The 144179-nt window shown below is 41.0% G+C and overlaps 5 protein-coding genes across 9 annotated transcripts; 3 read left to right on the forward strand and 2 right to left on the reverse strand.

The window, feature by feature from the left end:
• Positions 1 to 301: 301 nt before the first annotated feature.
• Positions 302 to 14588, forward strand: crispld1a (cysteine-rich secretory protein LCCL domain containing 1a). Its single transcript, XM_041065869.1, has 14 exons — positions 302 to 562; positions 7010 to 7128; positions 8068 to 8200; positions 8322 to 8437; positions 8545 to 8645; positions 8739 to 8930; positions 9611 to 9671; positions 9757 to 9823; positions 10012 to 10142; positions 10281 to 10324; positions 10435 to 10507; positions 10616 to 10691; positions 10801 to 10934; positions 13661 to 14588. The coding sequence occupies exons 1-14, from the start codon at positions 302 to 304 to the stop codon at positions 13710 to 13712; spliced, it is 1560 nt and encodes a 519-aa protein (XP_040921803.1). The 3' UTR covers positions 13713 to 14588.
• Positions 14589 to 25983: 11395 nt separating this feature from the next.
• dok6 (docking protein 6) lies at positions 25984 to 65762 on the forward strand. Of its 2 annotated transcripts, none has more exons than XM_041065474.1 (8): positions 25984 to 26067; positions 48360 to 48467; positions 52073 to 52187; positions 55514 to 55633; positions 57537 to 57726; positions 58152 to 58290; positions 59360 to 59471; positions 65587 to 65762. In XM_041065474.1, exons 1-8 carry the CDS (start codon positions 26002 to 26004, stop codon positions 65760 to 65762), a joined length of 1026 nt encoding a protein of 341 aa, XP_040921408.1. In that variant the 5' UTR covers positions 25984 to 26001. The 2 variants fall into 2 exon arrangements, with proteins under 2 accessions (XP_040921408.1, XP_040921407.1); XM_041065473.1 differs by having other exon boundaries at positions 26002 to 26067; positions 59360 to 59465; positions 65608 to 65762.
• cd226 (CD226 molecule) lies at positions 65703 to 73960 on the reverse strand. Of its 3 annotated transcripts, none has more exons than XM_041065471.1 (6): positions 73460 to 73960; positions 72446 to 72769; positions 71817 to 72197; positions 71335 to 71437; positions 70212 to 70266; positions 65703 to 65806 (listed from the first exon to the last, which is right to left on the reverse strand). In XM_041065471.1, exons 1-6 carry the CDS (start codon positions 73521 to 73523, stop codon positions 65756 to 65758), a joined length of 978 nt encoding a protein of 325 aa, XP_040921405.1. In that variant the 5' UTR covers positions 73524 to 73960; the 3' UTR covers positions 65703 to 65755. The 3 variants fall into 3 exon arrangements, with proteins under 3 accessions (XP_040921405.1, XP_040921406.1, XP_040921404.1); XM_041065472.1 differs by lacking the exon at positions 65703 to 65806 and adding an exon at positions 66883 to 68556 and having other exon boundaries at positions 73460 to 73954; XM_041065470.1 differs by lacking the exon at positions 65703 to 65806 and adding an exon at positions 66883 to 69593 and having other exon boundaries at positions 73460 to 73952.
• A 508-nt stretch (positions 73961 to 74468) lies between these two features.
• Positions 74469 to 105127, reverse strand: rttn (rotatin). Of its 2 annotated transcripts, XM_041065468.1 has the most exons (50): positions 104996 to 105127; positions 104462 to 104649; positions 103847 to 104036; positions 103622 to 103720; positions 103412 to 103502; positions 102981 to 103095; positions 100739 to 100889; positions 100134 to 100302; positions 99382 to 99572; positions 99057 to 99172; positions 97949 to 98116; positions 97649 to 97861; positions 97386 to 97498; positions 97159 to 97285; positions 96688 to 96813; positions 96224 to 96340; positions 95522 to 95661; positions 94695 to 94866; positions 94500 to 94599; positions 94033 to 94118; positions 93274 to 93391; positions 92550 to 92646; positions 92368 to 92433; positions 92049 to 92240; positions 91078 to 91320; positions 90288 to 90444; positions 89089 to 89255; positions 88187 to 88406; positions 87036 to 87164; positions 86729 to 86839; positions 85991 to 86149; positions 85470 to 85547; positions 84478 to 84676; positions 84241 to 84338; positions 84054 to 84141; positions 83913 to 83936; positions 83486 to 83687; positions 83195 to 83285; positions 82647 to 82797; positions 82238 to 82375; positions 81195 to 81397; positions 80904 to 81009; positions 80146 to 80243; positions 79776 to 79853; positions 79127 to 79253; positions 76624 to 76817; positions 76014 to 76284; positions 75119 to 75222; positions 74748 to 74817; positions 74469 to 74627 (listed from the first exon to the last, which is right to left on the reverse strand). In XM_041065468.1, exons 1-50 carry the CDS (start codon positions 105024 to 105026, stop codon positions 74548 to 74550), a joined length of 6762 nt encoding a protein of 2253 aa, XP_040921402.1. In that variant the 5' UTR covers positions 105027 to 105127; the 3' UTR covers positions 74469 to 74547. The 2 variants fall into 2 exon arrangements, with proteins under 2 accessions (XP_040921402.1, XP_040921403.1); XM_041065469.1 differs by lacking the exon at positions 83913 to 83936.
• Positions 105128 to 111008: 5881 nt separating this feature from the next.
• LOC121200695 (suppressor of cytokine signaling 6) lies at positions 111009 to 117462 on the forward strand. Its single transcript, XM_041066146.1, has 3 exons — positions 111009 to 111338; positions 111803 to 111872; positions 113143 to 117462. The coding sequence occupies exon 3, from the start codon at positions 113269 to 113271 to the stop codon at positions 114877 to 114879; it is 1611 nt and encodes a 536-aa protein (XP_040922080.1). The 5' UTR covers positions 111009 to 111338; positions 111803 to 111872; positions 113143 to 113268; the 3' UTR covers positions 114880 to 117462.
• Positions 117463 to 144179: the final 26717 nt, after the last annotated feature.

A 144179-nucleotide genomic window follows, 5' to 3' on the forward strand; every position in this document is an offset into this window, starting at 1 on the left:
CAGCCTGCCAGCTTACCCTCAGTGAACCCCATGAGGTTACCCGCAGCACTGCACCAGACTAAGTGTCTGTGAGCCAATGCACTGCCCTCACCAAGTTCAATATTGACCCAGGTTATTCAGCAAATTTGATACAGAACACCAGTTCCAGTCCTTCCAATAATTCTGTCTTGCTCTCTCCTCTCAGCTCCCTATTGCCAGCTCACGTTGTAGACGAAGAGGTGTCTTTCTGTGCTGGCACACCACCTCTACCACCCCCCTCCCACTTGAATTAGGATCACCAGCATCACCAGCGTTTCCAAGGATGAGGCATGTATCCCTGCACTGCCTGAGGGGTGTGTCCCTGCTCCTGCTGCTCCAGGCAGCCACTTCCATGGTGATGCTTCCTAACTCCACAGGCTGGCAGCAGATTCTGGACAAGTATCTGGATGAAGACGGGGACTGGTGGGAGGCCAAGCAGAGAGGGAAGAGAGCCATCACTGACAGTGATGCTCAGCTCATCCTGGATCTTCACAACAAGCTCAGAGGCCAGGTCTACCCTCCTGCTTCCAACATGGAGTACATGGTAGGTGGATGGAGGATGCAGAGGAGACGTCTTAAAATTGATCCCCATAAAGTAATGCGTTTATCTTTCATGGAGTTCATCTGTGTTAAAACGCTTTGACCCTATTCTGAACTCCCTAAGAGTTTTGCACACTTGTGGGCCATTTGGCTTAGTGAACTGACCCAGTCACCAGACCAGCTGGCACTTGTCCCACTTGGCTCACACACAAGCAGCATGCCAGTATCTAAGCACCTTCACACATAAAACCCAAACACACACACTCCCAAGTCTGTAACCATGTGACTTTGGTTGTTTTGCCAGAAGAGAAGAATTCCACCAACTTGCCAATGATCACATTACTACTAGTTTTTTTTTTTTTTTTTTTTTTTTTTACTCTTGCTAACAGATTTGTTTGACTTTATCCTCTGACCATCACGTGTGTGTACAGCGCCAGATCACTTTTCACAGTGCAATTAGAATCAGAGCACGGCACCAGGGCTTGTTTTACCAGCTGTCTCACCCCCCACTAAACACACATGTAGTCACACAGGCACACCACACCTTCTAAAAGTTAGCGTTCCACAGATCTGGAAGTTTTCCAAATACACTACATGTGTAGGCACCGCTTGACCGCCACAGTGCATTGCCACCGACAGCACTTAGGAAGTTAAAAATCAATACAGTGTGCAGAGGATAATGAGGTTTTATCATCCTTTCATCTCCACTTAAAGAGCTGCAGAACAAAAGGCAGTATTATTCTATGGTAAAGGCAAATAAACAGTTCGTGCTGGGGGCAGTTGCTGGACTGTGTAATTGTATAATTGAGAGGTTGGACTTGAGGACCCCTTGTGTGCGTGTCGGTGTATGTGTCTGTGTGTGTGCATGTGTACGTGTATGTGCGTGTGTGAAGCTCTGCCTGGCAGGCTTCTGGTTGAGGCACACTCTAGTGGAGAAATGCTGAGCCAGCAGTGCACAGCTCCTTTCTACTGTCTCCTGTTACAGTTGGCTGGCTTTTTTAGCTGCAGGGGCACCCAGGGGTGAAATATAGAGAGGCATGCAACAAGAGGACGTGAGGTGAGAGAAAGAGAGTGAAAGTTAGCAATACGAATAGAGTGGGTAAACAAAAATTGAGAAATAAAGGTGTAAAGATGACGAAGGAGATTTGCAAATAGAAAGGAGAGGCAACGAAAAACAGATGGAGGGAGAGAGAATAGCAAAACAGGTGTCGGAATAATTGAAAAGATGATGAGGAGGTTGTGGAGTTAGAAAGAGGCACAAAGTAAGAAGAGTCAATGAGTTTTAAGAATAAGCGCCAAAATCTTGCAACCAATTTGCAATTCCGCTGATGTCAATATATTTCAGGCACAAAACTGTCCAGGTCACACATAAAGTGGATTTTCTGTGCTTTATTTTGAAAAGGGCTCCATTTTTCTCAGATTTTCCCCTCTGTCTGTGTTGAACTGCTGTCACCTTTCAGAAACCTCACAGCTTCACTGTACTGGAAGACTTCATAGACATGCTCCTCTGCTCTCTCTACACACTCCTGCATGCAGATGCACACACATATAAACACACACAAACACACACACCCACACTCACACAAATCCTGGTGCACATACATAGCCATTTGCCCATCAGCTCTGCTATTGTCTGCCCATTGTATGAAACCATAACCCGAGTGACCCTCTGTGGCAATCATCACAGAGACTCAGAGATAACATCAATTCAAATCCCCCTCTTTCCTCCCCCTTCATCTGTTTCCTTTTCTTACCCTCTCTCTCTGCATCCCTCTCTCTTATCCCTGTGGCTCCGTTCCCATTCTGTCATTATCCAACACAGAGGCCCCCCCCCCAAAAAAAATTCCCTGGATAAGCATTCACACTCTGTAGCGATCCACAAAGCTTTCAATGTGGCTTCAGTAGGGGGACAGCGGTTCTGCCTCTCACTCAAATGTTGACCCGCAGGTATAAACACAGAAGTGTCAGTGTTTGAGGCACTGTAAGACAAACAGATGGCATCTTGGGAGAAAGGGCCCCACCTGCCTTGATGTTTAACTTGGCTTTGCTGGGCTGCACTCAGGTCTGAGGTGGTGGTGGTGAAATTTGTGGTTTAGGGTGAAGCAGTATTGACATTTTTCTGCTCAGGGTGATTCAGTTGTGCTGCAAATGTCAGTCATTTTAATCTATTGTTGGATAATGCGGCTGTTGTGATTCACAACCTGTGAAGCCTGATGAGACAATAATTAAGGTCTAGACTAATAAATTTGTCTTGAATTAACTTTATCTTAGGTGTTTAATTATGGTCACTTTGACAAGCTTCTGAAATAGTATTTAGGCTGCTTCAATGTGGGGAAATTGGTTTAGATAAAGAATTTGCCAAATACATTAATTTACAAAGTCATTATCAAACTCAGTGGTAAAAGATAAAGAGCGGTCCAAACATTCTTTGTTCCAGCAACTTTTTTTCAGCTTCTCCTGCAGGATCCCCTAGTGCTCACAGGCCAGATGGAGGATGGATTCTTTCCAGTGTGTCTTGGGTCTGCCGTAGGGTCTCCACTCAGCTGTTTATATTCAGAAAACCTCCTAAGGGGGGTGCCCTGGGTGATCTGAAACAGGTGCTCAAAACATGTCCACCAGCTTCTCTAGATGTAAAGAATGGCAGCTGAATACCATGGTATCTGTAGCTCCTATGAGTGCTCCAGTCGACACCCAAAGTCATGCTCCAGTAAAACCAGAAGGGTGACAGTCTCCAGACCTTGCCTGCGCTGGCTGCATCGTAACCATGAATATTACAGACATGACAGGCAGCAAGGCACATCCCAGTGGGGGTCCAAAGCTCTCTCTGAACCTGCCTATTGTAATGTCAAGAATGTAAACATTACTCTTGCGCCAAATTCACTTACAATGAATGGCTCCCAACAGCACCTTCCATGAATACTTAAGATGTCAGAGTCATAAAACTTTGTAGTGGTGCAAAACACATGTAGATTAAATTAGCAAAGTCCAGCGATCCCTCAGAAACCTGATCTGTGAAGCTTCATTCCCAGGAGGACAAAACCCACATCCTCTCAACTTGAGGCTTGACACTTTTCCTAATGTCTTCTGTCGCTCGTCCTTAGTACATCTTCCCTCCTGGAAAACATCTTCGGCATAATCATTTTTGAAAATGGGGAGCATTGCCCCTGTCTGGCCATAGATCAAATCAGCATCTTACACTTCTGCATCCTGTCCAAATGGGAATGTCTTCTGGGTTTAGGAGCTCCTCAAGGTCTTGCCCTCCATTCCGGACTCACCAGCCTTGTCTAAAACCTCTGTGAAAGCACTGATTCTGGAGTTGCATGCATCAGCAAAGCTGGGAAAGTATTCCTTCTTCTTCTTCTTCTTCAGCCTCTTGCTGCTAATGCCCAGCACCAGGCTCTTAGATTGCCACAACAAGAAGCACCAGCCACCATTATTGATCAGTGAAATGTGGGAAGGGATTGCGGTAAAACAGACTGACTTTGTGCAGCTGTATTCCTGGAGGTCATTATATTTTCATAGCTGATAGGCTGATATTTGCTAATAATGTTATTATTTTTTTTATCATTCTTATTTCCAAGATATAATAAAGTCCAATATCAGACTAAATCAAAATATCAGGCTAACCCTACTATTTAATTTTCTGGCTTGCTCATGGTGATATGAAGTGAGATTCCTGTTCATGTTAAGCTTACAATAACTGGGTCTACTGTTCTCTAATGTGAGCTGATGTGGGCTGAAATGCACTGCATGAAAAATGGCATTGCAGACGCCTCTATATAAACACCTACACTCCAAATCGCTGGTGGAAATGATAGTAATATTTGGGATTAGCAAAGGACATATACATTTATCCTTAATTTCATGTACAGTATTTTTTAACTATTACTTTTCTGACCTTTAAGCTTCTTATTAAAGCACCTCTTTGCCTCATCTTGTTCTCTCACACGCCAATCCTATTGCCTTTTCTCTTCTATTATGTCCAATTTCTTACTTATCTACTTTTTCTTAGCCTCACTTTCTCCAGTTCCCACATCTTTCCCCTTCTTTTCAGTACTTCTCTGCATGCACCATTGATTATGGACAGGAAACCCAAACTTACAAAGGAAGTACCCCCCTGTACCCTTTGGAATGCAACCAGAAGAGAGAAAAAAAAAGGCCACAAATGAAGTGTTAAGCGAAATAAACAATGCAGTGCACACAGCGCTGACAGACTTTAGCAAGGGAGGTGTTTTTCTTTACAGGCCCCAGCAGAAGTGTGGTTGGGGTGGGTGGCGGTTGGGGGGCGGAGGGTGTCTTGGTTGCGAGGCCTCCCCTGCTGGGCTAACTGTACAAACAACAGCAGCTTGTCAAGCCGGCTGCACTCTGCACCAGATTCAACAGCTGGAACTTATGTGACGCGGTCAACACTTTCTGAGCCTGCTTTCTCTGCAAGTTGGCCGACAATGGAATGAGTTCTTGAACTGCAAACTTGCCGTTTGTATTTTTATTATTAAAGACATATTTAATTGTCATCACAAATCATGTCTTTGTGATAGAAGCCATAATCAGTAACATTCCCCAACAAGGCGCTGTAGCCAGCATTTTGGTGATCTTTGGCTGTAAGCCTACTGTAGTTGTGGACACAGAAAAAAAATATTTTCAGACCCACAAGCATTCATTATTGGTCAAAAACATTGTGTTGACCCCGGTCAAGCACAGAGCATCCTATGTGCTGCGGTTCACAGATCGTTTGGCAGTTACCACAGCTCACTCACAACGTGTTTCAGTCTGCTTATCAGTGTAAACATTGATTATTTTTTCGGGCAAGGAGGTCACCTGTCGAGAAAATCGAAGGGGAAATTGGTGTGGATAGAAATCAAGGTTCTCTCCGCAGTCACCCACTACTGGTGATGATGGGTTTAAAAGCTCAGAGTTTCTGTTTCTGCAACATTAGCAATTGTAGAGGTAAAAAAATATAATAAGGGATTACTAAGTACATATGACAATACTGACATAGTGACACTGATTTGCAACTTGCTGCCAACCGAGGTAATTTCTGCACAGAGATAGAGTTTCAGGTAAACAAATACTTATTCCCCTTTTAGCCCTGGCTCTGTCAGTCATCATTTTTCATTATTGTGCAAGACAGACCACAGGCAACTATACAAGGGGTTGCTATAACATCACTCTTTGCAGGTGTGGAGATGCATGGAAATATATACTCCACACCTCCAACTGTTTATTTGTTCTGTGTGCCAGTTATGTAACATTTCTAGAAGGCTTTGTCCTGAAATCTGACATACCGCACTGTATGTGAGTCAGCCATTATTGCCTCAGTGTTGCTGATTTAAACAAATACATCCACTCAATAACCCAAAAGAAGGGTGAAAGAAACTGTTCCGAGTTAAGAGTTAATTTGCAGCACTGCCAGACATCCTGTTGTTGGGTGGGTGTGTGGTTCGGGCGTAATGCAGAGAACAGCAGTTGTTTCTGGTGGGACTGAATGTGGGTGATGGACGATGGTGGAGGAGGAAGAGGAGGCGGAGGTAGTGGTGGTGGTGGTAGTGGGGGGAGTTATTTTAGTGTCTGTTATTGGATGAGATTTCAGAGAGGGTAAGCTACAACTTCCAGGGCCCAACGTGTGAAATGTTAAAACTTCTGACACCTACATTGGTAAACCAACGCATGTGCTCACACATTTATACACACACGTAAACTAATTAACTTTCTCACAGAAGCCCCACTCCAAAGGTGAAAGTGAAGGTGTGCAATTAAAGGAATATGGAGTGTCCTTCAGAGGAATTACAGCTGGTGTTGTTCTAACATTTTTTATGGTAGAATGTAGGTCAGCAGAGAGGAAGGACACTCTTTGCATTCCCAGAAAACCCCAGAATGGGAATATGATCCCTTAGTATCCAACCAGAGCCAAACTTGACTGAGAGGGCAATTCAGAGAGAGGTAAAGTGAAACAAAATCTTGCACCCAGACATCTCACCAGGGACATATGGAAGGTATTACTTAAGGAAAAACAGCTTTTGCATTTTTTGAATAACACCCAATCTTAAGAAAAGAAAAAAAAAACATCCAGGCAAGTAAGAAAGTCAGAAAGCTCTTCACACAGCAGCAGCAGCAGCAGAAGGTTAAGAAACTGTAGTTCAGCATTTAATTTAGAAATCAGGAAACTTAGCCACAACAGCTCCTGGTCTTAACTTAATGGCACATGATAAATAACACACATTCAGTGTGTGTTCAGATAACACCTCACATCCCATTACTGAGAGATGAACAAATCCTGTGCAGCAGTAAAGACCTCAGGTTATTTTGCTAGACGTTCCTGTGTCTTATGGTTAAATAGTAACAATGTAAACAGCATTGTATTGCACTGTTTATTTCATTTTATTGTCTCCATTCTTCACAAAATAATCCAAAGATTACCTCACTTTGTTTTGCTGTCTCATCTTCTGTGCAGGTGTGGGACACAGAGTTGGAGCGTACAGCGGAGGAGTGGGCTGAGACCTGTTTGTGGGAGCATGGTCCTGCTGGACTACTGCCACAGATTGGACAGAACCTGGGAGCGCACTGGGGAAGGTAAACAGTAAATTAAAAATGAATGATTTAATCAAAGGTTTGTTCCATGTCCTACGTTTTGTAGTAGCATTTCAATGAATCAAAACATTTTCAAAAAAACAAAGGACAAATATAATATGAATTTGTGACATTTGTGTGAAGTTCTGAGGTATATAACGTACCTTGAGCATGTCTCTCACATGACCTGACAAACAGGAGCAGCAAACCTGGCTCAAATAAGGTCGAATCACACACCACACATACACTGGCATGTGTTCATTTTGTTCATTAGTTCACTAAGGCCCCCCCCACAGAGCTTTTGAAAACAGCACTGCGTAACACAAGAGACTCTTGTTCCACATCTAATCATATCACTCCACAGTCAAGATGTCCACTTGAGTCTAATCAGATTAACTAGCAACACCTGGTGCCAAATCAGTGTCAGCCCATGGTTACTGCCATTTATTTAAAGAGCACAAATGCTCGACAGCTAGCTTGATAGCTGTATTAACAGATGTGCTTACACTGCTTTGTGAGCAGTGGATGCAAACTGCAGATGTAACCATATATGTTTGTTGTATGACTAAGCACAGTAATTTATTGTATCCTTTAATACACATTCTGTATCAAATAAGCATTTGCTTTCTTGGTTCAGTGGCTTTATAATATGAACTTGGACTTGCTGTTTTTCTCTTAAGCTGAAAAGACATATGTGACATATGTTCATTTGCCATTTATATTTACAAAGGTCATTTAGTTTTTCATTAGCAGTTATTTAAATATAAGCCAACACATGAAGGACATGGGTATCATGTATATTCGTATAGGTTCTTGAAAAAGGACTTGCAGGAAGCAGGGAACAGCTTTGATGCATAAAACCCGACTCCCACACAAACAGAGACACAAGACATTAGAAATGTTGTTTTGAACATTGTCATCACAGGATACTCATCTCCCCAGGTATCGTCCACCCACATTCCATGTGCAGGCCTGGTATGATGAAGTGAAAGACTACACCTTCCCTTACCCTCAGGAGTGTAACCCCTACTGCCCCTTCAGATGCTCTGGCCCAGTTTGCACTCATTACACACAGGTAGCTGCTATAGGCTTGGATCGTACCATTTTATCTGTATTTTAAAGACTTGAGTGACTTAAGGACGTACAATCAGCACTGTAATTTGTGCTTCGTTGTCTATCTTGTCATTCTTTTTCAGCTGGTGTGGGCCACCAGCAGTCGGATCGGCTGTGCCATCAACTTGTGTTACAACATGAATGTGTGGGGACAGATTTGGGCCAAAGCTGTCTATCTTGTCTGCAACTACTCACCAAAGTAAGCACAATAGTTTGGATGTACTACACAGATATATTAGAGATTTTTCTTTTTTAAGTAGTATGTTTCCTGTTTAATGACCCTTGTTTGTTATGTGATCTGAACAGGGGAAACTGGTGGGGCCATGCACCTTACAAACATGGCACCCCATGCTCTGCCTGTCCCCCCAGCTATGGAGGTGGCTGCAAGGACAACCTCTGCTACAAAGGTATGTGTGGAAGGAAGTAGAGAAAGACAGTATAAGAAAGCTTGTATGGAAAAATTTTCTTCCTATACTTTGATTTTGTGACTTTACTTAAAGATGACAGTTCCTACCCTCCACAAGAGGAAACGGAAGAAAACAACTTCATCGAGCAAGAGGCCCCCCGTACACCTCAAAAGCCCCGGTCCCGGGCCTCAAAATTCGAGCCTCCCAGTCTCCCTGCCCCAGCTCCCACCAAGCCCCCCACAGAGGACCTGCAGAAGAATGAGGTGGTCAACACACAGCAGATGTGTAAGCTGCCATTTAACTGTTTATTCTGGATCTAGTTACATCTAGTTCTGGTTTTAGGGATGAGAGGTGTGGCAGGAATTATAGGACAATATCTGCTATAAGAAAAAAAAAATGGAAAACTGCTTTTCAAAATTGGGTCAAAACCAGAGAATTTGGAAAGAGCTGAACAAGTGCAAAAAAACAAAAACAAAACAGGCCTTGACCGGAAATATTTTTCTTGCAATTTATCTTAAATTGCCTCGATTTTCTGTACTCTTTATCTGTCATCTCCTTGATTAACCTTGACAGTTTCTGAAGTGTACTTAATATTGCAAGTCACTCTTTGGAGCAGGGAGGGGAGGTCTATTTTAGCATGATCTCCTGAGTGTGTGTTTGCTTTTGGCTGGCTGAGAGGGGTTGAGGGGGTGAGAGGGGCTCGCTGTGGTTTTTAAATGGCTTCCTCTCCGCAGTGCAAGGGGCCTGTGCTTGTAAGTTGAGACGCGTCCTCCAGTATTGCTGACCACCCTGAACCTTGCTGCAGGAATTCTTCTCTTTGGTTCTTGAAGCATCACAACAATAGTCTTGGCTGAATTTCACTCAACTCAGGCTTTTAGATGTTAGTCGTCCGCATCGGAGCAGCCAATTCATGCGTGTTGTTTCCTGCGCAAGCATTCAAAGACCTTTATGTTTGTGTGTTTCAGCTCAGCTTGTGACCTGTGACACTAAACTTCGAGATCAGTGTAAAGGAACACCGTGCAATAGGTACAATTAAGATGAACTATAATAAAATCAACAACAACACAAAATGGAGTATACATTAAACCTTTTTTTTTTTATTAATCTACAGATATGAGTGTCCTGCTGGTTGCCTGGATGCTACAGGAAAAGTAGTTGGAACAGTACACTATGAAATGGTGAGTGCACAAGTTGATTCAAGTCCAAAATTGTGTTGCCTGATTGAGTATGGTTCAGTTTTGTGCCAATTAACAGCTGTGTGTCCTTGGGTAAGACATCAAAGAGCCACTTGCTTACTGGTGTGTCAGCAAAAGACCTGCAATGCAAATGTCAGAAATGTTTTTTGGGGTTTTTTTTTTTTTTGCAGCAATCCAGTGTGTGCAGAGCTGGTCTACATGCTGGTGTCATAGACAATGATGGAGGATGGATGGATGTAACAAGACAAGGCAGAAAGGACTTCTTCATCAAATCCAACAAGAACGGAGTCCAGTCTTTAGGGTGAGGCAGTAATATTATGATTAAATATAGAAATTTAATTCATAGGGATGACATTTGATAGCAAGATTGGTAAAATATACTGACAGTAAGTAAAAGTAATGAAGCCTCATGTCAAAGTTGTGCGTTTCCTCTTGACAGAAAATATCAAAGCGCTAATTCCTTCACAGTTTCCAGAGTCGCAGGTTAGTGACACAAATCACTACAGATATGTTACGGTTTTTAAATGAAATCACTCACTAAAAGCTGTTCAGCAGCTGGGTTTGTTGGCACTGACTGTATTTCTTTCCTACAGTCAAAGCCATCACATGTGAGACCACAGTTGCACAGCTGTGTGCTTACCAAAAGCCCGCAAAACACTGCCCAAGGTATGAGTCTGACTGTGTGTGTGTGTCGTCATGTCATGCTCTTTCATAAGATCCCTACCTTTGTGTAAATTTCCAGTCATTATCCATGTTCAAATGTTCTCTTTGTAGGTTATACTGCCCGAGAAACTGTTTAGAGGAGAACCCTCACATATCCAGAGTAATTGGCACCAGAATATACTCTGATGTAAGTCCCTCTTTTTGTAAGCCGAATTGTTAAAAACCTATTCATGTTTTTAATGAATTTAGAGACAGAAATGAATCAGCAATTTCTCATCTTACCTTTCCTTTTGTAGAAGTCCAGTATATGCCGGGCAGCAGTCCACGCCGGAGTCATCAGGAACGATGTGGGTGGTTACATTGATGTGATGCCAGTGGACAAACGAAAACACTACATTGCTTCGTACCAAAATGGCATTTTCTCAGAGAGGTATGTGATGACTCATCTGACTCATCTAATCTGCATTTATTGTTTGGTATACATCAGGCTGAAATGTAGCTCATACTGGGGTTCAGTGCCACTTTTCCTGTATAATTCACATTTAAACACCACCGTGCCACTTTGTAACAGTGCTTACGATACTAATACCTTGAATAAGGGTATACTTTATAAATTCAATATGATGTAAAAAAAAAAACAAAAAAAAAACAAAAAAAAAAACGCTTTAACATCAGAGAGCATTGTAGAATTAATTGCTTAAGGAGATTAGTAGTCTTATGTCAGCATTCTTTCTCAGAGCTTGGGAGAAGAGCGAAGGGGTTAATTTGCTGGGGCTCAGAGAGGAGGAATGAGAAAACAATGGCTCTCAGGTAGAGAGAAAATTATCCCCTCTGCCCCTCCCTTGTGGACCTAATCTTTTCAAGATGCAAGCAGTTCATTACATCTCTTATGCAGTGCACATGGGAGGGTGATTAGCATGCTTCTAGTTTAACATAATTAATTGCTTGACAATTAGAATAGAGAAGATGAATGCAATTCCGCATTGTTCTGAGAGTGGTTTGTTTTACGGTTTTTAAGCCAAAAAGGGCAACAACTGGGCGAAGGTCATCGTTATTGGTGGAAGGAATACTGTCACGGCTATGGGAGGCAAGGACTAGGACCCAAATGCACGACCCCTCAGACGTAGTCCAAAATACTAATTATTTATTTGAACAATGTAACAAACAGAAAATCACTCACGAAGGAGGAAGGCAAACCAACTGGACAAAGTAGCAAACAAAAGATCACTCATAAAGGGGAAAAAGGCACTAAGACAAAAGTTACCAAAACGAGAACACAAAATCACTCATACGAGGAAAACGACTAAACAAGGAACAAAACCTAACAAGAAACAAAGTAACAAATCAATACAATACCTGACCTGGGATATAAAGACGAAAGGCAAGACGAAATCAAGACAAGGAGAAAAAACATGAGCCAAGGGCCAGAGACCAAAATATGGGACAAGGCATGGGACAAGGCATGGGACAAGGCATGGGACAAGGCATGGGACAAGGCATGGGACAAGGCATGGGACAAGGCATGAGACTAAAACAAACTGACACTGAACAAGGGGAAACGCAGACTATATATACACAACAGGTAAGGGGAAACAGGTGGAAACAATTAGGGCGGGGAAAACAATTACAAAAGCGGGAAACAAGACAAAGACAGGAAGTAAAACAAGACCAGATACACAAGGGCAGTGACTTCAAAATAAAACAGGAACTCACAAGACAATATAGACACCAGACATAACATAATCTACAGACTAAGACAGTTAGTAAAACGAGGCATGATACACAAGAACTAAACTTTCCAAAATAAAACTAAACTGAAAATGTCCAAAAGTCCACCAAAGAGTTCCAAAAATAGCCCCCTTAGGGGCTAGTCATGATAAATACCTTTACAGCCAGATTAATGATATTGATAGTATATGATATTAAAGCCTGAAAACAATAGGATGGAAATATGATAAGCCTTGGAGGGATTTGACACACTGTGTGCAGGTATTATTTTTAACCTAAAATGACCACTAAAGTTTTTAGAGTTATGTGATGTTTGATAATTGCAGTGTAACAGAGTGGTTTCTCAGTGACTGGGAGCATAACAGCGTTTCTGCACTCATACAGGGATTGAATTGCTGTGGCCATAGCGACCATGTAGGCAGTGTGCAGTAAGATGCATTGTCTACATAGTCTCTGAGAATGAAGCACCAAACGTATTCATAGGATCAAGCACCTCAAGTAGAAAATAGCAAGTTTGCAAATGCAGTATTGTTGAGACTGAGGTGTTTTGCTTAAATCAACCCACAATTTTTTCGTGTCTACTCCAACGAGGAGGGGTGAGAGTAGACAACCTCATTTGGTTCCACGTGCTACTAACACAGAGAAGGAAACAGGAGACATCATCGGTTTGTAAGGTGGCCATCGGAATGTTAAGAAGCTTAACCCAGGCAATAAAGTGTTCACCCGATCCAATTCAGTTTGGATTCTGTGAAAAGGCTCTGCTGATGCTAAGAAAGTGAGAGCATGTGTTGAATCCATGCTGTACCAGTTTACAACAGCATTAGGGTTACGGGTCTGTACCAGCCTCTGTTTAAAGCTGAAAGTGATCCACATACTAAATACTGTTTCTTTTCTTTTTTTTGTTTTTTATTAAACCACACCAACTTGAGATTGTTTTGTGGTTTGCAGAATGATTGTTGTTAACATGACATGTGTGACAGACACACACACACAATCTTTCTTATTCTGTGGCCTTCTTTCTCCCCCCTCTCTTCCCTTGTCTTTCTCCACCACATTTATCTTTGTCACTCCGGTGAGAAGCCGAGCGTCTGTTATTATCTGCCCATCATTTATCTGTCTCCTTTAACTCCACAACACGTCTGTCTTTGTTGGATTAACACATGAAGTCCCCTGTGTTTGTGTAGAAATGGGTGGTTTATCTTTTTTTTTTTTCTCAGAGAGCTTCAGCCTCTATCTGTTTGTGTCCAATCTGTCATCAGAGTGTCAGACAACACACTGACGCCGACGTTTCTCCGTAAAACCTGAGGTCTATCTGTTTGTGTGTGTCTGTCATCTACGTCTCTCTGCAAAAGGCCCGGGACATGTTCTGTATCTGACACATACCGCGCCCAGACTGACTCTCCCTCTTGTCTCTTCTCCTCTCTGCAGCCTTCAAAACCCTCCTGGAGGGAAGGCGTTCCGCGTCTTCGCTGTGATTTGAGTGCCCCAGAGGGTGGCTTCACCAAACACAAAGTGCACTTGGGCTGTTGAATAGGCGGTAATCAAGCCCTGTTGTCAAACTCAATGAGTGAAATGTTTCTGGCTTTGCTACACTCCAGGGGTTAGGGGTCGTCTCCATGACAGTGTAAACCCAGCAACAAAAACTTGACACATACACAATAAGGACCTGTTTCTACTCTCTTGCATGGAGTTTTAATTTTTCTCATACTTAGCGGGAAATTTTTACAAACTGTAAATATCTCTGAATGGTTTGCGACAGTAATATTTTGTTGTACATATCTGTTAATAGTATTACACACATTTTGTCTTTGTGCCATTGTCTTGCCTTTTTAACAAATAGCTTTGTATGAATACTATACTGATTATAGAAATCCTACGATACAACATTATAATGGCACTTAAGGATGAATATCGTTTTTATTGTCTGGCACATTTTTACTGGTGCTCTGGAGAGGTGTCTTGTCATATTTTGTACTTTTTTTAATGATTGGAGAACAGATTGTAATACATTTATTTTTATATGATTATGCTTTACATCGGTATGATTTATAAAGGATGCTGCTATATGTTTTTTTTTTTTGTATTGTTATTGTAATTGCCAGTGTGATGGGGTATTATTTTTTTTTCTTTTTGCAGATAATGTGGTTTAGTTAAAACTCCCTGCAGGTCAGGAAGTACACACATCCCTCAGAGCTGTCATTCTCTAAACAAAACCAATGTGCCTGACTTCATCATGCATGCATTGCATTTCACTGAATGCCGCTACCCCAAAGTTTATTTTCAGGTCATATCCATTCATCTCCCTTTGACATTGATAAACAGAAACAATACCATGCAACAGTTTTATTTTATGCAGAGTGTTGGAGAGCAGCTAGAATAGCAGCTAAAATGCTCACATTTTGTACCAGCTCCCTTCCTTCTTACAGTCTTTATAATGGGCAATTAATTGTATTGTTGTCTCTGTTTCTTTGCGCATTATATATATTTTCCTACCTCAGATTGTTAGGAAAAGTTCATTTTGCAATAAAACATTACAATCTCCTTAACCCTCTCACACCTTTGCTTGTGACATTTAAATCACTCAATGTCAAATATTTCTCAGATGCATTTCTTTAAAGGCATTTGGTATGATACATTTATATACTGTATGTATCTACTCACCCACTGCCTTTGAAACATGCACTATCCAGGTACAATGAACAGCATCCACTTCAAATTTCTGCTTTTGAGCCTCTGCACCAAAACTGTATTTTTTGTAAAATGTGTTATAAAACATGACAAATGTCTCCTTCAGACTAATTTTAGTATTGGATTCCCTGCTATGAATCTGTGGCGGCTGTGGGGATTATTCCTGTTCTTGACGTTCTCTTTTAAGTAACATGAACATAACTCAGACACGTGTTTACATGTACTGATTCAGCCCAGCCTCACACACCACACGGCCTCAGATTCATTTCTAAGCATAGTCAAAGATGAAGCCTGAAATGTCATCTCTTGAAAAAGATCTCTTCTCCTCATAGTCCACAAATGACAAAAAGCTACACACAACACATCTTAAACTGGATGGATATTGGCACTCTGAAATTAGGAAGCTATGTCCACAGAAGACTGTCAGTTGTCCTTGCAGTTCATCTGATATGGCTCATAATACCACCATATTACAACTGACAATCTTTGCTAAAACCTCAGTGGCAATGAGTCATTTCACATTTGCTCTAACCCAGTGAATAAGCATGCAGAGCCAAAACACCAAAGATCAAAGTACCTCAGGGAGTCACTGAAGTGGTAGGTTTTGTGGGTTTGGATGAAGACTGAACCCAGGCACTCAGACTTCCAGGTCCATAGCTCCATTTGAGGGAGAAGCCTATACACTACACTGATGTGAAAGTCTCTCAGGATGTGACCCCCCTCTCCAGCCCCCCCCCCCCCCCACACCCTGAATACCTGTACCAGTTCTTCATTCAAACCATGGAAAGCGGAAGCATTTGATTTTAAATGTCCCAGATTTCCTCTCAGGCTCTGTCACCTGGGAGCGGAGTCGTCATTCCTCATTTGCTTCTGAGCAGCAGTGGAGTGAAATGACCGATCCATTATGGGTTCCACCGTATTGATGTCCGACAGTGTTATGATGTCTGGAAGGCTGCAATAGGTTTTGACTCAAGCTGCCAGTCTTTGTTATTCCCTAGACAAGTGCTACTAAATCTTGATGGGTTGAATATATAGCCCCTGGCCCTGGTGACACCAATGTGACAATATAAATGCAGTTTTGTTAAATGAATTTTCTAGTAGTAGGGAATAGTAATTACAATTTAATTTATGTTAGCAAATGTCATTGCACACGTGGTAAAATACATGCTACATTCATGCTGACCCTCACAGCCTGCGGAAAACAACTTTTTGGTCATGAATCATGGGAAAAGGGAGATATTGTGTGTGTGTGTAGGAGGTTGACATCTTCTATTCATTCTAACTGTATAGCTGCCCAAAAACACAAACACTCTGCATGAAAAACAACATCATGTTCAAACATGTGCGCATGTGCTTGCTCTCACGCGCTCATTCATTTACACTCTGACACATCATGTTTAGATTTAGACCAGTCACTTGTGATTGGCTGAGCTCCGCAGGAGAAGGGGCTGTGGAGTGATTGATAGGCCTTCTATGTGCACCCAGGTCCTGTGAGAGAAAAGAGAGGCATACATCAGACAGGTGTCAAAATTCACAGCAGGGTGTGGTGATAGGTGGCGTTCAGAGGCTCTGAAGAATGAAAGGCAAGAGGATGAGGAGGAGAGTGAAAGGGAGAAAATGCAGGACAGAGTGAAGGGCAGCAAGAAACCCTTAAGGCTATAGAAAACAGCGTGAAGTTTTGATTCTCTGACACCTTCATGAGCATGACATTGGAATACCATCTGCAGAGTGCCTTATCTTTTTCTAACTGTTAGAGTTTATGATAAGAATACAAAAATCAAGTTTCATAAGGTTTTGTTGGGGCAGTTTTTCAACATTGTTGGATGATATTAGTTTAAAAAAAATTGCTGTTGACTTCAAATAATTAAGGAAGAGGTCCAACATATTAGCCGATAGTGATAGATTATAGTGTGCCTTCATATGTGACCCACTAGATAGACAAGGGTGCATTAGGAGTAAACTGACAAAGCGACAGCCACGGGCCCATTAGGACCAAGGAGACCGAGTGCCGCGAAGACAGATGGGATGAAAGACAAGCTTGCAGCTAGCAGGGTTTTCACGGTGCCACCAGTGTTTTCACACTGTCGTTTAAAATAAGGAAGGCCATTAATAACCTCCTCACTGTGCTCTGCTCTGCTGCAGTCTGGCGCGTCTCACAGAGCTAAATGTGGCGCTGCATGGCAGCAGACTGGCAGACTGTGTCAAAAGAAACCATGTATACCTGAGGAGAGGGGAAGAAAAGAGAGGAGACAGACAGGGTTTATGTGTGCCTCTGCATTTGTTTGTGCTTTATGTGTTTATGTGTAAATTCGGGCTTAATTGTTCTTTTTTCACTTGTTTGTTTATGTGCCGCCTGTCCCACCATGGTTGGATGGGAATCAGATAGCTGTGATGCAGTCAGGGAAGCCGTCAGCACCAAGGTGAAAAGTTATGGTTGCCAGTGCTAATGACTGTGTTCCTTCTTGTCAAACCTTTACTTTGGCAGATGAACAAAACATAAAATTTGACAGGGAGTGGGTTTTTTCCCCTCACGATCCAAAAATATTACATGTACATAGCCACACTGTGAATGTGTTTTTGCAAAGATGGAGTGGGTACTTTGGTGGAGAAAAAATAAGCTTTTCCTGAGTGGCAAGGTGACTCATATAATTATTGAGTTATTTTAGGCCTCTATGCTTTTAAAACAAACCTCTGACAAATCTTAGACATTTGATTTATAATAACCATTCATTAGCAACTGGCTCTGCTGTGACTAACCCACCCAACTACAGAAGTGAAATTGAACATCTTTAAGCATGCGTTCAAATTGATGAGTCAGTCCATTCAGTTAGTGAATTCTACCGGAATACCAGATATTCAAACCGATACTTTAAATAGTGTCAGTCAGGAGCCAAAAGAGGGAAGGTTAAAGCTGTGTTGAATGTTTTCGAAGCATGGTTCTTTCTCTAAAGGAGGATCATTCCACCTTGAAACAAGAAAACTCAACTGAAAAAAAGATTGTCTTCAAATGTGTCCAGTTTTTCTCCCCAGAACTCTCAAGAGGCAAAGAAGCATGTGACATGGTTCTTTTACTGGACTGTGGTGTGAGCAGTGTGACCTAATACTGTCAAATCAATAGTTACCTTCATGTGAATGGCTATGGTATGCTGGTATAATCTGTAATGTGAGCATTAGCGGTGCCTATTGAATCCTAGGACAAAATAGCGCCATTTGAGTGTGCTGAAGTTACACCAGCTACACAATGTCAGCAACTCAGACTTGGCCAGTGTGTTGTACCAGGTTAATTGCAGGAGGCAGAAGGATCAAATAGTCCTTGTGTTTTAGAGTCCAACACAAACAAAGGAGGCTTTCCAAGAGAAAAGGTTCCCTTGTTTGACAGAAAATTAAGACACGTGAGCTTTTGCTGCAACAAGATTATTTTGTTCGAGCATACTCAGGTGAGTAAACCCAATTAAGAACATCTGGCAAAGGTACTCCTTGCAGATTATGCTAAACACAGTATTGTACATCTACATATTCACAAGTTGTACTATTTTCTCCCTCTTGAACACGACTATCTTTGTGTGCGCACAGTGTTGAACATACATTTCTGTTAGTGGCAACAATTTGCACACAAAAGACACTGACATTTGTATATATGGGCGTCAGTGAAACAGTTTTATGTGTTAGATGCAGATGTGGGCCACATGTAAAAGGCTTTCCTAAAACAAGCACTGCGGAACAGGGAAAGTTGTGCTTACAGTACCTCTCCAGGAGGGGCTGGCTGCCTCCCAGACTGCTCTGCTGTGAGATCTGCCCCTCAGAATAAATAATGACAAGTCTGAGTCAAATCTGGGCATTTAAAGGAACAAATTCAGATCTTTCATTTGGAGGAGTTTAAAGCCAATTTTTTTTAGCCTCCCAGTCGTCTCCAGGTACTTCAGAGGATCAATGTTTTCTTGCAGCCTTATTTTTACAAAGGGCAGTTTCTATAAGTTAGCTGTCTAACAGGGCCAAAGGTTTCCTGTTTATGCTCCAGATGTGGGTCAGCTAAGAATACATAACATAGCAATAACAACAAAATTGTAGCTCAGGAATGTGGCATCAATCTTCACACACAAAGCCATCCATAACAGAGGATATAGACTCAGTTTCAAAACAGAGTTTGCCTATCCAAGTTACAATCAGACAACCTGCGTGTAAAAAAAAAACTTGTTTGCAACGGAAAGGAAAATAAATGTCGAGAAAGAACTGGAACAGAGTATAAGATGCCTGGCAAGACAACAAGGAACAGTCTGAAAAGCTACATACAGTACAGTTGAGGGTCACGGAAAAACAATAAGGCCATGCATGGAAGAGAGGCACACACACTCCTTTGCAGTCAGTCATAATACAAGAAAGAGGAAGTGGGAGAGTTTTGGGCCAAGGCCTAGAGGGCCTAGGGGTAGTGGAAGAAGAGCACAGCATGAAAAATGAAAAATGAATAAACTCATGAAAAACTACAGTTCATAGTACTCTACCTCTAACGGAATCCCAAAATAAGTTTGTTTTCAAGTTTTGTGCAAGTCAGCAAAAAAAATATTCCTTTTGTAGCTTCCTGCAACACATGGCACAGTAGACAGACTTATGAGCAGTGGGTGACATACCAAACACAAGTCTGTGACAGGAGTGTACTACTGCATTTACATTGGGATCGTGGTCAGGGTGCACAGAGTGCAAAATAAAAAGAGGCGCAACGGATCGGGCGCCGATGATGGGCCGCAAAATCATGGAGGAGGCCGTCCCCGGTCTCTGACGTCATCGCTGACCTTTCATGTATTTACAGAGGAGGTTTGATTTCCACTCTTTTTCCATGCTCACACATGAGCCGTTGTGAAGCGAGCCCTGGAGGTAAAAGAGTAGCTTTGTCCCGACCTGGACGGTGAGCACTGGAGTCATGTGCTTCTGCCAATCCCGATGAAGGGCCCACAAGCCATGACCATTGAGAAAAGCACAAGCATCACCTGTTTTATATTAAATCAGTCAGATTAAATAAGGAAGGCAATAACCTGCAGCTCTCAAGGTGCAGTTTTAGCCAAATTTGACCCTGGGCTACTCTTATCATGCTTGTTAAAGGTGTTTTCAAACTGAGCAGAGGGTCAGGACCTTTTGCAAGGAAATTCATGAATCTGCGCTAAACCATTTGATGCTCATATTAAATGTGACAGGCAGTGATAAAGATATCCTCATCAGTATTTCAGAACCTAGCAACAACAAACTACAAAGCATCTTAGTTTGTGTGTAGATTTAAAATGCACATGATAAAGCACTTCCCCCCGTTACTGATTGGCTTTTGTTTTTATGCAGCAACATAAATCATCTGAGACGCAACTTATATGTTGCTCATTCATCACCTTATGAAATTTTTTGAACAAGTGTCTTATTATCATACAGTAGGAACATGAAGACATTTAAACAGCCCCTTCAAAGTACTCCTCCTTACGCTGCAGACAATATTGCCCTCTACAGGGCATACATATTAGTCACGCTTGTCTGTCGCCTTTCTTTTTTTTGGAGAGCCTGTGATGAGTTAAAGAGACACAGCGCCACATGTGCTGATGAATGTATAATTACACATTATTTAGAGAGATGGAGGATCAGGGGCTAAAGAGTGGCAGAGTGAGGAGGGAGAACATGGTTCACACCCATTAGACTACAGCATGTGTTGTTCTGGGGTGTCCTTTAGCATTAATCCCTGCTTAGTTTAACATGTAGTGCTCTGGTATAGAAATAAATACAGTGATGAAATTAACAGATCCAAAATAGCTTAAAAAGTAAGGACATCTACAACAAACATGATTCCAGTCTTCTAATGTCAAATGAATATGTTGACAACAAAAATAATAATGTTTTAACAATCTGAAATGGGATTTTAAAAACAATTAAGAGGCCTGATCAAAATGATAACTACAAAAGACCTGATGTGAATTAATCCTAGGAACATTGGCACTAATTTGTCAAGCGTCCCTGAGTATGAAAGACAATTAAAATGAATGAGATGGTCGCATGAAGGACCTGGTCAGTGATCCAAGACCAGTCACTCCTTCACTTTGAAACTTGATGAATTTAGCTTCTGGTTTCCAAATTAGCTGTGTTGCACAAAAAAAGAAAAAAAAAAGAAAAACAAGATAAAACAGGCCTCTCATCACTCTTGTGGAAGTGGAGTGAGGCACCCATTATGCTCCCCTATCTTGCACAAGGAGAACTGTGGATTCAGCCTCCCCCCCAGGTCGTTTTCTATGAGAAATGCCAAAGCAGCAGAACAGCTAAGTCTCCTGAGATCCAGTCATGGTTTCAGCCTCACTGTGACACAAGATGGACCCCAATTTAGGACACAAAGACTGGGTCATAACAGCAGGAGGTATAGCCTTTCCCTGGGACTGATCCATTTCTTTTCTGTTCATTGTGCCCATGCTTTTTCCTCGCTCTCTTCGCCCTATTTTTTTGTGTTTCCCCCTCTGCTTCACCCTCATCTGTGTGCATTTCTTTCCTGTTTTCCTCCCATCACTCCCTTTCCTCTCCATTCATTGTCCCCCATTAGCATAATGATCATTTGCGCACCTACGTAGTTTCCTTCTAAAGTTCATTTTCTGACTCATGCACTCATTTACAATTATAAATCTTCTCTGAATGCAAATGTACACGTTATCTCATTTTAGATGGCTAGAATTTAAAAAATGGACAATCATAAAAGGTATATCTGCTAGATTACCTTGCAAATTAATTTCCACAAGCATCCTCATCCTCAGCTCTTCAGACAAAAATTTTTTGGGGTTAATTTGGTAATGCAGGGAACCCTTGTAATAGGCTTATACGCTCTACTCATACACTCATCTGTGATTGAAGTAAAGGACCCTCTCAAATCGCCCACTCTCACGACTCACCTTCTGCAGAAGGACAGAGAGGCCCTCCAACCACTACTACTTCTAACTGTTATGGAGTAAATCACAAACATGTCATGGCCCAATCCTCTGGGACTACACACAACCTTAGCTGTCCTGTTGTGTGACTAACCAATGTCCTCCTTGCATGGCCAAGGACCCACTGAGCCCAAATCAGCCTACATCTCTTATTCTGAGAAATGGGCCTTTTTCCCCCCTCCTCTGTCCACACTTGCTTTTTTCCTCCAGGCATTGACATTTAATCAAACCCAAATCCCATTGTGCCTATTAACATATCAGGCTGATACGGGTTGCTGTAAAAAACTTGAGCACAGCAACCCGGAGCAGAACATTACCATAACTCTGCCTGTGTGATCTCTATTTTCTCTCCTCCGCCCACATGTAAAAATGCTTACCTGGCAAACAACTAAGCATGGAGAGGCATTTCTCTCCCTCTTCCACTCATTCACCCCGCTTATCTTTTTAGAATGTGTTAATTATTTAGCTGTTTGTGCTTGTGAACGTTTGCCAAATAGGACTGAGACAAGCTAAGCGTCTAATGCAAAAGCAATTTTAATATTTCACCAGACCATCAAAAATGATTTTAAGTTTACGTCTGCCTTGGCTGTGACTAAATAAACAGTTCAGGGTAGTTTTTAGGGTTGGTTAGTGCTTTAATGGATGACGCGGTTTCTCTGTGAGCAGCTCAGTCTTCCCAGTATTAATCATCATAGACAAGAAGGTACTTGGATAAGTGATGCGGAACGTCTATGAAAAATGGTGATGATTATGAGGTCAATATCTGATAAATTGCCATATTGGACAAGAGTTGTTTTCTACAGCTCAGCAGATACTGGCTGCTTTCCCCATGACCTTGGTGAAGGTCCCTCTGTTCTTGAGTGACTCTCAACACATCTGACCTTGTTGGCAGCCATTCATGTATGTCAGGGCCATATGTGGGTTTGTATGGCATCCTGAACACTGGGCATGCAGCCTCTCTACCTGAGACCAGCCAAGGCCAGTCTGGTTGTTGGTCTTGTGTCATGGCAGGAAATTACTTCCCCGAAACCAGGATAGTTCTCGGTAATGACAATCACCAGAGCACAATATTTAGTGCAGTGAAAAGACATTGTTGCTGTCAGCATTGTTTTTTCTTAGAGAGAGGATGACAACGCAGTGGGAATGGAACAGGGCCATGTTGTACAAAGAGGATTATGAAGACAAAACAACTTTGACAAGTCTGAAATTTGAGGACACTTCCAGGGAGATATGAAGACTATCAAAGTCAAGCTGTTTGTTCGAGAGGTGGCAGCTTGCTGTTTTGTGCGCCCTTGTGAATGTGATGAACATGACACAAAATACAGACATTGAGTTTTACCTCTGGACTCAAAAGCTGACACTTGACTGAACAGCACTTCTCAAAGCGGCAGCCATCTATGCCACACTGAACAAAAGCCCTCCTCTTTCTCAGCAGAGGAAATTTTCTTGCTGTGCAACACAACAAATAAATAAATTAGTATGAGCAATAGGATAATTGAGCAGAGCTACAAAAGACGGGCTGAGCTGGAACATTCGCGCCCTCATTTATAAAAGGAAATCTGTTCTCTGATGCTGCAACATTAATCTACGACGCTTTCTTATTGTTACATTGAAAAGTGTAAAATAAAGGAATCCGTCAAGAGGTATTCTGTGAGAAAAAGACTCTGATCTTCACTTAATCATATAGTTGTTTATATAATTCTGTTACATAAGCCACTTCTCGTCTCCACATTTTAATCAACATAAGTAATGGCAGTCTCTCATGTCAATACACCTGAGCCATCTGCTGTCTAATACCAAGGATTTCACTCTGTGCGATTGCACAACCCCAGCTACGCCTCTCACTATATCCCGATCAGGATTATAGCTTTGGCAGGGATCAAAATTTGTTTCTGTTCTTTTATTTCCAGGGCTTTTTGATTGCCAATCTTCAGCATTGTATCTACAGTATACAAGCTGCAGGCGGTGGTTATGAGCTTTGGACAGTGTGGTTCGCTTACAGTTTATTTGATCTTTTAATGGGGCACTGGACTATCTGGTTTTATTATTCAATATATCAAACAACATCAATTCAGGGCCACCTAATAATGACAAAACATGGTGCTTACACACTGGCAATCTCAAATTGTATTTCCTTATTAGCGGGCTGTCTGGTGAAAAATATGGAAATTATATTCAGACAGGTAATAACCAAAAGGCAAGGCACAAAGTGGGTTGCAAATTAGTCTAAACACTAAGCTCTGTCGTATATTTGCATATTTTCTTTGAACATATTGTTGGTGGGAAATGGGGAAGACAGAATTTGAATGGTTACTTCAGATTACAAAAGTTGCATCAAAATTCACTGAACAAGTAGCCTTGTTAATAACACTCTCTCATGTTGAGAGAGTCAAGATCAAGGCAAGCATCTTGATCTTGGCCTTGAGCACTTGCTTATACATGATTTTAATGATCAAAAGGATGAATGACATGTGCCCTAACTCAGTATATTCCAGGCCTCTAATTTGTTGCAAAATAATATACTGCTTTTACAGGCTGACTCCAGACACTACTGTGACCTATCAACCCTACACAACTATGCAAAGTAAAGTCCATTCTGTTCCGTTCCAGTATGGTCCATTCATTGATGAAATTCAGTCACAATCTATGGTGTCAAAAAATATCCTTGCTGCAGCTTACAATTGTAACTAACAATTAGTACATTTATCATCTATAAATCTATTTATCTATTATTATCAGCTAACGTGCTGTTTGTAATTTTGCTAATAATCTATTAATTCTTTAGTCCAAAAAATATCAGAAAATGGTTTTAAATGACCACCAGTGTTTCCTAAAACCCAAGGTGTTATTTTGTAAAAACCAACTCTTCAGAACTGAAAAGTAGACAGTTTACTATCACATAATATAAAAGCAGCAAATCCTCAGATTTTAGATGCTGGAATAATATGTGGCAGGTATTTCTTGAAAGGATTTATCAGTTATTAAAATGGTTTTCAATTATTTTGTTGCTTGATCATGTCACCCCCCCTAATACACAAATCTATATACAGCTGTCTCTTTATTGATATAATTCTATTTATAGCTAATAATCCAACCAAAATCTTGGTTAAATTCAGCAGCCATTGTGGCTATTTGTGACAGGATAACGTTAAATGCTAAAGTGTCATAGCACCACAGTTAGACTGGGAGTCAGCAAGCAAATGTTAGTACCTCATGTAACTGACTGTTCTGTTAAAAACCCAATTATTAATTGATCAGGAGGAATTATAATGTCAGTTGTAGAACAATATCCATCTAAAGTTAGCAAATGTCAGCAATGCTAACATTTGCTAACATGAGCCACCAGAAGCTAGTGGTCATGCTAGACTAAGTAAGGCTGTAAAACAATATGAACTAGAATACATTTGCTTATAAAATGAATAAAATTTTATTTGCAAGAGGAAGAAAGTGGTATTTCTTCATTCAAAGGTTTACAAAAGGCCACTTTAAAGATAAAAGTATATTTTAATAGGCTATAATTTCGTTCCAGAGATATAACTGCGATATTATGACTGAGCTCATTTTCACATAAATGACATGTGACCAAATGACCATGTACAAATATCAGTGGACTAATCCACTTGGCAACCCTAATTAGTTCGTTTCCAATTGAGCCTCTGGGGAAATAAGTCATTGTTCTGTTCACCCCAGCGACAGTAGCCTACTTACAATTTTAGGACAATAACAATGGTAAAAATATATTTACATACATTTTAAAAATAATCCAGATTAGAGCATAATAAGTGGTGGCCACCACCCTTGATTTAAAGATACCCCCTCCCGCCCTCCTTGTCATATATTCCCCCACCCCTTTCGGGGATGGTGTGGTCCAGGAAGCGCGCCTCTCCTCTGCTCTCCTCTCCTCTCCCGCATGAAGTGAATCAGCTGACGAATGGTATCTCCCTCCTCTCCCGGATGAATCGCGCCGCTGAAGCCGGGCAGCCTGAGCGCTGACACAGGAGCAGGTTGCCCACCGCTCGCTCTCCTCCCGCTGGATGTCGGACCGACCGATCCTTCAGTAACAGATTTCGCCACATAAAAAAAACAGAGGTTACTTTATTTTATTTTTCACCTCGGGCAGGAAGCTACCCGCTTCCCCTCACCATGGCTTCCAACTTCAACGACATAGTCAAACAGGGATACGTGAGGATACGGAGTAAGAAACTGGGGGTGAGTACTGTTGCACTTGCTGTCTTGCGCGGTGGAGGAGAAATAGGAGGAGGAGGAGGAGAATGTGGTGGTGTGGGATGAAGAGGAAGAGGAGTTCCAGTTGTTTGCCGTCTTTTAGCATCAGGGGCGGCTGGATTAAGAAAGAGGCTTTAATTGCTCCATAGGCAGCCGTCCTGCTGGGAGCTCTTCAAGAGGAAAAACAGATTAGAGCAGCACGGGCAGCGGCCAAGTTTCACTCAGTGCTTTGTGCAAAAATACTTCTGCTCGTACTGAGATGTTGGTAAAGTCTGGGTGATTGACAGCTCAGTGTCATGTGCATTTCATTGTGAATCATACGGCTTGTAACTTTATTTCCTCTGAGAAAGTTCTGGCAGTGTTAGGCTGCAAAATGTTTAGACGGATAACACACTTTTTCAAAAAGAATTGTAATTACATAGGAGTAAGAGTAAACTACCTATAAAGAGATAAAATGCCACAGCAAAAGGTTTATAATCTCACTTTTGATTGAGATATTCTGTAAAAGTATGAAGACATTAACCACACCATAACATTACAGTCTAATAAGGTCACTTACAACTGAGCGCCACAGGCGATACATCCTTTTATGACAGTGTCAGGAGCAAATTAACACGATGTCATATGAATTCCAGGATGGACAACATAATAGGAATACCGGGAATGCCGTTTATCACTGCACAAATGATCATCCGCCTATTATCAGTCAGCTCAGCCTTACTGTACTTTAACTCTCTTTTCAGCCTCGATGAATTATTCTCAGTAATGAAAAGTCTCGTTGAACTCCAGCTGATTCGGTGTGATTGCAGCTCCTCAATGCCACGATAATGGATTTCCATTGAGATACAGCAAGGAGAAAAATGGCTTAACAGCTTATATTGAAATGAATGATATATATTCAATTACGAGCGCCTTATTGTGTGACTCATAAAGCCATCTGCTTTTGTTCATACTTCCAGCTCATTATGCTAACAGAGCAGGCACACTCCCTCTCCTCTGATGAAGTGTGATGATGGAGGCTAATGATGTCTGCCTCCTCACATCATCACCTGGCTTCATCAACACTTTTCTACTATTGTTTGCTGCGATTGAGGCTTTTTCTGATTGCTTCTTTAGAGTTGTAATTGTTGAGTAAGAGAAACCGTCCCTGCTCCTAAAGGACTTGCACAACAACATTGTCCTGATATAACAAGTGAAATCACAACAACAACGCATTTGTTGTTGTTAACATACAAATTAACTCGCTCCTATACAGTTGGCTCAGTTTATTTACTTCTGGCATATGCTATTAGATAGACGCATTCAGAAAAAGAGGCTATGTGTGTGTGTGTGTGTGGGTGACTTTGCAAAGCTAGTGAGGATGCATGCTGTGTTTGCTGTGCTTAAGGTATGGATACCATATCTCTGCCAGTCCCACATCTCATCCTGCTGTTTGTGGAAAAAAAACAAAACAGTTTGTGTCCTGATCGCCCACTCCCTCAGCCCTTCCTCCGCTCACTGCTGTTTCATCATAGAAAAGCCATGCTGCGATGGCCTCAGAGGACCCCAGTGGGGGTAGACTGAAAATATTTATCTGTCCATGCCCGGGTTAGTTATTCCAAGCCAATTCTCATTCTGAATTAGACAGAAAAACAACAAAATGGAACAGGAATAGGTATGTGTTTGCCTCAATCAACAGGCATTGATACATCCCTGTGATTATTCCTCTCGTTTGATTAGTTTTTCTGTGGAGGGAAAAAACAAAAAACAAAAACAAAAAAGCTTCTTGGTGCTAAATAGCATAATTTCAAGTGAGAATTTTCATGATGTGTTTTTGAGAGAGATGAAGACCCAAATGTGTGTCAGATACACACATGTGTGGGCTGAATGGAATGATGCACATCTGGGGAGAAGGGATTTATATTCAGAGTTGGCTAAAATCCAAAAAGTCTTGTTTTGGAGCCCATTTGCAACATAACAAATATCATGTTTACTTTATTTTTGTCAAATTTTTTTTCTTTCCATTCATCGATGACTCAACAGCTCAGTAGTGTTTATGGCTCTGAGGAGAGACTTGAGGCATCATTATCCTGCTATGCCGTATGGAGTGTCTGAGCAGAGGGATAACTGGATACATGCAGACCCAGACTCAGATTTAGTAACATGCAAACGGAGATGCACTGCCCTCTTCACTTCTTCAGGAAAATACAGCCAAAAGGTGCAACACGAGAGCTCCCTCCAATGATCGATCCTGTCACTAGGGGTGGGTATCATTTGAAATGTGTCAGTACTCTGCCATGTGATACCTCAGTTTCTTAAATGATACCAAAACAGTCCTTTTTTTTTGATCCTTCACTTTGAAGAATTTGACATGATAATTGAAATAGGGCAGCTACTAAAGATTCGTTTCATTATGGATGAGCCTATCAATTATTTTCTTAATGAATGGATTAATTCTTTGTTATATAAATCAGAAAATAGACGAATACACTGATTGGTCACTAATTTTTTTCATCATTAGACGCCAGCTTTCAGTTTTTGGCAGTTTTTGATGATTATTGCTTCAGACACATTTTACATGTGGTACCAGTGAAGTACTGAGGTTCGATACCTAGCTCCACCCGTCAGAGCAGCTGGATGTGTCTTTTCAGATGAGAGAGGTCCTGGGTGTTTTTCCTCCTCATGTGATGGTTATTTAACGTGTTTTTTTTAGTGTTTAAAGGTCTTTCAAATATCACATATCAAGACTTTGCATCACAGTTGACCTTCTAATGCTCCCACCTCAGTCTCTATTGTAATGCTGTGTCATTTAAAGTGTATTATACATTATTTTTTATTAGAAAGTAGTACAGCTGAACGGTTCTCTTTATGCAGTGTGCATTAAAGTGGCCACACCAGTGCCAACAGCTTTGGCTGTATTCATCAGCATCCGTCAATATGATTGGCTCATTTCCAAACCCCATCATGTGTGAAGGTTGAGGCCACGAGGTCAGGCCTGTGTTCTGCAGAGTGATCAAAATTACCAACCAGGGCACTTTCTCTCCTTTCTCTTTCTCTTTTTTTTGTCTTTTTGCTTTCTCCTGGGACATTTGTTTTCTTTTTCCACTGACATGAATAGCAACGATTTCCTACATTAGCTTCTTTGTCTCTTTGTTGGCTGAGGAGACAACGGTGCAGTGTTCTTGAATGCACAAGTAGTCTCTCTCTCCTCTCCTCTCTCACATCCCCCTCCTCTTCCTCACCTTACCACCCATTCTCTCACCTCCCGTCCCCCAGCGTCTCACCTGTACTCCCCGCACTTCACAGTGTCTCCCTCATCTCTTCTCCCCTACTTTATCTCTCCTCTTCTTTTCTTTCCCCTTTATCTGGCTATCTCCCTCACCTCATCCCCCTTTCTCTCTCACCTTTCTCTCCTTCACTGGTTCGCAGACAGTTGAGAGACTGAGCACAAAAGCATCCTATTCATCACCCCACGCTGCACCCTCCATAACCCCAACAGGCTATTCCCCCTGACACTGTGCAAAGGCTCAGACACACACACACACACACACACACACATGCGCACACATACACATTCACACAAATTGGCTTGGTTCGGCATTGAAGAATTGGCACACACATGCATCCGACAAACAAGTAAACAATCTGCTGCCAGAGAACAGTGTGTGGATTCTCAATTAATTTTAATCCCGTGGCTTTGTACCATACAGTGTTTTTTTTTTTTTTTTTACTACATGAAGACAAACTAAATGCCCACAAGAGCCAAAAACAAGTGAAGTGTCTCCGCAAAGAGAAAAACATAAAATCTGGCAGTGTCTGAGAAACAGCAGTAGTGATATTGCCATCATCCGTGTGGCTCTTTCTTTTTCCTTTCAGTGGAAAACGGCTGATGCTATCAGTTGGACTCCTCTTGAAAAGCCGAATAACATGACCTTTGAGTAATTTGTGTGTCAGTCTCAGTCCAGGTACATGTTTCCCAGGTTTAGGATCACTGTGGTAAATAGAAAAGGTCAGCTGTTTAATATTTTCGCCCCCCACCCACCCCCAGTCTGTCTAACTTTTCTTTGAGCCTTAACAAAAACGGTAATTTTAAGTTTGCTGCAGGTCAGCCTGTCTGCCATTCATTCTCTCTCCATTCACAAACATGTTTTGACACTTCAAAGGAGCCGTAGATCCGATGCTTGCTCAGAGGCAGATATGTAATATAGAACGCAGAGCATTTCACGTGTAGACTTCACACACAGATAGGTTCTTGTTCAAATTTTGTTTCACGCCACAGTAACATCGCAGTATTTTTACCGAGATAAACAGTACACACAACAAACTCAACACTGACTTCTTTTAAACACAAACAAATGTATAGTAGAACCACAAGATTATCATTTTACTTAATTTCAGATATTTAAAGTTACTATAATTAGTATTTCTTCAGTAGCAATGGACCTCATGACTACGTGTAATGTGAAGGATGTCACAGGGCTCCATAGCAGCTTGCAGCTCATGTTTTTGATTCACTCTCACTGCTCTCATAGTGTTGTTTTCAGACAGGGGCAGTAAGTGGCAAGGGAAAAAAAGCAGACAAAAATATAATCATATATTTTGCAAGGTAAGACGACTTTACCTTGTACTCAACTTGATATTGTTTTGGTGTCCAATAGTGGACCAAATCCCCAGATTCCCAGTGCAGTTCACTGTTGATATTTTGTGACTTGACTATGAAGTGCCACTGAGCATCTTAAAACCAGGGAGTCTGATATCATTGTGTTGGACTGGACTTCCCTGGTCTCCTTTAATTTCAAAGCACCCCCCCCTCCAAAAAAAAAAAAAAGATTAAAACCAGCAAACTAACCAACAAACACAGATCTTAAAAATATACATGTACTCTTTATATAATACATAGCTAACTGGAACTTGCATGAAGAATAAAATTACAAAGTTACAAAGTTGTTCTCTAATGCCGTCCAAGTGCAGTTATGAGAGCGCCTTGGTCAAACCGCAACATTAAATGTCAAAGCAGAAAACACATTAAAAATGCATTATGTCTGGCCCGGAATGAGGAGAAGTGAAAATACAATCAGCCAAAAGTGTGGATGTAAACAAATAATGCAGACTGAGAGCTTAAGTTATTCATCATTTTAACACAAGGATATCATTTGCAGAAAGATGGGCTACAGTCCTGTTTATCGATTTACTGAAGCGATTTTGGGTCTTAAAATTACTTTTTTATGAGCGAACCATTTCACAGTCTTGGGTGTTCGTATAGTTTGTTTTGGGGAAAATAACTGTGCGTAATTTACAGACTGTGCATGTGTGTGACGATTACTGCAGCACAGGACTTATTAGAATCTTTCCACTCTTGGTCCTTTAGGAGATTTTTGCAAAGTTTAATATGTAGGTTTTAATGTACAGTACTTTTGTTACAGTGTTCCATAGCACAATACGTCAGACGCTGAGAGCAAGGAATACTGGTAATTTGTTGTGACTGTTTTTCAATGCATCAAATTACATGGTGTAATACTCCTACCAGCTATACTGGCTCATGGTTAGAAACTTATTATGACTGTTTACTCATGTGATAAATGTAAAATCCATGTATCTATCCATCTTTGCTCGATTGGGAAAGAAATGATGTTAATGCCACAGTTGAAGGTTGACCGATCCACTTATAACTTAAATCATTAGTTGTTCAATCATTAAATCGATCTACAGGAAATTTGCAACTATTCTGCTAATTGATGAATTGTTTTTCGCTGTTTTATATTATCGTGAAATGAATATCTTTGGAATAAGACAAAACAAGCAATTTGAAGACGGCACCTCGGGGTCAAAGAAATTGTGTTAAGCATTTTCTTACTATTTTTTGACATTTCACAAACTAACCAATTAAGTGACTAATGGAGAAAGTAATTGGCAAATTAATCAATAAAGAAAACTAACATCAGTTGCAGTCCTTTCCTTTCCTTACTTTTTAAATTGCTGATGCAAAAAGCACAACACAAAATATTTTAAATAAATTCAGTGGCAACTTTAAGGCTTTTCCACTTGCAATCAATTTCAAGCAACACACAGTAAACAACTTCCAAGCCATCTGCAGCAGCTCACTCATTACAGATCCTCCACCACTGAACAAAAGGCATTTTTTTTTTTTTTTTTTTTTTTTTTACAAATTCCCTTTTCAGTGAGGATGCCTCAACTTTGACTCCTACCTTTTAAAATCTTATGGGGAAAAAAACACTTACTGCATCTATGATGGCTGCCATTAAGTGACAATAAAAAAAAAAAAAGGTCTCTTATGCTGTTTCCAAAAATCTCACTGAAGAACTAAAAAAAATTGAAATGTGAGATTTCGGAGACCTTTAAGACCTGATTCCAGGCCTGCAGAGAAAAATTACATTACAGTGGTCACTGTAAGGTAACAGTGCAAATAAAGCAGTTTTTTGTCCTTTTGGTCATTAGATATCAGGATAAAATCAAGAGAAATTACTCCAAAAGTACTTTTCTGGACTCCTTACTGTTTTCTTCTCATCTGTGTCTACTATAACTCAGTCCATTATCTATTATTATTTCTTTTTTGTCTATCTAAGCTCTATTCAACTTACAAGTGGGTATTTGTTTCCAGCGACCAGTGGCCTTTATGTGGACAACGTGTATTGTATTGGTGTGTGGGTATGTTCCCTCATGTTGGCGCACAAGCACTCACCAAAGCAGAGGCAAAGAAGTGGAGAACAATGTGTCTACTGTCCAAGATGGCATGGCCATTTAAGATAGGATTCTGCCACTTTCATGCACTCACTATTAACAATGAGAGGCCGTGCAGAATGGTGGATGTCCAGAGGTTTTTCAACCCAGGAACTGTAACTTGACCTGTGGCAATTGAGACTTCCAAACAACGTGGATTTATGTGATCGAAAAGAAAAGAAATCAGATTATATCAGCTAGCAAATCATCAGATTTTTACATCCAGTGGCCACAATTAGCTGTGTTCTCTACTCCATCTTTCTTATTGCCAAAAAGAAACTGAAACTGTAGCTGATAGAGGATTTTTAATATGCCTTGTTTTGTTTATGATTTGATTTGGGCCTTGTGGGTGCATGTAGCCCACTTTCAGCTCCTCCTTTCTTGATAGATGTTTTTGGACTCGCCGCATTAATTCACAGATATGCAGGGTTATACATTGTGTGGTCATTTATTCCTTTGGTTTCCATCAGCTTCCTCCATCAGACAAAGACCTGAAGACAAATTACCAGCTCTTATTGGCCCTGATGAATTGCATCTCTAGCAGGATATGGGAACAACAGCCCAATAGTCGTTATTCATTGTGAAAAATGTGCCTCTATTATATAGTCGCTTTCATAAATAAATCTCTGCCCAGTCCTCACTTGAACATTTCACATCATTGATTCCCGTTGTTCCTAATTATCAAAAAAGCTTTTTGTCGTGAACAGGGACAAATGTTGTTATTAGTGGTTAGTAATGTCTAAAACCCGATTGATTAAGTAATGCGCCATAAAAAGACCGGTGGCTAATAATGCCCCATTGTATGAACACTCTCTTTTTTTGTCCTCAGTTTCATGCTCGCAGAATACTGGACAGAACTTTAGTTTAATTCCCTACCACTTTTTTTTCTTTTTCTCCCTCTTTCTGTCTCAGTCTTGTTTTCTGTCCCCCCTGCTTGAAATCCATTCACAAACACATTTTACACCAAGGCGGCACTGTCCATAACAGCTTTGTGTTCCCAATGTTTTCTGATGAGCTGCTTTGTAAAGTGCAAAGTTCTCTAATCCCATCGGGGGAGAAGTCACAGCTCAGTAGAAGAGGTCTCTCTTCATGGCTATTTAATCTTTCCAATCCCAGCAGACCCTGCACCCTGACAACACACACAACGCTTGATTCAACACTGTATAAGCAAAAATAGAAAGAACAGCCATATTATCTGAGCACGTTTTGATTTTTCTTCCATTTTTCTTTTTTTACTCGCTTTATTTTTTTAGCCATGCTATCAGTGATGGATGGCAGTGTCAGTCTGTTGTGGGTTAGTCCACCACTTTGGTCCAGATGGAATAGCTCAACAACTATTGGATGGATGGGAATAGAATTCTGTACAGACATTCGTGGTCCCCTGAGGATGAAACCTACAGACTTTGTTGATGCTGTGACTTTTCCTCGAGTGCCAACATGATGTTCATATTTTTGGTTTTGGAGTGAAATATCTGGATTACTGGATGGGTTGCCATGAAATGTGGTATGGGATGAATCATATTCCTCTCAGGATGAATTGTAATTCCCTTAACATTTCATGTAGAACCATCATTGGGTCAAATTTTTAATTTCTCCAGTACTTTGACAAAATACCCACAAGCCTCAGCTATACCTGGTGAACATAGTAAACATGTCATGTCATCATCTGCCGCTTATGTGGATCTGGGCCCAGGTCAAAGGGGAGACTGCCACCCAGTTCACAATGCACCGAAGTCCTATGGCACCTCCTACGGGTGTTGGCCCAATGGGAGGCGGTGCCTCCCGGTGTGGGGCTCAAACCCACGATGATGGTAAACATTGTACCTGCTAAACTCCGTCATGCCATTGTGAGCATGCTATCACCATGTTAGCATGCTAATGTTAGCATTAAGCTCAAAGCACTGCCGTGCCTAAGTGGTGTTTAGCACAGCGTTACAGAGCCGCTAGCATGACTGTAGCCTCTTGTTATGTATTAAGTCTACAACTAATCATTTAAACAAATGAATACATTAAAAGCCGCAATAAGCAAAAGCTAATACATAACTGCCAAATAATGAAAAGCTTCCTGTCCTGTTTTGTAGGTTGGTGACTGTATAATTTTACGGGTAGTTACTGTGAATGAAAGCACTACAGTGCTCCACATCATGATCAAACATTAAAGCCCTAGATTGTACCCACCTTTTTCCTCTATAGATAAAGTGTCTATCTGAGCCCAATTTGCTTAATTTTAGCCTTGTGTTACGGCTTTCTCTCACATCAGTGAGTATTTGGAAATTCAAAACTATTCCAGCTCTCTCTGTGATGAGGTGCCATTGAGAGATTTCCCCCACTTGCTTCTGACAGTGAGCTGAGGACAGACTGTTGACTCAGAACATTTACTCAAGCCGTTAAATACAAAGACGTTAAATTTCGGCAGGTGCTAACAGTCATTTGGCTGTTCCTGCTAAATCGCACAGAATGCTGTCACTGTTGTCAGGAAGTGGGTTAACAAAGGATGTGTCTCTCAGCAGTGTTTTACAAGAGAATCTTAGCTCTTTTCTCTAGTTTTGATAAAGATGTTTTCAATAAAGTTGGTGAATAAATTATATTTTGGAGCTGATTCAGTGATTCTGTGGCTGAAATATGACCTATGGTATTTCAATAATGTCCATTTACCGTTAGATTAACTCCCTTAATAATGTTAGCTGTGTGATTATGAAAGGTGAATGTATTTTGCTCCATATTCAAGTCAATCTGATCCACATATTTCACTTCCCACACGGGGCTCGGGCTTCACAGTTCTCTGTGGTACAGTATTGCTACATTGTGCAGATACACTGGAGACTCACCTATAAAACACCAGGCCTAGAGGAATCTATCATAGCTCCATTAACACTTCTGCTTCATCCTCCTCTCCTCGCCTTCCTCCCCTCATTAATCAAAAGACCAGCCCTCGGGGCTCTACTCTGCAGCTAAGCTCACTTTCAATGTGTGTGTCTGTGTGCATGTGTATATACAGTATATGGACATTGTGTTTATGTGTATTTGCATATGTGTACATGCATGGTGTCAGTGTGTGTGCGCAGATATGTGAAGATGCCCAGCTTCTCTGCCTTTAAAGGTAGGACTAAATATCTGAAAAAAAGAAATTAAGATCCATCAGAGATTGCCTCAGATGTTGTTGTCAGTATGTGTAGTCTTATGATAACAGTCCGTCATCCATTTCAAACTGCCTCCGGAGTCAATTTAGTCATTATGTCATCTGGAGAAACTGTATGAAATCAGGGTCTCAGAGGTGAGTTGTCAAATGTGACAAGCACACTTGTGTGTACTGTATCAAAAGTGGACCAGATGAAGTTGTACTAAGAAAAAAAAAGTTCCACCTACCTTTTTATATTTGAATCATGATCTATAATGAGTTCTTCTCCTGCTGTTACCTTTCATCAGCCTGCTTGCCAAGCACATTCAGTACAGTGTGCAGCCAAAGATAGCCTCAGCTGTGTGTTTATGTGTGTTAAGGGGCTTGTCTTTGTATGTGTGTTCTTAATTTACCCAATGCGGTGCATAGGTAAACATTATTACAGTCTTACTTAAAAATAAATAAATAAATAAAATAAAATATTACACCTTATCCGCTTGAAATGCAAGCAAATAGCCTTGCTGAATAATGTAAATTTGCTCAAGCTGTCGACTAAACAAGACTTTTTATGTGTCACTAATTGTTAAGTGCTGTATTATTAATGTGCTGATACTTAAAAAAAAAAAAAAAAACCTTGACCTTGGAGTTGTGTGTAAGTGGGTAAAAAAAAGCAGGCAGTTCATGTCACCCGCCTGTGTGGGAGCAATGTTTGTTTCTGTTTGTTTGGAGATGAGTTTGTACCCTCCACTCTCCTTCCCTCCCTCTCTCTGTCTCAGGGGAGTTCTTTTAATAGTAAGGAGGTGACAGTTTACCTCTCGCTGCGCACCGGGGTGACAGTTTGGTACCTGCCCAGCGCCGCATGAAAGGCTACAGCTGACTCAATGAGTTGCATGCAAAAACGGCCTCCTTTGTAAATTTGCACTCCATTCTAATGAGCCGAATTGACCTCAAGTGTAGGCCAAGGCAATTCGGTCCCCTTTCTATTACACATCTTTTAATATTTCCCCAAGAATTATGGTTCAGGGAATGAATTTTGGATAAAGTCTGCCAAGAGAAATGGAGTGCACAATGGTAGCCTTGGCAGTGGCACTTTGAGCAGATCATTTAAAGGTCATAATGGGGAAAATAATGGCTCTTAAGAGACATAAAACAACTGAAAACATGAGGTTAGTGGACAAAGATTTGGAATGAAATATCTATTAGAAGAAAGAGGAAGTTAATAAGGCAAACTTTTGACCCTTCATGAATCGTAGCTGGGGCCTGATATGCCAGCAGATTTGGATTTAACTAATTTAACAAAAGGAAATTTGAAGTGAGAGCAGACATTTGGGTCAACATTAACTGGTGTTACCCCACTCCCTCCCCACTCACACATACACACACACACACACACCTCCCTCCTTCCCCTCGTTCGCTCTCATTTCAGAAAAATGTCTGTTGTACAAAGTGATAATTGCATTCCTCAATGATTTCATGGTGAGACACACAGTGACAGCGAATCACAGCCCACTTAATCCAAGGGAGTGTGTTCTTTGGAAGGAAATGAGACAAAAACAATATGACAAACTTCATCGGACCCTGTTCCTTGACATAAAAAGTGCACTTCCACATTTCCCTCCCTCGCACACATGTGGGCTTATTCCCCTAGTCTCCTCTTTGATTTGCAGACCAAATGTGGCTGAGTCAAGTTAGTTCCAGCAAGCACAAATCTCTTGCTTTCTGGTTGTGAGGGAACAGTTGTTGCAGACACAGAGCCTGCTGCTCTCCCAGCTAACCATATCAGAGAAACAGCCCGAACATCAGTGAGCGAGTACCTCTTTAGAATTAATCCTCGAAGGGGTGGAGGGGTGAGGGGGGGTGGGTGGGTGGCTGCACCAATGCATGAGGATTACTGCTTTTAGGGCTTCTGATGAAATTCACATAACAAACACTTGCACAAAGTGTCCTGGAAAACGCTCTGCGTTTCGTAATATCCTGCTAAAACGTGCAAATATTTGCCGGACCACCGCGCACTGTTCTTTGCCTCATTCAGTTTCACAGCCTTTTATTGATGTGATAATCAAGTGGTCAGCTAATGGTAATTAAGCTAGTCAATAGGTGCAGTTGCATCATGGCTGTGGGCAAGAGCTCCTTTCATCCTCTTACTTTATATTCTCTCCCCACACAGGCAAGTCGGTCACTTCTGAGGAACTGGTTTTCGGTTTCCATGTAGCAACGCCTCACCTGTTGGCCTACATGCTAATTTTGCTCCAGTGCAAGCCGCTGGCGACGCGAGCACCAACATACTAAAGTGAAAAATAAGGCTTTCCCTGTATTACAGCCAGACCTAGACTGAGTTTTGTGCTTTTTTGCATTCAGGCCGTATTCTCCTTCATTTATGGATTTAGTTCAGTTTTAACATTCAGCCCGGCTAGAGGATACACAGTGGTGGACAAGTCATCCAGTCTTAAAAAGAAAATAAAACTGCTCTGTATGGCTTGCTCTCTGTGTATGCTGGTCTCAGTGTGCTCGTCGACGAGGGTATTCTGCCATACTCAAATCCGTCTTTGTCTGCGTGTTATTGTCTGTGAACGCTCCAGCCTTGTACATGGATTAAATGGAAATTGCTCTTTGTGTGTTTATGTGTGTGTGTGTGTGTGCGTGCACGTGTGTGTAGAGGATTGCTGACTAAAGCTGTAATACATAAAGAGGTTTGGATGAGGGATGGTTTAAAGACCAGGCAATTGTAATAATGATGACTTAAAGCAAAATTGTCCCACTGTAAAAATGTTTTACACATGCATGCGAGTCCTCTGCAGCCTTGTATACTGTAGGAAACTCTGCCTGCCAACCTCAGTGTCACTAGAATCAATAGTGGCCAAAATATACGATGGAATAACTTCACCACACTGGAGTAAGCAACATTATAAAGCTGTAGTGGTAGATTATGGGATTATGATTGCTGTGTAATCCTTTGTCCTCTCCTTTCCTGTAAAAACAAAATATTTCCTCTCCCTAAACCTTTGTCAAGTTTGACCCTGTCCATGCCCAGTATTTTGAAAGGGTGGATGTATCTAAGCCGAAACAAGCTGTATGCCACCCTGTTTACACCACAACCTTACTCCTCTTTGCTCCCTTACACCTGAGAGAGAAACTTCAATATTGACCTACATCTCCAGAATAATTCGGCTGCTATTTTTGTGCTGTGCTTAAAAAAAAAAAAAAAAAAAAAAAAGCTCTGCTACAGTAGCTGTGATGGCTGGATATCCGCACAGTGTGTGACATTTTAACTAATGTTTCCCTGCTCAAGGCAGCGCTGCCCAGCATGGGTCACACATCTCCCTTGTCTCCCCCACAGTAATCGGAAACAACCGTACAAATACTTTCCCTTCGCTCACTGATGTTATTTGCATGAGAATTGAAAGGAATTTTGTAAAGGTTGCCCGAGAAGGCTCAGCTTGTAGCTTTCCAAGCTCTGGAAAAAAACAAAACAGTAGTTTACTCGATGTTGTTTTGTGTGAAATTCGGGGTAAGAAGAAGAGGGATTTCTTTAAAGTATACAGCAAAAGTTGTCATCGTGATCTATCCTCAGTGCTCTGACCACAAGTCCCATTTAAAAGTGTAATTTATCATGAATCCTAATGGAGGGCTGCAGCCAGTTTCCTCTCAGCTCTGACTGATTCAGACACTCTACTTTTTCAACAGCTGCTCTCACCACCTCATAATCATTTTCACTTCTTGAAACTTTCTCTTTAGCAAACAGTCTTTCTTCCCGCTCTCTTCTTTCATGCTCTTTTTTTAAATTTTGTCTTCTCCCATAGCATCCTCGCAACCTCTCCACTGCCATCTATTATTTTTGTTCATTACATGGCCATTTTAATACCACCTGCCCTTGCACTCATTGTCACACTGGGGAGACAGACCTTTTGCTTTTGGCGAGGAATCAGCTGGAGCCTGTTGTCCATCATATTTCATGCCACATTGTGACCAGTATCTTGTTTCCAGCTATGAATACTCCGTGTGTAATGCCACCCAGTCACAGCCAGGGCCTTAACAAATGAAATAAGGGTTACTAATACTACGATATTACATTTCGGGACCAGTTTGGCTCATGAATGTTTGATGAGAGTGTCCAATCATGCATAGACACAAGAAGGAGATGAGGAATGGGAGAAGAGAAATTTAGAAGAGAGGGAGAGGGGCAGGAGGAGAGACAGAGACAAATCAGGCTTGGAGAGAAAGTGAGGAGGGGGAGTGTGTGTCTGTGTTTGGGATGGAGAGGGGGGGGGTGATTACTTGCTGCTGAGGTAGCACTGCATTACACATGAGGATTTGGAATGGCCCAGATAAAGTAATCTATGATTAACTGGGGCGCGGCTGGCTCACCACCCTGCCAACAACTGTAGTGAGGGGAGAATTACAAAATTATGGGATGTCCAAACATTTTAGATGCGGCAGGAAATATATTTCGGTACAAGGGTGGGGGGGTGGGGAGGGGGGGTTGGGATGAGCGTTATGTATGAAGTCAAAGGTGACAGCCGACGGCTAGGGAGGAGAGTGACAGAGGGAGCAGGGGTGCAATTAAGACAAACTTTTGCAGCCGTCACATTTGGCAGAGGATTGTCGAAATAGTGGAAAAGTCCTGGGAGGATTTGGGGAGGGGGAGCTGGAGGCAGGGGTCGTGGTTGGCGGAGTGATCGCTGCAATGATTGCTGTAACAACTGTCCGATGGGATAACAAATCAAATTATAAAGATGGACGCCGCGGCACAGACCCCGCCACCGTCTGAAATTGATTGCCAGCACCAGGAGCTGATAATGCCGGGCCCGGTCTGTCATAGTCCATCAGGCGTCATTATCACCAGGGGAGCACTAAACCTTATGCAGAGCTCAATGAGGAGGAAGACATGATGAGAACTGCCAGGAGTTTAACACAAAAAACTAACAGAAACATTCTAAGCAGGTATACAAGCTGTATCTGTTTTTTTAATGTCTTCTTTGTGGTCACAAGGTTAAAAACTGTCTAGGGGCAGGCTTGTGGGTCTGTGAGGCAATCAGTCAGTCAATTTAGAGCATTTCTCAAACACTACTTTGGAAGCGTATATGGCAAACAGAAATAAAGAGACTTCAAATTGGAAGAAGAATTGGAAGAAGTTTCTATTCTAACGTTTCACATAATGCTATTATTTTGTATTTGAGAAGGCAGATTTAATATTAATTTCTTTTTTTTTGGTGTTAGGCTTTGTAGTAAATGGGTGGTAACTGTGCCCAAGTTGAAGTTTATGTCTGATATTGTATGATTTGTTTGTTCTTATATATGTGGTGAATTTTATTTACTTGCTTATTTATATTTTCTTGGTTGTATTATGTTGTTTTTACAGCTTAGATGGTCTGTGCAATAGTTGGTGAGGTATTTCAGTCTGGATCAAAGTGGTGGACTGCCAGACCGACATTCCTTTGCCCTAGAACCATGCCTCTAGCGTGGCTAAAAATGAATTTCCTTTGTGCAGAATCCTGTTAAAAAGGCTCAGTGTTCTACATGCTACACACCAGCTAAATCTGGTCTGTTACCATCATGCCTGAGTGTTGCAGGACTACCTTGATTGAAGTGCTCTCATGTCTTCTGTCGCCAAGTAAGTGCAGCAGCAATCATCTTTAAATCAGAGTTTGTAGGACACATGACTCATCGAGAGGTTACAAACCCTTCCCACATTTGCCCCCCCACCCCATTTTTTTTTAAACAAAATATCTGAGGAATAGTTAATGCATTCGCTCCTTTGAGGTATTGCAATTGTGTTTCAATATTCGCTGGTGCTCCTGAGAATCTATCAGACTGCTATTTTTATTCTGTCGTGCATAGCCATTTACCTGAAGCAGGCTGTCATTGGAAATCATTTTCACGTCTTTACAGTTCCTCAGTTCATCCAGATGATGAGTGATTTTGCCTGCGGGGGGAATAGGGCCCATATTTTATTGAGAGGCAAGACAGTTCCTCAATAATGCCCAAACTTTGATAATGCTCCTTGAAGTGAATGGACTTTGTGTTTGAGGCCACTTACAGGAAATGACTGAGGCTTCAGAGGCGGCTCATTACTGAGGGTCCATGAGGTGCCTGACTTCCTAAATTCTCCACCAGACCTTTCAGTCATGGTTTTTACACATTCTTTTATATGATACATTCTGACAAAACCATCTGTCAGGAACCCGAGTTGAACTTTAAGGCATTTATTGTTACATTAAATGTCACCACACCATATGTCAAGGTGATTTTACGTGTAGACAGATGTGTTCTCAGCTTCCTTTTGAACCTTTTATAAGAGCACCGTCAAACAGTCTGCTTCCACCCGTCTGTCTGTGATCATTCTTTGGCTCTAATCCCGTCTTCCGGTCCCCTCGTACAACTGTCTCAGTGTGGTTGTTCTAGTAGAGCTGGTGTTGATGAACTAGCTGCACTGTGCCAAGTGCCTCCTGAAGTGTTTTCCTCACCACAGACAAGACCTCCCTAAAAGTGAAGGGATTTGTCCTTGAAATGTTCTCTCCAGTTCGTTGCTTTCTCCGCTGCCTATTTTTCACACTGCCTTGTTATGTGTGGTGATGTTCTCATTGTCTTTTTTTTTTTTTTTTTTTTTTTTTTTTTGTTACAGCATAGTATCATAGAGATACACTTCAGAACTGAAGGAAGAGTATCTTATTCATATCTAATACACAGTGTACTCATTTTGTCATGTTGTAGGTTGAATACAAAATGGGTTTCTTGCGTTTCAGGCTAAACAAAGTACAATACAGTGACATAATGAAAACATGTTTTGGTATTTTTTTTTCCCCCCATTGAAATTTACATATCAGACAAAATGAAGGGGTAGTGCGAGTGAAAACCAGTTTTCAAGCAATTCTATTATACAGTCTATTGTCAGTGAAATTCAAATTTTGGCTTATCATGGGCCACTCCACAGCTATTTCAGTGTTGATTTCAGAGGTTGCTGAGAGTCATCCTAATCAAAGATCTTGTGCGCAGGTTCTCATCAACAGTTTGTATGACTCCTTTCATTCTTTCCTGCATCTTTACAAGAGGAAGGATTAAAGTAATGTCACCATCATCGAACAAAGACATTTATAAGGCTCTGAAAATGCCTTGACTCTCATCACTGCAAAGAATGGTCACTGTTATGTCTATTTCTCAGGTAAATTCAAGGTAGCTGGCAGTATATTAGCTGACTGATTAGGGGAAAAGTTGGAGTAAATTGATGCATGTGTGGTAATAAACGTTATGTATTAATGCACAAACACATAGCCACAAACTAAAAGTCAATTTTTAACTAAAAAGAAAGAGCAAGTTATTTGCTTTCCTCACATTCATTTCTGTTTTTGGTCTGTTTATTTATTAATGAAGAGGACAGGGACATACGCGCACATGCACACACACCACGCACAGTCGTGGGTAACTTGTGTTGAAAAAATAATTTTCTTTAATAAATCATTCTAAGATTGTGTTAATGAAGTGTTAAATTTTAATGACCCAATCTCGTTTGGATTCCAGCGGCCTTGTGGGTTCATCCCACCTCTCAGAATTTAAATGAATATGCAATAAAATGGCTGCTCTAAATCTTCATGTAAGATTCCTCATTTTTTTGTGATCCTCGCGACCTGCTGAATTTTGCTCTTCACAGAAAGTACCATTTCAACCAGTGGATCACATGAATAATTTTGTCTAAGAGACTTAAATATCGAGGCTATATTTGGCCTGTCAGTGTGGAAAAGTGCTGACGTGGTGGTAATTGTGTGTGTGTTTCTGTGCAGGTAAGTGTTGAGTGAGGGGTGTGGGTTATGGCATGGCTGTCATTCTTTAATCAGACTTAGCCTGAACCTGCCTATCAGGCCTATGGTCAAAAATCATCTGCAAAAGAGTAAAACTCAAAGGAAAACTCAGGGATTCTTCTTGGGGCAAAAAGGCAACTGAGGTAAATTCCCCAGAAAACATGGGAGGCAAACACAGGCAGGATCACAGGTACAAACTTGGGCAGGGCTACAGATACAAACAGGGGTAAGGCCACGAGGTACAAACACTGACAAGACAACAGATTCAAATTGAGACAGGACCACAGGAACAAACTCAGAGATATCAACTGACAAACAGACAGACAGGGGAAGCGAGACTTAAATACACTGAGGGTAATTAGCAACAGGTGATCCACATTAGGGAGGGGCAGACAATCAGCAAAGGCGGGAAAAAGACAAAGACAGGAAGCAAACTGGGAACAGATATGCAGGGAACAGGACTTACTGAAATAAATACTGAAGAAAACTCAAGAAACCAAAACAAGAATCCACAAAAAATCCAAAACAGTCCAAAAAGAGTTCAAACACAGTCACCAAGGGGTTGATCATAACAGAGGAGGCATGTGGTGATCGGACCTGCTGCTTAATTGAATGGATTCATTCAGAATTGAGTGTATTCCCAGATGGCAAGAATACTCTCAAACTAACTCTAGATTTGTTGTTTAATTTTTGTCCATGCCAGATAAAGGAGCTTGTGCCAACAAACAATTTTGTCACAGCTTGATCTGAGTGCTGCTTTTGAAACTGTTGATCATCAGATTCTTTAAAATATTCTACACTGCACTGCCTCGTTTTTTTTTTAAATCTGGCAGAGATTACTTTACTAATAGATAATCATTTCTCATAACACTCTTAAATATATTTTGTTGTCCCTTAGGAAACGATTTACAGACCAGTACATCATTAGTCTATAGACAGAACCCTTGGAGGAGTCATTAAGAGATGTGGCATTTCTTTCCATATGCTGATGACACACAGATTTGTGTGATGTCTCTGGATGACACAATGATGCAATGACGTTAGTATTATCTTTGACTAGGTACTAATCCTCAAGACTCATGTGACGAATCTCCCCAAATCTGCTTTTTTACAAAAATAAAAAGTCAAAGATAAATTCACACCTTTTATTTCTTGAATATTGTTGTGTTCTCTTGTCTGCTCAGCAAACTAAATACAGATTAATAATTAACTCATGTAGGAAGACAATTATAATTCTAATTTTGTAATATCTGTAGATCTACACCTCTCAGCATTATCCAGTAATTTTATTGGGACCTATAAGAGTCTTAGCTGAAGAACAACCACTGTACCTGTTCCATTTATCTACTGTCATTGCAATATTGTAGCTTCACTCTTTTACCACCTTACCACTATCACTATCACTGTTAATACCTAGTGCAGGGGCGTCCAAACTGTTCCACAAAGGGCCGGTGTGGCTGCAGGTTTTTGTTCCAACCAAGCAGCAGCACACCAGACTTGACTCATTTAATCAACTGATCTCAGTCTTCAGACAGTTGATTGGTCACACTGTGTGCTCTTCATTGGTTGGAACGAAAACCTGCAGCCACACCAGCCTTTTGTGGAACAGTTTGGACACCCCTGGCCTAGTGGGTTCTCCTAATTTCTATTATTTATGGGGTTGTATCCCTAAAAGTCCATGTAACTGACAAGGTCAATGCCAAAGTCTCCTCATTCATCTGCATTCTTGTTCACTTGCTTTGTCTTACCGAGTTAGAATGAGGTTGGATTGATTGATTGTGAGTAATGGTTGGAGAGGACATGACTTCTAAAAACAACAGACAAACAAACAAGGTTATAACTCGATGGAAATAGATGAAACATTCAAGACTCAAAGGGCATAACATAAAAAAAATGCAACCAATCACATGACATTGTTGATGAGTTGCAGGGGCAATCAGAATTACAGAGCCTGTGGGAATAAAGTTGGCCGTCTGGCCTCTGCGCACTGCAGCAATCAAAGCCAGAGGCATTGTTGCTTTTTGGCTACAGGCCTGCCATTTTGCCTGTGTAAACATGCCAAATTCAATTTTGTTTGTAGTTTTCTGTATGCATGGGATATTATTTTTTTTTTTGTGAAACTGTGAAATAATAGGTTTCCCATGTCTTGTCTATGTAATTGACCACAGGGATACCACAGGTGGGTGGGTGAATGGGTGGGTTTTTTTCTGATTACCTCATACAGAGGTAATCAGAAAAAAAAAAAAAAAAAAAAACTAGGATGATTTTAATTTCACCGGAACTGTCGTCCTTGTCTATTCTTTGTTTTATTGTGGTACTGGTGAATTGGTTTTCAATGCCGAGCGATGTATTCTACACTGTTCTGCCATTAAATGAGTCACACCAAACCAGCAGAGAGTCTCATTCATGTCTGTGTAATTACAATCAGTGTAAAAGTGTCTCTGAATAAGACCCACCAGAAGCCCAAGAATAGGACTGCCTTGACAAAACATTGACAACTGTGGAACAGGCAAAATTAAGCCCTCTCCATTCATACCCCCTAGTTCTTATTATGCACAAGCTATCTCACTGAGCTTGCTTTTGTGCTGGTATAATTACTTAATCTGAGCACTCCTAGGGTGAATTACTTTGTGTGCGGCAAGCGGGCAACATTGCTTTGACTCAAGCTCCCAAAGGGGAATTGAGGCTAGCTTTAATTTGACTGTTTTAAAGACACAAATGTGGTAATGGTCATTGTCAAAAGGGATTCCTCTTTATTCCTGTGTTTCTGTCAAAGCTACAGTTTTGTTTCATTTTTGTTGACATTATTATGGAAATAAATGCACTGTGTTCATTTTGGAATAAGACTTTATCGTCCCTTTGTCCTCTTATGTCTTTAAAACATTTTATGGACGATTTTTTATGTGCAGAGGGTGATCCACAGTGCATTAGAGAGTGTGTAGCACACTATTCTGTGTTGTTTGCTGTTTATAATGTGCCTGGGCAACACTTAACTAGAATGGAGGCCCATCAAGGCAGACCGATAAGGACTTAGGGATCCACTCTAGTCAATTACCGCAAAGTGCCAAGTTCAACTCAGTGGGCCTTTTATGAAGTACACCAGCTGTGTAAACAAATTAATCGTACATCCATGGTTCCCCAACACAACCATGCGGCCCAGGGCAATCATACATCAGGCAGAGTGATAGTGGCTGTCTCCACCAGGAAATAGAAGGGTTTTACTATTAAAGATAGGCAGCCACATAGGACTCATAAGCTATTGGCCATCACACTTATTCTTCCTCTCAACTGCTCTGTTCTGTCTGCATTGGTTTTTTGTCCCTTGATGCCAGCTGTTTCAAGAGGGAAGGTGGGGTTTGGAATTCTGGATTTTCTAAATGGTTCCCAAGTATTAAAAATGACATGTACAATGGAGCAAATAGCCTACAGTTTGTTCAGCTACACATAACTGAAGCAATAAACATGGAAAAAGAATAACAGACTGTGTGCAATTGAAGAAAGAAATTTCAGATATATATATATATATATATATATATATATATATATATATATAACTCAAGAGGCTTGAGTTATATATACTGTATATTTATGCATGTGTTTATGTGTGCACTTGCGTGTTCCTTTTCATGATCTGACCTTGAAGCAGTCCGATATACAACACCCTCTATTTGTGTCATCTTCAGTTGGTGGATGGGTCAGACTGTGGTCCTGTAATCAATACAATGTACAGTAATTTGCTGCACCAGAGAGAACAGAGCGAGTGAGAGAGAGAGAGAGGGACAGTCTGCTCATGTTTTTGTGTCTGCACATTGTGCTGCAAGATAAAATGAAAGCGTTTGTGCTCCAAAACCTTTAATAAATGGAAGCATATTAGTCCAGCTTGAAACTAAGTTAGCTATAAAGTTGTTAAGCTTGTGCAGCAGAGTACAGTTTGTTCAGAGCTCTCAGGAACGCAAGTCATTTGCTGAATTGGAGATGTTTTTTTTTTCTGTAATTTCAATTCAGAAACATAATATTTGCTTGTGTATGGACTCGTATTCTGAAATGCTGTCTACAGATTCCATGCGTACAATCAAAGGAAGAGTAACTGGACCATCTGACCAAAATGAAAGCATTTGCTCTAAGTGCTATCAGTTGTCATCTGTTCAGTATAATATCTCCGGAAAGTCTTCTGTTCTCACAGAAAATGACATTCTCCAGAAATCATCTTGCTTAAGTACATAATCAGGATAATAATCAGTGTTATCCACTTTGTGTCAGTGCCTTCCAATAGTAAAACGACAGAAATGACCCTAAGGCCAATCTATTATTTTGAAAAGCACATACAGCTACTTTAATTTGCTCATTTGCTTTGATGTTTGGAAACTTTGCTCAGATGGATTTTTAGTGTTTAATTGTAAGCTTGAATTTTACATGGTTGCTGGCAACGATTTCTCTGCTTTGGTGCAGCAGGAGTCGATTTTTCTGTCTTTGTTAATTTGATTTCACCTTGAGCTCTCCTGGTTATTTTGTGGTTACTGGAGGTAGACCTTTCCGGATGGCGAGTTTGTGTTTTGCTGTTGTCTATATCTCCAGTTACCATGGAGTATTTCTTTGCTTCGGGGGAGTTGTATGTCTGTAACTGGCCTGCCATCGCTCTCTGTTGTCAGATCTTCCGGAGGTGTTGGCTGGTGTTCAAGAAAGCCTCCAGTAAAGGACCCCGCCGGTTAGAGAAGTACCCAGACGAGAAGGCAGCCTATTTCAGGAGCTTTCACAAGGTAAACACACATCACTGAAACACATCATAAATTTCACTCTGATCACTTGTCATTCAGTGTGTCTAAATCGACTGTCTTATCTGTTCTTTTTTTTTTATACCTAAATGTCAGAAAATAGAGAAAAATGCCAGTCACATATTCTCAGAAACTGTGATATCTTCAGCTGCTGCTTTGAACCCAAAAAACTCACAAATATTCACATTTGAGAACCTGGAATCAGTGTTTTTTTTCCGGCCATCCACAAATAAATAAATACATCCACAGTTAATTGATTATGAAATTGTTGCTGATTAATTCATCCATCGTTGACTAATCAATTTTTGGTGTTAGCAGTGAGTCCTTAGGATGCGGATCAGTCAACCCCTTGGTCAGTTAAGATCATGCAACATGTAGTGACCAGAAAATTGCCCTGAAATTAGGAATCAATATTCATAGTCTCTGGTGTATGATTCCAAATGATTCGGTGACACCCTGACCACCATCAGACAACCTTTCATCCTGACAATATCAAAGTCTTTGATAATGTATCTTAAAAGCCATGTATGCCATTAAATCTTGATGTATATCAAAATGCAGTACTTATAATGAGATTAATTTACTAAAGGTGACTGCTTTTTACGTCGTATTCAAAGAAAGAATATTAAACCCATGAAATAAATGCTATCATTGAGCTCCAAGCTGTTTCGCACACACCCACCAAGAACCTTGTTTTCATCTTCATATAAAAAGTTATGTCCGTTAGCCACAGATGATGGAGTTAAGGACCCATTAAGATACATTTTGCAACTTTATCTAGTCCTCGGGGGGCCTTTTTCCTCCCTTTTGAAAGTAATAATCCAGGATATCTCTCTCCCCGCCTCTTAAGCCCTTTGAAATACTCCAATTATGGCTCATTATCATGGTGAGGGGAGATGATGTTAAAGGAGCAGCACCGTGAACAGTGTTTTATAGTAATGAGAGCAGATAAAGGCAGATGATAGGGGACTTTGACAGCAGGTTTCCTGTGTGAATGTAGCTTGATAGCTGATTTAGTGCTCTGTAACAGACCTTCTACAGTTGTGATTATGAACTTTGCATTTTTTTGCAAGTCCCTCAATGCAGGGGATCACAGGTTTACACTTGAGAGATGTGATAGGTAGACGTTTTAATACACTTTGTTAGCATCCCTTGCAGCTGCAGTATCAGCCATGTATTGTGAATGAAGTATCTCCCTGCCTACTACATCATGCTGTCACACTGGGAGTACTGTAAGGCTGTAACCGCCCCCCCCTCCCTAAGGCATCTCATACACCCAGTCCTGGAGTGAGCGATGAGTACACACATGCACCAGTGCATCTGATAATGCATCGCCACAAAGATCAAGAAAGGTCCCGTCTGAGGACTTCATTCAATGCTGCAGTGCTTTAGGAGGAAATAGGCTGCACTGGTGGCTGATTTACAGAATCAACACAAAGAGGATTGGCTTTTTCTTCACACTTTCTTTCTGTAACCCCCCAACCCCTCAACTCTCTCCCACTTTTTCTCTTTTACTCCCTGTGCAGCCTTCTCTGTCAGAGGAGCGCTGGCCCACACGGTAAAACAATCCCTGAATATTTTTAGCAGTATTTTTAGCTCTCTGAAAAGTTGTTGCTCTGTGTGCTACATTTTTCAAGTTCTCCCGAGCCCCTGACAGAAATCTTTTAAGGTGAAAGATGGAGTTGTATTTAAATGTCTTAATACAGACATACACATATAAGAGGAAATAATCTGTAAAGCAATGGAGGGGTGATGGGTTTTAGACATGCCAGTGCCATCAGTCAGTCAAGCCACCACTTTGGTTTTTAGCAAAGTATCTCAACAACTATTGGTTAGATTGCCCCAAAATTTTACAGACATTCATGGTACCCAGAGGATGAAGCCAGCTGACTTCGTGATCACCTCTAATTTCTTCTAATTTCCACGAAAATTGGTGCACACATTAATTTTCCCCCTCAGGATAAACTGAATTTATACTTTCATTTATAAATAAATACTTGCAAAGCTACTGTCATGGCATTCTCATCAGCCTCATCTGTATTTTCTGTGTAGTGCTAATTAGCTAACGTTAGCATGCAAACAGAGGCTAAACCACAATTTTATTTATTTATTTTTATTTTTTTCCACAAAGTGGGAAATACCATTGTCAGAAACTTCTGATATCTCTGACCCAGAATTACCAGTTGCAGGCTGACTGGGTTAATGGTACAGCCTAGCAAAGTCGCTAGCCTTGCTGTGGCCTGTCGGTCTTCTGAATATGAGATTTAACTCACGCCTTTGAATAAAGAAGACGGAAAAGATGGAGAGGGAAGAAGAGGAGAGGAGATTCATTTTGCTCAGACTTTAGCGCCTTAGGCTGGGAATGCACCCAAATCTCTCCCTTATACACACAGCTTTACACACACACACACTCACACACAGAGTCACAGACACACATATGAAAGGGAGGCTAAAACATGCACAGTTGCGCACTAAACACAAACAGAGAAAGAGATGAGAAGCTGGTGGTGAATTCACGGCTCAGAAATTCCCACTGTTGATGCTTACTTTGTGTCAGTTATATGTATGAATAGCCTGCCTGAGGACAAATAAATACTGTATCTTCACAGCGGAAAAAATCACCTCATCTCATATAAAATATTTAAATATCTTTGAGGGAGATAAAAAATAACAAATGAAAAATATCTCCGATCTTTCAATATCCATAGCCTCCTCTCCCCTTTCTCATCTTTTTTTTTTGTGTTTTCTTGCTTTGTTGTTGAAAACACTTGACTGAATTTATATAACTTGAATGCTGAACAGAGGACAGCTGACTGTAAAGGGGAAATTTATTATACACAATGTTATCACGCAAAGAAATCTGTAGTCCACATATGCTTGTGTGTGTTATTAGGTCTGGTCTTTTAACCCTAAACAGTCAAGCTTTACTATACGGGCAGTGAGCCCAGCTAATTCATTCCCAACAGTCTGGCAAAGAGCCCACAGTTAGCACACAATGGACTACAATAATGTAATGGGCCTTATCTCCCAGGCAGAGTGAACACAGAGAAGACTGTTGAACAAAATGGCCTGTAAATGCGGGTGATATTCAATCAAATGTAATCTTCTCTTTTTTTTCGTTCTCAATCAATCTCCTGGTAAAGTGATTTAGATGCTTTTGATCGCACTCCTCCCTATTGACTCCAAAAGCAGTTTAAAGGAGAGGCACTTGAACAGTGGATGCACAGTGTGCATGGTATGAGCATCAGCTCACGTTTATCCATAAAGTGCTTTTAAAATAAATAACAATACACCACATACTACACACTAAAGTGCATCAGGCATCCAGTTGCAACGAGCTGACACCGTGTATGATTTCTTACTTTTTGAAAAGAGCTCTGTGTAATCACCAGAATAACTACTATAATTTATTTATCCCTTAAGATCTCCCACATTTCCATTTTACTTTGCCATCCTTTATATGCTAAGCCTCAAACTACTATTGCAGTTTCAGCAAAGCAGTGCAAGATGGCAATTCAGCCTTGCTACTGCTGCTGGCTGTGTTCATTCATGTAATGTGCTGCTGCCGCCGCTCTCCCCTTCCTCCTTAGATCACCGAGCTCCATAACATCAAGAACATTACCCGCATGCCGCGGGAGACAAAAAAGCACGCTGTGGCGATTATCTTCTGTGATGACACGTCCAAGACATTTGCCTGTGAATCAGGTAAGTTCCTTTTCCCCCCATTCAGAAAATTCTAATCAGTGTTTTTCAGCTAAGGAGGTTTTTTTTCCCTCTTTTGCATTCTAAGATGTATGTATGCCGGTAGGTATTGGATTAGGAATGGAGTGTGGTGGTTTGTGAAAAGTTTGGCAAGCAGTAGACAAAGAATCAGAAGTGAAAAGCAGAAAGAGAGAGAGAAAGAGGTGAAGAAGAAGCAGCGGAGAATTGGAGTTTGGCCAAGTGATGCTCATTTGCCGCTATATTAAGAAGTGGGAGGATCTGTTCCGAAATATTGATTTTCATACTGCAGGTATGAAAAACAATATCGGGCATCAATTTTCAGTGTGTTTCAACCCAATTCTGGACTGTAACAATAGAGACTGCAGCTAATACGTGGACAGGAAGCCAGATTGATTGTCACATGGTTGAGATGCAACAGTCCATTTTTAAGGTGCAAGGATCTGAAGGTGAATGTACCCTAACGTGCTACCACTAAACAGATGAGGATGAACATCTCAATCTCCACTCTGGCCTTGTGGATGTGTGCGCACACGTGCGATGATGAAATACTTGTTGATGGAGAGACGTAGCAATAAACCTCAGGGGGAAGATTATTGAACTCAGAGTGATGAAGTCTCTTTTACTCTCTTACCCATGATCGCTCACTCATTCTCTTCCTCCCTCCCTCTCTGTCTTGGCCCATTTCCATGCCCAGAGCCTTCCCTCTCACACCACCATATGGATGTCTTTATCATCCCATGTCCACTGACCTCCCATAGTCCATTACTTCCTGCTCCCGCCTTACATTTACAGCCCTCCCGCACTCACATTCATATGACCAAATGTGTATGAAGAATTATGCGATTTTCATGTTTTTTTAATTTTAAAATTTTATTTGAATCAGTTTTTTAAACTAAGGCCATCACAGGAAAATACTGTACATTTTATAAGCAAAAATAGGTCTTTTGTTGCCTTTTAGGAAGTTGTGTGAGCGTAGTCAAAAAGTAAAAGCAGCTGGGTCAGGTTACATGAGAGATTACCTACACTGGATGCTAATTTGGCAAATAGCCTTTCCACTGCAGCGCAGAGTCAATGGCAGCTTGGATCTGAAAACTGAACCTAGACCGCAGTCTTGTTTGAAAAAAATCAGAAGTGTTGACTGCTTTCTGAAAGAAAACAAAAAAAAAAGTAATTAGGCCTCATCAAGATCTCCTGATATTTTGTTTTTAAAAATAACTTTTTGATGCCTCCACCCAAGCACTGCCATGTTTTGTAGTCTGCTGTCAATGAAGCAAGGACGTGAACAAAAGACGGTAACGGATCTTACATTTTTTGACAGTTGTGTGCTTTGGAGGCATCTGTCAAATATGATCCATAAAGAGATATGAGACTGTGACCTGCAGGTCTGATATAGATGAGATATGAATAGTACCAAATCTGTCAACTCCTTAAATTCCAAAACTGAATCAGGACTGAGAAATGATTAATACAACCGTATATATTGTATTTGTCTGCTGCTGGAAGCAGGAAAAACAAGGTGTCTCATAATTCGACTCTCTCACTCCGGCCTCATCCTGTTCCTTTTCTTTTCCTTACTCACTCTTTTCAATTATAAAATGCTTCTCCATCCTCTTCCATCACACACCTACGCCTCCACACAGACAGAGAGACATCCTCCTACCATATTTCTTCATGCATGGCACAGAGACTAGCGAGGCTGCCTCGGCGCTGATGAAGTGTTTGTTTAGCCGATTTTCCACTCAGTGGCCTTAAAAGTGTGGGAGTTTAGAGGCACTTAAAGGCCATAGTAACTGAATGAGAAGAGCTGAAGCTGGGGAAGCATGAGCAGGGAGCTAAAGTGCAGAGCTGCTGTAGCTGCCCATGAGTGTGTGTGTGTGTGTGGGCATGTGTGTGTGAGTGCATGTGTGCATCAGTATTTCTGCTTTCTGTTGTGTGAATGAAGTGCTCCAGGCAGCGGCAGACCTTTCCTTCACCCTGCAAAGTTGTGTAGATCTGTCCCACTGGACACTAAAGTTGATCTGACAAACAGGCTGTCTCACTATGGCAGCGATTACACAAGCTAGTTTGAAATGATTGGAGTGAGAATACCTCTCCACACATATTACACAAGCATATGACGATTTTTGATTAATAGGCACATAGACATTCGCACACTTGGCGGAATGGCGTTCCCACACTTCCATGTGTCTCTGTACACATCACTGGCCATAGATGCATATCCCAGAATTCCACAGGACCTGGAGTTAAGGAGCTTCACAAAGATAAACAACTCTAGCGTTTGCCTCATTTCATACCTCAGTAACTCTCACCAAAAGCTCACATAAGACAATTGGAAATCTTCTCCATTGTAAACACAATTTTTTTCTGACTTAACAGGAAGGAAAATTGGTATTCACAAGCAACAGACTGCCGCGCAGGCTTCCAGATTTGATTCATGAAATTTGTCTCCACTTACCCTCCAATTAAAAAAAATTCAGTCTTTCAGTCAGTGCCCTCCCTCCTTTTAGTGCCAGCTGTCACGTGCGGCAGATGCAACTTTCCACACAAAGCTCAGCTCTTAAACCCAGACTGCTTCTTTAAAAGGAGCCAGTAATCACAACTGTCATGATTTAGTCCAAAATTAGTCCAAAATTTTCAAAATTAGCCTCCTGTTTCTATGAACCCTCAAAGGAATAGTTCTGGTGGTACCAGCCTCATATGTAACGTGAGAGCGGTTACCTATTTACTCACCTAACTTTCCAAAAGTAAGCAAATAAGCGTACTTATACCTCTGACCATCTCATTCTCTTGAAATATTCTTTATTTTGTTTCGTGCGTACATTTCCTTTCCAATTAACTAGCTAAAGCTAAAGGCCTCCTTCAGTTTGGAAAATAGCCTATTGATTGAACAGATGATCACTAGTTTCGGTTGTGACTGTGGCCATATTGTTTTAGCAGGGCTACTTATATTGTACAGCCTTGGAACTGAGTATTGAGCAAAGGAGGGAGGAGAAACGAAGCATTCATCTGTCATTCTGTTGCTGAACCCACTGCCTCTTTTAATCTGCAGCAAATCGATCAGATTGATTTGCCTCCCCCCCGGGTTACTGTTAGCTGTACTCATGTCCTATACATGTAGCATTTTATTTTGAAATTCTACAAATGATTTATGTGTATGTGCACAGCAGTAAACACACTACAGGCACTTGTGGTAGTATAACCGGGACAGCATGTTTTATGGTGTCTGTAGTGTTGGATTTGGAGGAGGTGTGTGTGAGTTTGATGGTGGACATGCCTTAACACTGTGCCGCTTGTGTGGCTGTGTGCAGAGCTGGATGCGGAGGAATGGTGTAAGCTGCTGTGCGTGGAGTGCCTAGGCAGCCGTCTCAACGACATCAGCCTGGGAGAGCCAGACCTGTTAGCAGCAGGGGTGCAGCGGGAGCAGAACGGTGAGTGCCCAATTAGTCCCTGCTAACACAGACAGCCATTCAGGGTCAATCTCTCTCACTCAGCCTGCCATCAAGCAGTTAGTGGTTGCAGTCCGGGCCCGTATGTGTTAATGCAACTGAACCCTCAGAGGGTTAGGGGAGCAGAACAGTCACTGTCCAATTAGGCCTGGCTAATAGGGGCCATTTTTTGTCAATATCTGATTCGAAGTCCCCTGTAACGCTCTTTGGTAACATTAGCACATGTTTGTTCAACTTCAGAAGTAGATTTGGATGTGTGTGTGTGTTTTGAAGGAAACCTGTGTGTGTGTGTGTGTGTGTGTGTGTGTGTGTATGTGTGTGAGTTAGAGCACAGGTCACAGGCTGTGGTTGGGGCTCTGTTCCAGGCCTAATGAGAAGTGCTGTGCATCACTGGCTTCCCTCATAATGAAGCTTGTCACAGAGATGGATGAGATTATGGCTCCTAAAGCCATGTGAAATAAATGTGCTTCCCCACATATTCCACTCACAGGAAATGGAAATGGAAAAGAGAGGAGACAACAGGGCGCAGCTATCACAGTGGATCTCATTCTCTGTAATTTGTAAACTGGCGGAGGAAATCGAAAAGGCAACAGGCAAAGAAGAGCAGTTTAAAGTTGTAAAAGGGCGAGTAATTGAAAAGAATCTGCCGTCATTTCAACCCATTTCATTTCACTGCAGCGGTAAGGTGAAATTGTATTTTTTCGACACAACTTGGCCTCATTTATTTAAGATATCAAAACACAAGTTTTTGACCGTGCTGCGGTGAACCAACTGAACTGTAACAACACAATTCCTCTTCCTCCTCTTGTGGCTGAAGCCCCGTTGTTTGGTACTCATAGCGAAGTTTCAGTGGAGTGTTATGGAGACAAACTGAGCCAGCAGCTCTCTGCCTCCTTGTATGAATGAATGAAAACAAGAGGTTTGGGGCCCGCAAACATGTTTCAATTAATAGCCCTCCCCAAACAGCAGGGGCCGATAATTAGATCAGAGTTCATTTTCACTGTCCCTAAAAATACGCCGCACTATGACACGGCCATTTTCTATCCACTGCAGACACATGGCTTATTTTGAGTCATTAAGTGTAATTAGTGAGAACTAATTTAGATTATGGAGAACTCTCCCCCTCTATCTCACTTTGTCTTTCTCTGTCCGCCACAGACAGCGATTTTAAAGTGAACGGGCCGGTCTGGCTCCCAGTCCAGCTCTCTGAGTGGTTAGTTAGACCCGCTGTAGGTGAAGTCAAGTCAAGCACTATTTAAAATACCTGTATTGAGAGTTGTTTTACTTTGCTGTTGCCACATTGGATAAAAAACAGAAAGTAAAAGTGAGTCATGGGTAAGAACAGTTGCTAAAAGTCAATTTAGTGTATTGTCATTATGTATTAGTATGATATAGGATGGGCAGTTACATACAAAATACTTGACTCCAATCCAGAATGGTGAGGGAAACCCCATTCATTTGTTTCTGCATGCTGAATCATCTAATTCTCCCAATTTTAAATAACCTTCCCCATCCCTCTAACACTCCATATCTTAGATCCACCCAGCAGAGAGTGAAGAGTAATCCATCACCTGATAAAGAACTGATCCCTTATCTTAATCAGGCTCTCATGCAGCCCTTTTAAAGGATTTAAACAAAGCTACATCCCACACTGTTCAATTTAGGTGGCTTGATTTGAACTTTCATCCATCTTTATCCTTTAATACAGATATGAATTTGCACAATTGTGAAAATGTGAATACATCCAGTAACAGTTGTGGTTTTAGTGGGCACTATCTGATAGATCACAGGATCTCTGTTATGTTGGGACAGAGGGAGAAATTTTGAAACACTTGCAAATAAAACCAAAACTGTCTTCTAATAAGTGCAGTGTGTATCTTTCCAGAACGTTTCAATGTGTACCTAATGCCCACCCCTAACCTGGACATCTACGGGGAGTGCACCATGCAGATCACCCATGAAAACATCTACCTGTGGGACATTCACAACGCTCGCCTCAAACTCGTCATGTGGCCTCTCAGCTCCCTGCGCAGATACGGTCGAGACTCCACCTGGTTTACTTTTGAGTCCGGAAGGTGTGTGTGTGTGTGTGTGCATGCAGAGTTGTGCTTGTGTTGTCTTGTGTTTGTGTCTCTGTGACTGAAATGTTGTCGGTAGGAGGGGGGGAAAAAAAAAACAACTTAGTTTTGAAAATGTTATAAAAACTTTAACAAAGTAGCTTTGGATATCCAGAACATCCCAGGATATCAACATTTGCCGCAGAGCCCTTCAGGCAATGATGTGACAGGTGCCTCTGTGAATGTGTGTCTCTGTTTGTATACTGTATCTACTTGCTTGTGTGTATGTGTGTGTGTGTTTGACTTCAGTGGGCTATTACATCAATGTGTCTGTCTGTAAGTGCACATTCAACCATGCATATTTGTAAATCAGCAATCCAAGAGTGAGCGCGATCAAAGTGTGTCTACTTCTCTCTGTCTCCGTGTGTGTGTTCCTGGCGCAGGATGTGTGACACAGGAGAGGGTTTGTTCACGTTCCAGACGCGGGAGGGGGAGATGATCTACCAGCGGGTCCACTCGGCCACGCTGGCCATTGCCCAGCAGCATGAGAGGATGATGGAGGAGATGGAGAAGAGCTCCCAGGTACATTTTTACATTTTTGGTTGTTTATCAGATACCCAGAGCAGCTCACAACGAGGCCAACAGTTGTATTTTTATACTACCAACATCATTAACAGCTAACAATGAGTGCAAGTGTCAACATGTCATCACTCTAGGAATAATTATTCAATGCGTACATAGTGTGCGTCATTTTCAGACAGTCGCTAAAATATTCTGTTGCACCTGATGCTAGAGGAAACAGTGAGAGGCATTTGTGTAAATATGGCATCTGTACACACGCACACATCATTTAAATTTTTTAAAATGCCTTGTTTCTCTTTTATTTCAGTGGTTTCCTCACTGTCTGTTTGATTTAAGCAGATCAAACAAGCATTTCATCGAAGCTATTCGCTGAATTATTTTTAGAAACCAATGAGCACAAAAGCAATAAATCATGATTTTCACACAAGATGTTCACACACACAAGAATACACAATCCTCTGCAGGTATTGCTGCTCTGGTTTCTCCCCCAAAAGTGCCGCCTTGGTCCAGGAGCCCTCTGACACCCCGTGGTCCTGGCGTCCGCTCCCTTCTTCCATCACAACATCCGTCCATCCCTTCCTTCCTCCCTCCTTCCTTTCCATCCTCCCCTGCTCCCCGCTATCATCTTTATTCTTTATTTATGTAGGCCTGCCTAGTGTTTGATGAGCCTTGACCATATGGCCTTGCTCCTGGACCCCACCATTTGGGAACATTTCCAAATGCAGCATTTACCCTCAGCTCTGTAAATCACATGGATAGCTACACAAATCTCACCACTCAGGAGGGGGGGGGGGGGGGTACTACTGGGTAAGCCTTCAGTTTCACACTGAAAATAAAAATCTAAAGCGCATCATCCAGTGGCACAGCATCATCACATTTCCAAATAAATCCTCATCTCACCTGCCAAACCAGCCATTCAGAGCAGAAACATGCCATTCCACCAGCAATATACCGTACTATGCAGGCTCTTTGTTTACTGACATACGCAGAGCAATTTCCCCTGTTGTGAGTGAGTGACTGAGAGTGACAGAAAGCGAGAGACACTGCAATCTTTCTCTGTCTGTTTCAGATCCACTCCAGAGAGACGCTAACCAAGTCCATCTCCCTGCCACGCAGCGCCTACTGGCAGCACATCACGCGTCAGAACAGCGTGGGAGATCTCTACAGTTACCAAGGTACAGGCATGAAGTTGCTAATTATCATATGCGCAGTGTTGCTATTTCTTTACCTGCTTGTGTCAGTGGAAATGTGTGGAGCACAGTGCTGGATGGGGGTGAAGGAAAGACAGGTGGAGCCACAGGAAGACGCAGGGAGAGAAGATATTGCAATTGAGGAATTTTACAACTATCACGTACCCATTTTTACATATAGACTTTGACTGTGGACTAACTCACCCATTACTCAACCCAAAAAATAATCATTTCTCCATCCACATAAACCCCTGAATTGTTAAATCTTTCATATTGTGAATATGATGCCAGACAAAGGTCCATATTGTATTCCTAATGAAGTGTTGACAACATGCAGGAATTTAACTTTATTTTTTCTATATTTCTTTATGTCTTGCCCGAAAAAGGTTCAGACTAAGTGCTACTACAGTTAAGCTTGGTTTGTAAGAACTACACAAGAGCTGGAAACATTAATAGAACTCTTATTAAATAACATAACTTCCAAATTCCAGGCTAAATGGTCAGGACTCAACCCATAATAGGCCAGTACAGCTTCTTATTGAGTTTAAACTCAATTGAATCTGCTATAAAAAAAATGTTCTGAACTGAGTCAGACTTGTATTCGTTCTATTTTTAACATTTGTTCTATAAAAACAGACAGAGCCATAATCTAAATTAAATTAGAAGAGCCAAAAAACGATCTGTGTGTTCTTGAAAGTGAGTGCAAGGGAGATAAATGTCACACCAAACACATGAATACAAACACATTAATATCGCAGTAGGTGCTTTATAGCGTTGGCTCAGTGCAATATGTCACACATGTACACAAACACACACACATAAGAAGGAGTGCGTGTGTTTGTGTGTATATGTGTGGTAACATGTAGATGTAGACCAGAGGCAGACTGGTCCATGGGCAACTTGGAGCAAAAGTCATATCTCTGTATTTTTAAGGTGTATGTCGATACACAGTATATATCTCTATAAAGTGGGCTAAATGTTGTAAATCAAAGCCACATGTGACATATCTAAGCCACATATGTGACATATATAGTTCTTTTACTAGAACAGACTGTGATCAAAATAAAAAGTGAAGACAGTGTTTCCTTCCCTGTTTGATCATATACAGCTGCAAAACCTGTACATGAAAAATAAAATCAAATAAATAGACTATAATGAATAAAAATAGGCCTTCAGCTGTTATCAGCAACAATAACAGACTGATTAAAATAGAGCACAATTACAGGTTCTCCTCTCCTGCTTAACAAAATACACAGCTGTGCAAAAAAAAAAAAAAACCCAATAAAAAGCATCCCAGAATAACTGAAACCACTGGTTTTCTTTTTAGGAAGCAGGTCTTTTTCGGCAGAGTGGACCAGAGCTGTCTGTCCCTCCATGTTGCAGGAGAGCTTGAGCGAGTGTGTGAAGAGTGTGAGAGAGGAGAGATGTGGCTTTATCGGAAAAAAAAAAGGGTTGTGTAATTCAAAATCTAAACTCTACTGATGCAAGCGGTTTTGTCTCGTCATATGTCTCTAAAATTTATCAATATACCTTAAAAAAGTTGATATATCCTCCAGCCTTATTAGAGAACTGATGAGATTATGTTCTGTCCACGGTATTAGTTGATTAACGGACTCATCTGAGGATTATAGGCCTTTCGGCTTTCACTGATAGAGCAAAACAGAAAGCGAGGCAAAGATGAAAGTTACTCTGATGTCCTAATTTTCTTTTGAAAAACAAAGGCCGGATTTTTCTTTTTTTTCATTATCATTTAATTGTGGCCTGATAAGCTTAAAAGCAAAATGCGAGACTTCCATTCCAAACATCAAAACTGTTTTTACTCATATTCACTAAACGGAGAAGCTTCTACCTCAGGGTCATTATTTATAGTCCCAGTGTCTGTAAACTCCTTTTTAAACTCTTCCTCTCCAAACTCTGGTGAGCAGAGGAGCTTCTCTCTCATCCATCACCCTGGCACCTCCACTGGTCCTCCCACACTTTCTCTGTGTGTCCGTCCGATTCAGAACAACCCTCCGCCCCCTCGGTGCTCATACGCATTCAGCGCTAACCATTATCTCCCCCATCCTTTTTTTCCATGAATAAATTGAATGCATCAGTGTGTTTGAGGACGCAGCGAAAGGTCTCGTCAGACAAGAAGGACGACAAGGTGATTCTAAGGGAGTGACAGGAGTTTAACTCCTGTCGTGACACGGGATGTTTGGACTGTGAAAAGCACGGCAGCAGAAGCTCGCAAACGTCAGGTGCTGGCGCTGCTTTTTAAGCCAGTGTGGGCCACATGCAATAATTGCACTGATTCCTCATTAGGTGTGTTTTTATTATACTGACTCATGTATGTAAGTATATTTTAATCATTCTTAATTGAATGTCTATTTTGACAAAGTGGATTTCTAAGTAGCCCCTGGCAACTGTGGAAACACCCCCTGGGGTAAAAGACTTCCTGTTTGGAAGCCACTGTCTTAGTTTGATCTCACATCTTCTTCACATCTTCCAATACTGGAAAAAAAACACAAAATACACCCCTTGTCTTTAGCTACATGTCCATATTAGCCACAAATACAGAGGTATAGCTGCAGGTTACCTGTGTATTAAATATTTTTTTTCAGTAGTAATGATGCTATTAGTCCCTGGAATAAAGATGTGTTGGAAATAGAGGTAAGAAATCAGGAATCTGGACCATGATGGCTGGCTGCGTTTGCTTGGCTGTATCACTGTGTGCATGATGAATATCCAATCAGCGCAGTCAATTTGCTGAGTCATGCTCGGGCTGCTTTCAAATACCCTGCGGGTGCGGGGGGAATAATTAAGGAACACAGTTTCCTGTCCCGTTGAGGTTTCTTCACCTATTTGTTTATTTCTTTCCCTCAGCTAATTGGGGGGGGGGGGGGGGGGGGGGGGGGGGTTGGGGGTGGGGGCTGGCAAGTGAAGCACCGTAACTCCTTTATTTTAATATATTTCACATCTGCTTTTTATTTAGCTGGAAATGTCTCAAAAACACATCCCAGAAGCCTCGTTTGCCATAACCGAAAGTAGTAATTGTCAAATGTGTTTTGTTTAAAAGAAACAGAGGGATCTGGTGTAGGGAAAAAAAAAAAAACAAAGAAACATTCACACTCAATCATCTTGCCAGATGAAACAAAATTCAGCCCCCAGAGAATTCACCTTTTAATAAAACCTTAGATAGACATTTTAATCTCCAGAAACCATACGCTAAGACAACGTATCTACCTTCGAATGCCTCCTCCCCCCAACCCTCGTAATGTTATTCACTCTTTTACATTTCAGTGAAACTGCTGTGTTCTCTGAGTTTGCTGATGCATAGAAATAAGTGCACTTTAAAGTTTTCGAGTTGAAAAAGCAAGGCGCCACGCCTGTCGGAAATGGTTCAATTACCAACTCTAATATTGGAATGGAAAAGGGACGAGAACGCTTGTATTTTTTTTCTTGGACCCATTTTTATGTTTTTTTTTTGCCATTTCTCACACACACACACACACTCTTTCCGTCTCTCTCTGCATTTCATTGTGCTACCAGAGTTTAGTGCCGTAGCATTAGCAATTCTAATGGAATGGAGCGCTGTTCTTAGTTTGATCAGCTGGGAGTGATACAAGGGGATTTTTACTGAGACGGAGCAAGTATCAAAGGCACGGGGACAAGAGGATAGGAGATCAGGTTGATAACACTATCTTATCTGCAACAGGCGACATGGAATATAGTAGATGTAGCTGCAAAAACTGAATTCCATGAAAAACTCATTACAGCCAGGTAAAACTGAGGTCAAGTGTTTTTGCTTTCTGTCTGTTGGAAGCATGGAAAGTTGTTTTTTTTTTTTTTTTTGGGTTTAAATCTCATTCATCAGGTTGCATTATTAACTGACCTATGATCTTTAGGATTCAGTGGATGGATCTTTTATTCCTGTGTATTGTTGTGCCTGTGGCTGGCGTACTACACACACACACACACACACAACAGAAAAAAAACACAAAGCTGCATGTCAGCAGTCTTGCATAATCCAGAGAGTTTGTGCTACAAGCTGCCTCTCTTTCTCTGGTTACAGCTGTTACTAGGATGCCATCTGAGTTATCGCACTGTGAGGAAGGTGCAGACAGGTGTGTGTGTGTATGTGTGTGTGAAAATGCATGTATGAATAGCTGCTTGTGTGTCCAGCATTGTATCTGTCAGTGTGTGTGTGTGTTTGTGTGCCCGGCCCAGCAGCTGCCACCCCAGGCCAGATAGGATGACATGACCTTCCCTGGTAATGAAAAGGCACTGACAAATCACTGTCTGCTTCTCATAGGGATAGGAGAGGAGGAGGGATGCTGACACCATCTTCTCTCTCTGTGTTTTTATTATTATTCTTTTTTTTTTTTTTTTGTGCAAGTGTGTCTGCATTTGTGTCTCCTGTCCAAAAGCGTGGCTCTCGTCAGGGGTCTGGCACCACGCAACAAACGCCGCTGTTTATGACCAAGGAGATGATGAGATCTGCTTCGCCCTCTCTGTCTGCACTGGGCTCCCTGCCTCCTCTTCTTTTTTTTCTTTTTTTTCCCCCAGCCCAAATTGGCCTTGGTTGAGGAGAGGGATTGTCTTGGCAAAGGTGTGAAAAGGATATGCCTGGTTGCGCAACAGTCGTTTCAGCAATCTGTTAAGTACAGCGAGGAGGGGAGAGAAATGCCCCCCACCCACCCCTTTTTTTTAACCTGCAGTGTTTTTTTTTTTTTTCTAGAACATGGACTGAGCTGCTTTTAAAACGTGAAGCTGGAGTCTTATCTCATTTTTCTTTATTTCAGGAAGTGGTACAAAGGTGTGTGTGCGTGTGTGAATGACTCACTTGCTATGGCTGGTGCTGTTTTGGTCTCATCCTCACACCCACACCGGCCCCTCTGTGCTTCCTCCTGCAAGCTGTTCACACAGGAAAATGCTCTTTCTGTGTTTTTCTCTTCTCACTCTCTTTCTTTACTTGTGCATTATTTCTCTTTGCACTTCCTTTTTTCTTTTAACTAGACTGTCTGTGGCTCTGACACACACTTACACAAGCCACTTGACATTGATTGCCAGGCTGACTGGGTCATGTTTTATAGTCTACGTCGTGGTGAGTTGGCAGTGTGCGTCTCGCAGTCTGAGCCCGATTCCCTTTGGTGGCATCATGACTGGCGCTGCAGGCTACACACACAGGAGAAACTGTGTGTGTGTGGCTGTGTGTTCATTATATTATACTCACTATATTATGAATGAACTTAAAATCATATTTGCTAATAAGCATTTCAGCACCAAGAGCAGAGGAGAAAATGATCTCTCTGTCAATTTTGGCAGTATGGCCCTGGAAGAAAACAAAGTCAAATTTTAATTTGTTAATCAAATTTCAATTAACCTCTGTGCGTGCATTGATTTGAAATGTACTGACGTGCAGCCACTTCTCCTAGCGAGCTGCCTGAGCAGGGTACAATATATGCTATAGGTTACAGTTGATTACAGTGTTGTGTTAGGTTTTGCACCTGCTGAAATATTGATCGCCGGCCACTTCCCCCTTGTTGGGTGCGTGATCAGCAGCCTGCCAGCCACTCTATCCTCAACCTACCTCGGCGCGCACACATCTCCAAACGGTATTCTAATATATTATTAATGGTCTCGCAGTTGCACAGAACAGCCCTCCACCCACAAGTATCCATTACTCCCTCTCAGTGCAGTTAACCAACATGCACTGCAGAACAAATTGGTCCAATTAATTTAAATTAAGGTGGAGAAGGGAGAGAGAGCAGGGAATGAGAAGACTGCCAAGAAGATGAGACATGAAATGAAGTTGTGTATTTGAGGGGAAAGGTTGATTTCCCCATCACAGCTCTGGCTACTGTACAATATTTTTGTATTTATCTGAGAGCCACCTACATCAAAGGGCTTTAAAAGATTATATTACCTAAATGGAGGTTGCCAGGAGGCTCTTGCAGGCTTCATTTCTTTATAAAGATATCAGCACGGACAGTAGCTAAGCAACAGTTATACCATGTGTATGCTGAAGAGGAAAACAGGACATATTATTTCAGTGTAAAGACGAGTTAAAAGGAACAGATGAATTTATCTCATTCTGCACAAAAAAAAATGCCGTTGACTCTAGCTTTTTTTTTTTTTTCCACAGGAAGCGGCCTGACAATGACTTTTATCCCCCGAGCACAGACGTTTCCCAGCTTTCTGTCTGATGAGCCAGAACAGGAGGAGAGCCAGCAACAGGAAGAGGCACCATCGCCCTCTAGTGGCTGTGAATCCAGTTGCAGCCTGAGACCCCTTCAATGACAGGAGAGAAGTTGCTCGACCAAATCTGGACACTTTACCCACTGCTGTAGAGAGGATGTAGAAATATGTATAGTCACATGTGTAATATATCATTTCTTCATTGGTGATACTGTAACAATAGTGTTAACTGTAGAGCGGGTGGTACATGAAGAGTTATCCTAAAAAGGATGATTGATTTTTTTTTTTTTTTTTTTTTTTTTTGTATGATGGGTGAATGCAGCGGTAGCTTCAAAGATTGCACCAAAAATCCTTTAAGTGTAGCTTTAAAGTGTTTTATGTTGTCAATGAGTTGTTAAAGCCAGCATGACCCCCTCTTTTCTTTTTTTTCTTTTTTTTTTTTTTTAAAATCACTACACCACACCTTATAAGAAGATAAAGGTACTAACAGATTGAGGTCTACTGTTGTACTACAATGTTTAAAAACAAAAAAGGCTTTTATTCTGAAATTGACAAATTCACATCAGGCTCATTCCAAGAATGTGCAGCATCAGCAAGAATTTCTATAAGGTTTGACACAATCGTCTCCATTTTTACTGTACTCCACTTTCTCTCAAGAATGTGAAATTGATCAATGCCTTACACACACACACACACACACACACACACACAAAAAAAACGCTTCACTATGATGGCAGTGATGAATCAGCTAAAGCCCTTAATCGGTTACAACCAGCAAAAGGAGAAAAAAAAGTCATTCAGAAATGTGCTTCAAGGATATAGGAGTGGACTGCCATGTCAGGAATGATGGAATGCAACCTTCTCATAGTCGTCTTTACTATAAAATGCCAACCTTACACTATACTAGCAGTGTAATTTGATTTTAATAGCCTCTTAAGCCTCCTCTCCAGCCTCATAAGGTATCTGATAACTGGTTCATTAGCAAAAAGGAGATGTTGGTGACCTGATGGGGCGAGTTGTGTAAGGCAATAAAACATCATGGGAATTTTTTTTAATTTAGCCTTCTGGTATGTCACGTCCATGACATTAAAACTTTTTTTTTTTTTTTTTAATAGGAGCATCAATAGATTTCACTGATAAATAAGCAAACATCATAAAAAATAAAATAGTTTAAAAATAGTTTAAAATATATATATATATTTTTTTTTTTTTCATTAAATTCACAGCATGTGAGTGAAATGTGTCGCTGAATATGTGACCGCTGTTACGATAATGTTCTCCTCCAGTAAAAAAGTGCCTTCCGACCCAGACCACAGTGTTAAACCATACCAAAATGGCATCTTTGAGCATTGAGTTTACCACTGTGGACAGAATAGTAAAGCTCTGTACCTTCAAAACACTTTTGCAAAGTCTTACATTTCTCTTCAAAACCGCAGCGGAGACCTTTTATACAGTTGAGTGTTACGCTTATTTGGGGCTCTCAGCAGACACTGATTCGTCTCTACCAATATTTGTGGTGAAAGGTGTTTTTGCATTTCCTGCAGCATCTCAGCAGAAAGGTGTTAATCGTTTGAAATCCAGAAATTACAGCAACAACACTGAAATTTAAAAAAAAGCACCCAAAAGACTCACATTGAGGCAGCACAGCGGTCCTTTACCATCAAACCTAATCACTTTTTTTTTTTTTTTTGTGTTTTTCCTCTTGGGTTTATATCTAGAAAAACAGACATTAGATGTACATGCACTTACTTTGCGTTAAAGTTCAATTTTGCTGTCACTTTATTTCGTGTATTGTATTTAAGAGAACTCAACTTTTGTATTAATTTGAGCCTAAAACAAAGTGCCCGTCTTTAAAAAAAAAAAAAAAAAAAAAACTAAAGAAAAAGGTGTCAATCTACATCACAGAGCCTGTAATATGAGTATATAGAAATATAGTTGACATATCTGGCCACATTTTTGCTCTATTCGTCTTAAAATAGCTCAAGTGTGGTTAATAAATGTGTGTATGTACAATAGTTCCACTACATCTGGAGCGTTAGAGCTACGCTGACTGAAATGACTGGAGAAAGTTAGTTGACAGAGTGTGTATCGTTTGCAGATTTCGTTGTTTATTGTAGCCATTCACTCGTTTGTTACTCATCGTACTTTCTGTTATTGTTACGATTGTGTTCGTGTCCGACACGTTTTGTGTTTCTGTTACTGTCAGACTATATGTTTAAAAAGCACTTTGAATACAGTGAGTGTAGGACTACAGTTTTCACTAAATGTACATATGCAATGTTTTTGATGACAAAAAGGTAATAAATTGAATGTTCTATCATGTATCAGCATTTTTTATTTAAGTCCACAGGCATGTTGAATGTACGGTAAGTAAAGGAATTGGACTTATATGATGACATTGATACCAATCTCATGTTTGTACAGTAAATATAAAGTTACTGCCATAAGTCTTTTAGCTTAGTTTAGCATAGAAGGTCTGGGACCACCGTTCAATTTCCCAGAATGTAAAATCATTCATTTCACAGTAAACTGTTTAGTTTCCTTCTTGAAGTACTTTTCAGTCTGCAGCTTATATCTCTTTCGGTTCTCCTTTGTCACTCTCCCACTTAACAGGAAATAAATGAGGTTGGGGGCTATGACACTTTATTTATATCACAGAGAGTCACTGACAATCACACGCATCTGTTTCAAGAAAGCTGGTAACATTTACAGAAAGTCAAAAACGTAGACTCGCACCTTCTACTGTCTTGTCAGGAACCGTGAGATGAAGTCAACAAAAGGTTGCGATTCCAAAACTATATTGTCCCTCTTATGTCCCACATTCCTACTTTGTCCACATTTGTCTCGTTTCCTAGCGGTATAGCCCGCATATCCATTACTGCCTCTGCCTCCATTTCTATGGAGATAAATAAATTACATTACACATGAACAACACACAGTTTAGCAGTGCTGCCATAAACTTTACATAGTGATTTTCAAACAGCATATTGGCAAACTTCAAAAAAAAAAAAAAAAACGTGACAGCTTATTGTTAAAAAAACTATAGTTTGTTTTAATTACATTTCAGAGGGTAAAAAAAACCATAAGCCCAACATTCATCAATAAACAGAAGACAGAAAGTATAAGCTATAGACTGAAGCACAGGATTAGCTAATTAGAGTTCAGCTTTCATAATAAGAGCGTGTTGTAACTAGAAAGCAGCCATCCTAGACGGAGAGAGCCCTTTGGGGGGGAAGTGACGGGTCTTAAGTGATGGTACAGTGCTGAGTGACTGCTTTTCTTTTCCGTTAGATGATTAGACACCATTGTCAAGCTTTGAATGGAAACCAGGAGGGATGAAAGTAGAAGGAGAGCAATTACACAGGCTTTTGTCAGTCGTTTTACTCAGGGGTTAGGGAAGTGAAAAGAATGACAACACAGGCTTTTGTCTGCTCTTTCTGCATGATGGTTACTGTCAAATATTGTTTTGCCCAAAACAAATATTTTCTCAACAGTAATTATGCAGGACACACCACATTTAATTAAGGGCTGGACCCAGCCCAACTTGTCAGCTCTCTGAGACGTACACGATCACCAGCTTGTTAATCCATTTCAAACTAACAGCATGAATATTAATCAGTGTCAGTGTGATCCCTGCATCTTATTTAAAAAAAATTGCAAAAAAAAACTCTTCTTGTCAATTTACCGTTTATTTTTGTTTGTGTATATAATTTATGATTTGTCTGGGGGAAAACCTGAGGTCGAGTTGACAGCTGTGACAGATAAAAACTACACATTGGCATTAGGCAGTACATCATATTTATGTGTGCTCCTTTATTGTCTGTGATTGTGCGATCGCACAGTGTGTAGGTTGGCGTACACAGGGCAGGGTCTTATCTGCTCGGACTTCTTTGTAATCCTCGGGCATATGGGGATGTTCTCGTAGAAGTTGGGCTGTGAATGTGTGGTGAGTTGTATTAGTATTTGAGGTGTTAGACAAACACACGTGGCCGGTGAGAATGTAAACACTGACAGTGCAGGAGCTCGGCAAGAAGGAATAAAATGTCAACAAACCTCTAGAGCTGAAATATGCTCTGATAGTATAACATCACATTGTAGCACAACTTATTAAATCATTAAAGAAACTGGATTAAATACTAAATGCAATTATACATTAAATAACTGAATATATATATATTTTTTTATCTAATAAATAAATGAGCTATGAGGAAATAAAAACCTAAGTGAATTATTTGATATCTTTATATTATTAATCCATAACATTATTGCTACATTTATCCATTTTATTACATTACCAGGTCGAGATATCAATTCAACATCGAGATATTCATATTGATTCAACATCTACCACACTAGCAGTTATTGTTAAGCAGCATTGGTTAAGTCTGCAATCATGTTACATGATGATGGGATGTGGTGAGTCAAATAAGGTTAATCGTAAAATGTAATGGTTTTGTAATTCAGTGCGTATCTGATGAGAAGGTTGGGGAGAATCTTTAAAGTGTCAAGCGTAAAGACAAGAGTGGATACAATGAATAACCCAACACTTACCTGTCTCTGAGATGGGTGAAGTTTGACTCTGTACTCCTCTCTCCTGTTCCTCTTCCTGCCGTGAATAAGAGACAAAAGTAAACAATTAGCACTTGTGGTGCCACAAAATGACAAAAAATGTGTACAATGCAATAGTTTTCAACTAACATTCCTCTTCCCCAGAGGATGAACCCTAATAACTTTGGTGATCCTCTGACCCTTTTCTCTAGTTCCACCACGATGTCCTCATTTGTGAATGAGAACTAAATGTCGTAACAATTATCAACACTGGGCCTCGTGCAAGACTACACCCCTAAAATCGCCATATCAGACTGACTCTCTTCCTTCCTTTGTGGGAAAGGTTCATTGACAAAAATGTTGTATGAGAGTAAAGACGATTACACAGTGCGAAGCTTCAGGTCCTGCTGTCAGCAAAGAAAAACATAACACATTTAGCAGAGGCAGTGGCTGTATTAAAAGGACCCAGAACAATTAGAATATGTTAATAGCACATCTGTTAGTAACGTGTCATCAGAGACCTGCATAAAGACCCTGAGGCAGCTGTCGGAGTGAGTGAGTTGATGATTCCATGATGGTGATGATGACATGGTGAACAGAATATTAATTTTGCATTAAGGTTGTTCTAGTTATTTTTTAATCAAATCATTTTCGGTATAATATTTAATTAAATCTAATTCATAAGTCAAAAGAGTTTGATGTCCTCCTGTGTAGACACACTATCTGCTCATGACTCGTACAACAGGTCTGGACAACTCGGGGACATTCCCATCAGCCTCAGGTGCACTTTGTGATATACTCTGATTAGCAAATATCAGCATGCTAACACGCTACATTAAGATGGTGAACATGGTTAACATTACACCCGCGTAAAACAAGAATGTTAGCATTGTCTTTAGCATGTTAGCAAGGTGACGTTATCGTTTAGATCCAAGCAGAGCTGCTGCAGTGGCTGTAAACTCTTCTACTCACTCTATCCTATTATGTCACTCAGCCCTATGTTTAAAACTGCAAAGATCCAACCACTCGCTGTCAGTGAACAGACAGACAAGCATTTTACAATTAGAGATTAGTTTTAGAGGTTTGTTTGCAAAAGAGACATAAAAACACAGTGGTGAGATCTTACCTGTGCCGCAACCATAGCACGAGGATGACTGTGAACAGAACAAGCCCAGCAGATGCAGCCCCGATGTAAATACACATCATGTACACTGATAGGCTGAATCCACCTGGTTATAAAAGGAGAGAAAATAATATCTCTATTTGACGGCAGCAGAAGAGATACAGACAGACAAAACATCCCACAAAAGCCTACATAAAGCATGCAGACAGCTACAGAATGTTGTGGTTTCAGCAGGTGTGAAGTGTTGCAGCTGTTTATGAGGGGTGTGTGTGTGTGTGTGTGTGTGTGTAAATATATATATATAGAGAGAGAGATAGATACAAATGTTGGCTTCAACACTGCATGACAAGCACTGTTTCATTGGTTTCATTGTATTTCATCAATCACTGTAGTCTGTGTGGCACATTTGCATCCACAAATCATTTTAAGGATGAGAAATGATTTATCATGCATAAATCACTACAGCATGATGTCTGTCTTTGTACCTGAAGTGGGCACTGTGAGCAGAATAGTTGTGGTTTGCACACCGGCATCTGTGTTGAAGGTACAGCGATAGAAACCACCATCATCCAGCACCACGCCTGTCAGGTGCAGACTGACATCCAGGCTGTCGGCACAGCTGACCTTTCCCCGATCACTGTAGTCCTCAACCACCAGGCCCCCCTCCACCTTTTTACACACCCCAATGATGCCCCAGGGTTGGCCATGCGGCATCTTTTCTAAAATGGCCTGGTAAACGGTGCCATTGTGCTCGTGGTTACAGCTCATGGTCCGGTTGTTGTTCTGCTCTGCCACCATCTCTATGTCTGCCACAATCACCTCTGGCGTGGGCGGCTCTGTGAAATCTTCCTCTTCGGGGGGCTCATCTGTAAACACAGGAAGGAGGATGACACGCACGAAACAGCTTATACAAGAAACCTAAAAACGCAAAGGAAACTAAAAAATGTTCTATGAAGTTTCATAGAGCTTTGGTGGTCTGGGACAGCTCAAAGTTTCCACTTGTTTTCTGAAAAAAAAAGCTCATTTCAGATTAACGCTTTGAGTCACTTGATGAAGTCAAGCCTTTTTCTTATCTATAAATGAGCACAGCAATAATGCCTGTCAGCTGCTTTACCTAAATCCTCCACTTGAATGTTCCTAGTCCAGGGTCCCTGAGGGAAGGTCTGAACGGAGCAGTGGTAAAGCCCAATATCCTGATGAGTGACGTTCCTCATGGAAATACTTCCGTCCATAGGTGTGGTCCTCAGGAACTCTATCCTCTCCCTGTATTGGTAAGCAAAAGCCATTCCATACTCTGGATGGAAAACAGCTAATGGATTCTTGTCTGGCAGTTTGGTCCACGACACCATGCTGAGGTTCCCGTCCCAGGGGCACAAACAGTTGAGGACCATCCCTTCCTCCAGTTGAACTGTTACAGGATCTGTCTGCTGGACAGCAACTGGACACAGTGGATTCATCACCTCAATAAAGTTTCAAATTGATTGATTCATATTCAGATCAAACAAAAAAAAAAAACTGTAAATCATCACTTGTAGGTTTACAACTTATATTTTAGCATTTTCATTTATAGCTACACCTATGAAATGTGGCATAAAACGCAATGTTACGCCCCCTAAATTCCTCTTCTTGAATCCAGACTACCGGACCCATTCACAGCTTTGAGGCCAATCCTTGGGTAATGGTGATTAGGCTAATTTGAGCCGGTACACACAAACAGGACTGACAATAGTTGGTGATCAAGCTTCCAAGTTTTCAAAGCCTATTTTACAAACTGAATGACAGCTGATTTCAAGTCCAGTGACGCTCTTGGGAGGATTCTAGCAGGTTTGGAATAATAATGTCTCAGCATACGGAAAAACTTACAATAACAAGCATTTCTATCATCTTCCTAATTTAATTAAAAAGGAATAAAGGATACTTCAGTTACTGATTATGAATTAAACATAATAAATTATGAGACATCATAAATGTATTTAGGTAAGTTAGACTCACAGCTTCCAGACTATCTTGACAGACAACAGTGAACAGCACTTTAAACAATGTCAAAAAAAGGTTTTATCATGTGCCTTTTATGAGAATCAATTACGAAAAACACATAATTCTAAAAAAATATATATCAACTCCATACCTTCAAGAAAAGGGAGAAAGATGAGTACCACAAAGTACCAGCGGTCCTTTTGTACAGCTTCCATCTTGCCCCACCGAGTGTGAATGAAAGCTGCATTGATGAGACGAGTGGAGAGACACCCAAGCTGCACTTCCTGCTAGCTCTCTGGCTACACAGAAACACTTGAGCTACTGGGGCACACTTCATGGTAGCCCACTGTTGGCTCATTCCACACAGAGGGGTGCTTTATCACTAGGGCTGGGAATGGGAGGCAAGCTTATGGCATAATGCGGCATGTTGGGATCCACAGTGAAGTTCCTCAAATTGTACTAATGTTGCTCTCAGCCAACTATAAATAGCTTCCATCCTGTAAACAATTTTTTTGTAAACCTCGGTTATGACTTTTTTTTTTTTTTTTTTTTTTTAGCATTTTAATATATGACTCATGATTAAAGGATGTAAATCTTGAACTGTAATAAAAATGTATTTACTATTTATTTATTTATTCATTGGCGGCATGCCATGCCGCCAATGCTGCTCTGTCTTTTTGACCACTGCTTTGGTCCAGACTGAAATATCTCAACAACTATTTCCTGGATAGGCATTAAATTTTGTACATTCATGATCCCCAGAGGATGACCTTTCCTCTCGTGCCACCATGAGGCTGACATTTGTGGTTTCGGAGACAATTACATCAGGCTCTGCTAGAATTTGTTTGGTGTTAATTAGCAAATATTAGCAAAACTGAAGCAAAAATGATGAACATGGTCAACAATATACCTGCTAAAAATCCACTTGCTCATTACTGTGTAGTGCTATGTGGTGAATTGCGAGAGCTCAGTACTGATATCTGCAGTACACTCAGCGGAGCTGAGTTCAAAAGGTCACATCTGTCGAATTTTAACCTACTTTCACTATGTTAAACACCACAACTTGCAGTGTAAAAAAATAAATTGCACTGCTCTCAAAAAACAAAGCAGCATGTATATAATTTTTAGACTGAAATCAGATATAAATCTGTAAAATTCTCTAAAATTTAGCAATTTAATATCAAAATGAATTAATATTTGAGACGTATAAAACATGATACAAAACAAACATAAATACAATCAGTTATTTAACAGCTGGGAAAGGTTTTCAAGGCACTTTATCAAGTATGTACTTGTAGGCTCCTGCTTGTTCTCTGCATCTGCAGTTTAAAGAAAAAAAAAAAACACAATTATAAACAACAGGACTTGAAAATATAATGTTCAGATTCAGTCCAAGGACAGATGCTGATACTCCTTCATCAAAGTGAATAAATGCATACCTTTCTTAGAGATGGTATGTGCTTCCTCAACTCTCAATCGAACAGAGGGACACTTCAAAGTAGCCTTGGCCTTTGAGAGGAAATTAGAAGGGGAAAAATTAGGAAGAGCTGTGTTGATGAGCCTAAAAACCCAGCACTTTTTTTTCAGCTTTCTAATCAGGAGATAAATAAAATTGACCCTCACTATGTAAGATCACAATGAAGACTTCTGATTTCAGATTTATGTCTAACAGGCACAGAACCACATAGCATGAAGACATCCCAGGATTTAATTTGACATATATCACCAGTAAACTCCGATACTAGCCAATAAATGCACAGTCACTAAATTTTAAGTGCTTGGGTGCGTGTGTGTGTGTGTGTGTGTGTACCCTCTGATTGTTATGGAGCAAAGCCCAAAGTGCAGAAGCTCCCATACAGCGAGTTTCCATGTCTTTACTTTCCAGACAGCGTAGCAATACCTTTATGGCTTTTTCTGGAAGAAAGATATGCAGATAATCAGAGGAACTCATCAACTGTGAGATAGCCATCAATCAATAAATAGATACTTTAACTCTGAACGACAAGAGCAGTAGCCTTTAAAAGGAAACATTAAAATAAATGCTATATATTAGTATATAGTGTATAAATCTGTTGACCTGGAGAACAAAATATAGTAAACACAAGGTCACATTCTCAAACATCTAAGCTGCATTACTTTCACACTTTGACTTATTCATGTCAAAAGTGAATAATGGCAAAGTCTGCTTCTCAGGCTTTTTCAGAAAATAATTGATTCAGCATAGACAGGAAACATGATCTTTCCACAGGAAGCAAATGTGACAACCGATTCCACCCACCTAGGCCCACGTCTCCCACCTGCAGCTTGCTTTGCACGGTGGTACGCAATCTTTCACACTTCTCCTCCACTTCCTCCCCTTTCTTCAAGTACATGACTTTGAATAATTTCTTTTCACATACTGTAAACCAGTTGAATTCTGGTATCAAGTTTTCTCATCTAACTCACGGAAAGAAAGCAAATGTGTTTCCAAAACCTGTTCGGTCAGTATCAAATGATATGATTTTCTTTTCCAGCCTTCAATAAGAGCGATAACAAAACAACTCATATGAAAGGGTGTTTTTAATGAGATGATGAAAAAAAACAAAAACACTGATATATCAAAAGCAGACCTGCTTTTCTGTACTTTCCCTTTGTACTTTGCTGCTTGAACACTTTCATATTTCACCATGAGATCAATAAAGTTTGTTCCCGCTTCCCTTTCATACCGTTGACAATGATGTGCGGCTTGTTGGCAGGGCAGAAGCAGAGGTTGTGAAGGGTGAGCAGCGCGTGGCGCCGGTGAAGTGCCAGATCTGCCAGCAGTTCCAGGGCTCCAGTCACCCTAAGGATACTCTGCTGGATGTCTTCTGAGAACGAGAGGCTGACCAGCAGCCTTAGCCACAGGCCCAGTGGGCCCCCACCGCAGCCTACAGATGTGGCTTTAACACCACCTGCCTTGGGAACTGGCACAGACAGGAAGGCTTGCAGGAAATTATTCTGAAAATAACAGAACATGAAGCAGATGAGAGAAATTTGATTTAGGGTTCACTGCCATGTGATTTTGGACAGATTAAGTGTGAGAGAAAATTATGTCATTTATAACATCATTCATTCACTCAAATATATATATATATTATATTACATATAAAATAATATATTTAGGTATAACACCTGATGCTCATTCATTCTGAATCCTTCATACTTCTCTCTCTCTAAGAGAAAACAAATATCACTAGATGATGTTTTACTGATTTTTTTTCCCCTTTGACTTAGCAATTAGACACCTGTCTTTTTTCCACTAGATTTATGTACACAAAGTCGTCTAACACTGTGAACCTTTTGCAGGAGGCCTCTGCAGTCGCGGGACATGGCGAGGTTGGCCAAGAGAGAGAAGGCTAGCTTCTGGATAGGGCTATTGTCTGGGGCGACCCCTAAGGCCAGCTTCATGACGGCGTGCATCAGAGAGCTACCGGAGGTGCCTTTCCATCCTTGGGGAACACCAGGGCCACTGCCACAAAGAGAACTGCATGCTGGGAGAGAAGAGAAAGTTTTTTCCAATTACTAAAAGGCAGCCGATCAGGAGTAGGGCTGATTGACATGGTTGTGCTGACATCAAAAAACAGTAACAATTATCTATCCTCGTCCACTAAGGGATATGGTCAGACCCAGTGCTGTGGATTGTGGCTGTAGCTTCTATGTGTAGCTAATCTGTAAAGTAATATTCAGCCCAAAATGAATACAATTCTGTATCCTCATGCACAATATTGCATGTAGCAGTAAACATCCTTATAACCCTACCTATTCTTAGCAGCTATGCTGGCCACTTTTAGCATTGAGAGAAGTCAAATAAAAACATAATGAAAACACTTTTCTTCTTTTTGTTGGAACTGGCTGCTTTTTTTTCCTGTTTATCTTAAAGCTAGCTAGCTGGGCAGCCAGGACCAGCAGTCACAAAAATAAAGACTGTCCTGCATGGTTGTCTGCACCACTATACCAAAACATCTCTGCACGGCTGCATGCACAGCTTGTTTTGATGTAAAAAGCTGTCTCGCCAAATGACAAAAATGATGAAGAGGAGTGGAACTCCCTTCGTAGTCATCTCCAAACAGTGTGAGTGTAGAGGCAATTCACGGTTTGGATCAGATAGCTTTAAAACACCTCTGAAAGTTTTTCATCTTTTAACGTGCTTTTCATCTTCATTCACCATGAAAGAACTCTGACTAATGATGACAACCTTCTGAACTTTCTGGATGGGAGGGAAATTATTTAGCCCTAGGTGGTGGCTACAATTTATTCTACTACAAAGCCATTCAGAAATGTAAACACAAACTGATAACGCACAAATAAGTGATGCAAATAAAACCCCTCTCTTTTGGCACCGTGTTTACGACACCAGTGTAACTGACGTGACTAATTGCTGCAGCCTTAGATTACATGCAAGATACAGAAGGGAAAATAAAGACACAGTCTGACGCTGATTGATGTTGCTTATTGGAGAACATGACAGCTAGTTGGTTATGCTAATCTTAAAATGGTAACATACGGCAACAGGTGTATGCTGATGTTAGCCTGAGGGCATCTCAATACCTGTCAAGGAAGCTGATCTATCATGAAATTGACAAGGGAGGTCTGCTTTATAATGGATCGACATCACCGGGGTGAGTCAAAGGCGTTCCCTACGCTGCGTCAAATGTGATTCGCTTTCGCAACCATGCAACATATAGAAGTGATCATTCTATAGAAGTGTAGGAAAAAAAAAAATAGTTTCTTTTTTTTTTTTTTAACTTTCTGTGTGTCTGTGGGAGCAAGCTTTGAGGCTGCTACAAAAATATCTATGAAAATATGTGTGGCACAGATGAAAACAACAATCTGACTTGAACTAGCAGTGCAAACAAAGCCTTGGATGAAGGAGGTAGACTGGAGATAAAACATTCAGTAGAAATGTAGCAATCTCAGGAGACGAAATGGTAGCCTGAGGGTGGATGGTGTAATACTAAGCCTGGCTGCATGCAGCCTGAACACAACCTGCTGTTCAGTTAACCTTTAGGGAAATACTGTGCCCGACTTCACTGATTTCTAGTGCTTCACAGCTTGAGCTTGTGGAGGGGGGGGGGGGGGGGGGGGGGTCTAAAGCGAGTGAGTTTAGATCAGAGCACATGCAACCACTGAGGAACCGGTGTCAATCAAACAGAGGTGCACACAGACACACACACACAAAGAAACGTTCTTAAGTGTCGGACATGAAACGTCCTTTCCTTGATAAAACTGATTTCCATTGCACAACTACACCAGTCATACATGCATGCATACACAAATAGATCAAAGGGACCGCGAGCCGTTTATCAAAGTAATATCTCCCTACTGTTTCCTGCCCATGAATGCTGCCTTTCCCCAATCAAAAAGCTTTTCTCTATAAGTTATTTGCTGTTCTGATTTCCACATGCACCAGCTCTTATATTTGCATGATGGAATACCAACATTACAGGCAACACAGAGATGCTCTGTCATTCCCCACATCATCTCCCACTGGTCTGAAACCCGTTGCCATACAGCCATGACAGCCATGCAGCTTGATCCCAAGATCCTGACACTGTGCCCATTGTGACTGGCAGGCAAGCAGGCGCTGGTCTTATACAGTGAGATACAATGTTGTTCAGTGGTCACTGGAGAGGACAATGGGCTTCTTAGTGCGAAGTGTGTGTGACTCAGTCAGATTGCTAACCGCAGACAGAGGCGATGGGCAGGCACGGGCCAGGCACAGTGCCTGCACAAACACACAGACATACAGACAGACCAAACAGACACACACACACACACACGCAAACACACACATACAGACCTGTGGTGCAGTTGGCCGTATAGACACACAGAAGCTCCAGCACTGCCTCCATGGTAGGGTCGTCCAATAGGAACCAAGGCCAAAGAGCATAGAGGGCTTGTGTTAGGCAAGCATCTGTGGCCACCACCTACACACACACACACACACACACACACAAATACAAAGGGATATACGAATTATACCCACACACACACACAAACAAAGAAAAAGGCCCACATACCGGCATGCAGATGATTACAGATACACAGCTGGTTAAAGTAATAACATATATTAGAGAAACCCTGATTTACACAACAGCACAAAAACAGATGGCAGTAATCAACATAAAATTCCTCTGTATTTTTGCGAGTGTGCAGGAAAAACAAGTGGGGAGGAGAATGATGGCAGAGTGAGCGCGGCAGTCAAGCCTCCCTGGCTATTTAGTCTAGGGTAACCACCAGTGACTGAAAGGCTACATAGAAAATGAAAACCAGCTAATATGCTTTGTAAGTAATGCTATTACAGGGTTTAAGAAGCTAAACTTGCTGAGATGTTAGCAGAGCCATGCACATTTAGGCGAATCTCATTTTCAGGCACAGCACTGGTACTCTGAGGTTCCATTAAAAAACAATTAGCAGTGGGGAATTAAAAGGCAGACACAGAGGCTCACTTTGCATTCATCGTTGCGGTAAAGAGCACTCCGCAGGATCTCCACAGTCAGCTTGACTTCCTTTAAATAGGCCTCTTCCTGATAATACAGAAAGACAAAACAAAGACCAATACTTACAATACAATACTTTTTTTTTTTTTTTTTTTTTTAAATTGTCCCATGTTACACACACACACACACACACACACACCTTTTACTGCTCAAGAACAGTAAGTCGGTGCTCATAATATTTATCCAAAAACTCATTCGTGTTGAATTCAGATTTGTTATTGTACCCAATGGGGGAGGGGGGGGGGGGGTAGATAAATAAATAAAACACTGGCAGCACAGAGACATTGAGACTGGAAATTTCCAGCCAGTCTCTGCTCACCTTTTTGCGGTGAGAAGCCTTGCCGGGTCGGACGGACTCCAGGTGGAGCTGGGAATATGCCTGCTTCATCTGCTCCACACAGCTGTCAATTAAACCAGCTAGAACACAAGAGTGTCAGATGTTCAGAATAGGATCAAATAATAGAGATTTAATTTAGTTAACATCAAATTGTTTCAAGACTGACAGTAAGATATGCAGCGTAAATGTCAAAAAAAAAAAACAAAACAAAACAAAACAAAACAAAACAAAACAAACAGCTTGCTTTGTGGTAAACTTAAGCAATTAACAGAGAGATACAATTAAGATGATAATGATTGTGATGGTCCCAGGAGTTCTCTTGGGGTCTGGCATGTTTGTACCAACTTGTATCTCCTCATTCTGCAGGTGATTTGTATATCTGGAACACCTGTGTAGCATGTTATACAGGCAGTGGCACAGGCACACCACATCCTGAGCTTGGTTGTTCTCTTAGTTTATGCTTTTGTTTCATTTTGCACCGTACAACACCCACACCTCCTAATTTCCACCCATGCACATAATACAACACTGGCCTTACTGATATCTACTGATATCTACATCCCATACTAGTGTGTTTTTTGTTTTTTTTTTCGGGCAAGGTCAGGTATAAAACTTGTGGGTAAAATGAAGACCATGTAAAATTTCAATGATGTGATTTCCAAGGGTTAAAAAAAAAAAAAAAAAAGAAAAGAAAAGAAAAAGAAAGAAAAGAAACAGGTGTCTGAGGTCTGGGGACTTACCACTGGCTGCGTGGTTTTGAGCTGTGGGACTGCATGCCAGCAGTGTCATCAGAGCTCTAGCTGTCAGCTTCTTTAAAGGGTCCTGAAAGGTCCTCTTATCAAAACTCTGGCATCAGCAGTCAACAAGGAAAACAGTGCATATAATCATAAACTTCATCAATACCATGAAAGCTGTGGAATGATTGTAACCTTGCTATGGAAGGTTTCGTCAATTCTAATTCCCACTATGTACCAAAGAACAGACACACTACCACATTACCACATGCCTTTGCTGCCACCGCCTCCACGTACCTGCAGTAACAGTTCACACAGCTGGCTGGCGAAGGGACCATTCACAATGTCAGACAAACCAGTTCCATACTTAGAGTTAGAGGTTGTGGCCTCTACACCACGACTCTTTGTCTCCTCTGTGAAAACTGTACAGAGAAATTGCAGAGCCACTGTGTGGACAAGACGGTCAGCAACCTTCTCAGTCATGCACACTGATAATGTTCCTGCAGACACACACAGGGGGGAAAACAAAACAGCTGAGTCAGTAGGTGAAAGGTTTCCTTTTAATGAATGACACTGCAACACATACCACAGTGAGACAAAATGGCAAACACATTGTTTAAATCCCTTGACAGCCAGATATTTGTCCATGACAGGGGCAGTGTGAACTGGTGGAGAACACACTAATCACTTGAACGCATATGCAGACACCCTGACACCATAAACATGTACACACAGACATTATACACGCGCAAAGGCTCAGCATTCATCTTTTACTGGACTCATCAGATATCCCCGCTGTGCCATTAATCACAGAGGAAGATGAATAGGAGGAGTAGAGGTAGGATAAGGACAGGATGCAATTATCTTATCCCAGCATCTGTTTAGGGAAGTTAATACACGGTAATGATGCAACGAATGTGTTATGATAGAATTTTTTTTTTTTTTCCCCAAGAATTCAGGCTGCACACAAAACCTAAAATGCTAATCCTGATTATTTAGTGAGTTGCCGTAATCAGCATAATTACCCTGATCATGATCATCAGTCTTCATGATTTGCGGGGAAAAAAAATGATTTTGCAGCTCGATTTCATCATGTGTCAAGATCTTGACTCTTAAAGTGCAGTAGGTAATTTAAATTAATCGAAACACCTAAATGTTACCAAAGTAGACAATAATCTGTTATTGCCAACTGTGAGGAGTGATCTATAATACATGATTATACCACTAATTCTGAAGCCTAAACCAGAATAATTAATTTTGTCACTTTTACTCACCCACTTTAACACATGCACGTACACACACACACACACACACACAAACAGAGCAGAGTATCTGTGTACCTGCAAATGTCCGCCAGCGCCTCCCCAGCGCAGCAGAGACAGATGGGTATGCTGCTGAGCTGTCCCTCCTCACCAGAGTAGCCAGGAGCATAAACACATCTGCCCAGCACATACAAACCGTGTCCCGGGTACCTGCATCTGAAGAGGGGAAAGAGTGAGTCACAAATTTTATGACACGAGGCAGCCACAAAGCCACACACAGAACACACTGTCAAGCACACTGCATAGACAGTGGGATAAATGTCTACACAGGGCTTGTATTTGCATTTGAAGAATGGTTGAGGGTTGTTGTGACATACTCGTGAGTATATATATGGGATATGGAAAACATTGTGAAATATATTAAGACTATAACTACCATCATTATTAAACGATCACTTTCAGTTTGAAATGAACATAAGCTTCAAACCTAATCCTTTGGTGTCCAGCATGAGCACTGAAACCAGGGTAGTCAACAGCTGTTTCAGGAAGTCCAGTTCAGGAATCAGCTCCTGGCTCACTGTGACACATGACTGCAGGAGCTTAGAGAAGCTGGACAGGAACTGAAGTAGGGTGACAAACTAGAAACACATACACACGGGCAGAATTTTATAACAGATCCACCAAATATGCATGCAAATACACACAACTTTATTGAGTGGGTAAGGTTAGAGAAAGGTGAAAATTAATGTAAAGTAAAAATAACTCTTTTTTTTAAAAAGCTAATTTCCCCAGCTGGAAAATCACTGCTAAGATTTGGGTATGAGCTTGTTGAGTATTCCACCCACACTAAAATCTGGAGGTGCCCTCAGACAACCCAGCACTGCTGCACCGAAACTGGCACTGAAACGTACCAGCCCATGTTTTTAGTGGCAAGTCGTAATAACAAAAAAAAAAAAAAAAAAAAAAAAAAAGAAAGAAAAAAACTCTATGAGAGTTGAAAAACTCCTCAGAACTGTCTGTCATAGTGTTCCTTACCTGGCTCTTGATGTCTTCTCTCTCTCCTGGTAGGACGTTGGGTGTCTTCAGCTCAGTCACACATTTCTCGATGGGCCTGATATCCACCAGACTGAAGTGGAAGAAAAGAAACATTATGGAAAAAGTATGTGTTTGCAAGAGACTAGCTAGAGGGGATTAAGGCTACAATTAACATGAATTCTCTGCTGAATAAAATATGCCATATGTATATTTAATACTTTCAGTTTTATTCATGATTAATACATTAGAGGTGAGGCGGGGTTCACGTGCACTGAGCATGTGGCCTCTTACCTGGCCAGGGCTTGGAGGAGCTGGTTGTGTCGGATGGCAGTGAGGGTGAAATCTGACAGGATGGCCAGCAGATTAGTCAGCAGGCCACAGTGGGCCGTCAGGAGGTCGGGAGTTACCATGACAACAGGCTCCACGGCCGAGGGCTCGCCCTGTCGGGAGTCTTGGGAGGTAACCGAGTCGCTCGTGTCTGTGTCACTCTGGCCTGTGAGACACATCAATAGACAGCTAATAGAGAAGCCTCCCCAATGGTACACACACACTGTGCGAATCATGTCTGTGACTGGAGATGCCCTTACCACATAATCGAAAACATCAAGCTCAGGTAAAATATCAGAGGACAATGTTCTGCTTTTTAAATTGTGTATGTGTGATGGAAACAAAAACACACAATTGTCGGGAAAGGCTTATGTTTATAACCATTACTGACCACCACTGATGAGGCTCACTGCTTCTAAAAGGAAAATAATACGAGGTTTTACATGGTATGAAGAACAAAACCATGCAGTGTTACTATGGCCGTGAACGCATGTGTGCACACACAAACGTAAACACACTCCTTCTGTCGTACCTTGAGCCATCAGCCTGCTGGCAGGGGTATCTTCTGAGATGCTCAACGAGGAGGTAGCCTTCGGGGTGTGTGGCCCCGAGCCTCTTATCTGTAATGGACAACATAAAGATGTGAGGATCTGTTTAACTTCATTCAGCTATTTGTTTGTTGGTGTGTGTATATCAGAAGGTAAAAGAGCCTTGCTGACCAGAGTGCTGGATGTAGAGAGGGAGCTGGAGGGTCTGCTCGAGTTGATAGTGGGTGCTGGTGGGTCGCCTCTCCAGAGCCACAGCGAATTCTCAGAATCTAGACCAGCATATACCACAATACAACTACTGGTTACAAACTTTCAGATCCATATTATGAAAGACATTACTGGTTTCTGTTTTTGTATTCCACCATGGGCATGAGGAGGATGATTTAACACAGAAGATACACAGCTTACCCAGTGAATCACTCTCCAGAGGACCGGTGCCACTGCTTGCTCCAGCACGAGGCTGTAGGTGGAAAGTGTACCTGCCTTGGTAACAAATGGAGGCAGAGAGAGCCACATGCTGGAAGTACTGACAGTGGTAGAGCAGAGCCTGGAGCGCTGGGAGCCCCACCAAAGAGATGCCAGACACCTCATCATGGACACATGGGTGCTGGAAGAAGGGAGGGTGAATGTGGGCGAGATGCACAGAAAATAATTGAATCACTTCCACAGAATTGTCCCCTAATCAGAACAAAGCAAAAAGAGCAGAGGTGCAAAAATGGACTAAACACAGAAGGGTTGAAGGTAAAATCCAGCCTAGTCTGAACCTTTGTCACTAGATCTATATTTTCAACATTGCACATTCAACTGAAGTTTGCTTTGTTAGTTGTAGCAGTGATATAAGATTGGCATTTCACATCTACTGGATGACATTTTGTGGCCTAGTTTTTTTTTTGTTTGTTTTTCTCCCCTCTCAAAAGCCCCTGCATGTCACTGAATCTAATAGTTTTGTTATTTTTTTCTTCTACATGGCCTGTGCTTTGTATGTCTACCTTGATAAACTATTTTTTGGCAATTACAACTAGATCAGATTTTGTAAACAGCAAGCCTTGCTTTTAAAAGAGAAGATTTTTTTCACCTCTGACATACAGCTCCCTTCACGAGTAATGACATCCCAAATTAAGATGCTGTTGGTGTTTAAACGTAATTATTTGGGATGTGAGCGCTGGAGGCCTGTGCCTCAGCAGAGCTTCAGTTCTATAGAAGCACCCCTCATTTGAACACTGCAGGGCTCAACAAGAGAGGAGAGGACAGTTTGGAATGGGAGGAGGGTGGAGGTGGAGGGGTGGGGATAGAAACAGAAAGCAAGGCAGAGGGGGGAAGAAAAAAAAAAAAAAAAAAAAAAAAAAAAAAACAGTTCACGGTCTATACAAGCTTTTTAACTGGCTGGCAGAGCTGCTGACCTGCCAGTGGGAGTCCTTGGCCTCCTCTGCGTTGGCAGGCATGGGCATCACCAGCAAGTTCTGCAGGATAAATGCAGCCTGGACACACAAACCGAAAAAAGAGAACACACACACACACACACACGCACACACGGTCACGTTAGACTGCATCAGCAATAGTGCCATCTGCCTGTGTTTGACTGGTAATACACAAAAGGCCAACCACATTTTCTGTCCATTGATTAAGTGAAAGTGAAATATATCTTCCTTTCACTGTGGATGATAGTTCTGTCAGCTAGAGTTAAAACTACAAAGTAATTCAGGGGCAAAGCAACAGCAACGGGACAATTTGTAATAGATGGGGTTAGTTTTTGTTAATCATCTCTGCAAATCAGAAAATAAACAATCTAGTGTTTTTGATTTTGGTCCTAAACTCCTTGGAGAAAATTATTTATTTCCTGTGTAGCAGAAGAATAAACTAATCAAAATGGGCTGTTCCAGACTGACAATTACAGAGCACAGCTGCAGCTCTAACGTCGTACCTCTCTGCGGACCATGCTGCTCTCCTGCTGATCCAGGAGGATGTTGAGCAATGTGCCCCACAGACCTCCACTGATGTTCTGACAGCTAGCACACAGAGCCTGGCACCCGCTGGGCACCGAGGACAGAGCTCCCCCCAAACCCAAACTGGCAAACCTCACCTGACATGAGAAGGGAGACACGAATTTGGGTGGATGTTTGAGGATAGAGAGAGAAACGGGAAGAGACAGATATGGAACAATAACCTCCAAGATGCATTCACATCTGCAGATTAAAAAGTGATGGATCTCAAACTAGGTGGACGCAACTAATGTTAAGAGACGTTTATCTATAGCAATATTAAATGCGAATATGGCCGTGCTGGTTATTCATAAGACTAGACAAGCATTTGAATTTGATGATGGCAAAGAGAGTCTACCTTGTCAAGGGAGCCTCTCAGACTGACTTGTGTGGGAAGTTATTTTTGGAGACAGACAGAGAATTTGGTATGACTAGCTGTCATGTGCTTCTTTTTGTCTCTGAGTTCTTGCGTAACTCTTGTGGGTTTCGTTCTGTCCCAAAAGCCGAGCATCGAGAAACTTCATTTTATGAGAGAAAGAGTTCATGAAGTAAAGCTGTAAAATCAATAGAAACCCCCTGAATATTAAGGACTATTGTGACCCATACTGTGCAGGTATGTTGAAGTGTAAGTACAAATGAGTTTAAATTCAAGACAATTAGACGGTAGAAATTTTCTGTACCTCTTGATCTCGGTCCACCCACAGTGGGACGAGCCAGGCCAACCCCAGCTGAGAGGCACTAGTCTCCTCAGCAGCTGCCTCGTTCCCCAGAGACCACTGGGAAATGAAGTTCTGATGCAGAAAAAAAAATGAGAAGAAAAACATAGTTTTGTTTGAAATCCTAAATGTTTTAGTATCATGTTGTACGTTCTTCACTGTCTGATGAAAGAGCAGACTCTTAAGTACATAAATCTATTTACAGCAGATATGGCCGTGGTAACTTTTATATCAGCAACCGAGCAGCACTACAGGCATTGCGGGCACTTGCCTCGTCCTTGTTTTCGGCCAGCATCTCATGGGACAGGTGAAGCAAGCAGATGACAGCGTTCTTTGTCACACCTTTCCCCATGAAAGACGTGGAGTTGCCTCCCCACTCAACATAAAACGAGGAGATCACCTGTGCAAAGGACACAGATTATGCTGGGAATACTGAAACAAAGAGCAGTGGAGTGTGGTCGTGTAGTTCATTGTTTTCCCCCATCCAGAATTTCCCATCCTGCAAAAACATAGCTGGCAGAACTGCATGTTTGGTAAGCGGCTGTTACCACAAGTTTCTCCCAGTTTGTGTTTGTCATTTGAACACCAAAGGCAAAGTCAGTTGACTGAACAAAGAACACTTGTTTCTGAGTTAGTGAGTACTGTATGCTTGTCATGCAACTCACTGCATCCGAAGGAAAGTTAAATACAGCAGAGACTCATTATTTTGCTTTGTTGTGCCATCAGGATGTGGGACTGCACTGAAGAGCAGCTGAAGAGAGAGGAGCCCAAGGCCTGCTGAGCTTTAGGGTCCTACAGTGCCAGGAGTACTGGGTGAGAGGTGGGTCAGAGGGCTTAGAAAGCTGAGGTGAAAGAGTTAGTTATCTGATTATTGGAGAAAAGGAAGCAGCTATCAATGATGTTGACTGAAAAAAAAAAAAAAAAAAAAAAAAGAGTCTAATCTTAATTCTTGTCAATGAAAGCTGCCAGTTTGGGTAAACAGAATAGCCTATTCCACAGGGAGCTTCATTCCCAAGCAAAAATAAAAGTCTGGACACCTCTGTGCTGAGGACTGCTGTGCAAGCTGGTTTACACTGTGTTACACTATTGTTTTATGGACTGTTGAACAACTGAACAGATGGAACAGGCAAGGTTGATTAATCTCATCAGCATCTTCACAGTGTGGCACATTTAATCAATGAGATTTTTACCTATTGCGATTCATGTCCCATAACCATATTTTGCTTAGTTTTAATTAATTCCTCAGAAAGTACTGTGGTTTTTGTGTTATTCATTTCTGTAGGCAGCCTCATCTCTGATGAGAGAGGGCAGGAGGTTTGCATATGCCCATGTGGCACATGAACATATGCACAATACTGTGCAGACACAGTACCGAACACACATGTCACACATACAAACACACACCCACGTGCAAACACACACCTCTAAGAGCCCACTGAGATACTTGGAGCAGAGGGAGATGGGCTCCAGGTCAGGGCAGTGGGAGCTCCAGCCAGGCTGGGCGGTCAGGCTGACCATGCCCTGCAGTGTCCTCTCCAGGCTGGGAAGGCCATAGAAGCGCGGGGCGTCAGACACCCGCAGGCTCCGAAGCAAACAGACTGCCAGCTGGCTCCTGAAGGGGCCTGCTAATGCCAAACATAGCCTGGACAGACAGGAAAGGACAGAGTGAGAAAGAGTGAAATACAAGCAAACCAGACAGACAGGAGGCTAGACAAGGAGTCGGGGGGGGTGGAGATAAAAATTCCTTACCATAAATGTACGCCTATACATGTGTTTGGCATTCACTCTTCTAAATAGCGCAGCTAGTAGCATTCCCATCACAGATGAACTGAAATAAACACTTCCCCTACAGTAGAAGAACGGTTCAGTATCTTTTCTCCTCCCGATATTAATCAATTTTCTAACCCCTCAGGAAGGCTGAACAGCAGTGCATGAGAGCACATTCACCTTTCCAGTAGACTGAGAGTAATAATTATAGTTTCTTCATTTATTTTTTATGAAGAAAAAAAAAACTGATATAGAAAATATTCTGGCATATTGCAAGAAGAAAAAGGTTGTTGGAAGGTCAGCTGTGCCTCTGTGGACCTGAGCGACAGTCAATGCAGAATTCAATCCCTCATATTTGATAAGCAAATACAACCAAATTCATACCCATTGTAGTACGATAATGTCGGAAATGAATTTCTTTGAAAATTCTGAACTTTCATTTATAATCTTAAAACTAAAATTTAAAAGCTGTAATTAAACACAAATGAAGGACCTTTTCAATTGCCTTCAGTTTGACTTTGTAGAGAAAAGTCACTTTTGTTTTTAAGCCATCCTACCTGTCAGTGGTGTGCATTAGGCGGAGGAGTAAAGTATTAAAGAAGCTGGTGAGTTCTCTCTGCAGTCTCTGGCTGACACGGGTCTTATGTTCCTCTGGTTCACTTGTGCTCTGAGTTGAGGTCTGGGTCTCCACAGCAAGCAGCAAATTAAGGAAGGACACGGTCTCCTGGATGATCAATGGATGAACAGACAAACTTTTTTTTTTTTTTTTTTTTTTTTAATTGATTTTATGTAGTTTTCCTAATACCTTCTTAACTTCTTGTATTCTGCACAACTGTATGCACAGAGGATACACGTGTTCAGTGGGGTTGTTAACAATAGTGGATTATGTTGTATTAATAGCAAAACAAAAGTTCTGTGATTTATCTGCAGACCTCTACGGTCAAACAAACTGACCCAAGGAGGGAAGACGTATGGGGAGGCTGACAGATGTATTTGTGCAAGCAACTCCTTCTGTCCCTACAAAAAAACTCGGATGCAGAATTTCTTACTGAGCAGAGCACACTGAGTAGATAGTTGATGCAAGTGCAGGGAGCGACAGATGTTCCTGAAACAGCTCAGTAATTACAGAAAAGTTGGAGCGGAGCAGAGCTGCTCACCCCTACCAGGCATTCAATCTGAGTCTGCTTTAGCTGCCAGGGGAGGGCTTATTGTTTACACACACATTAATGAGAAAGCCAAGGTGAGACTGATTAAATCCTAAAAGCAGCTCTCCCCACAAAACAGTGTGGTGATTCTTCTCCTCGGGCAAAAATATGAATTCAACTTTGTTTTAAGAGCTCAGGAAATAATCTCTGCCGCAGGTCTGAGGCGCTACGCAGTGATACTGCTGCTCTCTTGTTATGAGAGAATAATCTCTTTCACTTGTCTGATGGCATGTGATTTATTAAAGATTTGATTACAGGTATATTACCCTCTGTGTTAGGACAGAGTCTCACCAGATTACTAGCTAACAAAGATGCAAACACACAAATATATTGTACAGGCATATACACACACACCAGAGGCAAGATACAGGAGTATATATTAATAAGATAAAAATAGTACATATTGATAAGATGGCTACTGGCTATCTTTGACCACTGTACCCAAAAAAAACTCTCAAATATCTCTTTAAACCAAAACTTAAAAATAAATTAATAAATATTGTACTATTGTGGTGAGGTTTTACTTTGAGGCTTGTGTAAATCATCTGTACCTGGTTGAGAAGTAGCTCCAGGATCCAGCGCAGGTCCTTGTCCTCCGGGTCAGATGCAGGCTCGGTGTCCATCTGTCTGAAGTAGGCATTCAAAAATGCAACAATGCCCACCAGCAACCTCTCATCGTCAACACAGGCTGGACGCACCTGGAGAAACCTGCACGGAGGAAGAGGTGAAGACCATGTCAACAAGAGGGAGAGAAAGTGGCCGAAAGAAAGATACTGAATAATAACATATTCTAAACTACAATGAAAAAGAAGCTAAGGTTCTACCCACTATTTTTTTTTTTTTTTTTTTTACCCATTTTTCTTTATTTTGAGGAAGATTTAAAAAATAAATAAATAATTGTAAAGAATAAAGATATTATTCTATTAAAAAATAATTTTTAATCAGGACAATATCAAGCAGAAAAACTAAAGAAAAACATAAACCAATCGGGGGTCCAAAACTAAATCTACTCATTTTCTTGCACTATGCATCACACTTCCTCAGGGAAGCTTGAATAGTCATATCAGGGCACTGTAAACAGAATAAGAATCTAACGGCATTTCAAAATGAGACAAAAGATAAAGCCATACCATGCTCACTGAGCCATGGAAAAACATTTGGTTCACAGCAAGTACTGTTTTGTTCTACAGCAGCAGTAGTAATAACAATAATAATAATGGCAGCCATAAAACCTTCCCATTGTTTTCTTAATTCATAAACCTTAACAAGACATATTCACTGACTTGGTTATTAGCGTGTGAAACTACAATACATGAATCTTTAAATTTGTGTGAAATGAACCTGGTCATTGCTGCCTGCCAACTGAGGGAGTGAAGGGTGTCTCTGCAGCTGTGGGTGGGGATGTGTGGGAGGGCCAGTCTGTCAATCAGCAGGTAGAGGCTGAGCCTGGAGAGGGCAGAGGTCACAGAGCTGTGTCCTACTGCTGTGACGATGGCCTGGATGCAGTCTTGCAGCGCAGTGGGAAGGTGCATTGCCTGTAGCGACAGAACCTGTGCTTCTGACAGCTTTAAGTCAGGATGAAATCTGTGGAGAACAAAAAATGCAAATGATTAAATATATATCTATTCAAAATCAGATTACATGGCTATTGATGTGCTGACAAGTATGTTGCATAAGCGGCATCTTCAGAAGCATACTAATGACTGCATTAACAAACATTTGATCACCAATCTGGAGGGATGAGACATTTATGAGTCATCCTTAGAGAGATGTTTTCTGAGAATCACTTGCGACTGAAACGAGCACAGGCAGCAATGATCATACCTGCTACAATCAAGAAGCAGTACAAGAAAACGATTAAAACTATGTCAAACAAAAACAAAAAGGGTTTTGTGCTAAATTTCAATGACTGACCCATCTTAAACAAGTACTCTGCTCCCACTGATAGCACTGTACGAAATCTAGTTTCAGACAGATTGATCCATCTATGGTGTGCTTTAAACATCTTTGCTGTAATCAAGCTGGGTGAAACCGTGTGAGAGACATTCTCATCTGTTTGAATTAGGTCACATTAGAAGTAAATGAAGACAGATGAAACACAAGATGCCAAGCCCCTGAAAACTAATTCTACCATACAATTCTATACAAGAGCACAATGTGTAAGTGTGATTCGCAGCAGGTTAAAAAAAAAGAAAATCCTGCCATGGAATTATTCTTCTGGTCAGTTTTGCTAAAATCCTACATTCTGTGCCTGAAAACAAAAAAAATATTGTCTCTCTGGTAATAAGAGTAAGAAACATTAAGGTTCTTACTCCAGAGCACTGGTAGAGACGCCTCGCATCTCCTCAAGGAGGTTGTCTATCCCAGAATACCATGCAGTGTTCCAGGCCACCACCAGGGCTTGGCGGGCCGGGTCCAGGGTCAGGAGGTCAGAGGATGGAGGCAGGACGCAGCAGTAGGGGCTGACAGCGTGATGACTCGCTGCCTGGAATGGGATGTTGTACCTGGGAGAGAAGTTTGGAGAAGAGTAAAATGCTGTGAATGTTGCTTGTAACATACTGTTGATGAGGGGGAGGGAAGCCCTGACACCATTGAAATGGCTGCCCTTCAAAACTTCATGAATCACTTTACCTGCGTATTACTATCAGTGGTAGGGAGAACGGTGCGAGAGTCGCATCTGAGCTGGATTTGTCCGACCTAATACGACAGGAAAGAATCTAGTAAAACAAACTGCGACGTGGATGCACACACTATTATTAGAAGCATGATTTAGCTCAAAGAGAGGGAGAGAGAGAGAGAAAAAAAACACTCACCATGTTTCAATGCTGGCAATCTCATCAAACAGCAGTAAACACATCAAGACAGCAATCTCATTCCCACTGCTTTTGTTCTCCTTCAATATCAAGGATGCTAAAGACAATATAATGCACAAGACAAGACAGACAACATAGTGCACATAACCACAACCTAAACTTTATCTCCATACTTCATGAATACATTTAAAAGAATTTTACATTTGAAATTTCCTTAGAGAGACACAGACTTTTGGAAATGCCCAATGAGACCCCACTACTGGCTTTACTTACATTATGATATTATGATGACTCTGAAATTAAGTGTTTGAAGACTTAAAGCAACAACACATAAAAACCTGGCATATCTTTTTACATAAAACCTATCAATAACATGCTCCAAAAATAATATAGATAGTCACAGTCAAGCAGTTATAATATAAATGTAATGTCTCCTGATTTAAAATGAGGGGCTGACAATTTAGCTACAAAATAGGCACCAAATATTTGAGTTGTTGTATAAGCTCACAAGCGACAGCGCTGCAAATAAATCTCTAAACAATGCACTGGTGCTGTGATGAGTTCCACAGCAACCAGTTGCATCATACTAATATGCCGCTTACTACAGTGTGACAACATGGTTAAAAGCTATGGATGCCTTGTCATCTTTTTTTGAGAATGTGCCCTCGAGCTACACAACACAATGTGTATAGCTGTTACTTAATGAGCTGTCTTGTGAATGTACCTCTGAGCAGTGTGAGGAGCAGGAGGTTGCGCTGTGCCAGGCTGTGCCTCAGAGATGGATCAGCATACACCAGCTTCCTCAGGATACATATACAAGGCTCCAGCAGGCAATCTGTGCTCTGGGGACAACAGCAACACACGCGCTTGGTGTTTAATTGCAGGGAAAACACAAACAAACAAACACACACACGCACCATTCTTTTTCTGTCTCCTCCTGTTCTGTGTCTCACACATACAAATGCACAGAATCTCTTTACTGTCACTTCACATAAGCTAGACCCAAATCTAGTGACAGAGCAGGTTGCCGGCGATGGAGGGTTGGGACAAATACAACCTGTGGGCATCACTCGAACACACACTTGTTAGATGAGACAAATCATTCTCTGTGGCCCTGTTCCTCCACCTCCATGTAGCCATACATGCTGGACGATTACCCCTGTTAGCAGCTACTGATTCAAAGCCTGGGAATGATCAGCAGACAGCAGTAACTAGAGGGCAAAAATCACTGCTGACCAAGGCCTGTCTGATACTATTAATACAGGCCATTTCATCCTTCTATCCTGCACGCCTCAGTGGGTCTCCTCCACATCTCCTGGCAGCACATGTACTCACATGAGCACATATAAGAGAGGGCATGTGCACAGATGGAAGCAGTTGTGACTGCATTCATGAGATCCAGAGTTCCTTTTATTTGGCTTCAACAGCAATTCACTCAGTACACATCTGTTTATCACTTTGCAAAAATCAAGTTTGTTTTTACCTCGCTACCGTTGACACTCTCCACAATGAAAGAAATGGCTTTGTCTGTTATTCCAAGATTCTTCAGCACTGGGTGCATTGTTGTGTCTGTGGGGAACGTAAGATAACAATTTAATATACTGACAATAATAAAAAATATATATAACATGAAAAAAAATGAATCTAGAACTGTAACTGAATATAAAGCTCAATATCTTTCTCAAGTCAGCTGTTATAGGGATGTGACTTGTTAGCATTCTGATTGTATACTTTGCACTGATTCTATCCCATTTACAGATTTGCAGGTGCTTGTGGGTTACACCTATGGAATCCTGGAACAAACCCAGGATGTTTTGTGAAACAAAACAAAAAAAAAAAAAAAAAAAAAAAAAAAACAGACAGGAGGTGGAAAGAGCTGAAGTGTAATGAGTCACTGTGTTTCCTACTGAAATATTTCTTTGTTTCTCTTCTCTTTTACAGGTAACTCACCTTGCAGCACTACAGACAGCTGTTCTGCAGCCGATCTTCTCAGGGAGATGTCAACAGTGTCTGAGGACAAGATACTGAACAGCTTCTCCACCGACTCCACCTAACCACCATCAAACACATTAAGTAAGCACTTCTTTCTGTCACTGTACAAGTAGATGCAAGAGTGTTCTTGTTAACCTGTATGTAGATTTATACCTTGAGGACAGACTTGTTGCTTGTGTCCAGTGAGATGTCTAAAGGGTTTCTGAGACAGTAGAGATTGGGGAGTGTGGAGATCACTGGTTGATCCAGGTCTGGTCTGGCTGTTTTAGCTTCATCAGCGCTGGTTAGGTGGGGAAGGATTTGTTGCACCGCTGCTATTCTCACTCTGTTTGGAGTCAAATAAATTCTTTCAAAATCACACTGATTTAAAATCTACATTAAACAACAGTTTTACTTGACAAACAGTGTTTTATCTACACTACAGCACCGATACATAGTTGAAAATGTTACCAGCCTTTATATATAAATAATTTATTTTTAAAGTACAGAATCCAAACTACAATTAGCTGTCAAAAAAGTGGCTGGCAGGGAAGACAGATCTATTAGTTCATGCCAAAATTTTCCAGAGCTTGCCTCCTGGCCAGTGTCTGGTGTTAATTTCCATCTCTATCAATATTCATTGACTGGGACTGAATAGCTGTTTTACGCAGGCCTCACAGAGCATTTAGATGACTTGATGAGCACATCACTTGACAGCAACAGACAGCAGTAATATGTCCATCACAAATGTTGTAAAGCAAAAATATTCAGACTCTCAGGAGTTTGTCTGAGTCACACAAAAAAAAAAAAACAACACAACACACCAACCCTGAGACCCAACATCAAATGACTTCACATAGAAGAAACACACCATCACAGACATATACAAAAACATCTCTGTTATGTACACACACATCATGGGCAGGCACAAAACACCCAAACAAACAGACACACACAAACACAAAACATTGACAAAAGAAAGACCCAGAGGCCAAACTCACGCGGGTTGTTTAGTGAAAAGGAGTCGGAGTGCTGCTTTTAGCTTGGTTGTACTTGGAAACACATTGTCTCTAGCCACGTCCGACGTGTCACTTATCAGCAGGACACAGTTTCCCAGTGACTCTTCAGTGCCTGCGTAACCCTGCCACACACACACACACAGACACACACAATCCTCAGACTGCCATGGCAAACAATGAAATAAACAACGGGGAATTCCAGCTAAGCAGCACAACGGTAAATAAAATATGCATCGCTTTGATTACGGGTGGTTTCATTTCGTCTCTTGTTGACATGGCGGGCCCATCTCTGAATGGCCTTCTTGAATTAAATCACACTTGACAGCCTAGTCAAAATCTCATGTATATTCATGAAGAATTTCCAGGCTTTCTGTTGCCTGAAACTGAACAATTAATAAAAGCTTGTGCTTTTTTTCCCCCCCCACCCAAAAAGGAAACAATATAACACAGAACATGTAAATGAGAGAATAACTACATTTTCTTTCTCACTGGCAACTCAATATGCAGCCTTTGTGGCCCAAGAGTGCTAAAATTGCACTTTTGATCATAGTTGTTTTGATTGTGGAGAACATAAACCACTTCCCCTCCACTCCATAAATATAATGTAATAAGTTCCAAACATGATGCTTGCTTTATGAGCTCTGCAGTACAAATACAAGGCAGCCCCCACAGAGAGCACAACACCTGTAATATGGGCACAACCGGGTAAAGTGCCTCATTGAATCTGTCCCAGGTTGATGCTGTCATCATCAATCGTCCCTTGAGCAGGAATAGCAGGATATCCTTGGCAGCAACATTCACCTATAGATCACAGGTAAAGTGCTGAATTCACAAAGGCACTGCTGATAACACATTTACTAACGGGTACTGTAAATGACACACTTTTAAACATCTAAATTGCATGACACCGGTGAGATCTGACATTTAAGCATGACCTTTAAGTAACATAGGACAACTTTAAACTTAGAAACAAACAGTCTAAGGGACTTTACTTTCACAAGTACCTGATTTTGACTTCATTTATTCCTTTTAACCCTGACATAAACTTATTATTCTTTGTTAGAACATACTAAAGAAGAGGCCAGAGTGACATCAGTCCAAAGAGCCACATAGGTTCTAATATGCGTACAAGTACCAAGTACACCCACCTTCTCTGCAGAGTCCTGGAGCCCAAACGCGCTTATTTCATAGAGCACCCTGTGGTGGAGAAGGAAGTTGACTCCACCACAGGCTCCCGGTTCCTGTCGTGACACATTCTGGATGCCAAGGCAGTCCTAGGGGTGTAATCACACCAAAGCACATCACAAAGTGTTGCTATCCTCTCACTTGTGCATGCATACAAGTGCTCCAATTCACTTTAAATGTAGCCCTGCACTCTAGACAGTGCTTGGTAAAATGAAAAGGGAGAATGATTTCAAATGTCAATGGGTTTTTTTTTTGTTTTTTTGTTTTTTTATGGCATGCTGTCAAAGATGTGGGATTCATCTGCATTCATCCGATTTATTTACATATGCGGTGCAACACTGAAGAGACCGTCATTATTGCTCTAGCACATTTTAGCCACTAACCTGTACATTCATTTAAACACTGTGTGCCTATATAAGATGGCGTGGTCTGACCTTGACCAGGTTTAGAGTGCAAGCGTATGTTTCCGTCTTGACAGGCAGTAAGGGATGAGACAGTAGCTTGAGGAGAAGTTTCTGACTCTCCGTTAGGAGCAGTGGACTGGGCTGATCAAACTTCCACCTGATGACGGACAACCAGAAGAGTGCAGCATAAAGTAATTAATATCGAAACAGAAAAAAAGCGATTGACTTTACATTGCATGATTTTTACAGTATCTTACAGGTAAGAGCAGATGTGAACACATTCCTTGACGATGGGTAAGTGCTGGTGAAATGGGAGGCCGTCCATGGCTTGGTCTGCCAGCTCTAGTAACTCCAACCAGTTCTTTTCTCCCTTGATGAAAAAAATAAATCAAGTAATGAATATATATAATGCACCTATGGTGACAGGCTAAACAGGCTTTCTTCTAACCTGACTTATTACTTGTGTCAAGAGTGGTATTTACTTGGAGAAAGTTGTAAGTCTATAAAAGATAATTCATACCTCAGCTTGTGCTTCCTTGAGAAAATTGCAAGTGGATTCCATCCAGAGGGCAGCACGGGTCACCCTCCTGTATAGGTCATGGCTGTCAGAGTTCACCTGCTCCAAGTAGGCAACTGCTGTCTCTTGCATGCTGGGTAATAAACGTCCCAAAGATGTGTCCAAGCACAGGTGGAAAAGAGCTGCTGCAGTGCTTTCTGGGAGATTGTCACTTGCCTGAGAGACAAAAAGAACCTTAATTTCTGATGTTTTATGAAAACACATAAAGCAATAACAGAGTTTGTCAAGGAGGCACAAACACACCTTCTCAGGAGGAAGGATGGTCTGTAGGAGTTTAACGGTGAATATGGCAGTGCCCATGTAGGCCATTCTGTGGTGAACCTGAGAGCTGTGGGGAATGTCTGCTGGATAGCTCTGATGGTAGCTCAGGCTATCCCCCAGTAGTTCCATGAAGGCTTGCAGCTTCTCCCTCTGAAACACACAGGGAAAGAAATGTAGACAAAAGAACACATGCCACACAAACACTCCAACACGCGCACGTGTACTCGCATCACGTGCATGTTCACATAGACAGACACCCATGCACAGCTCCTGGCTGGGGGCCAAGAGAAAAATTGTTCGTTCCAGGGGTTAGGAATTGAATGTAATCAGATTTCAGGGTTATTTTGGGACGAGATACAGATCCACCCTATCTCAGAATGAATAAATTGGGACAATCTATTCTCAGCCACTTTGTTCTGGGAGCAGAACCTGAACAATAGAATACATCCACCAGCAGGGGGCAGTAGATGCCCTGTGCATCGCTGTGGCTGGCAGGAATAGTTCAGCCCATTCCCATAGGAAAAACCTAGAGGTCTGGCACAGAAAAGCTGCTCTCCACATAAAGATGACAAAACAGTTCTCAGGCTGCAAGGCTCTGGGCATGTATTAAACAGCAGAGGGCCAGAGGGGCCTGAGCTTGACAAGTGTATAAGTCCCCCCCCTGCAGAGGAACATACTCTTTAAACAGTCAGGGAGGATAACAAATGATTCTGCATGGGGAAAAAAAAAACAAAAAACAAAAACATACACACCAGTTTAACACAAACCATGGTGCAGAATTTATACACATAATAAATGAAGACATTTAGTAGCCCAGCAATTCTTTGCTTAGGTAAACACAGGAGAACAGATGAGAGGTGTGTATGTATGTGTGAGAGCCTCTTTGTAAGCAGCAGAAAGACTTGGTAACCTTATATAATTCATTCAGCTCAATCACATGCCTACAGTTCTCCTTGACAGTTGAGTACCGTATGCCTGTGTGTGTGCGCGTGTGCAGCAAATTGTCTGGTGGCCAACCCAGTTCCCCTTTTCAGTGAAGTGTATCCATTCATCTACATAAGAGGCTGTCATGAGCTGTGTTTTGACTTGCCAGCTCCATCCCCACCAGGCTGCGATCGTCCCAGACCAGCTCACAAACACTGTCCCCAAGCAGGAGGACGGCGTCGCATAGCAGCTCCAGAACACGATGGAACACATGAGCACCCTCTGAGAAACGAGAGAGAAAGAGAGCAAGAGCAGGGGAGATTTTTTTTTTTTTTTTTTTTTTTTTGGACTAGATCAAATAATAACTGATAACATACCGTCAATGTCAGGAAACAGGTGAGGGAATATTTGCAATATCACAAACAAGAACAAAGAAAAAAAAAAACTCTTCTCCCTTCACCCTTTATTAAAACAACTACAAAGGCTCCTACCTGTCTTAAGAAGTGGAATACCATGCTCCATGATGGCAACGGTGAACTGGGCCAAAGTGAGCTGCTGTAACTGCAGCTCCAGGACATCTTCTACACCCAGGTCAGGAAGCTCCAAATGGGCCACATCGGCAGGTGACTGGGGCATCTGCCCGGGGGCTTGGACTGCTGCTCCACCTCTGTGCGAGCTGCCACTAAATGAATCACAGACAGGAGAGGGAGACAACTGTAAACTCATGATCTGTGCTTGGACCACTCAAATACAAGGAATGACGTATGAGCTGTATAGGGACGGATCATAAAAACTGAATATGCCATCACGGGAATCAGAAGTGATTTTTCAAAACTACAGACTAGCCGCTAGAGGGCTCCCGGTGTTATTAATATTTATAAAGAAGAGTAAAAACCTCCAGTCTTCCTCACATCGTTTTATCTTATTGTGCTGGTTGCTGGTGTCACTAGCAATTTTGTCATTATCAAAGTCATGAAAAAAAAAAATCCTACTGTGCACAAATTTCCAAAAAGTAGAAGACTCTCTTGTTAAGTGTAAGGTCTGATGAACAGAACTGACTACAATTTTGAATCAAATCAAAAAGTTATTTCTACAAGCAAGGGAGACATACAGTTCTGACATAATATCACTTATGCCCCAGAAGTGAGATAGTAACCAAACTGAGGGAATCTCTACCACTCAACATGATTATTAAAGACATGCAGAGAAAGTGATGCAGCTTTTTTTGCCCATATGCACACACCTGCTGGAAGCTGCGTCTCCGTCTTGGCCATCTCCTCTGGCTCTCTGGCCCGTACGTCCCACTACAGAGGGCCGGGGAGAGCACTCTCCCCCTGGAGAGGAGGCCTGGGAACGCTGGGCTCCCCGCACCTCCTGGGAGTAGGAGAAGGAGGAGTTCTGGGACACTGGATCTAACAGTCACAAAAAGAAAAAAAAAAAAAAAAAAAAAAGCAAATAGTTGTATGATAAAGAGGAGAGAAGATTAAACATGGTGGTGTTAAAATATTCCCCATGCGAGAAATTAGTCGGTAGAATCAGACAGCAAAAGATGTAAAAATCTGTTTTAATTTCCTACATCTGTTTGAACTAGAAGAAAAATATAGCTGATGAATACATTAACTGTTTAGCGTTTTTCAAGTTAATACTTGAAAAATGTAAAACACCTGGATTCACAATGAGCATCTTAGTCCTCCAGGTAACTGTTAATTTATCATGCAAGAACAAACAGAATATACATGAACAGGATAACCATGCAAAAATAATTTATCACTACCGAAACCCCCTGATATCAGCATTAAAAAATACTTTAAAGATCCGTACATCAGCCTAACTCATAAGGCATGCTACCTTGCTTTGTAGAGTAGAAGCTTGGATCTTGATGAAGGCGCAGTCTCCTCCTTAGCCCTGCACAAAGCTGCCGCAGGCAGGAAAGAGCTTGCAAGTGGAGGTAGCTCGCCTCACCTTTACCCAAATTCATCCTCAAGAGGGACAGAAGGTTCTGAGAACAGAAGGGGATATCAGAGGTGTTATATTACAGTGAATCAGGGGTATGAAAAGGTTTTTAAAAGGCATAATTTACAACCAGTAAATGATGTCATGTCACTAAATCCAAGTCTTTTAATTTAGCTTAATAGCTCAAGAAGAAAAAAAAAGTACTTCCCCTGTAATGATTTGTTTTTGATGATGAGACTGCTGGGTGACAGTATGCTAATACTGCCCCTGAGACCGATATAACAGAACGCACCACTTTATTAACAAAATAGTAATGTTCACAGTGGCTCATCAGGGCAAAATGATGTATCCTCCATCCTCTGGTTGCTGACGTGACACTGCTAAATACATCGAAAAGTGCTCACCACTTTATACAGGGATGGGGAGAGAGCATATGTATACATTGAATGACCCTGTGTATCAGAAGGCCCCATATGAGTTCTGCTACAGTACACACTAACTTGACACTAGCACAGCGACACCCTCATTTGCAACACAGAACAACGGAGATTCCTCCAAAGCTAACAAGACCAGTAGGGGGACAGTTCGAACACCTCCATTTTTTACAGAACCACTGATATTCAAGGAGGCCTTAAGAGGAAAGAACCAAAACGTTCCACCAAGGACTTTGACACCATGCAAGCGGTACATCAGGACCAAACTCTATCCTCACAGCAATCTAGTGCCTGCTCAAGCAAAGTACGTCTCCAGAGGCCTCCACAGCCTCCTACAAGATCAGGGACACAGAATTATAAATTGGTGTTTTGTTCAAGGGCAGTATTTGACAGGTTATTATGTTGACAATGGCTAGAGTGACCATCCCATAAATCCATTATGAGGTGGTAGTGGTGGCACTAGCCCCTTAAAACAACACACTACATCTAATTGATGTGAATTAATAAAAGAATTGAAGGTATTATGAACAACGCTTTTGAAAAGTCAAGAACCAGGAGAAAAAAATAAATGACATCTTTAATTTCTTCTCTTTGGACACCCACATTGAATCAAGTGCTGAGAGATTTTGGGGTCCGCAAAAAGCAAGAATTTTCAAGTCAAGACAGTGCACATTTTTCGATTTGTCTTGAACACAGACAGTGCACCTGAGGCTTGCCAGAATTTAGAGTGACAAAAATAATACAGCCTTTAAACTAAAAATGACGGCACTGGCAGTTATTCAGATGCACTGCTACAAGGTACTGAAACTATTAAAAAAAAAACTCAGCTCAAGTTTTTAATGACATACACTCACAGAGCATTTTATTAGGAATACCATTCTGAGGCAGTGAAAGGCCCCCTTTGCTCTAAAAACAACCTTAGTTCTTCACAGCATGAATTCCACAATATGTTGGGACACATACCTTTGAGATTGTGGTCCATGTTGACATGACTGCATCACATCAGTTCTACAGATTTGCCAGCAGCACATTCCTGCGGCAAACCAGCCATTAAAGACTGGTAAATTGTGGCCATGAATAGGTGCGCATGGTCACAAACAATGATACCCAAAGTGTGCCAAGAAAATATTCCCCACACCATTACACCACCATCACCAGCCTGGACTGTTGACTCAAGGCAGGTTGGGACCATGGAATCATCCTGCTACCATCTGTACACCTCAGCTGAAATCCAGACTAAAAGCCTCTAAAATGCTGAAGTTTTATGTGAATATCAACTGACTCTCCTCACCTGTGTCTGCCTGATTTTATGAACTGCACTGCTGCAGTAGGATTAGCTGATTGGATAATTACATGAGTAAGCAGTTGCACAGGTGTTCCCAATAAAGGCTCGTTGAGTGTATCTGAACTCAGTGTGACCTTAGAGTTGGCACCAAAGCATTCAAAGAAAACTCACAGTACCTGAGGGTGATAAAAAAAAAAAAATAATTCTTACAAGATTTATTAATAATGTGGGACCAAACCTGTGACTGCTAATTAAGGGAACTGCAACAATTGTAGTAAAATGTCTGTCTGGTAGTTTTATGTTTGTTCTTTCCATTCATATTTTTTTTATATATACAACTATAGATAAACGTGAGTGTTTGCATATTTATAATACTCTATTTGTGTTTTTCACCAAAAAGAGGATAGTGTGATGGTACCTTTACAATACTGGGCCTCTGCAGGAAGATCTCAGGAGGAAAGTCCTTCATAATGACATCACACAGAAGATCACATGTGGTCCGCACCAGCTTTGGGTTGTTGCTCCTTAGAGAACTGTTTCAAAAGAATTAAAGCAGATGCATTTAATATGCAGTCATTTAACATCACTGCACACAGTGAAGTTGATTAAATCAAAAAGCTTATTGAAAAGGAAAAGAAAACTAAATAAATCTGTCCTGTATGCAGGACAGGCCATCAAACCCAAATATGTTTGTAACTTAAGGACTGTCAGGTACCAAAAGTTGACACTGAATGAGTTGCTAGATTTAGATTAGCAATTGTTTCCTGAATTAACTCACTATTTTAGCTTTACAAAGCATTTGAATTGGGCATAACATAATATTAGATATAGACATGTATTGTCTCTCACCTCTCACTAGATGAAAGTATGTGTCTGTCTGTGTTTGTCAAAGTCAGCCATGGAAACACAGAAAACCTCAGACATCTCACAGACTCACGCACTGTAAAACAGAATGAAGAATCTAAAAATTATGACACTTTGCCTCTGGGAGAAAACAAAATTCAAGACGAAACCAAGCACATTACAAAATTTAAGATTCTATTTTTAAAATACTGGTACCTGCTATCTTGTGAGGTGGTACAGCTGTGTGGGCTGGCGTACTCTTGGGGAAATAGCCCATTTTAGGAAAATCTTCTTCAGGTGGAACAACTGTAGGGGCTAAATCAGAGAAACCTGATTTGTACTTGATCCTCTCCCACCTCTCTCCAACATACGATTATGAGTAATTGTTAGTAATTTGCTGACAACAAGACACAAACAAATATTTGGTTTAACTTGCAACACCTGTTGGAGCTGTGTTATGTGGTCCGTGTGAGTAGACTATTGTTTTACTGGGGAGTAGATCAGGTAGTTGGAACAGCTGGTCCAGGGTTCCACTGATGACAGCTCGCAGTCTGGGCTCCACATTAGGAGACAGTTGGGTGAGAAAGTCCACCGCGCCGACGTCTCTCAGCATCTGGGCTGCACTAGGATGCTTGGAAGACAAAATGACAAAGTAAATAATCATGACTTGGAAAATATAGTATTCAGTGTAATGTTAGATGTAGAGCTGTAACAGCACTTAGGATGTGTATGGGCCTAAAAAATGTCACAGTGCAGTGCTCACTGCATTCATGCCCCTTTAATATTTCTTACAAGGTAAATTGTGTTTGTGGTTTGCAGTTAAAACTGATATGAAACTTGTTTGTGCTATATATTGGACAATGCAAAGATTAATCCTCTTTCGACTGGCTAAAATCTGGTTAGCTTTGTGAAAAAATGCAGGCGAGTTACATTTACAGTTTACCAATCTATTTTCCTTTTCTACACATTCATAGGGTCAACTTCTCAATATATGCTGTTCCTCTCAGGCCACTGCCCTTTCAGAATTATCTCCTGGTAAAACCTTTAGCTATCTACCTTTGATAAAGTTGTGAGCAACTCAAGGACCTCCTCCTGCATTGGCACCTCGGGGAAATTGAACCACTCCAGCAGATACACAAACAGCATCCTTTCTTGGACAATGTCAGAAACGGAAATCAGGGAATGGTCCAGCTTGCATATGATGCTCTTCAGTGCTCGAACTCTTATCTCCACCAACGAGTGGCCTGAGGTTTGTAGAAAACAAAGTGTTAAAGTTGGGAAGAAACGCTGTAGCAGAGTTAGCGAACTTTTGTTTTTAACTAGCTAGTTAGCTAACGCTGAGTGGAGGTAGAAAAAACTCTAGCTAAAGATATAAAAAGTCTTTAGCAAACGTTAGCGACACCAGTTAGCTACAACTCTACATTACATGGCAACAACATACATAACAAAACAGCTAGCTGGCAGATAAAAGTAAAAAGATATATTTAGAAAGAGACGCTAATGTTAGCGGGCAAGCAAGCGGTTGGTATCCTTTGTTAAGTTCAGATAAAGTCAGCTCCCTGCCTTTGCTTAGCTACTAAGTTAGCCTACCGATTTTCTTTATTAGGGGGGATAACTCCATGGCCTGTGTGTATTGCGTGTCCCCTGTGGAAAGAAAAAAACTGGTTTAAAAATCCTTCGTCAGCTATCACAGCTTGTCAGTTTAGTGGGTGACTGTCTGCCAGTGTCATGTCAACAACGTCTGCCCGGGTTTGTTTTCAACAACCGCGCCAGCGTCACTCTACTTCCTCTAGTGGACCAGGGTGCGTTCAAGAGCTGCAACTGTGGATAATAACCTGAAGTGAGACAGTGCAGAGTTTCTAATGTGCTCTTTAACTTATAAGTTAAAGAGAGTAATAAGTTAATAAGTTAAAAAGTGTGTATATATATATATATACATACACATACATATACACATACATACATACATATACATATACATATATACATATCTATACATATCTATACATACCCCAGGTCATCTGTGTCCATTTTCAGCTGCACAGAGACAAAAGAACAAACAAACTAACCAAATACATATTGCACTGACAAAACTGAAAAGCAATTACAAAACCACCTAAAGGGGATATGATAGTTTTAAGTGGATGACAACTGGCATACATCAATCCACCTCTGTAGCTGTGCAACATATAAAACTTTTGTGTGTTATTTTGTCAAACAACACCAACAATGACACAAGCAGTCCTCAAACCTTTTTTAGGGCAAGGACCATCTATTTCTGCAAAGATCCCCAAGTATCTGTGCAGTAGATCACAATTGATCACATTGTGTCCCAGGAAATCCTGTCTCTATTTAGGCCTTTCTTTCAACTGGGTTTATCACATGACTCATACCATGCGCCAACCCACTCATCTGAGCTTTTGAAATGCTATGTAAAAAGGTGCTAAAGTGATTTTTCAGTCCAGGATCATTAGTGTTTCAAGGCATGTTTCAAAAGCATTGACATATTTTGCATTGCGGACGTATTGAGTGAAGTTTTGACAGCAGCCACATTATCCTGTCATTAAAGTAATCTTCTCAAACACCGATGTTCTCAAAAATCAAAGCTGATGTGCTTTGCCTCACAACACAAGTGCAGGCATAAATTCTTTTCATACTCTGTGTGTAAGTTTATCTACTTGCACGAGATCTCACACTTGAGATGTGATGTGGATATGATCAGACGACAGGGTGATAATTAACTAACTTAGCAAATGATAATTTGATATAATAATAATATGATCACACAGCTTTTGAGAATTCTGGAGGGATTTCAGCCCATAATTAATTTGGCTGAGTACTGTACGCTCTGCTATCACCTAGATTCTTTAAGAGTTTGAGGGGGTAGAAGGAAAATGATAATTTGCACTTTCATAAACCATGACTGTTTTACCTCAGCTCACGTAAGTACATTCTACTAATATTCCACTCCAGTCTCTCCTCAAGTTACTTCAAATTTAGATACAGCATTTTTCTCCCGGTCTTTGACAACATCACATATATCTGTCCTTATTCTAGAGCTACACATATCATATTTAATGTATAGTGAGACTAATACTCAAATCCAAGATGTTGTTTTTCTACTGCTGCCCCATTACACTAAATGAAAAATCATTTTACACACACATCCCTTCACTTTAGTATGGAATATTTGTTGTCATTGAAAACCTTTGCATGTTGACCAGAATTTAAAATCAAGTTGTGTGGGTTGGAGCGCAGGTTGTCGACACAACATGAGTCATATTGATGGACCTGCCAAAGGGTCCATTGACCTGTGGAGGTTAAAAAATTTATTCCAGTTCCCCCAGCCTCTCTTACAGAATATAGGACTGTGTTTGTATGAATGTTTTTGACATTCTACAGATGTACAATAAGAATACAGAGTAAGAGCTCTGACATCCCAACAGCCGAGGAGGCCTTCTTTACCTGGAGCAAAAATATATCGCCCTAAGTCAAACTAGGAGTTCTCAATAGCTTCTCCAAACAGTACATCACATCATTTTTATTTGACAACCACTGTGTGTCTTAGATCATTTGTTAGCATCGGCTGCAGACAAGAAGCAAAACTTCACTTTAAACAAAACAGAAAAAAAAAAACAACAACAACATGGTAAGGTGTCTGTTATGAAGCCATTTGTACATTTGTTTTTGTCAAGTTTTTTTCCCACAGATGTCTTTTCATTTGTTTTTGTTAATTTTCTCCTCATTTCCTAAATACATGAAATATAACTACATATTTACCACAAAGGCATATTTTGTGTTTTGTACTTTAAAACCGCGAATGCCCTGTGTTTCTAAATGCAGTTTAAGGATTTTCAACATTGTAAATCATACTCAGAATCAGTCAGTTATTTATCATCAGTCTAAATTAATCATATGTGAGAAACCACCACAGGCTGTTCATGAATGTAACCCTGGTCTCTGAGTGGAAATCATGCCAATTTTAAAACTTTGAAGCCAAATTTACTCTCGAAGCATCTCTGGACTCTCACCACAGCTAAAACTGATTCTGAGTCATCATGTGTTTGACCATATTGGCAAATGTGGACAGAAAACATGGAGCACTAAACTATTGATGTACCTTTCATTTCAGTGAAATTTGAAGGAGGATATGTGCTAGGGCTGTTGACAAACAAGCTTAAAACATGGAGCAAAATCTCAATCTATTAGGGACCTTGCAAAAATTGCTTTGGTGGAGAGGGCTGTTGAACTTTATATTTTACTTTTTAAAAAAAGAAACACCCTCCCCAGGCTTAATAATATTTTCTTTGGAGCCCTCCCCTGAGTTGGTGCAACTTGTTTCACCATTAAAGACAAAAATGTATTTTAAAAATGAAGATGGTGTATTGTAATTTGAATTTTAATATATCAATGGCATAAAAACTTTCATAATAGCCACCAATGCAAGTTTTTTTTAGATTTGCTGTTATGATGAAGCTCAAGGGGGAAACGATTACTATAGCAATAACATTTAATCATTCAATTAATAAAAGATCCACATGTATTCTGCTTATAACGGACATATTTTGTCCTGAATTAAAATAAGCCATGTATCACTAAATGATTCACAAGAGCTGCTGGAGCCTGCATAAGCACTGGTTGTTCAACTTATGGCTTTTCATGCATAAAACAAGGTCAAATCATCTAATTAATTATATCATTATTGCAATTGTCCAAATTTCAGCTCTCCATATGGCAACAAAAAATATAAGGAGTTACTAGCAGAATTAATGATGCGAAATCAAGGGTGACGTTATAACAGACTCAAAGAACAGGAGCAAACACAGACAAGTTAGTCATTGTTTTAACCAGGAAGCCATTTGGACTGAGTTCAAGTCTCCATAGCTGAGTCATTACAATGTATGTGTACACAGCTGGTGTAACAGTAATTAATGAATCTTTGAAGACCTCTTACCTAAGGAGAAAAAAAATGAAATGAAGGACTGATTTAACCATTGGTTAGTGATTTTTTTTTTTTTTTTTAATTAACTGAGACGCCAAAAGATTGAGGCAGAAGTGTGGACATTATCCTTACCACAAATGCTCAGGCTTTATTTTGAAGCTAACCCTTTCTATGTTATTCCACAGACACTCCTGAAACAAAATCCAAATGGTGCCACTGGCCCTGTCACTGTTTGACATGCCTGTTGTACCCGTCTTCCGCTCCGCTGCAAGTGTTGAGGATATGAGGGTGGGCACCGAGGGGCCCCCGACAATCCCCCATTGGCAAAGGAGTCAAGTCAAAGGACTGAGTCAAACTGAAGCAAGCACAGACATACAGCATTGTGCAAATAATTTATGGCTGATGCAGCATTCATTTGAAATTAAAATGAAACACAGGGAGCCTCCCCACATGTAGAGGTATCTCATTAAACAGTGTGGCCTGCTCCATGTGTACAATGTTCCATCTTGACTTGAGATTCAGTGTTTTGAGTCGTGCTTATACATAAATTCTGATTCTTTTTAGAATTATTGATCTTGAGACACAGAGAAATGTTCCGCAGGCCCTCATAGGTTGTGCTCTGTGGTGTTTGTTGCACAAAATCATGCAGATACTCATTTCCTATCAAACAATTAGAGCAAGATTTAATTTATGTAAAATCTAAATAGCCTGTTGTTATTAACTGTTTGATCTGTTTATCCTGTCACAACAAAACAGACTGGGTTATGCCCACAGCAGAATATTTACTTGTTTTTACTGTCTGGCAACAAATATCAACCAGACTAAAGTTTGTTTGTCAGGTCTAATTTAGCTTGTAGAAACATTGGATCCTTGCTTTGCAATGTCCTTGGTGCTATATCTAAGAGCTGCCACCCCTCCTTCCTCCTCCTCCTCCACCAAGCCCTTCCCTCCTGTGCCAACACATCAAGTGAAGGCAGCCTGATCAACCCTAATAGGGCCTGGTAATTAGAGTCTTTGCATGGAGCTTGTCTGCACACAGCTGCCCTAAGCAGGTTGGGGAAGGACTGCCATACACTTGACAGCGTGGAAAAAACAATGTAATGTTCAGTATATGGGCCAAATTAGCCTGGCAGTGGTAAACACAATCTACTTTAAAACAATACTGACACTAATTAGGTAACCAATGTATCATTTCAGAGTTCAAGTTTTAGTTGCTGTATCAAATACTTGGAAATACTTGAGTCAACTTGATGTTTCTGGAATACAAATTAGAAAGACCTTCCTACAGAAAGGCTAAGCATGGCTGGCATTAAGGGAAAAAGTGTAACTGATATTTCTACTGTTATCAGATCAGTTATTATCATCAGTTATCACTGTGGGTCAAGGTCCTATTCTTTATATATACAGTATGGTGTCAATCACAAGAAAATAAGCAGAAAATAAGCTAATTATGTACAAACTATGTACAGAACTTGGTTGAACAAAGGAAACAAAGTATTTGAAATCTGTGAGCACAAGTTTCAATGCCCCATTTCTCAATAAGAAACAATCAAGGCATGACACTGGGACAATTAAAAGACAAAAATCAGTTAATTTGGCATGCCAGCTGTGTCACACTAAATCTTCCCAAGCTGAGGCCTTCTTAGAAAAGTCCAAATAACTTGGATTATTTATTTTGAAAACCACTGTCTGTGGAAGCGCAGCAGCACCTGATGAAAAATAATCTTCAGTCATATGCAAAAAATAGCCAATCATTTCATGTGTCAGAGAAAGTTGGTTTACATCTTAGCTATTATGAGTGAACTGAAGAAGTAACTTTTCTCAACAACCACTCCCTATTCCAAGTTTTGCAATTCAGTTGTTTTTCTTTTCCAGTCTTCTTTTCTGTGCTACATATTCATTTCCACTTATATGTAAGGTAAGGTAATCTTGCTCTAAAGTTCCTTTAGAGTGACTTACTGTACATATGTTAGCCATATGTCCTAATGTGTTATTCATTTCATTCATTTAAAATTCACTCACAGTAGGTTTACAGAGCATGAAAGGTTTTTGCAACACCTTGCTCCATGCCTGAGAGCTGCCCAGCCCTACCACATCCTTCTACTTTGGGCAACTGAGCAGCCCCATTAGAGATGTTATAGAAAAACACTTTGTTCAACAGCATTCAGGGGTGGTTATTTAAGCAGGGTCAAGTGTTAGTTATTCATTTCAATGTCCCTAAATTTTGGGCTTTGTGTGACCTTTTTACAAATTCTCTTCTCTAACCCAGAAAGTAGAAAAAGTATTTCTAGCCACGTCTCCAAATGATGAAATCTCCAAATGATGAAACTGACATAAAAAAAAAACAAAAAACCATGTAACAGATTTGACCTTTTTAATTTACTTATTTATTAATTTATTTAGACCTATTATTTTTTTTTCAGAATGTTATATTACCCTTATTTTCTCAGAAACTCTGTTTATTTGCAACGTGAATATTTTGATTTTGCTTTCTGGGTTTATTCATGTGTTGATTTTCTTCATTTATCCATGCACATGCTTTCTTACTGTCACGGTTGCGTCTGTCTGCCTCTGGGATGTGAAACTTGCTGTAGCTGCTTTGAGTCTGATTCGCTGCATCTGAATCTGCTCCCACAATTCAACAGGCAACAAAGGAAGAAAGGAAGAGGCCGTAAGCTACAAAGTGTTAGCCAACCCAGGCAGAGAAATGACACCTTATTGTGTCATTCTAATCGGCAATGTAAGCCCGCAGGTTTAGAGAAGTACCGAATCCGGCTATACAAACGGTTTATGCTTTTTTTGGCCGCAGTAGCCAACTAGAGGGAAGATAACGGTAATGTTTTCGACAGCCAGCGCTAACAAAGCTAGCTGATTGGCTTAGGTAGTAAGCTAACATTAGCCAACAATCGTCAAGGAGCGAACCTTGCATGAACGTGTTGCACAAGACAGATGCCAACACCCCTGGGTTATTTTGCCTAGTAAGACCAGCAGGTAAGAGACAAAATAATGTGCACATTTTTAAAACGTTTATAGATTTACAATTGTACTCTGTAAGTAGATATGCTAACAAACTAACTGGTTGTTAGCGGTTTCATGTTAGCCTACAAGCAAGCCAACGTCTGTTTAATTGGCTAGCTAAATCAGATAACCACAATTGTTGCTTATTCTTTTAATAATTAATATATGCCAGTTAAATCGTAATTGGAGGATTCAGTTTCATCATAATGCCATTAAAGGGGAACGGCAACAAGCGTAGTCAAGCTAAAGGCATGCTGTTGTGTCCGTAGGCCTTGCCAGGTCAGGACAGACCTTGCTAACATTGGTTTAATTATGGCACGCCGTTTGTTTCCAGTGGCTGTATAGGTTTACCTTATGTGTTTTTCTCATTGAAAATAAGATCATGCTTGAATCATAAGTGTAGAACTTTAAAAATGAGCTGTCTCTGTTTTTCATAGCATCAAATGAAAGGTGGTGGAAGTGGAACTTGACCCATCCAACTGAGTCACCATTTTCCTGCTCATAATGGTGAGTAATCAGATTGCAGCTGTCTTGATTATCAAGCAGCTTTATTTAGGTGTTTCAAGTGGCACATGTCTCTAGATACTGTTTTAGTGCCGTTTGCCAAAAATGTTACAGTATTCTTGACAGATTTAAAGGCAGTGATTGTTATATATTTCATTATTTATTTCATGACTGAAATACTGTGTGGCCAGTGAGTATTTAGCCAGTGATACATTTCCTATTGTTTGCCACTACAATCTAGGGCGTTGCATTTCAATTGAAATAATGCCTGTGAAGTACAAGTGCTTGCTTACCAGCCGCAAGCTTATTTGAAGGTGGTCACATCTCTATTGGGGGAGCAGTGTAGGAACTGTAGCCCTTTTTATACATGGTCCATAGTAAACAACACAGCAGGGTAGCCAAAACAAGAACGGGCAAAACAGTGGCAGTAGCACAGGCCTGGCAGAACATCGTCAGGGAAAATAACAAACAGCTGTCGAAGTCTGTGGGTTGTAGAACCACATAGGAGCCAATGATTAATTGATTTGCAATCAGGTATTTAACATAATGATTTTATTTATGTTGGTGTAGTTTGTCCAATTTAATCTGTCCCCCTACGTCAGTATAGATATCAAGATTATCAAACTAATCCTGGCTGTAAGCATATTTCATTTAAATTTGTAGAGCTCAAATGATTGCTTGATCAAATATTATTCAGTTAAATGTATTACTTGTTTTTCGAAGCAAAAATGTTCAAGTTACATCTTCTCAGTTGTGATAATTTGTTGCTTTTCCTTGTCTTAAGTAAATTGAGAACTTGATGATAAACTGAGGGCATGAAGGGTTTTGACTGTAGGTCAGAGAAAATAACACATTAAGCTTTAGGGAAATTATAAAAGGCTTTTTTCTTTATTTTCTTTTTTCCAGATATCTTGCAGACCAGATGAGTTTCCAATTAATGAGCCAGTGGGTCGATTAATTGAGCAAATGTTTTCAGTTGTAATCCACAAAGTTGCAAACCTAACTGACTTAATGCAAGAAAGAATATTTGCTGCACAAACGTTTGGGGAATGCTTTCATTGGCTATATCTTGCTGTATTGTTGATATGTAAACATTTTTCAGTGTGCTGTGATATTTATGTATTTTCTTAATTTTTCATCATGTTGTCAATGGGCATAAGTTCATATTATGAGAATTATGTGTACAGCCCTGATTTTCCGGAGAAGTGAGTATTTTTATGAGTAAACCTCAAATATTTATAATCTTTTGTGTACTGTGTTTTTATTTCTGCAGGGTTTGATGGCTTCACTGTATGCATGACTTGTTTCGTGTGGCCTGATGGGAGGACATTGTGGATAGTACTTTCATCAGGATACCAGGAGAGCCATCCCATGCCGCCTCTTTGGAGGACCTGTCAGAATGAAGAAGATAAGCCTTAAGACCATCCGCAAGTCCCTCAGCATAAAGGGCAAAGAGGAGGGTGACTTTGTCATGCTCCAGCAACCCTCGGTGACTACAGAGTTTTCTAAGGAAGAGTCACTTTTCGGGGGCTGCTACACCAAAGAGCTCTCTGGCTGTGACCTTGGTGGAGAAGAGGACAAAGGGGGCCAGAATAAGGGCCGCTCGAAGAGTGAGGGCCTGATGGGATCATTAAAAAGAAGGCTGTCTGCCAAGCAGAAGGCAAAAGTGAAAGGTGGCTCTTCTGCCATAGGCTCAGTGGATGATGACGACACCTTCTCCTCCTCTTCTGTGCCCGTCAGCTTCAACGAGGTGAAAGCCCAGAGACCCCTTAGATCTGCATCCTTACGAAGTCACCATTATAGCCCCTCACCGTGGCCTCTGCGATCAGTCAACTCCGACGATTCGTGTATTAAGATGGAGGTAAAAGTTAAAGCCATGGTTCACTCACCTAGTCCCAGTCCCAGCTTAAATGGTGTCCGGAAGGAATTTCATGATTTCCAGATGGATGGGCTCTTTCAGGACCAAGCGGAATCCTTAAAGAATCTCCAGCAGCCACAAAATGGTGAGCTGCATCTAAATATTGATGAAAATGATGTGCCTGTGGTGCTGGGGTTGACGCCCCAGGACTACATCCAGTACACAATGCCTTTAGATGAGGGAATGTACCCGGAAGGGTCCCACTCTTTCTGCCTGGACAGCTCCTCTCCTATGGAGGTGGTGACTGAAGCAGACAACAGGTCCCTCCACACAGACCAGGGACAAGAGGAACATGAACTGGTTAGTGGGATGCCTCCGGATCTCTTCATGGAAACCTCAGTTAATAGTCTTCTCATCGGTTCTGCTGGTGTGATGCTCCAAAGCTCTAGAGTAGAGGTCCCGCCTCCCCTCTCTCCACTCCTGCCACCCATGACAAGTAATGGACATATCCCCAGGACTTTTTCGGGGTTCAGCTCTTCAGACAGTCAGGTAGCCGAGAGGGTAAGACACCACCTCAACTTCGACCCAAATTCAGCTCCTGGGGTTAGTCGAGTATACGACTCAGTCCAGAGCAGCGGACCAATGGTAGTGACCAGCCTGACAGAGGAGCTGAAGAAGCTGGCGAGGCAGGGCTGGTACTGGGGCCCCATCACACGCTGGGAGGCAGAGGAAAAGCTGGTCAACTTGGCTGATGGCTCATTCCTGGTCCGAGACAGCTCAGACGACAGGTACCTGCTCAGCCTGAGTTTCAGGTCACAGGGCAAAACCCTCCACACCCGCATCGAACACTCCAATGGACGCTTCAGCTTCTACGAGCAGCCCGATGTGGAGGGACACACGTCCATTGTTGACTTAATCGAACACTCTATCAAAGACTCAGAGAATGGAGCTTTTTGCTATTCCAGGTCTCGCTTACCAGGGTCTGCAACCTACCCTGTCAGACTAACCAACCCAGTATCTCGGTTTATGCAAGTGCGCTCCCTGCAGTACCTTTGTCGCTTTGTCATTAGACAATACACAAGAATAGACCTGATCCAGAAACTGCCCTTACCTAACAAGATGAAAGATTATCTGCAGGAGAAGCACTACTGAGGACACACAGACAGGACAGTGGTAGCAATTTGCACTTTTGTGTTCAGTTAAGAGATTTAAACAAGGTTTACAGACAACCACAGTTTTGAGATGATTGGTTCTGGTGGCTCTTGATTTGTGTCCAGGTGACTCCCGTCACTGTTCAGTCCTCCATTCCACTGTTCTGGGGTTTTTTTCCGCTGGTTTTTAGGAGGCTCTACTTCCAGTAAAACATGGGGCCAGCACATAATCTATCGCAAAAATATAGCAGAGGTTTACAGCCAACTTATCTTAGTTGCATACATTAAGTGCAGACATTAGGCATGCATTGTGACGTTGAGTGCAACATCCAACTGTGCAAGTAGAGCAGATTTTCATAAATTTGCCGTCTGCGTTGAAGTTGGGCCAGTAAAGAAAAATAACAATTCTACTCTCAATTTGAAAATTCATTGAGTTTTTATCCACTAAATTGTACATTTCAGAGATGATTTCAAGGATAGAATAGTATTGCTGCAATTAGATTTTTCTGATCAAAATTTAAGCTCTCTGCAGACTGACCAGTTTGGATCATCTTTTGCATCTTTCTACTTCTCAGCTTCTGTGACGTTACCGTCTTTGTCAGCACGACCAGCCTGCAAATTAGAACACCATTCTGTGTTGATAAAATGCAGTTACTCAAATTGCAAGGCATTATTGTGTAACAAGTGATAGTTTCTGACCTTTTAACAACCTGAAGAAAACTGCTTTCATCACGTAACCAGATAAGATTTGCTAAGTTACAAACTACGTTTCCAGTGGATGCAGTTTCTTCAAAACGTATTATCCAGCTCTGTCAGAGCATGTTACACCTAACATATTACAAATACATTTGTGCCTCGGTATGGTTAGACTGGCGTGTGCTTTATTTTTGAGTTTATCGTGCTTGTTATTTTCAGCTGCTCTGGTCTACAAACAGGAATGTTAATAGACATGTATGCCTGTTGGTCAGACAAAAGTTCTAACACTAAAACACAGAATCATGTTAGTAAAAAAAAAATGTATAAAATCCCCTTCAGACTCACACTGGTTTACAGAGTTCACTACATTAGCATTTTGTTGCAAAAGATATTCAAAGTTTGCCAGTCTGTCAGAGGCTTGAAAGAGTTGGTCAGAGAAGTAGCTTTAAATTGAATGGCTGCATGTAGCCATTATATAATGTGCAAGCCTAAAGGTACTGACGATGCTGGATTTTCATACCGTGCTGTTTGTAGAAACAGCATCAAGTTGATGTATAGACCTTTTCAAAATATGTTAAAAGTTAAATCTTTCTGCATTAGGAATGTTACAAAAATGCACCGCAGCTCAGGCCTAACAACTTTGTCACTGTCTGTAATGCTTGTATCTGCATGTAGTAAAGGCTTTAAGACTGTCAGCTAAGGGCACTGTAGAGTTACTCCTAATGAGTGAAGATGTCACAGTAAAAAGGGTGTGAGGTTTTGTTGTTGTTTAATCACAACTCCGACAAAGGCTGTTTAATGCACAATTGCATTTCCTTAGGCAGTTTATATGTAAAGAAAATTGCCCTCAATTGCCCCTACAAACTGAAAACAGATCTCTAGTCACTTGACCTGAATCTGTGTGTAGGGGTGGCTGTTTTAGTCTCTTAATGCCAGCAATGAGCTGGACCCAGATCAAAGGAATCCCAAAAAAATGGTGTGAGCTTAGGTAAATGGATTTGGGAAAGCCAGGGTTAAGTCCTCCTCGCCATCTTGGAGGGATGCCAGGGTTTCACCAAATGACAAAAGTTCCATCTCAGCTGCATGGCATCATTAGTGTCATATGGGTTTCAAGGACATAAAAAGAAAGCATACAGGTTTTTTTTTTTTTTGCCATTGCTTATTCACATCGTCCCCAGTCCCCACAGAGCTGCACTACCCCACAGATTGTCTCGCTACTGGGCTGTTTGTGCCAGAGTAAAGGGAAGAGCACACAGTATGCTACGCAAGTGCTTTATATGGATACTTTGACAGGGAATTGTTTTTTCACATTATGAATGAGCATCTTTTTTTGACATCAGTGTCCTTAAAAGTATTTGGAAAATGGTCCCTCGGACAACTTTGGTAGGTTGTTAGCGCATAGTTCTAGTTTTAGTTAGCTAGAAATGTTGGTGTCTGAGGAAGTTACCATGAATCTAGCACAGCAGAAATTAGATAGGAACTTCGAATGGTGTTGCATGTTTAAAGACTTAGCATTTTAAAGCCTTGAGTTGTATAGGAATGAAGGATCTAGGATGTGTGTTTTGGCTGTGTAAAAGGATGTTTTTTCTGTCACAAACATTGGCTGGGCATTCTGTGTTCAAGAAATATGTTTTTCTTTTTAGAATCCTTTAGGGAGGTTTTTTTTTTGTGACATTTGCCATCTGGGGGATGGGGCTGTACAAAAAGAATGTACGCTTGTTTGAGGTATCCATTTTATCTGCCTGCAAACCAGTTTCAGAAAGCATGAGAATCATAAAACTACATTGACACATTTTTGCACTTGAAAATTCCCCATGACATGCTTGGATCCTCTCTTGCCTAGAGTTGTCCTTCAGATGGCATTAAAAAAAAAAAAAAAAAAAAAAAAGAGCGAGAGAAATAAAGTCACACACATTTGCCCTTATGTGTTCATATAAATGTTTAGATTAAATCAAGATTGTTCTGTTTGTGTCATATCTGTGGGATATAAAGGGTAAGGCACCAGCATCATATCTAAGCCTCTGTTAATGCTCATGGGCTGTCAAGGAATGGGATCATGGCGAGAATGTGGATGTAAATTTAATTTGAGGTCTTCTTTTTGGATGCGCGTGTATGTGTTTGAAATGTGAAAGTGAAATGTTAGTCTTTTTTAATACAATGTTGTTTTAATTGTATTTCCATTTTAATTTGCAATTTGTCATCAGAGTTTGACAAGCAGGAACCAGTGTCATATGGTGTTGCTGCTGTGTTTTGTTTTGTTTTTTTTTTTCAAAATACTTATTTAGTTTATTATTAAGCATTATTGCCTTCAATGTTTGATTCCAGAGGTTGATGCTTGTTAATAACAGCTGTTTAGCACTTAACAAGCTCCAACGATTATTTTTTTTTTTTTTGTGCGTGAAGGTGATTGTTTACAACATTATGTTTGGAAATTCCCCTCCCTTCCCTTCCTTTTTTTTTTTTTTTTTTTTTTTTTTTTTTAAAACCGTCTCACATGAACATCTTGGTACAATTTGAAAAACTCTTTGATTTCATTTTAATGTGTTAGACACATTTGTGCTGCTTATGGATATGATTGCCTTTCTTGTATTTAACAATGGGGGAAATAGAATGTCACCGGTGTAGATGTATGTATGTATGTACACATAATGACTCTGGTTATCATCTTGGGAGAGCAAAGCAGATTTGCAATTTGTTAACAACTGTAGTCAGTTAAAAGAGCATTAGTAGCGATTAGAAAACCCTCTGTAGAATTACCAGTTCACTCCAGTTTACATTGGTTGTCAACTGTCAACTTTCCAAAGTAGATGGTCTTTTTGTATTTTTTTTTTTCTTTTGGAAAAAAAAAAATCAACAGTGATTTATTGCACATTTTGGATACAGTTCAAGAGTTTTTTGTATCTGCCAATTATAAATTATAAATAAAAAACTATATTCTAAAAAAAAAAAGGGGGTTTATTTGTTTTCACTTTGTACACTCTTATATCAGTCACATTAGATTCCTTGCTGCATGCAGAGTTGGACTAATACCATAGCTTGGAGCCAGTGATGCACTTGACAAGAGCCTGATCATGCTTGCAGTTGTGTTAATAGATCAAATCATGGAGGTCTTAAGGAGATTCTTCCCTCCGTGGCTACAAATTGGCAGCTAATCCCAGAGCTCTGGTTGCCTAATTTACAGAGACAGTCGGGGAGGTTTTTAAATACAACTGAGTGAAGCAGAGACTCTGGGGAAAGATTAGCATCAATACTACCATCCTTGCTTTAACTTCACTTTGAGTCGACTCCGGAGAAACACTGAGTGAGTTCTTGTGTTGGAGAGGAGGAGGAGGAGGAGAAGAAGATGGGGGGCTGGGGTAATGGTGTCAGGTTTGGACTTGGATCTGCTGAAACACGGTCCGCATGATGATGAGGAGGTAGGCTTTGTTAACTGCTGTGTCTGACAGGCCTCTCCAGGCAACTGAGGTGAAGATACACAACTGTTTACTCTCTCTGCCCGGTTCAGGATGATTTATTCATAGCACACACTGGTGGTCGCATGTCATATGGAGATGCCTCCATCATAAAAGGACTCATCTCTGCCTTCCACTGTTATTTTTTTTTTAATTTGCAGCCTTTCAAACTGTTTATATTCAGAATTTAGCGGGAGAGATGCTACTTTGCCGGGAGAGTGCAACTTGTCATGACGTGACACTGCATCTCGGCGGTTTTGGATTTGTCTGCAAACGTTGTGATATTCGCCCTGCTCACTTTGCCACCTCATACTCAGGATGCCGCCTACTTACTCAGAGTGCTTTAGAGTGTGGTTGTCTTTGAAGGGTAGCTGTCGCTTGACAAAATGTTGAATCTTGCTGTTTCAGCAAACAAACAAAAAAAAAAAAATATTCGATGGGAATTTTGGCATATACTACCATATATTGTTCCTCATATTCCTTATACCTCATATTGTACAGGAGACATCTGACCCGCTTGTTGTCTAGTGTTAGTCCTCGTATTAAAAATAGTCAGTTTGAGAGTGATAGTAAGATTCCATCCCTGTCTTTTTTTTTTTTATTTTTAGTAGTGGGACTACACTTCCTTTCAATCCTCACCATGCACAGTGCCTGTGAAATTCAAGTCCAAAACATGAACAGTCAAAAGACAAGCGAATGCACAATTCTTACAGTGCATGTCGACACAAAAGTGCTCATTTGTGAGCAAATTTCTTCTCAGTGTGGTTCTTAGTTTGAAACTGTTTACTCTGGAGAATCCATCCATCACATGTCTGCTGTCTCAGATTGATGATCCATTCCTGCCATCTGGTGCTCTGCGTGGCGCAGCCATTTTTCACCTACAAACAGGGATGATGTTGACAGCTTGAATTAGCCAGCAAACATATATATCGCTTTAAATTGTCATGCCAGGAAAACATTGGTGGGTCTAGCTGGTACTGATAAAGCCAAGGTTACCTGCTGGCAACAGATGTCTTTCAGCCCAGAGTGAAAGGTTCAGCTCTATTAATGCTTGTGATCTCATGCCAGCAGTGCCATACACCACTGAGACCCTCTCCTTCTCAATCTATCATACATTAGATGCCTCTGAACCTCAATTAGCCCTGTTAGAGAAGGGACTGCCTTAATCATTACCAGGTCTCCACTGAAACAACAGCTCATGGTGGTATTCATTGTGATCCTTCTTCACAGTTTCATATGTATCTGTGGAGAGTGTGTTTGTTGAAGTTCAGCTTGGTAGTTACCACTTTGTGTGTCTCACACTGTTGCGGAGCACGCCTCTAGATCAAAACGCCTTTCATCATGGGCCTCTCCCAAAAGCAATATCTCTCCCACACTGAGCAAAGATAGAATTTAGCAAACAAAGTGCATCTAACTGCGAACACAGAGATACCAGCTTCAGTTAGTCCTTCTGATAAGAGCAAGTACCCCAAGAATCTTGAGAAGTGAACCTGCTTAATGAGAAAATGGCTGATCCAGATGGCCTCAACTCCAGGGTGTCAGCAAAGAAGCTGCCCAGTTTGACATTTGATTGATAATATGTCAAGACAATTATTATTTTTGTGAGGGTCATTCATGCTTCACATTTTATATGATTAATATATGATGTTATTTCAACTATGACTCAGGTCTTTGTGATATTATTTGACTGCAGGAGGCTTGCCTACCTTAGCTAAGAAATATGTGTGTTTATATATGGTTGTGCGTGTGCAGTGTGCATAGCTTCCAGTACAGACTGAAGGCCAAGGGGAGTCGTAAGACGTTCATAATTATATCATTAAAAAGAGTGACATCTGGAACTTGGGGGCCATCGAGTAACATGGAGTACCACCCTCCTTCCCTCCTTTGCCCCCTGTGACAGTGACAATCCACTCTCATCCCCCAACAATCTGCCCATCTCTCATGTGGGAGCGAGATGTGTGAGGATGTGGTGGGAAGAGGGGGAGGGTGAACAGGTGGCGGCCATCAGGAAATGGATGGGGAATGTTTTGAATGGGAAACTTGCCTCCATTCCTCACGGAGTACCTGGGTGTCTGCCCTTCACCAGTGGTCCAAGAGGCACAGCGAGGACGAGAGAGATGAAATGAGAACAGGTGGTGGTTTGTCGTTTAACGAGGAATGGAGTTCCCCTGTAGATCAGCCAAAGCGCAGCCAATAAAGCAGTGTGGACTACGCCTTCACAACAGGTTCCCTACCCTACTGCTCACAGGTCTCTCTGGGTCTCACACTGTATCCAAAACAAAAGAGATTTGCAGATAAAGCTCAACACATCACACTTTACAATACCGGTTTAAAGGATTTCTGGCTGTTGTAAATGGGTGATTTACCTGAGACAAAAAGTGCACTGTCAGAATTAAATGAACAATGTACGATTAATGACATACCTGACTCCAATCTGTTTTTGGTCATGGGCCAAGCTGCCATCATTTTGTACTTTGATTGAATTGCGGTCACACTCTCCACTCTTTGAACTGCCACTGTACCGCAAGTGCTCCCTCGACTGAGATGTTGCATGGCAATTAGCAGCTCCCCCCAACTTCTGCGTGTGCATTACTCAGCATGGCCCCTCCCTCCTCTGTAGCCACATCATGCTAATACCCCCCCCACATTCACACATACACGCACTCCTCCCATCCTCTCGCTCACAACCCTAAATGTGCTGGCTACAGAAGCTCAGGGCTTTTTGAACCTCTGGTGCAATGATGAGCTCAGTGCTCTCAGTCTGCCACACCTCTGGTACATGACACCTGTCTGCCTCACAGCAAGTGTGGGGACATGCTTTGTGACTTCCAAACTGAGCCTCAAACCCACTGGAGCAGTAAGAAAGGCATCTTAATTCTCACATGGCACATGCTGCCATCCATCCTATATTTGATAACGTTTACCAGACAATTAAGCAAGAGTTGTAATTTCTCTTCCTAGATATGATATTTTCTCTATTAAAATGGGTATCCATCATTTTTACTCTGTGTGACAGTGAGGCTCACAGATTTCATCTCCTTAGTCACAGCTCCGAGGCAGCTGCATTCGAGCTAATCACTATGCTAATTGTGCTGCTTTACATTATTGGCTGATATTCATCAAAATATCACAAGAAAAATAAATTCTTAAGAGCCTTGCAACTTTTAGGGAAGAACTAAAATTATCAGTGTGCTTTTGGTGCCTGAAACACCCTATTTTGGTTACCAGCTCAGAAGAACATTCTCGGTTTGGTTTGGTTTGGTTTGGTTTGGTTTATTTTATGCTGTCCTAAACTGTTGAGAATCTTTATAAAACACAGCCTTTCTTTTCTTTAACGCATACTCAAGACATGAAGGCCTCTTCTTATACCTTGCCAACACTACAGGTTTGAAATTTGTGTGTTACTTTAAACCTTGATTCCATTATCTCGGGTGACATGCACAGCAACATGGGATTGCCTTAAAAGCCTCATCTCTGGAAACAGTAAACACCTGAATGAGCTGAGAAGCTGCTTTCTTGTGGCAGCCTGGGCTCCATGCTCAGTTTTACAATCATAAAATAAAGTAGATTTTTTTTTCTTGAACAATTTTTAAAATATCTGTGTTACCTGTAATGGAAATGATCAACTAAATAAAAGTCCCCATCTAAATTTCTAAAATTTTAAGACTCCTTTATAACATACATGCATGGGGAGTAGTGCATTAATACAAGCTTCAAAGAACAAATGAGTGAACAAGAAACCTTGATCATAACATTCTGTTTTCTATATTAATATGAAGCGAGGATCTTTCTTCTGATGCTGGTTAGACACACACTGATATAAATCTAAACCAGCACACATGGGTAGCTGGCTTGAAAGTGGGCCTGCAGGGAAATCTTTTAAAATGATATCCAAACTGAAGGAATTGTGAGGAATATTGGCCAGCGTGTGCCACTTGTAGACATTCAGCATGAGTGTATCTCTCTATTAATAAGCATCAGTGTGATTTTGCTTTGATTTTGCTGCATCGTATCAGAGGGTAGAGACAAAAGAACTACATTGTCGTTAAGGTCGGAGGACTTATTGACCACGGCTCAGGTCATCTGAGTTGGGTTCACTCGATGTCGTCACGGGTTATGTCAGCTAATCTTACTGACGTTGTCTCCAGCCAGCCATTTATTGAGTCCGTTTGTCTGTCAGCCCGTCCCTTCTTCTCCAAACTCCCTGCAGCCACGTAGGCTCTGCTTGAAATCTTTCAATCCCATTAGGCTTTGTAAGTATTTCTTTGCTCAATGTCTGCCCAGAACAAGTCAAATAGAGAATTCTTGTCCTGAATCTGTCCTCTTCTCTTCTTCCAAAAACAAACAGTAGCCTGAGAGAAGGGCAAGTCCCTTGAATGTACATTCACCATATAAAGGTACTTAATGGAACATGACATTAAATGAAATACTCATTCATAATTCAGGATTAGGTTTTTAATGGGTGACTCCCAGTCCTGTAATACAGTGCCCCCTCAATTGTTTCCAGTTTGTAAATAATGTAATGCAGTCTTGATGAGTAAAAGTGGCCATGGGCCATGCAATAGTAATGAAGACTGGGAGCGTGCTCAAGCAGAACTGAAATAATTCTGTTTGAGGAGGACGGTTAAATATCCGCTGCTGTCATTAGGCAGATCTACGGGGATGTGCTTGGATAAAAGAATGTGTTCCTTTATTTATTCATCTCACAAACTGTCAAGTGCTCTAAAGACTTGGTAGTTTGTTTAATGTCAGTGTGCAAATGAAGAGAAAATACTTTGAGTGAGGTTTGATAGGAAACATCATCTGCTAAAGCCAGGCTCACAGAGATCTTTATCTGAGTTTATGTACATAATTGTATAAAAAGGGAGAAGTGAATGAGTGTTTTTTTTTTTTTAATTCTGTTTTTGACAGTTATGGCTCAGCACTTAAAAACCTCCACATGAAATCTTTCATTCAGCTAGATTAAGAAATTAGAGATATAGTTTACTTCCATGGCCCACCAGCAAATAGTTGAACTCTTTTTATACAACACGTAACATTGTTATCTTTAGAAGCCCTTCATCTTCCTTTGCTCAGGTCTCAAAGGTCAAAGCAGCCTCTTGAATCTAACTCAAAACCACTAAATGTTGTACTGATTGAGCATGATGAGGAAAATGAGTGTTCCTGAAAAGGGCGCCTCAGTGTTTCCTGTTTGAGTGAGAGCCTTAAGAGACATGAAGTGGTCTTTGTGGTGCGTGATGTAATTTCTAGGTAGGAAAGGAAAAAAAATAAACACACAGACACACACAAAATCACAGTCACAGCCGATTTTTGGATGTGCTCATCATGTGATACATCCCTGAATGGAGAGGACAATTACATTCATGCTGCGTTTATGCAACTTAACTCCATGAAAGACGTCAAAAAACAGTTTTTCAGTTTAGTGTGTCAGTTCGACTAAGTAGCTTTAGCCCATGCATGTCTGCTCCTCCTACTGAAGTGTGCCATTCAGCTTTAAGCATAAAAAAATCCTTCCAAATCCCCTCGAGAAAAACAGCAGCTTAAGTAAAGTTAATGTTAAACATCCTTGCTTCCTCCACTCTGTGTAAGATTATACTGGGACATGTGCATCATTTCTATCATAAAAACCACAAGGACATGAGTGGAAAGTACAGCAGGACATGACCTATATACATGTAATGGAAAATAGTAATTTTTTCATGGTGCTTTTATTCTGACAGGCACAATTTGTAAATAATATTAACAGGCTGTGCCAATGCATCGCTGTGTGTTTATTTTTGAAAACAAACTTATAATAGAATTAAACTGGTAAAATTGCGTGGCTGTTTAACCAACCAAGCACAAAAAGGTAACATCTGTGTCATGATTCTTGCATTATCTTAAACGACCCATAGATGTCCTTGTTCAGCAAGTGATTTTGCTCCTAACCTGTTCTAAAAATAAGTTACCTCTGTTTCAGAGAATAACATGAAAATATTACATGCCCTTTTTTTAGTAAGAGACTATAGTGACATAATATCAGATGCTTGTCTGAAATAAAGGTGGTTATCCCCATGTGATTCTCTTTCCCTTTCAGTTTATGCTGCTTTTCCTTTCTCTAAAACTATGATTTTTTTTTCCATTGTAAATTTGGATGAATGTGATTTATGAGCCTCATGTCAGATTCGCAGTGAATTCTAATTTAAAATGTACAGCTTTTCTCCTCTGTTGTATGTATTTCTTGCTATTTTAAGTAAGGGTTGTGTTTGCAGAGGAAAGCCTTTTGGAAGCTTCGGTGCAGACTCATCTCCTCTGTTGCCTCTACAGAGGTTTCTGTGGTTCAGCATCTGAGACACAAGTTGATCCAAGAAACCACAGGCAATGTCTCGCTCAGATTCACACATTATAAAAGCAAAACAAAAAAAAATATAAAAAGGTTTTACTAATAATCCCTGGTTTCTGTGTTTCGATGAATCCTGTGGCCTGATGAAGCCTGTAACATCTTTAACTAAGGTTTGATTAGCGATCATGATTATCATCATGTTTCATTATTTTCACTGCAGTTGAGCAGTTTACTGTGTACTGGATTTTTTTTTTTTAAATAGAACTTTCTCAGCAGTTTCAACATTTATGCAAATGTTATTGGGCATGATCACACAATCATAAATCATCAAATGTTCTTGGACTCTCTTGCAAGCCTCGGACGTTATTTTGAACAGTGCAAACTCATTAGAAAAACAAAAACTACAACACTGTCTTTTAATGACCAAGCCACATCGTGAAATGGAAATAGGAATAGAAATCCTCCATTGGAAACTGTATAATTTAATCGCAAAATCGCAGCCTGTGGCACCAAAGTCAGGTGTTTTTGTTTATTCCAGAAATCTGGAAAACATTTTCCACCCTTGAATACAAACACTTTATATATATAAATCCTCTGTCAGGGCTGAAAAGTCTATAAACCCACATTTAGGGGAGTAAATATGCAGTATATAAGGCTTTTGGATCTATGAATCACAAAGGTAAGAGACTATCAGCTCCGGTGCTGCAGTGCCTAGATCTTAACGAGTGAGGAGACAAGAGGAATGTGGAGCAGACGTGGGTGGTATTTAAAACTCCATATAAATAAATAAAAGGTGAAAAAAAAAAAATCCTACCTACATCACTGAGCTGATAGCTATCTCCTGCGAGATGAATCCAAATAGAGCAAATGGAGGACAAGCTGCTTAATTTTCTTGCTTTAGCCTTGAGTCTTTGTATTCTTCTACTGAGCACTGATAGATTTGTATTCCACGGATGTTTACATGTTTTTAACGTGGTCGAATCATTGGGGGTGTTTGCAACTGTTACTCATACAATCGCATGTTTATGTACAATGTGTGTCATTCATGTACAGAATAGTAGTTTTAAATGGTATCACCTTCACAGACATTTAAGTTTCCCTCTCTTCGTCACTTTAGAGAACGGATACTATGAATGCCAACCACAGAAGAGCACTTTTCATCTCATTATTCAAATTGAGCTTTCAAAAATATGAAAGGACCCCAAAAAGTATGGATTTGCAAAGCTGCTACTGCCTGCCACTCAGCCAAGAACAGGAAGGAGCCTTTTCATTGTTCATTTTGCAGCGGTTTCCTCCTCAGAAGTGGATAACACACCCCAGTATTCACCTGTACACTTCAAGAGAACGTGCAGTCCTGAAAGGCAGTGATTACACATCCTGGTGAAAGAATGTGGCATCCTCCTCATCACTGATAATTTAATATGAACAAATGTCAAATTAGCACAATACAGCAACAATAAGGAGCATTTAATAGCCTAGTACTTTCTCAACTACTTTTTCTGAGCAAGAAAATCCAGCCAATCCAGTGAAGCTGTAGCTGACAGCAGCTCTGACTTCATTGATAAACTCTCACTTTTGAATATAAAGTGAGTAATAATTAGTTTGTATACGTTTTGGCCCCCTCAATCTTCCTCAGTCTTACACCGAGCCATGATGGGTACAGAGGAACAGCAAAGGCCAGCCCCTGGTCCTTAGGTCTCCTTTCGTCCACCGTCACTGCCCATCCTTTCCTCCTGTTTCCCTATTGGATGAGGTGTGATCTTATAGAGAAGCAGGTATGGGAAAAACTGAGGTATGTAGCAATTTTGTGCAAATCTCTTGATTTGATTTTCCCCCCTATAATATAGTGTGGTTTTTAGCCACATCAAACAGCTTCCCTTAGCAAAAAAAAAAAAGCTTCAAAACCCCACTTTATGCTATCTTCCCAGCACCAAATGGCAGATAGACAAATTCAGCATCTAGCTGGAGAACATCTAGCATTTAACTTTAAGAGCCAAATATTTCCCTCAGGAGTTAGTGGAGAACAAAAACGGGGCTAAAAGAGAATGAACATTGGACTTTAATTCATCGGTGCACAGAAACACGACTCCAAATGAATGATTGAATGATCACTCCCTATCCACTGGATTTTTAAGTAGGAAACTGTCTGCTAACAGCTTTGCCATATCAACTTGTGTATTTTGTGTTTACAGCTTGATTCCACCTCTTGATTGGCCAAACATGCACAATCATAATTGCGTGTTAGTATTGACAAATGCAGCTGGAGTTTTGCTATCACAAAACTGAGTGGAAGCCGCAGTGATGCAGAACTAAGAAATTTTGTTAAATTAAGGTTCTAATTAAGGTCTTTAATGAAATCATGCATACTCTTGGTACAATGGAGAGACAGAGAGTGAAAGCAAGGCCAAATGTAATCAGCGTGGGCTTTTATTGATGTAAGATGAATCATTTAATCTTTATCAGTGGATGCAAATGAGACTGTTCAGAAATTTTATTTATTCCCTAAAAATGTGAGCTTGTTTGTCTTTTTGTCTCTCTACCTTTTTTTTGTCTTTGTGTGGTACACAGAGATGTGAATTTTTTTCCTCTGAGCTCCAGAAGAAAGCCGGCATGTAAAATATTGATCACACCGCCATGGTTCATTCCCGACTGGTCAAACTGACTTGGTCTCCTCTATGTCTACCACAGGGAACTTGCCTTTTTGGTGGCCCACGTCCTCACAGCAGGGCAGAATGCGGGTCAGCAACACAGCAGCGACCATGGAAATAGCAGAGATTCAGTCTTGCTCAGGGACACTTCAACAGGACTTGGCGCACACTGGAGCATGAACCTTGGTTCTCCACCTTAAGGACAGTCTCTCTGTTTGGTATGGCATCTGCTACAGAAGTGCAGGCATGAAAGGCGTTAGAAGTGGTTTACTCACTGCAATAGAGAGCACACCATATTAGAAACATTATACAATAATTTTGTGATTATTTTGGCTGTGCAAGTTGTGCATTTTTTTTGACAAAGCTGAGTCAGTTAACTGAAACTATTATATTTAATTTTACTTACATGAATTTCACTTTAATTTAAAAGTGTAAAAATGGAAAAGTACTGGTTCCAAGATCAGTTTCTAACTAGGTTTTTTTTTTAAGGTTACAACTGTGAAGCCAATCAGTGCCTTGAATGGACCAGTCAATTTATGCCTCTGTACAGTGTTGCCCCACTGCTCTGTGGCTGAGGCTAAAGGAGCTAAAAGGCAAAACACTGGGATGTTTTGAAGCGATTTGACATCAGTTGTTTCTAGCAGCTAGTGATTTGATGCTAAGTCTATTGTGCGCCTGAGTTTGTGTCCCTATATAACCTGAGTTTACAACAGCAAACATCCAGCACAGTGATGACACTGACATACAGTATTACCTGGAAATCATTTGAAATATTTAGTAATGATGGTGTCTGTTTAAAAAAAACAAAAAAACAAAAACAGGCCTTTTGGTACCTCAGAATTCCAGTTTGGACCGGTCCTGATGACATGGCATGAATTTGCAATTTCAATGGATTTTTCATAGTACATTCAGTTTTAAATTGGGGCTTAAGGAGAATCCTGGCCAACTGACTGTGTCTTTGTGCCAGTAAAAGTTTCTCGGCAGGAGTGATATGCACAGAGCTGTGCTCTTATTTGTTCAGGTGTGGTGATAGACATCTAGGGAGAGCAGAGCAGAAGAGAGAAATAATAAGCCAGATTCATCCAACTGACACTGGGCTCCTTGGGGACAGGACATAGTAACCTAATTATAGGAGAAGATGTAGCATGTCATGCTGTTGTCATATGTAGGCTAAACTTATTGAATCATGATTCAGCCATGTGGATTCTTATATTTATGTGGTTATAGAAAGGCATAATTAGGACAGAGATCTTCCAATTGAAAAATATATGTTGTATTTTTATTGTGGACATTTATTGTTACTGCTTATAATTTTTTAATTTGATTGTAAAATAATTTTAAATATATGCTCTCTTCCCATTCAGTTATGCTTTCCATCTCAAGAAATAGAACAGCAATAAATCAGCTAAAAGCACCTCAGACAAAAGCAGCCACTTTCTACCTCTCCCTTCCTTCCTTTTACTCATCTTTGTCACTAACAAACCTGCTAATCCTTTGACCTGTGCAGAGCTACGTCAGTCTCTGTGCCGCAGGAATCCAAGGTATTCTCCATGGTACCAGCTGGTGCACCACTTGTGCCTGTTTGATCCTTTGGCAGACTCCCCATTCTGTTTAAAGCTTATTTTTTAGGATATCTGAAAAATGTAGAAGTGATGTTGCCCACAGTAATGTTGGGTAGATGTGTCATCTTGCTTCTGCTAGTTGTCATGTCACTTCTCATTAGTTTCTCTCCAAATGTTTGCAGAGCCAAACACGTGCTGTGGGGTCAAGGAAAGGATTTGCCCGAGCAAGCTGTGTTGTTTATTTGTGTGTGGCATGTTCCTGGTTACACCTTAGTGGGAGGCCAATATTGAGATACTACAAGCTGCGGTAGTTTGTCACCTAAATATGTAAGAATTTACTTCCACTTGACTTGATATCACTTTGATATGCCAAGATTCTTTTGTGTTTATAATATTCTTAAAGGCGTAGTTCAACATTTTGGGAAATGCATTTGAGAATGCAGCCTTAAAAAGTGGAAACAAGACAAGACAAAAACCACCACACAAAGATATATTAAAGATATATCAGGCAGAACAGTCATGATAGAGGATCCTGACAGCCTGACAACACCAGTTTCTCTCATTCAAATGAAGGGGTGTGTCAGCTGAAATTCTCTGAACCTGCCTGGATGGAAGGACTTTAACTATTGTGAAGTGAGGTGACTCATTCAAGACCAAATGCAACCGTGGCACTTCAAATGGAACTGAAATGAGCTGAATAGAGTCAAAGTTATGAAAACGTATAGAACTCGACTTGAAATCGGCTTGAAATCCATTAATGCGGAATTATTTTGAGTGAGCTACCTTGAAATCCGACCCAATAGTCATGTCTTTCAAGTTGTTCATTAATAGCAGCTCTCATTTAATACAAATGGTCTGATCTGCATGAAAAATATGCCTGCAAAACACTTAGCAATCTAAAATATTCAGTTAGGAGGGATTTGGCAATGAAGATTGATGGGGAGGTATGTCTCTCTTCTCCATCCTTCTCTTCTTCTTCCCCTCTTTTTCTCTATATTTCTTTCTCTTTGTCTTTCTCTCCTCCTCTGTGCCTTGCTCTCACTCTTTCAGACTTGCTGCTTTGGAATTCTTCCTGTGTTCCTGCGGTGGTATTGTGGCACCTCATTCACGTTACTGGTGTCACAGTCTTGACTTCCTTTCCCTTTGTTAATCGGCGGTAAACAACATGGCTGTCTGGGGACTCTGCATGGCGTAGGGACATATTTTTACCCCAGTAAAAAAAGAAAAGAAAAGAAAAGAAAAAAAAAAAAAAAACAACAACACATGATTAAAGATGATGCCTCTCACACTCCACACTGTGCTCAATGATAAAAGGTGCTCAGATATCCCAGTGACAGGTCAAAGCAATGCACACAGCTAATTGATGCTGCCTCAGAATCTCACCGCAGTATCAGAAACATTTGGCAGTTTCACATCGTTAGTGTGCATATTTATTCTCCAGGGTGTAACATAGAATTCATTTCTGTTATAATACTTTTAGTCAAGCAATCACTTCCATTTAGTACCTGCCTTAAAACAATGAAAAAGAGGTCAGGTATTATGTGTTAATTCCAAGTTGATATGTCATATCTGATTCACACTTTTCAGTTCAGCAAATATGCTGTTATGCTCAAGGCAATATGTGCTGTCCAAATCAGCCTCATTTTTTTTTTTCAATTATGTCAACATTTGCAGAACTTGGCTTCTGATTTCATGAGATTCTGACATTTGTTCTCTTGCTCATATGTCAATTCAAGGGCAACATCATTTATAAACCCACAGGAGTCCAAAACATTGCAGACACAGATGAACAACTTGAGGGGAATAGGTATTGGTAGGTGAGAGTCTAATGGTCTCTCTAATGATTCATGAAAATAGCAGGGTCATTCAATACTAAGTGCCGAGGTAACTCTGTTAATGGAGAATAGATCTGCGATTACCTTGCCAGTGTGAAAATGAACCTGATACAGAAATAAAACAGAAATATGAACATTCAAAATCCAGCCAGATGTACTTCAGTGTGGTGCATAGTGCCTAAGAATATGTTTACATGAAATAATGAAAAGCTGCCCTAGACAAAGATCAACAAAACTCGATTAGTTTAAAAAGAATCTCATGAATCGCACAATCACGATTTTCTTGCAAGAAAATCCTGCGGCACATCCTTCATATGCAGTTGACTTACCAGCGAAATGTGTGTTTGTCTGTACCATGTCTGTGTGTTGTGAGAGCTCTTTCGGCTGATTAAATATGTGAATATTTAAAAATGACAATTCTCAGCACAGCTGCAGATAGTCGGCAGGTCCGTTCCTGAGGGAACCGCCAAGCTGTTCCTCCTGCATTCAGCGCCACGCGCCGTGCAGCACAAGGAGGCTCCAGCGCCAATCGAGGGGACTCCATGTCATTTGTAGAATCTGATTTTTCCCCATAAATACAGAGCACTCGGCACGCTCCATGTACAAAAAAGACGATCCCAGAGGGCTGTGGAGTGTTTGGCTTTCAATTAGCTTCTCCCTCGCTTCTCTGGCTCCACCATTTGCCTCTGTTTGATTGTGGCGATTGTGGCAAAGTGGCCTTGGCTAACTCTGCTGTGATCATCTGCGTCGACGTGCAAACGTGTAGTCACAACCAGATCTGTTCGAGTTCGAGGTGCAAGAGGATTGCATTTGGTAGAGCAGAGGAGGAGGAGGGTGCTCTGTATCAACATGAGAGGTCAGGGACATCCTCTATGTTCTCATGTATTACTTGCAACATTTTAATGGTCAACGCAAAGATGATTTAATACTTCTGGAGAAAATATATGTTTTATGCAAACACCTTTATGCTTACATGACTTAGCTTTTCACTATAAGTGCACCTCTTTTGCCCTTTTTGCCATTTATTTGCTTGAGCCATCGAGGATATGAGGCACCGTGCCAAGCTTACCTTTGCTGTCTCTTACTATTACCAGCAGAAAAGATGGGTACCTGGCCTTGAGCACTTCATTTGTATCTCCAAAGAAAATCAGACAGATGTCATTCACATTACAGCAACTCTGGTCGGGATGTTTTCATGGTTGAGGATGGCATGGAGAAAGGCTAACCATGTCAGAACATTCACTTTCCACCATACTGATGTTTACCCCACATGGACTGCAAACAAAGGGGTAAGTGCACATACTGACACAAACATGGATACACAATGAGAGCAAGACTAGTTAAATGACACAACAATCCTGATTATTCACCAGTAAGATCATCAAAATCATTAATTAACCACTCTTGCTAAAGTCTCCATAACAATGGTGATTTACTATATGCTATATACCATATGGTGATTTATTATATTTTGTTTGATTGACGTGTACTTGAGGTTTTATGGGGGGCTGTGTGCAGGCCTGTTAATAGTTGAGTTTCAGAGACACTGGTAGGCAGATTTTGTTTCCATTTGGGACAGAGCCAGTGAGCTTCATTCCCAAAATGTTGAACTATTCCTTTAAAACGCTGACACACACCTACACTTTTGCACGATGGCGGCCTGATACCACATAGCGTCCGTACACTAACACTCATTTACACGTTGAGCGCTGATATTTCAGCTTGTGAGTGGGCCCCCCTACGTTTGAGGCGCACCGGAGTCGTGATTCAGAGTCTTCAGCTCTCCCACCGCTCACACACACTCCCCTGCTGAGCCCATCTGCAAGCTGAGCCCCCCACCCCCCCCCCCCCAAACCCCACCCGGCACTCATCGGCTCCTCCACTTGCGTCAGGCGTGCCCCTGAATCGCCCCACTCACTCTCTCCTTGAGTGTGTCTCAGAGCTCTGCCAACCCCCTGCACCACACTTCAAACACACACATCCTCGCTGCTGTATCCACACACAAACACAGACACTCTGAGGCGACAAGAGAGAGGAAAGAGGTCAGTGGGTCTTCTCAAACACAAAGAACCTCTTGAGGAGAACTGACTAGTTTACACTGCACTCAATTACCTGTATTTGATTATTGTCTCCTCTGGCGATTGGCTTGTAGAGCTGTTGGTGAAGAGCGGTGTGTTAAGACACTGTATCCTCACCCGTTCACCTTCTTCTTCTTCTTTTTTTCCTTGGCCACTATCCCTGTCATTCCTACGATTCTGGGTTTGTCTCATCTTTTCCTCTTTTTCGTCTGTAAGTGTGCCATTATTACCTAGCAACTCTAGCATCCCTTTTTTCCTCCTGCTTCGCTTCTTTTCATCTGCTTCTTTCTATTTTTCTCCCTCCCTTGCCACCTCTAATATCTGGCACATAATCTGGCTCACGCTCAAGGAGCTAGTTTTATGTAGAAATATGAAAAGAAAATACATCATAAATAAGACGTAAGCGGTCTCTGAAATATTCTTTGCACTTACCCACATACATTTCTCTCTTACTGCATAAGAATGTGACGCGCTGTAGTTATTAATATAACAGTATTGTATAGAATAAGTAAGCTCCTCTTAAACCGCACTTATCTAAATGGCTGAATGCACTGAAGAACCTTTTAGTATCAAGGTTTCATCACCGAGAAACATAACATTTCATAATTAGCAAGCTGAGCTGAGTTTAGTCCGCAGCTAAGTTGTTATTCTCAAGAGTTTACCCAGGATTTCCATGACTGACAGATTTTTAGCTGTCAGCCCCTGAATAAATGGTGAAAAGGGGATAAAAAACGCGGTTCAAAATTTGTAGCGTGAAGACCACCTTGGCACTAAATCTTTATGAAAGTCCTTTACCAGCTGCCGGCGTCTAACATACTGTAAATCCTGGCTTGATTTTGTGTCTTAAATAAACTTTAAATCTGCACAAACATGACCGCTCATATATATTGTAGGAAAGTTCCCAGTTCCTTTATATATTTACCACATTCAAACCAGTGTGTTCAACCATTTCCCCACATCCCTCTGCCATAGCAGTTTCACATTTGATGACTCATTGCCTTTGAAATTGTTTGTTAATCTATGAAATTGTGAAGCTGTGTGGCTTTTTCCTGCGGGCAAATCCAAATAGTCAGCAAACAGTTACATAATTTCGCATTTGTAAATATTTCCAAAACTATTATTTACTGAATGAAATCTCCACAGGACATAGATACACTGTCTTTATCCAGATCTGGAATAGTGTGACTGTCATAAGAATGCCCCTGCTTCCAAGTACACAGCAGTCTTTCTAATGCAAATAGCACAGTTGGGCTAATTTAAGAATATCTCTGTACATAATGAAACGACTTGTACATTTGGTGGGCTTTTAGGAAATCTGTTAATTCCAAGGTGACATCGAGGTTAGTGAACTTTCAAAGTCAAATTTCACTTTTTCCTGAAAGCTACACTTTCTAAATGACGCGATACAGTTTTAATTACTGAAAGACAATATATTTAAAGCAAAACAATGTTTTCATGCCGCAGACACAATAAATGACTGGCAACCCCAGTCAGACATAAATATAATTGCAAATGGAACCCAGAGGCTCAGCCACAAGAATCCTGCAAATTTCATTCTTCCTAATATGCCATTCTGCGATAAGTAAGGGGTAGGCAAAATGTGGCACATCTTCTTGCTCATGAATTATAATCTATTTGACAGCTACACAGTAAAAAACAGAAACAAATGAAACTTTATTGCTTAAGCATTAGATGTCAGAGCCTCGTGCTTTACAAAAATCAGGCGAAATGGTGTTAAAATCATGCATCTTGCAAGGGAAGAAGTAAAAGTATATTTAACATACATCAAATGCTTCTTTCTTTATCTATTATTTATTAACAGACTGAGGTATGTTTATTTAAATTGTTCCTACTCTTTTATTTTTCTGTCTAGGCATCCATCCCAAAATCATTCTGATGCTGTATGTCCTTAGGATGCGTTCATAGTTTTTCCTCACCTCGGTGAAGAGCAAAGTTCACCTAATTAGTTTTAAACCCAGCTGAGCTCCCTCTGACAGGGGTGTGGTACCATCACAGACACAATATCATCCTCAATATATTCTGTGGTGTAAAAAAGAAAAAGCAAAAAAAAAAAAAAGAAAAGAAAAGAAAGAGTCACTATCACACATCACATGTCTGACAGACCTGGCACCCACAGGCTTCCACCCCTACCCCTATTTTTTCCTTGTCTTCTCCACCCTCTGTATGTCTCCGTGTCTGTCACTCTGTCGCTCCCTTTCTCCCCTCCGAACTCCCTTCTTCTTTCCTTTTCCTCCCGCTCTTTTTGTCACCAGCCTTCACCACCTACACAGCAGTCAGCTGTACATAGCAGCACCAAGATAACACCGAGGCCTGGACAGTCAGACACCTCATTTATCAGCTCATACTCTAGTTATTCGCTGTGCAGCCGTAACATTCCTGCAACAGGCTTTCAAGAACACGCAACTTGATCAGCTTACATGAATTAGGATATGGAATCTGTAGTATAATTGTTGCAACTCATTATAAAAAAATGTTTCAGTGTTTCCTCTTTAGTCGTGTGAATGTGACTGAACTACAGGATAAACATTTTGGGATTGGCTGCTGTTTGATGTGTTTTGACGTTTGACGTGCATGTGAAGACTGTGTACTGTATATCAGTATTCACAATGATTCACACCAGTAAAGAAATGTTAATGCATTGCTTCACTTTTGATATTCTGATTTGAAAGCCCAAGGAATGGTGGAAAACATGGACGGAAAACAAAGGCTGTAGGAGAATCAAACGATCTAATTTCTGTTTCCACCCTCCCAATATTCTCTTGATATTCAAATAAAGCCACTTATTAGGGAGATTTTTTACCATCTAGTCCTCACCAGAGGTGTCTGCACTGCGTTCTATCAATATGCAAATCTTCCAGTTCAGAGGACCCAATGTGTCATTACTGTAACCTCTTATGTAAAGAGAGTTACCTGTGTGAAGAACAGCCAGTTGTTTCTGATACTCCTCTTTCTATGGAATAATGAAGTTGGGTGGCTGTGCAATTACTGGCAATAATAGGTGTGTGGGGATAATGTGTGCTGTGCAAATCAAGCCCCTCTGATTTGCGGCTAAACTGGTGCAGAGACAAATTCACACAGTGCTGGTCTCCACTGAAATTTTTTGCTGCACTTGCTGTCTTCAAAATGCCTTTATGTTTGTAGAGGAATGGATGCCAGCCTACATTTGTCTCTTTTGATAAGCAGAGTGTGTATCACATTATCATTCATAAGAAAAACCTTATTAAGAGTTTACAAGAACAGTTAGACTTGATAAATCAACCAAAGCTGTATTTACTTACAAGACCTTTTCTTTTTTTTTTTTTCTTCTTTTGGTTTTAAACCTCTCACCGGATCAAAGAAATGACTCTTTTAACATCACTGTTATTGCAGTAATATTCATCACCTACTCATCTGGTATGTTAATGCACTGATTGTGAAAATGTGTCATGTGTTGTTGTCCATTTATGATGTATATTACTGTCCACTGGAAACCAAAAAAATGCATACAAAATGTCTTCTTTAAATTTAATAAGAATAATCCTCCAGACTTGGTTGAAGTGTTTTAATGAAGCTAGACTTGGACTTTACGCTGATGGTTGCCCAAAAAGAGGGAGGACACACTCAGTCTTTTATTGTGACGGATTGGTTAAATGGGAGGTACCTGCACGTGTACTGTGGTTGGCTGTTTTTTTTTTATTTTTTTTTATTTCCAAAGCCACCCCAACCCCTTCAGTCATCTGAGTTGTCTTTTCCCCTGCATTCTCAGTCCCACCCTCTGCCACATGGCCCTGTCCATCCATCCATCTGATTGACAGGTTATGAGCCAATCCCTGCATAAATGACTCTGACACACTAGGAATCCAGACCAGCTGGGTTCAATCAATCTCACTTAAACTATTCTCCATTGCAACCACGCTCTCTAATACAGAGACAGCAGAGAGGGCAGTTCCACAGTAATGTTATCAAATCTCTTCTGGAGCGATGGGGTGATCACTCTCCTGCAGTATAAAGAGGAAGGGGAGGGGAAAGAGGAATTTTATGTAAGGGAAAAGAGAAAGGTAATTTTTGTGTTTGGATTGTGAAACAGGGACAAATCATGGGAAGAAAAGGAAGGGCGATACAGTAGATACAGTGTCAGACGTCAGTTAGGTATGAGGAAAAACTCATAACAGCAGCTCCGATTCGGTTAATAGGGGCGATAAAACTGAAACGGACACGGCAATCTAAAGGCCAAGCAATGTGGCATTGCGAAACCCCCGAGGCTTATGTCATAACAAACATTGTGAGGACAAACACTTGTAAACAATCACTCAGATTGTATTGACATTGCTTCTTCTGCGGGTTCGCTCCCTTTGTTCCAGGTCTGGTGTCATGGGGGAAGTAAATTTACCCACAAACCCTCAGTGGTGAACAAGTGAACTTTCATTATTGCCGATTCTGTCGACCCACAAATAACTTCACACAAGAGACAGGATGATTGATACTCTTCATCATCTCTGCCTCCCTCCACAACCCCCCTAATTCAATTCCAAATAACTGCGAAGCTGTGTCACCCATACCAAGGAACTCACCAATGGAGCAATGCTATTGATCCACAAACACCACAGAACCTTATGCATTTTTCCAGACCAAATGAAAGAAAGAAAGGAAAAAAAAACAACAAAAAAACAACAGACCTCCATCCTTGCAATCTTTTCTCAAAGCTGAAAAAAAAATGAGAGAAGGGATCGGTAGAGTAAGGAAATTCAATAATGAATGAGTACAGTGTTACACCTGAGAAGGGGAATGGGCACATGTGTAACTTGCATTTCATATTTCACGGAGGAAACATCATCCTAGATAAATGTTCTTAATTTTAGCCTCTCATAATGAATCTGATCGTCCCTTCACAGCACACACACACACACACGAACACACAGCTTCCCAGCCTTCATTTAAGTGTCCTTTTCCTGAGGTTACTACCAGTCAGCATCCTTCTCTACTCCTGAATAGTCATCATTTTTCTAGCCACAGAGGTATAATCGGCCCCGATCAGGAAGCCCCTGGACTCTGAACGAAGCACTTTTATGCAGAAAAGCCCAACAGCTACAGTCTGATCTTTCTGTTTTCAGGAGTGGGGGTTGGCGGGGGGGGGCAGCTTCATCCGTATAGCACAACAGTGTTGATGGTTGCTCACAGACCCTCAAGTCTGTGTACATTTCAGTAGGGCTTCAAATTTATCACATCAAAGACACTGCAAATTGCTACATAATTCAGTTTAGAAAATTTCTGCCAAGGCTGCACAAAAAAGGTGGTGGTGTTTGGGGGGGGGGGGGGGGGGGGGGGGGTAGATACTGTCTTAATTTCGCAAGAAAATGAAGCATTTATTGCGCAAGATTATTCATGGTGTATTTGTTCATGAGAACAAAAAGTTTTGGGTGTTTTAAGGCAAATTCGGGTTCAGTTTTGCCTCCCCCTTCTGCGTGATGACCACCTGATTTCATCCGCCGCTCAGCAGAGATGACAGTTCCCACGATGCTTTGCTCAAACAGCTTAGCTCAGCAAGGAAAAACCGAGCAGAGACTCCGAAGACACACCCAGGAATACAACATCTGGCTTAGTCTCAGTTTCCTTATCTGTCCCATCGTATTCATCCACACAGACATTCACCCGGCATTTTAGACTTTGTTTTTGAATTCTATCTCCCCTGACATTAGGGCACAAACTTAGTTTATGACGGAGCTGTATGTGATTTAATATTACCAGATGACATAATGCATTTAACAATGCACCCGGGTAAATATTATCAGTGAGGAATGGCTCATAAAGTGTCATCAGTCTGCGGTAGGGACGCACAAGTGTGAGATTAGGTGACGTCAGAGATGAGTAACTGACCTGATTAGACCACTTTGATAAACACTGAGAGGATTGTCTCTCAGACTCACCTCCTCTCTCTACCTCGCATTGCCTCGCTCGTTAGCTGCTCGAATGCATGAGAACAGTTGCTTATATTTGAAATCATCCCCACCTTCACACAGGTTGAGTTAGTTCCAGAAGAAGAAAACAGCCTGATGGAAACAACAGATGCGCTACATTTTCACACAGTCCTCCTGGAATCATCTAATTTCTACCCTCTGTGTTTGTACATCCCACCATCCCTTAATGCCCCTAACATACTGTAGGATGAGGGTGAATGTAAATGAAAAATACATAATTCATATTCCCACAAAGCCATCTAAGAGTGCGGTGGCTGTGCCAGGATGCCTCACCCATGCACAGAGAGGCAAAGAAAGACAAAGCACACCTATGCAATTTATTATCAGTTTTATTGATTTTCTCTTTTTTGAGGTGGGGTGGGGATGTCTGCGACTATATTGTACCCAGAATCTATTCTTTCCACTTCCAAAATAAGTTATGTGTTGCAAGTCAGGAGCCTGACTTAGTCAGCCAATGTTTTTCCACCTTTTCTTTTAAAAGGATGCACTTGAATAACAATGAGGAAGAAATGACAACGGCGAGGAGTCAAGTTTAAAAATGTAGTGCAGGAAAACAAAAGAAAAAAAAAAGCATTACCTCCTCTTTCCATCCCAATATGATTTATGACTCAGCTGGAGAATTACATGTAATGATTCAGCATGTTGATCAAAGGTTTGTACAACAGTGCGTGATTCAGAGATATTGCAGTGAAACCGAGAATAGACAGCAATGCAGATCAATTACTCCAGAGCTCCACATTGTGCATTCCGGCATTCTACCTGCGGCTACGGCCTATAACCTCACTACATCACAGCAAAATCTCCCTGCCATTCTCTATAACATGCAATAAAAATACGCATTCAAGTCAGATACACTTTACTCGCTCTTATTGTCTTAAAAAATGAAAAAGAAAATCAATTCTGTGCATTTTCAAAGACATCTCAGAGGGGAAGAGAGGGGAGTTTTCAACCTCTTGATGTGGATTGCTTAGCGATATTTCAATATCGCTGTGCAATTCATAGGAAAGGCCCACCAGGAAGACATGTAAATAATTAAGCAGTGACTTGGTCACAAGGTGCTGTACCTACAAAATGAGCAATTACTTTCTTCCTCCTGGGACGGGAGGGCGTTTATGGCGTTGGGTCAAAGGGGAAGACGAGCTCCACAGGGCAGACTAGCATCAAATCCCTCCATTACTGATGCATCATATACAGCCTGGGTGATATAAGATGGGGAAACCTTTGTCTGGACAGTGTGATGCTATTATACATAGCCAAGGGCATCCATCATAAGACTGTGCAGACAAGTCCTCAGAGAGCTAGCCTTCTTGTTGATGTATCCACATATTGTTTGCTGGTTATGAAGCTGAAACATCATTGACCCCTGATGTCAAGTAATCTTTAATTTTTTTATTTTTTTGAAGACAGTTACTCTTTTAAAGGGGAGACTGGTCAACAATGTGTACACAAGATCGTTCTCTTCCTTTACTTTCTGTGACCCCCTCCTCTTTTATTTTGACACTCAGCACAGCTGATTACAGGTAGGAGCTGGAAAAGGTCACTTGTTTATCTCTGGTGAGCGGAGTTGATGGAGAGGAATGACATTTACATTTGGACAGGTCAACGGAATGAGGTGAGGCTGATTTTTCTTTTCTTTTCTCCTTTCTTTTTTTCCTCCCCGAACACTAAAACCACCATCCACTCATTAACAAGTGTTTTAAGGCTTACAGTGGATACATTTTAAATCATGATCTCTTCACTGAACAGGAAAGGATTATGGTGTTTGTTTTGTGCGCCATATCTAGTGAGTAAAGGAATAGATTTGGAGAAAATTATCAGCAAGTCTTTCTCAGTTCCCACTGTCACCAAAACAAGCTGAGAAAGCAGAGACATCTTTGTCACTGGGTAAGGAGTAGAAATGCAAACACAGCCATAATGTTACATAAATGTTTGCACTGAATTCCTAAAATGGGAGAAAAGTAATCCAGACATATGGCGCTATTTAATCCATCTTGTTATAGCAAACCTTGTAAAATCTGGCATCTGTTTCTTTAATAGGCTTAAGGAGGAAAGACCTTGCCCCAACCGTATCCACCCACCTCCCTCCGCTAACCTCAGGTGTTTTGTGCATGTCAATGTGTTTGCAGCGACAACGATCTGCTCCCTTAATCAGAAGCAAATCTTGTTTTCAATAATTAGCTGACAGACAAAAAGGAGAGAAACCTCATTTTCCTACGAGACTCAACGCTGCCGCACAATCAATATAATGAATGTCTAATGGCAAGCCTGTTTGGCTCCACCAGGAAGACGTTAATGTAGAATTAAAAACATGTCAGGCCTATCACATGTTTTGGTTCCCCCTCCCTTTAAATCCATATCAGCTGTCAGGACTCTCGCTAATAAACGCTCTCTGCAGAGGTGTCAAGAGATGTGCTGTTAACAATTAAGGAAAAGGGAAGCTTTATAAATCACCTTCCTTGTAAGTATTTTGTTAAGTCTATGTGCCATTTCATACAAATGCCTACTGAGGACAGAAGAAACTATACCTGCCTGGATAGTTAGGATAATTTTGCTTTCCGTGACCAAATAATGTCATTTAAGACTTTATTTGTCATTCAGTTCTGCTATTCAGTACTTGAGCTCTCCCTGTTGTTGTCTGCTTCTTCATTCTGTTCAAGTCAACAGTATCTGCTGCACTTTTGCCCGTGATGACAATGCTGAGTGTAGATAACCCACGGTGACAGAAAACCCTGGAATCCAGAGTGTGAGAGAGATCGTAAATGCATATGCATCTTTGGGGGATATCAGGTTCTGATTAATGCAGTCGTCTCACAGCATGCTGACAGGAGTATATTGGGCCCCGAGTCGACATCCAGGAAAAGCAGTAGTGATAAAGAACTAATTAAAGATGGTAAAAGGTGAATATGATTTTGGGGATCTGTCAGTAATTGGGCACATGAAAGATACTGGCAGGGTGCACAAGCTGCCGCTGCTCTCCCTTATTAGGCTCTAATGTGAAAGTTAATGTATTTCAAACCAGTGCCCAGGAGCCTGGAGCAGGTCTGTGGCATGCCCTCCTATGGCCCTCACAGGATGGGAGCCCCACAGGGCCATTTGTAAGTGGTAGGAACATCACTCTCTCTCCTCGGTTTTAATTCAACAGCAACAGCTTGGAGAGACAAAGTCCAAGTTCACAGCAAATCCAGGATTCTGCAACAAAGAGCTGTTACAATTATCTACACAACACACTGTGAACCATCAATTTCTCTGGTATAAAGTGTCCACCCCATTCATCCGTCCATTAGCTATACCGCTTATCCTTTGAGGGTCGATAATGCTCAACCTAAAAAGTGCTCATAGTTGGCGTCTTAACCCCAAAGCCATGGGGGGAAAACCCCAAGGCTGACTTACTTTACCTAAATTTTTCTCATATCATGTAATCAGCTACGTCTAACTGCAAGTAGTGGGAATTACAGCGACTCCATACACACATCTGGTGATGACACACTTTAGAAGCTGATATACTGACATCATCCACATCTTCCCATCATATTCCCACTGGGAAAGTCTGTATGTGAAGGTGCCATGAGGTTTGGTGTCAGGGTTGCATACGCTGTAGCCTTACAGTCTGCCAATTGTATTAAAACAGCTGCATTGTAGCTGATTAAAATTCACCAGTGATAGCAGAATATTTGTGCATGATGCTGCAGCAGCATGAAAGTTTCTAATATAAAAATCTATTGCCTAATTAACTGTCGTGCTTGAATTAATGAAGTGAACTGAAAAATATCTTTAAAGAGGCATCGCAGCGTTCAGACTTGAAAGGGATATAACATGGTTTGGTAAGTTTTTCTCAAACATACTTTGCTCCTATTTGGCAAGTTCTAGTGGTCGTAAAACCTGTCAGTCAAAGAAACACATCTTAGTGGCTTCGTTAAAGCTTTAAGAGTAGACTGTTATGCTCCATTGGGTTTCAGTAAACCCTTCTCTTAGTAGGCTAATATGTACCACAGTGACTACATTTTCCCTGGTAACAAAAAAAAAAAGGAAAAGAAATTGGAAAGCAAGACTGTTGCCAGAGTAAATGCTAAACAAAATCTTTTTTTCTTTTCTTTCTTTTTTTTTTTTTTTTGCCAAACAGAGCTGCTTCTGCCTTAATTGAAGCTCAGACTATTAAAGCTAATGGCAGCTTTTATGGGTTCTTGAAATGCCCTCAAGTCTTATTAGCTTTTCTGTGGTTTTTTTTTTTCTTTCCATCCTGTGGTTTATTTTTACTCTTCACTTACTGAGACACAGATACTAAGTTTACAGAGTTTCAGAGGATTCATTTATTGTTTAATTGCTCCCCGAGGAGACAGGTGTCAGCCTGGATCTTATCGGCTCTTGCATAATGAGTAAAAATGATGGAGCTGGGTTGGATCCCGCAAAGGTCACACTATCACACCCTTTTACAGAAACAAATAGAATTAATGAAAGCAGTTTGTCTGGATCCCCTCGACTTGCTCTCCTCTCGTCTCCTCTATGCCGTACTCCCTTAGCCCCTCATTATTCTCTCCCCTTCTCTGTCTTTGTGACACACTGCATTCACTGTCAACATCTCTCTTCACCAGATCATTTAACTGTGCAACTTTAAGATCACAGTGAGCACATTGCCATATTTATAAGCTGTTTCAGCAGTGTCCCTGTCCCTCTTTCCCAGCTGAGTTTCATAAAATCATTTTAATAAAGCCAGACATCATCTTGGAAGGGAAAAA

The sequence above is a fragment of the Toxotes jaculatrix genome, chromosome 20 (assembly GCF_017976425.1).
Source record: "Toxotes jaculatrix isolate fToxJac2 chromosome 20, fToxJac2.pri, whole genome shotgun sequence".
Lineage (NCBI taxonomy): Eukaryota > Metazoa > Chordata > Actinopteri > Toxotidae > Toxotes > Toxotes jaculatrix.

Excerpts from the sequence above, each read along its gene's own strand:
- crispld1a (XM_041065869.1), top strand. The coding sequence starts at position 302 with ATGAGGCATGTATCCCTGCACTGCCTGAGGGGTGTGTCCCTGCTCCTG. Across the intron at positions 8,931-9,610 it reads GGTCAACACACAGCAGATGT|CTCAGCTTGTGACCTGTGAC; the intron begins GTAAGCTGCCAT and ends TGTGTGTTTCAG. Across the intron at positions 10,508-10,615 it reads CCCGCAAAACACTGCCCAAG|GTTATACTGCCCGAGAAACT; the intron begins GTATGAGTCTGA and ends TTCTCTTTGTAG.
- dok6 (XM_041065474.1), top strand. The coding sequence starts at position 26,002 with ATGGCTTCCAACTTCAACGACATAGTCAAACAGGGATACGTGAGGATA. Across the intron at positions 48,468-52,072 it reads ATTTCAGGAGCTTTCACAAG|ATCACCGAGCTCCATAACAT; the intron begins GTAAACACACAT and ends CTTCCTCCTTAG. Across the intron at positions 52,188-55,513 it reads GACATTTGCCTGTGAATCAG|AGCTGGATGCGGAGGAATGG; the intron begins GTAAGTTCCTTT and ends GGCTGTGTGCAG.
- cd226 (XM_041065470.1), bottom strand. The coding sequence starts at position 73,523 with ATGGAAGCTGTACAAAAGGACCGCTGGTACTTTGTGGTACTCATCTTT. Across the intron at positions 70,267-71,334 it reads GTGCTATGGTTGCGGCACAG|GAAGAGGAACAGGAGAGAGG; the intron begins GTAAGATCTCAC and ends TATTCACGGCAG. Across the intron at positions 69,594-70,211 it reads TTCACCCATCTCAGAGACAG|CCCAACTTCTACGAGAACAT; the intron begins GTAAGTGTTGGG and ends ACACATTCACAG.
- rttn (XM_041065468.1), bottom strand. The coding sequence starts at position 105,026 with ATGGAGTTATCCCCCCTAATAAAGAAAATCG. Across the intron at positions 92,647-93,273 it reads GCTCCTCACACTGCTCAGAG|CATCCTTGATATTGAAGGAG; the intron begins GTACATTCACAA and ends TATTGTCTTTAG. Across the intron at positions 89,256-90,287 it reads TGGAGCTACTTCTCAACCAG|GAGACCGTGTCCTTCCTTAA; the intron begins GTACAGATGATT and ends TTGATCATCCAG.
- LOC121200695 (XM_041066146.1), top strand. The coding sequence starts at position 113,269 with ATGAAGAAGATAAGCCTTAAGACCATCCGCAAGTCCCTCAGCATAAAG.